The sequence below is a fragment of the Tyto alba genome, unplaced genomic scaffold (genome assembly GCF_018691265.1).
Source record: "Tyto alba isolate M040663 unplaced genomic scaffold, T.alba_DEE_v4.0 Super-Scaffold_22, whole genome shotgun sequence".
Taxonomy (NCBI): Eukaryota; Metazoa; Chordata; class Aves; order Strigiformes; family Tytonidae; genus Tyto; species Tyto alba.
This window is the reverse complement of record NW_024881296.1, coordinates 29,197,082-29,337,661: the sequence shown is the minus strand read 5'-3', so window position 1 is coordinate 29,337,661 and position 140,580 is coordinate 29,197,082. Positions and strand designations below refer to the sequence as shown.

The 140,580-nt window shown below is 36.8% G+C and overlaps 1 protein-coding gene across 3 annotated transcripts; it reads right to left on the bottom strand.

Annotated features, from left to right (window-relative positions):
- Positions 1-22,948: 22,948 nt before the first annotated feature.
- Positions 22,949-118,113, bottom strand: AHI1 (Abelson helper integration site 1). Of its 3 annotated transcripts, none has more exons than XM_042795925.1 (26): positions 118,039-118,112; positions 113,614-113,685; positions 112,613-112,734; positions 105,177-105,787; positions 104,444-104,601; positions 103,112-103,325; positions 102,166-102,358; positions 100,496-100,591; positions 98,822-99,007; positions 96,581-96,733; positions 94,118-94,250; positions 92,985-93,108; positions 90,488-90,717; positions 89,014-89,117; positions 88,305-88,423; positions 85,120-85,250; positions 83,676-83,816; positions 81,603-81,805; positions 70,618-70,735; positions 47,668-47,726; positions 42,192-42,257; positions 41,385-41,477; positions 39,649-39,811; positions 37,941-38,041; positions 28,413-28,492; positions 22,949-24,371 (listed from the first exon to the last, which is right to left on the bottom strand). In XM_042795925.1, the coding sequence occupies exons 2-26, from the start codon at positions 113,621-113,623 to the stop codon at positions 24,143-24,145; spliced, it is 3,837 nt and encodes a 1,278-aa protein (XP_042651859.1). In that variant the 5' UTR covers positions 113,624-113,685; positions 118,039-118,112; the 3' UTR covers positions 22,949-24,142. The 3 variants fall into 3 exon arrangements, with proteins under 3 accessions (XP_042651859.1, XP_042651860.1, XP_042651861.1); XM_042795927.1 differs by having other exon boundaries at positions 24,262-27,714; positions 118,039-118,113; XM_042795926.1 differs by lacking the exon at positions 41,385-41,477 and having other exon boundaries at positions 22,950-24,371.
- Positions 118,114-140,580: the final 22,467 nt, after the last annotated feature.

Sequence of the window (140,580 nt, the reverse complement as noted above, 5' to 3'; positions counted from 1 at the left end):
CTGCTTCTCAGACTGCACCGATTTACATTTACAGAGTAGCTCGATTCACACCCGAGGAAACTTCATTTCATGGGGAAGCAACTTTTACTACTTAATTAAGTTACTACTCATCGGTACAGCTCCAAGATGCACTCTGCGCACTCATCTGTCAGAGAAGCCCTCACAAGTGGCAAAGAAGAAAGTTTCAGGAAGCTCTCCCCAGACAGGTTTCTACACTAACCATAGAGACCACCTCTGCATCTCCCGGTTCCTGCCAGCCCAGCTGTGAGCCTGCCACGGCCCTCCCGATAAAGTCAGCCCCAAGAGAGTCTTGAAAGGGTGCCTGCAGGTGTGCTTTCCTGCCCGCGCCTCTCTCTCCCCGCTGCCTCTAATGTTGCTTTAACTCTCATCAGCGTACATCAGCATAGGAGTTATCTGAAGGCAAAGGGAGGCCGTGACTATTTGAGTGATGGGGTTTTGGTATCTGTGTTCCTACGAGCTCAAGGCGGAGACCTCAGAGGCGCCGGCTCAGCCTTCCTGTGCAGATAAAGGTGCTGCTAGCCTGTGCTGCTGGCAGGGAAATGGAAATATGCACCGGGTTATAGCTCCTACCTGCCCAGCCAAGCCTCGCTGCACCTAAGAATTAAATAGAGAAACAGCTATGGTTTGCTGCAGTCAGAGGCCTAAAATCTCTTTCAGTGAAATAATAAAGAAAAGAGGTGATGCTTTGCTTTTATTTTCTGCTCTGCTTATCCTCCTGGACATCCCTTCTGCCCTCATAGCTGCTTCTGGTGGGTTCAGCTCCGATTCACCAAGGCACACACTCCTGATGGGGTCTGGTTCAAACCCTGGTGAAAATTAATTAAAAACTGTCGCTGGTCTCCATGACATCCATGAGCCCAACCCCACGCTTTGTCAGGGGTAAGGGCATGGATCAATTCCCTGCCTGTGGCTGATGGGGCCCTGCCAGCCCCACTCAGGAGAGGCCCCAGCACACTCACAGCAGTGCTCCTGTCACCCCCAGGTTGAGGAGCACCTTATCTGAAAAGCAAGCTCTAGCTGTATCTTGAGTAACATCTTCCAGCCAAGCCCCATTTGGGCACAAAAGCCTTCACTGGAGGCAATTTGTCCCAGGCTGGGAGGCCCGTCAGGAACGGGCAGGACGGGCCATCTTATACTCATCTTTGGCGCCCTTTCAGCAGCTGCCTACCTGCCCAGGAGGGGGCTGAACAGTTCTCCTGCTGCCCCATGAAGGTCCCACAGTGGCACCCCAGGAGCAGCAACTCACGGGGAGACCTCTCGAGCTAGCACCAACGCAGGCACACCCTTAACTTTCTCTAATCAGAGGTTAGAGTAATCCTTTCCTCGCCAACCTCTGATTTGTGGCCACATCCTCTAACAGAAAACCCATAACAAATACAAACACAGTTCATACGATGATAAGCTACAGAACCGATGTGATAGTCACCTCTCCATCACCACTCTAAAAACCATCACTTCCTAGCGCAGGCTTTCGTAGCATCCAGTTGGCGTAGCTGCTGCTCAGATCTCAAAAAAGGCCCCACTGCCACAAGAAAGGAGTGAACCTGACACACACCTGCCCCGCGATTTTGCCACAGGCAGGGCAAAGCAGCACACTCACTTACAGGATGACTAAAATGAGCTGCTGGATTTTTTTTTCTCCCCTGTTGTTAAGTTGTCACTTCTGAAGTTTGCTATGCTGTCTGTCTGACATCAAAAATACTGTTACCATCATCTCTGGCAATTGATCAATGGAGCAACTAGGTTTTTCTATGATAGCTCAAATGGATTGAATGTGAAATTTTAAATGGCACCTAACTGTCTTCCTAACTGTCAGAGCAGTAGAAGCTCTTCTTCCTTCCTCTTTAGCACCCATAACCGACTTTTTTCAAAGGATTTTCAATAACAGAAATCAGCTTTTGTCTAGAGCACAAGATGCTGTCCAGAAGGTGTCATGTCCCAAATGTGCTCCTGTACTCTCTGGAAGCTGATGCTGAGGGTGCTGCAGCTTCAGCCTTGCTATGCCAAAGCAGGTTTTCATATCCTAATCCAAACTTCCCAGAAGAACCAGGCTTTGTGGAAGAAGGAGAGCCCAATTGCTACACAGGTAGGTTTAGACTTACCAGATTTCTGTTGGCTGTGCACACAGGCTGACAAAGGTCATACTAATTCTGGAGCAACATTTAGGTGTTACAGTAATGAGGATGTTATGAGAAGTTGCATGCAGAATAACACAACTGAGCAACACAGTGTGCTGCCCTTGCAGTTTCCAAGTCCTTGAATCTCCTGAGGAAGGTTGTGTTCGTTAGAAAGCTGCTGCAAGTCAGCAAAGAATAATCATTAACTTCCCTGGGAGGTGATGATTTTCCTTTACATTTACTTATGATAGGTAAGTGCATGCAAATATATCCATGAATCTCTCTCTATATATCCCTACTTATTCTATTAAAAATAAAGGAAGGATGTTTTACTGATGAGGTCCAAATCCCAACCAGCAGTCTGAATCTATCATGGGCTGTATATCATGTGTTTGGTTCATGCTGACTCTTGGCCACCAGAACGTAAATCATAAAGGACAGAATTCAGACAAACATCAGACTCCGTACTCAGAAAAAGAGAAAAACATCCAAACAAGAGGTTGCTGTGAGAACATCTTCTCTGATGAGAACTGAAACTGCAAGTCACTGGTTTTCATTGAAAGCAATGCAACCAAGAGTCTGAAATCAGTCATGTCCTCCAACTGATGAGTCGTCTGAAATCTGCCACCTTCCAGAACAAATGGATCCTGAGATCTCTCAGCTTCCTCATTTGTGATCACAGATTTCTGTGAAAGGGCATTTCATGATTAAAATCAAATTAGTAATAATAATAATAAAGAGACCATGGAGAGAAACAGATGACCGAGGCATTTTCTTTTCCCTAGTGAATAATGAATTAATTTCTGAATTTATGTTGCAAGTGGTTTCACTCAAAGCCATTTATCTGAGAAGTTAGGTTGTCAGAGGTTTGTCCAGCTACACTGCAATTTAGAGTGGACTGGACTTAATTTCACAACCATGTTTTAACCTAATTCTTCCATGCCTGATGCAAGTTTCCAGCCAAGTCAATAGGAGTAATCATGTGAATAACTCACGCAGGTTTCGGCCTGAAAATCCCTACCACCCTCATTTGTGGGTCAAGGTTGGTCTGCCTGGGGAAAAGTACAATGCAGTGCCAACAGTGAATGGCCTTTACATGGTCCATTTCCGAGAGATACAATGATACCACCAAACCACCAGGACTGTATGTACATAATGAAAAGTGACAATGCAGTCATTTGTGAAGGATATAAGACAGCCATTGTAGTTAGGGCAACATTTGCATAATCACATTAACTTTAAGGACCTACTTTAAAATTGACTTAACAATGGCTGTCATTGTTTGAAGCCACAGCTGTCCATGCTGATCGGACAACATGCTTGGTCAACTTGTGTTGCAGCCATCTTCTTCAGGAGGATTTAGAAAGTTTGACTGAAAAAAATCACGGGCTCCAGGACATCCTGTGAATGTTTGGCCTCCCGTCGTGGTTTGGGTATCTGGGAATCCACAACTTTCAGAGCTGCGCAACTGTTGCATTTTCATTGGGATTGATCTAATTTATTACACTGCTTTATTTTTCAGAATTGTTCATCAAGGTTGTGTGAAAAAGCACACACAGGTTACTTATTAGTTGCAAAGCATATTACAAAACATGGATAGTCTGAGTCCTGGTTATTTTAGGCTTGCGTGAGTTGCTGCTAGGATTTGAAAAAAATCAGAACTTGTACTCCAGACATGACACTTCAGCCACATGTTCCTTCTACACACAGGGAAGAGCAGACCATTTTCATCTGCATGAGTGCCTCGTGCAATCATCTCCTGCCACAAAATTGCTGATATTCAGCCAAAAATGTACCTGGCACATGTTCTTCAGTAGAAAAATATTTGCTTAAACTATTAACACATTTCAGAGTAGTTGGCCATATGCAAAGTTCTGATGAAAAACCAGACCCTAGCTAAGATTTCTTTTTCTTGTTCTCATTTGTTTTAGAAAGGCAGCCTTGTCCACCTTGAAAAACATGTTTATTTTAAGTATTTTCAGGATTCTCAGACAAACAAGGTGGTACTGGATTAGCTGCAGGGAACTCGAAGTTTCAGTTAGAGTGTGTCTTCTTTGAATAACACTAACCACAGGTAGGAGAATGACTACAGCACACATTCTAGACTGGAAAACAAATAAAGAGAAATATCGAAGAAAAAAAAAAGTTGTAGCAAAAACGGTTCAGCCCTTTCTGAGAATGAGGTTGAGGAAAACTAGTTTCTCCTTGCCCTGGTAGGCCTAGTTAGCATAGCCGCTAGCATGAGCCCATGAACTTTAACTGACTTTTTGTTATGCATTGCATATACCTGTGATTAAAAATCCATTTTGGCTCCCCACTGTCATTTGGTCTCAAACCATGATACCCAGTTAATATATTTTTACATTGTTTTCAATTAAGAAACACTCCTGCCTCCACACTGTGTATCAGAGACTTGACATTTTATGTGGGAGTGTCCTTTGTGACTCTTATTCCTATGAGGATCCATACAGACTTGACCAAGTCGTGCCCTCTGAGAGTTTCCTTTGACTCGGTCCAGTTCGGCAGCTCCAGTCCTTTCAGACCCACCCCCCCCCCGGCAGCACATAGCACCCATTTGAGGCTGGGGGGCTGCAGCCAGCCACCTGTGACCCCGCTGCTCGCTGTCGGAGGCCGGTGGGATGTCACTCAGCTGCCTTGGTCGCTAAGGGGGCTGCCTGCGGCCCCTTGCTGAGCCTACGTGGGAGGAAGGAAGAGCTTACCTGACACAAATGTGGAGGGATACGGTGCAAGGTGGGTGTAAAGGCAAGTGGGAAGCAATGGGAACTACTGGCTAGGAGCCAGATGTAAATGAGTGTGCGCACACGCATAAATGTGACTGTGTAATTAAGATTAGCATTATAATGCGTTTACAGAAAGTGGGGAGCGAGGGGAGAGTGAATTAATTGCATGGAGAACCTCAATTCTAACTCCCCTAAATTTGAAGTACTGCACTCCCAAGCCTTAATGGTCTTTTAATTTATACTTTAAATGAGAATTTACCTTTTGATTATTCAAAAGATGGGCAACATTTTACACCAACATTTTACATTCAACCAAAGTAATTGAAAAGATGCAAATACTTTTACTGAACAGATAAGCAGCAGTATGCCCTTCTGAGTTAAGCACAGATAAAGCGAATAAGCATATTAATATAGGCAAAACTTCACTAACCACACTGTTATTTATATTTTAGGTGCTTAGTTCATCATGAGGATCAGCATTCTTTCCTCATACTCATATCTGAACATATTAAGGCTACTGGAATAGTTCAATAGCATTACAAGAGAACTGCAGAAACTTCTTCAGAAACACCTATGCCATTTCAGCACTTCTATACTATTTCAATACTTCAGAAACCCCTATACTTTGGGAATGAAAGAAAATGCAGCTTCATATCACTTAGACTCACATACATTTCCCACGCCAAGGAAAGATTCAGAGGTGACTACTGTTGAAAGAAGAAAACCACAATGGTTGTGCAGTACTGTCTTCTGACAGTCAAAATCAACCTTTGTCAGGGAAAATGATGTAACATCTTCATTTGATTTTATTTTAGGTATTCCAAGAACTATGGCAGTCCCTTTAGCTTAAGTCAATGTCAGGATTCATGATGTAATTTTTACTTTTGGATATCAGCATTGTACCACTCATATACTCTCATCGATTTGGCTATTACTGAATGCAGTTCTACTGCAATGAGTTAACTAGATATTTCATTATGCAAAAAGTCTAGCATAGCTTTGTGCAGGGACTCAGGAATGAATAGACATTTTTCATTTTTCAATATGGCAAGAATGACATCAGTAGCTTTGGGATTTCTGTCTAGAAAAAATCTTAATGTTTTGCAGGAGAGACCAAAATGTGTAGAGCTCAAAGAGGTGAACTAGAGAATCCATTAATGTGCTCACTAAGTGGATTACCAAAGCCCGCCTCCACATCAGACATGTCCAGTACTACCCGTCTATCAAGAATATCTCTGCATTTACACTACAAAACACATGCTATTAAATGACATTCCCAGTGCACCCTCACATACAAGCCCATTCAATATGGGTTAAAAGTAAAGCTTCACCAAGTGAAAGGCTAACAGCAAAACAGCGTAGCATTTAACTCAGGCCTTCTCCACTAACTTGGCCCACCTAAGAAGGAAGTTCTCTTCAGAAAATCACACTTGCCTTTCAGGCTTATTGCATTTGAAGTAAAAGCTTGCTCACTTGTATAAGTGACCAGCAATCACTTTTCTCAGTTACCACTATTTGCTGACAGGTTAGTGTTTCAGGTTTCAGGTCCACCATTTTAGACACATTATACCACTTAGACTAAATGCATGCCTGCATTGGAGAACAATTCAAAATGATGTCAAATATGAGCTCACAACAACATAAAACTGCCTATTTACAAATAGCACTTATGGTAAAAAGTACAGACTGTAAACATTACATTAAATACAACCTACTTGTAAGACAATAATTGACAATTACTAATACATCTGGATGTAAAATGAGGCATACGAATAGCATTGTAACTGCTTCATGTAACTATCCAAACCAAAGAGAAATAGTGAGCCATTTTGCCTTAATGATGTCAGTATTCTGCCAAACATAAAACTGCGGATTGTGGATAGAAAGTTCAGAAAGCCATTCAAGCACCATGCAACATGCAAGTTCTCATCAGCTGTCACAAAAAGTGACTTTTACAACAGACTAAGACAAGGTTTATAGGGAGAGCAATATTTTTATTAAACTACCTGATATAGCTTCTTAGACCAATGGTTGGACTAATGTAAAGATATTACAGACATTGATTTTCTCCATAGCAGAAAACAGAATCTCACTTGTACCCTTAGGGAATCACAGCTACAAGAGCATTCATTAATTACATGACACACAGAGGACAAAATCATGTCCCATGACTATATCTGAAACTAGTGGTGCAAAATTAGTATTGGCAAGATCCTCCTACATAAAGTTAAATGTGGCATCAACACCACACATTAGAAAATCTAAATAGCACAGATGTGTAGGAGCACACTGAATAAGTACTAGACCAGGTAAGATCCTCAGTCCAACTATTATCCTATTTTGCCTAACACAGCAGATGGTGGTATCTCTTGCTGTAGAGACAAGTGAGATCTATCTGCAAACCAGCTAAGAATTTTCTGCAGGGGTGGAGAAGAGGGAAAGCCATTCTTTTTGGTGTACCACATGTCTTGACGTCTGACATTTTGTCAATCTTTCTTAATACCAAAATTTATTTTGTGGCCATATACCCATGTTATGCACATAAAAATGCACTGCTTACAGACAGATTAGCATTAGAAGGTCACAGGCAGCTCAAAATAAAATAAATAGAAAAAAAACAAAACAAAAAAAACCCTGCTACCTCCTCCAAAGCCCCCACATTGCAATATGCATGCAGGTTATTTTCAGCTGCTGTAACTCACTAACCTTCATTTAGTAACTTCTGTATTTTTTCCTCTTTTTATGGCACTTTGAAGGTGTGGGTTTGTAAAGCAGTGATGTTAAACAACAGCCTTAGAAAACAACCTAAATTAAACATCTGCTCATATAATTTAAAAAAAGAGGGAAAATAAGATGTCTTCCGATTCTGATGGTATTTTCAAAGTCCACACAAACAGTGCATAGGTCTTTAACTTTTCCATTAGATATTTTGGGACTTTCCCCCTGCTAAAAGTCCTTTCATGAAGACTGTTATCCTACAAGTCTTATGTTCCACTCATATTTAAATATCTCAGCTCTTAATACTGCTATTAAACTAGTGTTTATTTCTATCAAAACAGCAGTCAAAAATGTCAAGGAGAGCCTTATTATATGACACACTATAACACAACCCCAGAAAGTTTTCATTGTATCAAGCAGAATTTGCTGTTACAAGATTTATTTAACAGCATTGTATTGCCATGAGAATAGATCTCGCCCCTTCAAAGAGTCCATGTGGTATCTGCTGCTCTGCAACAGGCAATGAAGGGACCTTCACTGGCAGGTGGGACTATTTATCTTCATCATACACTAGCACATTATGACATAAATCTATAGTTCTCTGTGAGAACTTCTTTTGTGAGCATACATCAAGCCATACAGTTAGAGCTCCTGAGCGATCCTTTGCCTTGCATTGGATTATTGGAAGAGCTACAACAGCTCCTCTGTCGAGGAACCACACTAATGATATTGCAGGGTATGTCCCTTCTGTGTATGGTCGCTCAGTTTGGGATTCCTTCCAAGCCTTCCAAGCATTCATTGTCTCTTTCAAAAGAAAAAAAAAAAAAAAAAAAAAAAAAAAAAAAAAAAAAAAAAACAATGGAAAGAAAGAAAGGAGGGAGGGAAAAATCTCAAGCTATTTCTTTCTAGTGGAGACCTCCACGCGGTGGCTAGGCACACACAGCCTGGTGCCTGTTTTGTGCTCTGCCATGTTATGTGGCAATGCAATAACTTTGATCCCCGGGGAGGTGAGGCGGAAGTTGGTCTTCACCATTAAATTTTTTTATAGATAGCAAAGTCCATCCTTCCACCTGCATCCAAAGCACTGAGGCAGCTGGCAGAACAAAGCGCTAGAGAAAAATAGTTGACCAGAATCTATCTGAAATTGCCAGCATACAGGTGCAGTCTTGTTTTTCATCTCAGTCGAAGCAGTCCCCAGTGACTGTCAATGTTTTACTGAGAGAAATTAACCCTTTTTTGCCTGGGATGGATCAGAGAAAAAAAACACCAAAAAAACCCACCAACTGGCCACCAAACTTAAAATTACATGAGCAGAGAAATGCAATAATCATGCCCAGTCCAGAACTCTGTCACAAATAAAAAGGTTGCCACAAAAGTAAAAAAAAAAAAAAAAAAAAAAAAAAAAAAAAGAAACAGTAAATATATGGAGAAACTTTGTATCTTGGGATTGTTGAGACAGTTCCAAGGTTAGCATGTTACTTCTAACACCTGAATGAGGTGGTAAAGATAAACAGAGAAATCACCCACTGCTGAAGCACCGCCAACTCCTGAGTGTAAAGGAGCAGTTGTTAAACAAGGCATAGTAAAACTGAACAATAAACTTGGATAAGCACTGTAGACAGGAAGTCAGGAAATATAAACAACTGAAACTAAAGATAAGAATTTGAGGATAGATAAGAATTCCCAAAGCTGCAGTTTGACTGAGCCGTCAACATTAAACATTCCTTTGGATCCTCAAGGAGAAGTGATGGCCAAGGAGCCTTATGACTTTTAACTTTCTTCCTCAAAGAAACCAGGGAAAATCCAAATGATCCCTGCAAGAAGTAGGACTGTTTTGTGTGACACGGTGCCTTGTGCTCCTTCTCTGTCTGGTTGTTCAAGTCCTAAACTACGGGCTTCCACTACTACCCTGAGGAGATGATCCCACAATCCCAATGTTAGGATTTTTCCATTTACATGTAGCCTAAGTTTTGCTTCTCATTTTCATCCAATTCCTGATATTTATACCTCTTCCATTAAGAAGAAGGTGTCCATAGTTATTATTTGTGTGTTCCAAATATTTACCTCACTTTCATGTCCTCTCTAGCTGAATGGCTGCCATTAAGCAAGCTATATTTAGTTCTCTGACAGCCTCTGTGGAAGCCACCCGTCGGTGACAGTAGGGCTGTTCCCAATCCCTCCAGCCCTCTAGGGCCAGGGCCACGGTGGCTGCAGATGGGGAAACGTCCTTGTCTCTTGCCGTGGTCACCTGATACCTCAACATGGCCCTCTCAAAATGCACTGGCCTTTTTTTCCCTTCTCCAATCACATGAGGAGCACATGTCTAAGCTTCACTAGCAGAGAAGTTTCTTCCCTTGGGGAAAGTATATTTGGTCCAGGTTACTTTTTTCCCCCAACATCAGTTTTTCCATAGCAACTTGAATCAGACCTAACCCCATCTCTGATTTGTCACAGACACTGACAGCTTCCTACACACTACCAAAAGCCAAGTGGTGGCAGGACAGAAAGGTCAAACAGGCAGGCAACTTCTGGGTTTGTTTTTACCCTCATTCTTTGGTGTGACCATGTTAGGAGAAGAGACAGGAGTATGGATTAAAAATAAGGGAGGTGCTCACTGCCTTTGCTTTCCTGACAAGCTTTCCACTTTCCTGATTTCTGTGCCTCAGTTTCCAGGTTAGAGAGTTTGAGAGGACACTCTGCAACTGCCCTCCAGCTCTGACAAAACCCAAACTCAGATCTGCCAAAGCCTGTGTAGCTGTAAATAAGGTAGTTTTGGTAAACAGAGAATAATGCACAGCTCTTAGATGAAAAAGACCAGGCAGACTACAAGAGGGGGAAGTGCTCAGTTGTGTTGGTACAGCAGGAGTTCAGCGCTGGTGTCAGAGCTGCTGAGCCCTACCTGGTTCACTTCCAACAGGTCAGTTCAAAACACCTCACCGGCCTGGAGTTGGGGATTCTCGAGCTGCAGTCACATTCCTGGCCCTCAGCAAAACCGCCCACTCTGCTTCTCAGGAGCAGCGTCAAGGAAAGCGATGCCTCCAGACCTGAGAGGTGGAAGCCTGCCCACAGGGCTGGAACTGCTGAAAGCCGGGCCGTGATGCAATGCTTTGGCAATCGGCAGCTGTGCTGCAGTAAAGCTTGCACGGCTGTGCCAGTTGTGCCTTCCATATCACTCACTTTGAAGGATGCCATGCGCAGGCTCAGTGAAAGGGAAAACATTTCCCTTGCCAAGACACTTCAACAGCAAGTGTTGGACATTCTGTTGGCTATAAAAACAGAAAATACAGTTGGAAGGCATCTCAAGAGGTCACTATGTTCATCCTCATGCTTTTAGGCAGCATCAAGCCTAAGAAGCATTTCTGCAATAGATTTGTTTAACCTCTTCCTGAACGTCTACAGTGGTGGAGCTGCCCAGTTCCTTCAGGCATCTCTGTTCTTAACGCTCTGCTTTCTTCAAGTCTTACCTGAATCTTCCTTGCTGCAGTTCAAGTCCATTCCTTCTTTTTCAGTTAGCAAAATCAAGGAGAATAGTGTGTTATTTTCTTCTTTGCAGCAATGTTAATAGTTAATAAATAATAATCCTCTAATGAAATGGAATGAGATTTAGAAATATCAGTCATTAGAAGCCTTCAGCTGAAAGGCAGTACACTATGGTATGTAGTATGACAAAACCTGCTCTCTGGCTGTAAACGGCTCTTAAGTCTAATATTTTAGGATTTAACTGGATTCACACTGTTAAATTGAAATTCCACAGCAAGTGGAATTCTAGGCTCGCAAAATGACTTCCTCCCATTCACAAATCATATCACTTTGCATATATTTGAATGGTCAAACATCTATTTAGTCCCTGGAATGATTTGTTCTTTCATTAATGGAGACTAGATGAAAGCTGCAGATAACAGCTCATAATGATTGAACATAAAGTAAAACTCCTTTATTGTACAGGATCTGCAGCCTGAGCACCATGGCAATAATCTAATGATGCCAAAACTTGGATGCCCTTCAAATGCCTCAGAACAATAGGTGGTGTCAACATGACCTACACGAGGTACCAGCAACTGAGAAGCCAGAGTCTGAAGTTACACTTTCCCTCTGCCGCCGCGGGCAGCAGGTAAGGGCAGTGCCTTGGGAGCACCCAGGAAGTGCTGTGCATGCCAAAAGCTGGGCAAGGGGCCGGCGCCACTCAGGCCCAGCCTATTTGTGCTCCTCTTTCTTATTTAGACCCTCTAAATTCTGATGGCCATCAAAGGCACTGCTAAAACTCTCCCAGAGGTGAATCAGAGCTCTTAAGATATTCCAGAGCAGTTAAGCCCAGCAGTTCCCACCGACTTCAGCAGGACTTGCCCAGCAATGAAGCATGTAAATATTTATGCTTGAAGAACTTTCACATTTTAGAGTTAAAAGGGGCTCAGACCTGGCTGAGGAGTGTAGGATGGAAGTTATCCCTAAAGCTGCTCCAGCACTTTGGACCAGACAATAGAAGAGCAGCTTTCTCAGGGCCAAGTGTGCAGCACACTATGGACAATAAAATACATTGATTGAGTGCATTCAGATGTACATCAGCAGCCCCTTCAGAAGAAATGTCCAACTTCCATCATTTGCCATCAAAAGCCAGATTTTTTTATGGCTGGTGGGATTATTCAATGTATATGCCATAAAATCCGTATGTACTGTGTAGCATAAAACTAAAATACAGCTGGAGTGAATACATTTTACTTTCAAGCAGTAAGTGATTTCTGAAATGAATTATTGGAGTAGGTCTGGTGCTTTCAGAGGGTTTGTGGGAATGGAAAAGGATGGGAAAAATAACCCAACAAAAACATGGTATAGTCAATTTCCCGACTATTATTTCCCTCCTTTCTGCCAAATGGTTGCATTCAGTGACTACATTATTTCCTGAACAAAAGTACTGTTAATTCTGAGCTGTGGAGAAAGATTCCGCCATTGAGAAAAAATGTGAGATGATTACAAACCATTCACTTACTGCAAACACAAAAGAAGAAAAACAGACATGAAAAAAGGCAAAGTTCTCCAACAATGAGACATTTCCAATTGGGATGTGACATTTATTTTAGTTTAAACGTATTGCTCAGTGAATTAATGGACTGAAGATGCATAGGTCAGGACCCACTGGGAATATCCTCCTCTCCTATCAGAGTATCAGGCTACATATTTTTCAAAAGCCTAAGTGGTTACAGCCTTTATTAGTCCTGTTTCAACTTCTTAATGAGGGCAGGCTTACAATTGCAATAAACACTGAAATTGCAGCATGACCCTCTGATCTTTTGATACGGTATTATTATCTCACGTACTGTAAAATAAGCACAGTGTCCTCAACTACTTCTTAATGCATTTCTGTTTTGTTATCAAATCGGCACACCATCCTATATGCTAGGCAGTCATTCCTGTTTATGGGGATCAACAACTTGGGTCCTTTCTTTGCCAGCTTATCCATCATTTATCTTCTTTCTCTGTTTTGATGGTAATTATCACTTATGAATGCGAGAAACCTGAGGGGAAAAGTAACCTCTATTTCCTTGCCATGGAACATACTTCAAGGCTTTGAATTTTTCTGGCTGGACTCCCATCCCAGATTTTTGGAGTTCCAGTGGGGCTTGTTCTACAGTCTATTATAGCTGCCAGGGGAGAGTGTATTGTAATAGGTGATAGTCTCCAACTACAGTTGAAAAATCCACCCTTATAAATAAAGTCCTTTTTCAGAGCTTTTTCACCTTATGTCTGATATTGTCAGTCCCAAAAATAAGATAATAAAAATTGGCTAACCAAGCCATAAGACTGAAAAACATGAGTTTACCAAAGTACTTTAAAAAAAAAATCCCTCAGAACAGTCCCACCATAAATATGGACTGTTTTCCAACTACTTACTGAGTCATATAGGTACTTGACAGCTAAACTTTTAAGATTCTACTAGATAAGGGCTTAGGCACTGTACATTGTCAAGGCAGTCTTACACAGATTAGCTCTCAGGCTGTCCACAGGAGAAATACTAGTTTCTCCAGCTAAAGACAGGGAAATTGAGGTGGAGGTTCAATCTACCCAAGGCCATGTCATAAATCATCAGAACAGCACGATTAAAACTGAATAGCCATAGGCTTATGAGTTCTGGAGAAAGATTCGGGGGTCAAGATTTTTGCTCCAGTTAGAGATTTATGACAGAGGAGATAATGAATAAAACATCATCACTGTCATTTTTTTTTCTCAAAGAATGGTTGTTAAGGACCAACACTGATCTAGTGGGTCTTACAGATGCTATTTTAGAGGAAGAAAAAGGCAACTAATAATAGTACGCATAACACAGAGAAAGGAAATATACCATCTGATTTAAATGGCCTCACAAATACTTCTTTTTGCTCTGTGACACTGCTGTCAGATAAAACTAAGCTTGTCCACAACAGAGAGGAAAAGTAACAGACGCTTTGTAATGAAATCACATGGACATAGATCATGCTATGCATTCTGTAAAAACCTATGCATGGTTAAGCACTCTTATTGTGTCTCCCATTCCTTATTTCTTTTCTACACTAACAAATCCAGTTCCTTACACATTCCTCATAGGTTTCTAAATCTCTTGTCACCCCCACTGCTGTTCTCTGAACCCTCTTCAGTTTGTCTAGAGGTTTCAGTATGTGGTGCTCAAAACTAAAGCAAAGTATTCCTGCTGAAGCTTCACCAGCATAACTTGGAAAGAAATAATCATCTTCTGATCTTACATATTTCATCCCTGCTAATATCAACAATCAGATGACCTTTTTTTTTCAAACATAGTGTGGTTTTGATTCACTTAGTTTGCATTTGAAGCTATCGCAACATTTTTCTGCAATAAAACTGAAGAGGCATTTTATATTTTCACCTTCAGGTCCTTCTTCCTCTACTTAGCACAAATCCTACCCATTGCTATTTTACTGATTTGCACCATTACTACCATTTTCCAAAAACATTTTTAATTCTGATTACATCATGCAAAGACCCTGCAAACTCCTGGTGTCACGCACAAGTTTTATAAATACTGCTACATCGTCCAGCTCATTAATGGAAATAGTGAATAGAAGTGACAGAGAACTGACCTCAGGGACCTCACTTGCAATATCTCCCTGGTATGATAACTAAACTTGGGTAACTCTTTTCTGAATGCAGCTTTTCTTTTTTAATTAGTTATGCATCAACTCCTTGTGATAGTTTCATCTAGGCCATATTTCCCCCCTTAGCTTATAAAAAAAATCATGTGAGAGAGTATCAAAAATCATACTGACATCAAAATTTGTCACACTTATTATGTAGTCTTATTCACTTAGACCAGTTATACTGCCAAAGGAGAAATTCATTCAAGTATTCAACCTTGGTGTTTTTCACAAAAAGATTTTTTTTTTTAAAAAAAGGTCTTTAAACAATCACAGAAGTTCTCTGTGAGAAACTGTCAGCATTGTCAATATTTCCTGTGACAATGTAATCACTGTTTTTTTCAAAATGATTGTAAAATCACTGCTGGTATTTTTTAGTAATACTGATAGAATACAACTTTGGCTAATGAATTAGGTCATTGGCTATTTAGACAACAGTTTCAGATTAAAGTTAATTAATCTGATTTCAGTTAAAGGTCACAAAACTAGCTGTAAATAAACCCCAACCAAATGGAAACAAATAATCATTTCAACTTCTTTTGACAAATTGTTTTCTTGTTTTTTCAGACAGCACTAAGATTCCAGATCACAACTTTAAATTCAAATTTCCAAAGCATTTTCAAATGTTTTTCATCCTAGAGCAGATACTTCAGCACATTAGGACAGAAGCCACAAAAACCAGTTCTACTCACACCTTTCTAGTCAAAGAAAGTTATAATGATGGTGGCAAATAACCAGCCAACTAACCTAAATAAAAAAGCCAACCTTCAAAAGGGCCGGTGCAAAACAAGGCAGCTATATCAATATTTGCACAAATTTGTCCAGGAGTGAATAAGTCCTTTGAGTTACACGAGGCATGAGTGCATGAAGAAGTGAGTCACCCTGGGGATGGACGGCAGGCTGTCTGTCAGAGAGATAAGCGGCGTTTGATGCCCGGGCATCTGGCCCGCTGCCACCCATCCCGTTTCTCCATTTCAGCTGGAGTTTTACAGAGGAGGCGGGAGGCCAGCGGGGAACTGAGGGCAGCTGGGAGGGAGAATGGGAGCAGCACCACAAATTGCGTGTCCTTCCCTTAATCCCGTGTGACATTTGTCACTGCTTACAAATCTGCGTATAGCAGGGCCTGTTTTCCACGCTGCTGCACCAGGCAGTGCAGAGACTACCAGGGTGCTGCCCAAGAACTTCTCCACTGGTTTTGCACAGTTCAGATGGCAAGCAAATTATCTTTTTCTCTTTTTCTTTCTCACTAAACTCTTACTGAACTTGCAGGATTCAACCTGACTCTGTAAGATGTACTCATGCCAAGAAACTCCAAGTCACAAAGGAATTCTGCAAGTGAGGTTAAGCACTATTCAGCTACAGTTTCAGGCACAAATACATGCATCTTCAAATTTGGAAGCTATGCCAGTCCATTGCTGGGTCCTAAGAGAGCAGGTATCTAAACTTAGCTGATTCTAGCTCTAGGAAAAGACAGCAGTGTTCCAGAAAAAGATACCAACAGTTCAAACGAATTAGGAACAGATTTCTTCAATGATACAGAGATAAGTTTCCAATATGTATTACCACACATTCAAAAAAGGAACAAAACCAGAAAAAAAAAAAAAAAAAAAAGATACCCCAAACATTCACAGATGTTACAGTGCTGCTCTTAGCGTGGGAAACTGGCAGAGTTCAAATGACTCCATGAAGCAGCTTCAGCTTACAAGACGGAACCTTGGCAGTGTTTGACCAGTGTGCCAACCCCAATGTGCTGAACTAGTCATTCTTTCCTCTCCGTACAAATCTTGTTCTTAGAATAAGCGACCTGAGCTAAACATTAGGTTTATCATCTTTGGTAGCAGGCCTGATAAGTATGTTTAGGCTAAAAGCGATTGGAGTCTTACAGCTTTCTCCTCCTGGTTTTTCATGGCTCAGAAGAAATCTTTGTTGGTAGTGGTATGACCTGAACATCAGCATTACTAGTCCTGTACTGCCTCCTGTTTCACCGACATGAAAAAAAACACCAGTGAATGCTAAGCATCATCAAAAATAATAGCTCTCCTGATGAAGCAAACTGAATCAAGCTGTTGCTAGATGCTAGCACAAAGCAATCAGGAAACTGTACCTTAGATCATGCCTACATGCGTCTCTGTCCTTCAACACAGAACCTGACCAACAACCAGAACCTGAGAGTTATCAGATGTCCTTTTTTCCCTATGAATTCAGGCTACTCAGGGACCTAACTGGAGGCAGCAAAGCCTGTACCCTTTGACCTATGAACCTGATGTCAAAAACACTGCCTCAGGTGAGTCTCAGCAAGACCCAGGTGTCCAGGTTTCCAAACATGACCCCAAACCCTATACTATTTTATTGCTGAAGAGTATAAAGGGCAAAATGCCAGAAGCGCTGAACTCAAAGAGCTGCCATCAAGGGCTTTTTCCGCTTTCAGAGAAAATCCAACCCTGACCGAAAGAACGGCAAGAAAAAATCAACTCTGGCTACCACTTCAACGAAGCATGTGGCAAAAAGTGCTGCCTAGAGCTTCCCCCCTCTTCCCTGTGCCAGCTGGGTGCCTGCGGTGCATCCCTGGGGAGTGGGAAGCCCGAGCCCTGGCCCTGCTCAGCACCATCCTGCAGCCCCCTCGCTGAGCAGCGCGCCCTGGGTGCCCCCCTGTGCGGTGTCAGCCTGCCCCCACCACAGCCCTCCTGGTTCTCGTCCAAACATTCGGACGCAGGCCACAAATTAGGAGCTCGGAGGTCTAAACTGGGTGTCCTGATTCTGGGATGTTTCCTTCAGTGAATAGGACCGGCGAGGCCGTACCCTTGGTTGGGCAGCAAGCCAGCGGAGAGCCACGTGTTGCTCCACACCTTCTGTCTGCCTGCGCGCGTCCACGCGGCAGCGCTGAGGAAAGCCACCCCAAGACGTACTGAGCTGTAGAATTTCACCTCTGCTAACAGAAAAGCCATTTTCAGTCACCTTCTGTTGCAACCCGGACCCGATCAGCTCGGGCCGTGCTGTTGGTGAAGCAGGAGGGATGGCAGGAGCCCTCAGCCACACCGCAGAGCGCATTTGCTGCCCCTTCTGCCCTTTCCCTGATGTCACTTTCTCATTATAACATTATACCAAATCACAATGGGGATTAGCCACCCCTGTATAAGCTTATTATAGGCTTATGCAGGCTGCTAGAGCTTGGCTTTAGATGGCATTTATTTTAATGAGCCTTGGGCTGATGTCGCTACTACACCCATGACTGTATATCCCCATTAAGTGGTAAAATAAATGCGGAACACACAATTAAGCTGCTTTATACAGTGACTATACAAAGGTGTCAAAATCCTGATGATATACACTGAAAAAAAATGGCTGATGATGCAATGGCAAACCAAAAACTTCGAAGTGGAACTAAGGGAACAATTCCAGTCCATAATAAAAAACCACTGCCAAGTGAGTAACACTTGGTGTTGATAACTACTTGTATTCACTCGGCACCACTCACCTGCAGCACTGGATACACAAAGGCTTAACTTGTGCTCACTAAAACATGCTGTGCAAGCAAGGAAGCCAATCAACCTGTTCTACTTACCAAAATTTGAGAGGGGACAGAGTATTTTTCTTCAAATTATACAGTTGTGTAGTGCTGAATTGGCTATATTTAGCTGTGGATTAATAGCAGGGTATTCAAGACTGAAGGTACCCCCCAAAAAGATGAAATTCAGTATTTCTTCATTTTAACTGAGAGCTGAGGCAGCAAGTTTATGATCAGCAGTTGAATGCATGGAGGACCTACGCTAGTTACCTTTATAAGAGCTAAGGAATAAGAGACGTTAAAAATTTGATTTCTGAGAAATTTATAATAATTCTCTTTTCAACTCACAGACAATTTCATTGGATCTTTCTCACTATTATTAAATGAAACTAAGTGTCTTCAACATCGGCAGAGTTACAAAAATATGGACCGATCAAGAAGAAAGTTAAACTGGCACTGAGGTCTCAGCTCCACTTTTTAATTTCATCACCAAAACACATGGCTAGGGCCTGCACTGACTCACAAAACGTGTGAAAAAGGGTTCCTCAGCTGAACATGTCCACAGAACATCATTAACGCTCCTTCTGACTCCCAGAAGAGTAAGATCTAAGCCAATATATTCTGCAACGATTTCCCTTCCATCTAGTACCTCTGCCTGCACTGACTTTGCCACGGATGCTCCAGGATATTGGTGAGTGTGAGTCTGGGAAAGATTTCTAGATTCAGAGAAATAATGGTTATATTGGGCTATCTTTTTTCTTTCTTTCTTTCTTTCTTTTTTCTTTTTTTTTTTTTTTTTTTTTTTTCCAGCAATACCTGCATTTTATGTGACTACAGAGTTTTCAAACAGCTATATCGTAACAGTCTGTCGCAAGTGTATTGGGTGTTTCAGTTTGCCAGACCTGTCATAATAAATTAATTACAGGATGTTGCAGAAATGGCTGAGTTCCAGCAGCATCTTGCACAGTTTAATATAGCCCTATTTCCCCATTTCGATGTATTTGTGGTTAGATAAATCCTCAGAAAATTTACAGCTGCTACACACTAGTTTATTATACTCCCTGCCTGTGCAGGCGACATAAGTGCAACAAAAATTTGATGTCTGCTCAGAGCATAGATTTTACTGATATTGCTTTACTGGTGTGGAAACATTTTTCCGCTAAAAGTGGCATCTGCAGTTTCTGCCGAGTATTTGCATTTGAGCATTAAACAGGACTTGTAAACTTGTTTGCCACAGTCAAACACTGTGCAAATTCATTTGGCCTGACACAGTCTGCACAAAATATCAGGTGGCTGGAGTTTTAGATGAAAAGCAGAGCTATCATTTCCGAGTGCAAGCTAGAAAATATTTGTTCAGTCTAGCGCACACTAAAGCATAAACTACAGCCGTGATGTTGCTGCTGAAAGCCTAATCCTTGATGACTTTGCTGGAGCTTTGAGTACAGGGGTCCATCTACTCCAAGCAGCTTGCAGGACCAGGACTTCATGTATACGTGTCACAGCTGGAAAACAGACCCTCCTAAAGGGGCAGGCAGCAAGCAACCAGCATACAACAGACTGAACAAAGGACAAAAGTCTTGACAGAACCACTGTGAGAAGAACACATCTATGCGTAAGAAAAGGATCATATGATATTCAATGTTCAAAACAGAGGAGTTTGCATCGCTGCTCTCACTGAGAAAGGGGCTGGAGGGTATGACTGAAGGCAGAGGTGCGTATTGCAACAGCCGACAACAATAAAAGGTGCCCTCTGAACACCTGTGCCAGAAATTAGGGAACCAAAGCTTCATCTATCCCAACAGCACTGCAAGACATTGAGGATATGGACCTCTCCAGGCTGTAGCTCAGAGTTAGGACAGTACCGAGTTACTGAAGGGACACAGCAGAATATTCCTCATGGGTTCTAAGAGTTCATCCAAAACATTCCTGTAAATGGCACAAAACTTAAATATATTAAAAAGTGAAGTGGTTAAATACCTTAATTTCTAAAGCCTAAAAAAACATGACCAAAGCTCTGCTATAACACGCTTTATCACTATCTTCTGTTCCTTCTTCTTAAGTTCCAATTTCTAATTGCCTCATTCTTGCAAATCTCCCCCAGACAGCAGTTTTCTTCTCAAGTTGCTTATTTCCCTCTCTTAGACATCCTCTCGTTTCTATTCCTTGCACGCACCAGTTTTGTTCCTAATGCACATATTTTATACTCTAAGCAATAAAACTCCTTGAACTAACACAATTTGTTTTTACAAGTGCAGGTGTACATCCGTAATTTATTTTGTCCAAAACATTCTGGATAGTCATTGGACAGAATGAGAAGGGAAAAACCTCACAGTACAAACCTGTACATGAATCTTTCTAGCCTCCCTCCATTGTTCAGAAACTACTTCTATCCTCTCCCAATTTCCATGTCCATAAAATAGGTTGCACTGAATACATACAATTTCATACATGCTAGAAAAGGATCATTAAAAAAACCCACTACTCTTTGTGTTTACCAAACAAGTGTTTTTGCTTTAGTCTGTTCCCGCCTTAAATGAAGTATTTCCTATTCACCTTAGTAATTAGAGCAGAAGGATGTAGTGAAGTGCCTCATTATCAAGTTTGTATCCACAGACTCTGCAGAATGGCTACCATGCCGGCTATTTTTCATAGCTGTCTGCTTTGGCTTGTAATGGGCCATTGTTAACCCTAAATGATCCTGACATTCAATTCTCCATCAGACAATCGGGTCCAGCCGGCAGATTTAGTTCACTAGTCAACAGAGACTTTCAGTTGTCATGTTCCTCTGTGTTCTCATTAGCCCTTGTTTGACTGTGATCCATCCCCTACTGCCTTCTGAATTAAGTGATGCTACAAATACATTTATTGTGTTAAATGATGTCTGTTCCTCAAATTACTTTAAGGAAAAAAATAAACGCAATCTAATGGCTATTGGGAAACACAGGGAAAACGTGCCATCCATTCTTTTGTATTTTGTTGATTCATGCATCGCTCTCGAGGTCTCTGCCAGATCATAAAAATGTAATAGGAACTGTACGTTGTAATCACACACACAAAAACCTAAAAACACCAGAACAATGAAAGACCTATTATGCTGTTATCACAAGGCAGTTATAAATATCTAATAGTTACCCTTTTTTAAACAAGATTTTATCTCCTTTGTTCCAGCAATGAACTTGTATCACCCTCTAAAAACTCCTCAAATAGACTTTTGTAACTCTTGTATTCCAATTCATGGCTCATCGAGCAATTCTGCAGGACACCCATATTTTAGAATACTTAATGTAGCTCTTCAACTGAAAAAAAAGAAGGGAAGTTTTCAGTAGGCAATCTGAATCCTTCCCAAATTCTTTTTTTCCACTGAAATTTAAGTCCTTTAAATACTTAGACAATTCTCAGCAAATGTACGCAATGCTCATTTTAAAGTGATTTTAAGAAATATGTATGTTGCATTAACACAGAAACAAGAAGAATTATATAAAGTTTAATTTAAAAACTAATTTTTTTAAAAAACCTTACCCTAATCCAGTTTTTAAGTTTTACCGTTTCTTGTAAATTTAAAATCCCAACAGCAATGTCTGAAGAATAATCTACAAACATTGAAAAGTTTTTCTCAAAATTAACGTATCAGCCATATTTATAAACAAAAGGTAAAAACCCTTTGCCATTACATCACGTTAAAAATTTGTTACGAGATTTTTAGACCGAAGGTTCAAATTTTAATACCGAAGGACCACTTAGACTTTTTTTTTTTAAATTTCAGATCTTTTTGTTCATTTTCCATTAAATGAATGCAGAAAACTTTAGTACCGCAGTGACAAGGTATAAAGGAATAGAAGTCTCTAACCAACCATGTGGTAGGAAGGAAACAAAAAACAAAACAAACAAAAAAAACCAAAAACCAAAACAAGAGCTATTGCAATTACAAGAAAACATTACAAAAAGTTTATTTTCAACTCCCTGCATTTTCATGTTTGGCTCTTATCTGTTTTCTTCTGCTTAATTGTTATTTGGAACCGTGCCTTGGAAGACACTACTTCTGCCTCTCCTCTCAATTTGGAAAGTGTGGCAAAGCAGCTCTATTCAGCTTCAGAGCAGTGAACATAATTGGAGCCCTAGTTCACAAGCATGAAAGGAGGTGCTGTGCCTTTGATTAGAACTACCATCTCTCTGTGGTGTTTATCTGAAGTGTTATTTCTGTCTTCAGTGTCCACAATGCCAAATTAACGTTTTACAATGCTTTCCAATGAGCTCCCAGATCTTGGCTACTGTTCAGCTCTCCCTGACTTGAAGCCTGATGTCATGCTCTGCCCTTATTTTAAATGTGACCCAGGACATATTAAGAAACGTAAGATGTTGAGATTTTTCTCTTTTATTAAATCTTTAAATCCTATGTCACACAGAATGATGAGTTGGAATATACTGCAAAAGCAGAGACGTAAGAGGCTAGGAGCCTTCCTAGTCTCAGGCAGCCCCAGGACTAAGATAATTCTACATCACCTCTGACTGGGGAAAGAGACATTAAAAAGATTCCAGTACACATATGCAAGCCTCATTTAGGGCAGGATTCCATACACGTGCTCTAGGCAAAGCAAAGCTAGGAGTGTTAGCAAAGAACAATTACCAGTGGAGGAAAAAAGGAGTATGTGCTGCCTTACTTTACTCAAAAGAAGTAAGTTTACAGATTTTTCTGGCTTTAAAACACGTGCAGGAAAGATATTACAATATATAGCAACTAGTTCTCTGCATCTGGGTGCACTTCACACATCAGTGCCCAACATTGTTATTCTCACTTCTTTTTTTAATGGAATCAAGTGCCCTGTCTACTAAATAAGGGCTTTCTAATTTTATGTTATTTATTGCTTCAGAGGGGGAGGAGGAAGAATTTCCTAGCAGAGTAAAAATAAACTGGACATCATCAGCCAGAAAAAATACCAACACCAACTGATAGAAAGTGTTTCGTTTAATATAAAACATAAATTATTTAGCACTAGTAGATAATTAGTGAAATCATTAGTAAAAGTTCATAACATAATACTCAAAAAAATAAATAGATTAATGACACAAGTGATTAAGAACTATAAGTAAAACAAATAGTACAGCTGGATATGAAATATTTCATTCAGATAACAGAAAGTATATTTGGCAAGACTGCTGTCAAAGCAGCCAGGAACTCTGACAAAATTGCAATGCATCTTTATTATGTGCAGAAAACTTCATTTGAAAAATATAACTGCCTGGAATTTTCAACACTTATTTACATTGGTAAGCACGAGTAGTCCCACTGAAGACAGTGTAGTTGCATGGGTAGCTACTCAACAATTTGCTTTAGAGCTGAAAAATGCAGTCCAAGTGAACAGTTGCTGTCAGGAAAATATTTTAAAAAAGCTTATGTTTTCAGGTACACTGCAATGTCAATGTCCCTTTGGAATTCTACCATTCTGAACACTCCTCTATTTTACTTACAACACATTTTAAAATGCTAATTTAATAACTTATGTAGTGGTTGAGCTTGTTTTGCTCCAGATCACCCTTTTTCATTTTGATTCTCTGCTCCCAATGGATTGATCTACACTCTACAGAACTGTCTAAGTTAAGGTGTAATCAGACATTAAATTGATTAACACTGTACTTGTCAGTGGGGTTCTAATGAAATATGGAAGTCAGTTTCAGATTTTACCAGTCCAGTGAGGAGCTGAACATTCAAGTTCTGTTGATTTCAAGCAACCCAGGGCAAAAGTCTTCCAAAACAGGTTTACACCATTAGTAAGTTACAACTGGTGCCATACTGCATATCTCAGTATTTTAATTTGTTTCTTGTTAATCCTAGAAGCGAGATTCTAGTTGTAGCCTTCAACATGTATACTGAATATCACACCAGTATTTGGAATTAAATGATGACTATAAGTCATAGCATTCAGGCTCAAAGGCAATATTTGTCTTTCCATTTGTGCTTAAGTTTGATCCTCTCACTGCCTTTTTCTTCTTCTTCAATTCCACCCCATGGGCTGTAGGTTCATTTTCAACACCATTAGCTGTAACTGATGATACAGGAGTATTGAGATCCATTAAGTTGTGCTGATTTTCTCTCTCATTCCTCTGTATCCTTTTTTTCTTTTTCTTTGCACCTCTAGAGGAAAGTGGATATAAAAAGAGTAAAAGAAACACAAAGTTAGCCCAAATTTAGAGCTTTTTCCACCCACAGCTGATGTGTTAGAGCAATTGTCTGCCTGTCTCCCTGGAGTACAATGCTGAAACAGCTACAAAAACTACTATTCCACAGCAGAACAAAGACAGAAAAACTATGAAGACAAAATAGGAGACCACTCCACTAGTTTACTTTTTAACATATCATAGGAGTGCTTTGAAAAGAACTGCTCACGATCTTAAAAATCAGCTAGTCTTGATCAATAGTCAACAGATGTAATTAAAAAATACAAATTACCAGTCTCCTCCTCTCATAAAAGCCATTGTATTTCTTTTTTTCTTTCCTAAGCTCAAACACCAAAATACTTGCAAATTAAGAGAGATTCCTGGTTTATTTATTCAACAATAATAAGACAAGCAGGCAAAGTACGTAACATTAGTTCTTCCATTTTAATTTACCTGAACTATGACAGATTTACAGAATCGGAAATCACTTTAATGTCCATTTATGCTTATCAGACTTCATACAATGCCAGAAGCATCAGTCAAACTCCTGTATCTTTCTCAGTCAGTGCCTTTAACAAGGGAATTAGAGTGGCCGTGGAGATGATGCCAGGGATTATGCAGACTTCTACCATGAATTCCCACCCTTGGCAGAAGTTGCAACTTTATTTAACTATAAATATGTAGTAATACTTTGACTGTAACCTTTCAAGGGCAGGTACTGTCTTTGTTCAAAATACGTATTGTGCCTAGCACAAACAAGTCTTGATTTGCGACCAGAATTGTTATGTTGAATGCTGCTGAAACACATAAGCAAGCAGATCAATCAAGACTAAAGAATGTAATGAGATGTGTGCAGTTTCCCCAAAAAGGGTGCTGCAAGAGCATTACTGTTGGTCATACTGTCCTAATATAATCATATTTTATAGATGAAAATGTTTACACATCAGCCTTGCTAATGGACTGATAACTATCTGCCTATAGTTTGAATTTTTTTTTAAGCTCAGTTGTATATTCATGAATACATGAACTGCTGCAGCTCTAGTACTGGAACACCCTAAGGAAAAAGTTATGGAGTTAAGACCCTCTGCATTAGAATTCCTGGAACAATTTGAGAAGTACTGCTGCATGAGGAAACTGGGGTACAAATCCATAATTAATCAGTAATATAAGTACCAATCTACCAAACAAGTGTTCAGCTGGGTCTCACACGTAATCACTTTTAAAATTATGCAGAGAGCACTACCTAGTGTAGCGCAACAAAACTGTACAATGGGAATATATCTGAGGAGATTATGTCTGTACTGACAAATAGTATCTAATCATTAATAATTGCGAAGGGTGAGGTTTCTATGCAGATTTTCAGTATAAAGCCATGCAAATTCTGAGAAGTAATTTCCATCTTCTTATTATTTGAACATCAGATGTGATAATGTATTGAACCTTTGAGGTACTTTGATAAAAACCTTAGTTCACTTCACTTCTAGTCTGTGGACATTGCTCTATTTCTTCTAGTCTGTAGAAGACAGGTTAACTGCTTGGCTAAGATAAAAATCTACTACCATCTTGAATAAAATTTGTTTTCCTATTGTAAAATTGTATTTTCCATCCAGAAATTCTTAAAGATGGGTGTGTCATAAGGGCTTGCTGTTCACTTTCTTTTACATCGGGTATTGTGGCCATAATGAATACTATTCTAAATAGGCAAAACAGCAATCATTTATTTGGATGACTCAAAGAAAGGTAAAGTGAGTTGTGCAATTGCTAATAGTTTCACTTCTCCATAGTGAAAGTGCATACTTGGTAGTCACATCTCACTTGATTCTTATGAAGCTTATTTACTGCATAATTCCTATCATATACCAGCACGTGACACGGATAGTAAGTGTATTTTTGTAGACAACAGGAAGATAACAGAATGTTTTAGGTGGGGCAACTATTTAAATACAGATTGGACTGGATCTCAAGTCCTGTTGATATTACTTTTTAATAGAAAACTTTTCCAGTTAAGATCACAACACTTGCATGCATGCCATTTTTAAGAATATTTCAAGACACATCAACTGCAGTGCACAAAAAACCTACAGTTCTGTCACAGCCTCTGCAGCTCACAGTTTAAGGTACAAAGTCAGAGATTTCATTAAAAATATGCAGCCATGTTTCTGATATGTTTTATCTAATCTGTACTATATAGCCTATGAACAGAAATATGGAACAGCCTTTCAAACTAGTGGCATCAGAAATGCCAGAAGATCCTTCTCTCTTCTAGCTCTCAACGTAAGCCAAAAACTTGTAATTTTTTTCCAAAAAAAACCTCGGTACGTGCAGTCACTGCTGTAATTACAAAAACAAGTGAATCACATTTCATTATGTTGTAGTTCATAGAAGAGCTGGCACAGTACATACTTTCAGATTCAAGCTTTAGATCAGGAAAAGCCATTACTCAGATTTGCATTCTGATCTTAAAATATGCAGTGAAAACTGCCCTCTCCATGTCAGACAAAACAGAAGCACCAGGGAAATATGCAGCAAAAGCATAATAAGGCCTAGAAAGTCCTGTACATAGAAGGAAAATACAGTACTGTGTAGGTCTGACATGTCTATCTTCCTCCCTTTCAAATTAGTTCTCCCTTGACAAGGTATAGCACTGAATGCTACCTCATGGCATCTTTCACTCTCCCTCAGTAATCAGCAGGTATGAAGGGCTCAGTACCCCGAAAGCTTGTAAATGAGGCTCTGCAACACTGCCCTTCGCCCAGGTGGGACAGCAATGACATGAAGCATGACTTCAGACTGGCATCTCCATGATGCTCCTGCTCCCCACAGCTCAGGAGGAGGAGGGAGCACATTCCAGTGACTCAGGCATGTAGGTGTCCTCTCTCACCTTTCTGAAGTGTAACTGAAGCTGTTTTGGGGCTCTGCTTCTTCAGCATGACACTTCAGTGTGACCTCTTCTCAGGACAGCCTTAGTTTCCATTAAAATTAATATTTCACCTTTGATATGAATCAAAATTCTTGAATTTTATTAGATCATTTGATTCCACATTTTAAATATGTGGTTCCAGATTCTTCAGTGGACGCCCAGCGTTCCACTAACGGAGTTGAGTCATACCAAAATTTTGATACTGGCTTCTAACAGACTGCATCAACATTCACAGTAACTGTACTTTTAAGGCATTTCCTTCCTTAGTGCATATTCTATCACAACATTTATGCCCAAAATTCAATGCTGAATTCAGTCATGCGTAGTTATACAGCCCATTCTTCATTATACATGAGGGTTAGACTTTCCACTCACAATTAATTTTCACATCTAGATACAGCTAGAGATAGAAAATTAAGATTTAAAGGTACGTTAAAATTAGATATGTATCTGCATCTACACTGTATATGCACAGATTATTTATATGGGGAGGGGACCAGTCTGGAAAACGATCAGTGAAATAACTTTGCTTAGATGACAGATACCTGTAATGGCAAACACAGGAAGCATTTTCAGATGTATTTTTTGAAGTATAAATGGTTGCAATAGCTAGAGATATTGTGGAAGCTCTTGTTCAAAATCCTGAGATCTTATCTGCTTACAGCTTTCACACAATGAATACATACAATTTTTAAAAGTGTCACAATCAAAGATGTTAGCTCACATCTTCTCAGTCTGTGACAACCTTTTGCAATTTACATTAAGTTTTAGAAGATGCAAAAATAGTTTGCAATTTGTAGCAAGAAAGCCTAATACATAGCTAAGGGATGACACAGGGCAATCCCATATCCCTGACTTTTGATTCGCATAGACGTTATAGTCCTTGCTTTTTTGGGGGAGTGTGTTGTATGTGTGTGTACATACAAACTGTTATTTCCTTCACGTTTCATGTGTGAAGCACTTTTTGAATGATTATCCTAAAGCTACCTTTTCTTTTTCGCTTGCTAAAACAAAATAATCCTTCCAACATTTCTCACAGTTTTCTAACAGTAGCTATAGAAATAACATCGGAAATTGTTTTAAGTATTTCTTGCTTACTGTGTTGCAGGTGATTCTCTATCTGTGTCATGCTCCAAGCTAAATTTTAGGTCCCCTGACTTACTGATGACTGGTGACATCTGTAAAAGAAAAAAAAAAAAAAAAAGCAGGAAGGTAAAAAGACAGACAGACAATGGGGCCAACACATGTACATAGAAAACCCACCAGCTTCCTGAATAAGGAGAGAATATACCTCGTTTGAAAAAGAATGTCTATCAGCCATAAAATGTTAACTCCTATGTGGTTACAAGCAAGGAAACAGTACCATGCTTTAAAAAAAAAAGCAAGCTACTTGCAAATAAAAGGCAGTTTTCAGGTACGTGTAGAAACAGAAGATTACGAATCTGCTTGAAGTCAGCTTAAAATACACTTGGTCTGTAAAGAATTAAATCATTTCCTCTACTACATGAGTAAAGACAGAATGCTAAAAAGCCATCTTATTGCATAGTTTTAACAGGAGAAACCTTTCTATTTTTTAAGCCTGCAAGTTTCAGTCAAAAGCAGTTAAAATCACTCCAGGTGACAGAAGTCAGCCTATTATAATATAATAATGTAGAATTGGCAGGGTTAGGAAGAAAATTCTTCTACTTCACACACAAAATCCTTGTTAATATAGTAATAAACTTCAGACTAAGTTAATGGCAAAAATAAACACCAAAGGAGGAAATATAATGCCACTGATATGAAAATACAAGTGAGTGCTGTAAAGGGAATGACTCTAAGCAACTAATACTTTCTTCAGCACTCACAGCCTTGTGGTTCCTTGCCATACAAAATCATGAATTCACTTCACTTGCAGCCAAAACAAAATATATTTCTGAAAATCCTATGTGAATGATGTTGAACTATATTTGTTACCCTCCTTTTAAAGTAAATATTACAGAATCTCTACATTGTACTAATACTATAATCGAATATGGACCTTTCCAAAGAACAGTCTAGCAGAATTCCCTGAAGTGCCACTAGAGAAGACTGACTTATTAAAAACGGCCTAAATTTTGTAGTACTTTCAGATATCAAAACACAGAATATTGTCCTTGTTTTACAGTGAGAAGTATCCACTTAATTAAGCTGCCTAACTGAAGGTTCTTACGATCTGTTTTAAAAACAACTGATCACATAGCCTTTCATATATTCCAGCTCAGCATTTCAGTATGAGTACCAAGGAAGGCAAAGCACACAAATAGACACATTCAGATAGCTGTGTTCACCTAACGTGGCGACTAGTGAGAATTCCTAGGGTCTGTAGGGACAGACTTCCAGTTGTCCAGAGCACTGTTTGACTACGATAGCTCTTACTTCATTCCTACAAACTTTCAAGCATGTAATGAGGCAGGAACTAGGTATCAGACCTTTTTGAAGCAGATCTTATTGCCACTACCTTCTCTTGCTTACCCTGCATACCTCTGTGTCCCTCAGTCCACTCCTTGAAATACCTTTCCCATCCCAGTGATGTGAGTAAGCAGTAGCAGTACTGAAGGAACAAGTGGGGTCAGCAGAAGGCGGCAGTGCAGGAGCTGGAGCAACAAGGGGGTGAAGCAGCAGCAGGAGCACAGCGAATGAGTGAGTGGAGGCTGGGAAAACAGGCAGGAGGTATTTGGCTAAGGAAGTAGTGGTAACACTTAGACACTGAGAATTCATCAAGGACATGCTAACGTAAGGAGCAGGCATCAGAACAGAAGCCTAGAGTATGGAGGGGCTGAAGAGGCTGTTCTCTTCTTTCCCTGTTTCTAGACCTCTTGACCACTTGTTATGCATGGGCAGATCTCACAGGAAGCTCCAAACAGCTCTGAACTATTGTCACTGTGTCTGCACTAAGATTCAGCAAACCTAGTGTTGTAAATGATACAGTGTTAGCTATTAAATTCATCCAGATTGCAGAGCTTAAATATTAATACAGAACTATTGGGGCTGTGTTTGCTTTAAAGGAAAAAATATGAATGCTTCAGATAATTATGAATATCTTGAACTTTTCTGTTCACAAGAACAAATACTGAACATAGTACAAAATACAAGCTCCTTTTTACAGTGTGCCAACAAGGGTGTTCAATTTTGTTGCCATATTTTAATTCTTGACTCTTTGGACAATACAGCCCACCAGAAGGAAAGGAGAACTTCATGTCAGCTGCAGAAGCTCTGATTTTCTGAAGTTTCTTTCGCCTTGTTTACTGTCATAAAAATAAAAATTGTAAAAAAATATATACTTCCCTTTCTAGAAGACTTGCTTGCTTTACAGCTCATTTTTTGATACTTAACATTGTCTCAGTGTCTCCACAGAAGAAGCAACCAAGGCAAAACAATTAAAGGCTAAATACACAAAAGCATAACAGTTCCTGACCCCTGAGGTAGAGTCCACAGCAGTAAGTCAAGCACTAAACCCTCAGTGTGCAACTCACGGAAACAACTGGATGTATTAGAACGCACTTCCTCGCGAACCCTGAAGCAGAGGGCATCTAAAAGAAATACTAGGAACAAAGTCTCATCCCAAGTCTACCTCTTTGGTAGTGCTTTCCTCTAGGCTGTACAGAGTTGTCTCTAAGACTGATGGTCTGCAGAGGTTCCGTGACAAAGAGGTAGGTGGACAGAATGGAGTGGAGCAGGTGATTTATTTAGGTGATTCAAGCCATGAAAGTAAATGTTCTTGCTCTATAGCCTACTATGCACAGGGGAACTCTCGCATAGGATCTGTTTCTACAGAACTCGATCCAATTAAAGATTCACTGGATCACAGACGGCAAGAATGAACATGTCGTTGTGTCTTTTCAGACTAGTCTCTAGGATGTTAAACTCAGTAGTAAGTTCGTATTTTGTTTTATGGAAATGTACTGAACTCCTCAGAACCACAATGATGCCTCCTGTCAAAACTGTTCTAATGAGTCAAGTTTGGGAGAAGTGCTGTGACACCACATCACACTCATTTTTTTCTTTCCTGCTATTCTGTACCCTTGCACACATTTCCTCACTAAATGAAAAAATGGCAGGAAGCTTTTTTACTGGAATTACATATATTTCTTTTGTCATGACCTTCCTATTTAAAATGCAATTAACTTATAATTGCTTTTTTCCCTCTCTAGTGTTTTTAAAGAACAAGCCTATCTAAATCAGATTAACCATACTGTAACCTTTATGTCTAGCAGTATTAACTTAATAGTGAGTATCTAACAGAAACTGTGGTTCTGTATACAACACACATGGGCATGAATTGTTATCTTCCTCATAAAAAACAGCTAAACCACTGAAGTGTTTCAGACTAAGCCAACATTCGCTAGCTTCTCCATCCATGAATGCTAGAGCCACAGGCGGAGAGGACTTTGCCTTGTCTTGTCTTTGAAACTGCAAAATCCCAGGCCTGTTCAGGGCTAGGAGAGCCAGCAGGAAATCTGGTGGGTGAGAACTGTAGTCATGGCTCAACACTGACAAATACTGCATCTCAGAAATCAAGTCAACTGGACAACTACTTGAGGGACAACAAACAAAAGCGGGGGGAAGAGTGGAGAAAAGATACTTCAGACTGAAGCACTATGGTTTAGAACAGCTGTTTTCAGTCTTGAAGTTTTGGCCCCTGGGAATTTACCTGTGGTTACAGCTTTGCATGAAAATTTGCATAAAAATAGTTCAATCCTGTTCAGAAGGAGGCTATGAGGACCCAATCAGAAAACCATGGGGAAGAGAGAAGTTAGCTTGCTCCTGAGAGCTATCTTAATAATGTAAGTGACCCTCACTAGTATTTTTGGTTCTGCTTGACCAGTTCAGTGACTCAGCCTGATTCTTCCTATCTTTAAACAGACCAGTCACTTTCAGCAAATGACTATGGATGTGATTTCATCTTTTCTTTTTTTTTTTTCCCAACAGGTATTTGCTTATAAAGCAGATACCTTTTCTTTCAATGACTCCAATAATACTATAGACAGAGGTGGAAACATTTTTTGAGACATAATGCATCAGGAACCACAGAGGTGGTTTTGAAGTTGAAAACTTACAAATAAAGTAGAAACATACATGCTTAAGAGAGAGTAATTCAATTTGAACAGTAGAAACTGCATTTTAAAGGGAATACAGAATACCTAAAACAACGAAATTACAGAATTAAAAAGCTGAAATATCTTAATGTTGGGTAACATTTAAAGAAAAATGGTACATTCCTCATAGATGGTACCATAGTAACATTTCCTTCAGAAGAATTTATTTGAGAATAATCAAAGTAATTACTATCTCAAAAGTAGGATTTGCAAAGATGCATCTATTTTATAATGCGTATTCAACAGTTTATATGGAAGATCACACAGCAGCTTTGCAAGTGTGATTCTAGAAAAGCAGTTTCTTTCAACCCAGATGTCAATGTCTTCGGAAAGACAGATCCGTAATCATATTAGGCACAAATGAAATCCAGAATTATGAACTTCACTGTAATATAGTCCAATTCAATTGAATATCACATTTTTTAGGGTCTGCAAACTCTCTGAACTTTGAAAATGAACACACTTCATGACGTGTTGAAAGTCTTCAGCTCTATTCACTACAACAGTTCCACTGTATTAATTCTTTAATGTTTCCCTCATTACATTATCACATCTTCCTAGTCCCTCCTCTTCCAAAAAGATAATCAGTCAAGTGTTCCCCAGTCACGTGAACAAAGGCACCATTAAAGGAGAAAACAGAAACAGCACAAACTATAAAATGAAAGTTTTTGATGAAATCAACAGAAAAATTTCTAGCTAGTATTTTAGGAAATATTTTGGAGCAAGTTTTCTATGCTTTTGAAATTTTTAGATCTAAGAATTTTGAGCCCACAAAAACACCCACATTGAAAGAGCTCAAGCCCAGGGGAAAAGCATCAGTTGCTTGGCAGGTTAGTTTCAGACATGCTAGGCTAAGTATTCAGAAAGTGTGGCAACAACCTACTCTAGGGGAAGAAGAGTGAGAACATGAATTATTTATGTGAACAGTGATAATCCCAAACTTTGTTTAAATATACATGAAATCAAGTTTTGATGATCTCTGGATAGGTTATCCAAATTGTGCAATAATGATGTAGTTCTTGAAGGTAACCCTTTTCTTTTCATGATTATGACCATTATTTTATACCTTAACATAATTTTTCAAACATAAATACACTAGAAAGAGTATTTTCTTACAATTCTAATGGAAATTTTAAATTACTGCTTTGTTTTAATCTGTTACTACTTCCCACTATTCTTACATAATGTAGAACTGAGTATTTAACATTCAGGATCCAATTAGATGCATTTTATGTCTAGTACGCCATCTTAAATTATTAAACATATTCCCAAGATTTTATAGACAGTGGAACATTTCTGGCCAAAAAACCCGACACTTTATTGACTTTGAAATATCTCTGATTTGCCAATATTTTGCAAAACCCAAATTCTGGTTTCTAATAGAATCCTATCTGAATTCCTGTCTTTTCTGCCTTTGTTTTAAGGAATCTGAAAACGGCACATTTACTGGTGCAGTGAGATGACAGGTCCGTGTGTACTTCTTGGGATTCCTCATCAGTGCAGTGAGAACTTCACTCCATTAAATTTCTATTGGCAGTTTAGATGTATGTTGTAATTAAAGATGATTATGACCTAATTTTGTGGCTCAGGAGTTAAGTAACTCATAAGGCAGGAAAACAAGGTTTGCATAAAATTATTATGTTATGAATGCAAAGCTGATGGTAGACAGCATTTTGAAAGCAGGTTCTTTGAACTACAACTTTTTTTTATTATTTGCAAAGATTAATACTGGATTTTGAGTATTACATACTCTTCTAATGTTAATGATTCCATTTTATTCACTCATAAAATTCTGACGATTAGCAAGATATGCATTTATAATATCTGCAGTTGGAAAGCTATTTTTAATTAGACTATCTGGTATTCTCAGTAATTAAAACCATAGTAGTATTCTACATTTTAAGTGCCCTATATAGTCCTGTCTGGTAGCAAAATCTCATGAGTAAATACTATGATGATTTTCACAGTAACTGTGTTTTGCAGTCTTAATAGAACTAAATATTCAAGTATTCCTCAAAAAAAAATCAGAAAGAACAAAAGGTATAGCAGACCTGGATATAAGCAAATATTTGGGAAAACATGTTTGTGGCCAAAAACCAAACACGACCAAAAAATTCAGTTATATTTTCCTGCTTGTGGTAACAACTCAAGAAAGAATTTAATGAATTGATAAATATTTTTGGGTTAAAAAAAAAAAAAAAAAAAAAAAAAAAAGGTTCATTTTCTGCCAAAGCAAAAAAAGCAAAAAACCAATATGGTATTACAAAAAGATGATTTTTCTAATTTCCTATGTAAAAGAAAATGGCATTTTCCTTCATCAGCTCTTATATTGAAAAAAAAAAAAAATGAAAGGAAGAAAAGTTGCTGTGTCACTGCTGCAACACAGGAACTGCCATAACCGATCAGCCCCCTCAGTGGTCGTCTTAGCAGCTTTGTCTCAGAAGTATCTGGTATTGCCTAAAGACAAAGAGCTGTAGAACCTTCCTTTATTACAACAAACAGCTGAATGACAATTTGTTTCTTCAATGCAACACTGCAGCTTTTGTAAAACCATTATGCTTAAAGGCACTGCAAGTCTTAGAGAGATTGAGTCATCATTTGATTCAACTCACTATAATCTTGATGATTTATATAATGTTGACATAACTTGAAATTTAAAAAAAAAATCAACCAGATTGGTGTTTTCCAGTCATTTAGATGCTTTTGGAATCTCAACCATTACCTCAGCCTAAAATGCGTTATTAAAAAAATTAATCCCTGAGTGCACAAGTTTAATAGTGTCTTGTAGTAGCTTGGTACACCAAGTTAACTAAGCATGGCATAAACAAAAATTTCCTTCTACCCATATTAAATGTGTCCCATTCCAGCTTAAGGTCCCCTGATCTTGTTTAACAGCAGAATGGAAAAAAAAAACCCCAAAAACAAACAAACAAACAAAAAAACAAAAAAAAAAAAAAAAAAGAAGGAAGAGTACATCGAATTCATCTCTACATCATGTACTATTTTATACACTCTCTTCACTGCTCATTCTTTGCTTGCTTAATTTTGTAAGTATACCCTCTTACACTATTTTTTCTAGGACTTAAAAATGTTTCATTAATTTCCTTGGGTTCTCTATGATTTTGCAGCATCTTTGGATGCTGTGCAAGACGAAAAGCAACATATTTGCTTGGTTTTGAACTGTTACTGTATGCTTTATTCACTATGTCTTCTGAGTATCTGTATGTACTATACAGACTACTACAAAATTCCAACTAATTATTAAATATGCAATCAATTTAATTCAAAGTGCCAGTAGAATCGAAGAGTATTTTGATGAAATATTACTAAAGCTGAGTGTTACTAAAGAAGTGCTACTACTAATACAAAAATTATTGTTAGAAAAATATGTCAATCATAGACACTTGAGAAAATACAAGCTATCAAAACTAATCAAACATTATCTCTCACAAAGTTGAATAATAAATACTAGTTGCACATGTTAATAGCAATAGTGCACACAGGAGTATTTTGATCCAGTAAATCAACTAGATTCCTACTAGATTAAAACAGAAAAAAAGATGTGGATAAAAATGATCAAGTCTTTAATGACAGTATCTCAGCACTTCTCTCTTTCCTAATCTGGGTATGAGTAAAACTGGGTGACTATAGCAACATATTCCCTCTGAGATACCTTCCTTGCCTCCAGCACTGTAGGCAATAGATGAAAGAAAACTTCATGCTTTCCTGTAATGTTGTAATTTTTCCTATATTTGCTCCAGTCTGCTTTTACAGGAGTATCTGGAAGTAATGCACCCTTGTCTTTCTTGGACAATGGCTTGGGCTATGAATTTCTCAGCTACGATGAGGTAAATGATACTTCAGATTAATTATTATTACTCGGTGTAGTGATTAATTCTGTTTTTCAAGTATAGTCAGAAACAAAACACTTAGTAATTCGATATATAGCAGTTGGCTTCAACAAGACAGCTGGCTTCAACAAGACTGCCAAGTGAGTAATCTGTACTCAATAATTTATTAAATGTTACCTTCTCTGCTCACCTAGAGAAATAAAAACAAAAGCTACACAAAAAAAGTTAATAGAAGTAGCTCTGAGTGTTTTAACCTTGAACACTGCAGTATATATTATGCAGCAAAGATTAGATAAAGCATCTGAAAAAAGAAAACCTTGTAACTAAGCAACAGCATATATTTTGAGTCTTGCAAATCAGAAACAAAATATTAGATTCAATTTTAGAAAATTACATGGAAAAGTCAAGTAATTTGGAAGAAATTTGAACAAAAGACATTTTTAAAGTAGTTATGTTAGTATCATTTGACTAAATGAATAGCTGTGGAAATCACACTTAAGAAGGATAAAAAGATTTTGGAATTAAAAAAAATCTTAAATTCTAATAGTTACTGTATTAATTTCTATTACTTTTTTTTTTTGCTTACAAACTATCCCATGTTTTAAGACAATCATCTGTCTTACTTCACAGAAGGGGAACATAAACTATGCAAAGTTTCTAATCTCTGTTTGTCTGGAGAAGTGAGAGTCATTTGGCTTGCTTTGCACATAGCGGTATCTCTAAAGATCTGAGAAAAATAAAATAAAAATCAAACCGATATTTTTTTCCTTGACTAAAACCTGGCTGCTGTTTCTTTGTTCTTCTGTACGTACTGTATTCTGACTGATAACTAAAATCCCAGAAACAGGAATCCTTCTGCATACAATATAGTATGTGATATGTAAACAAAAATGCCATATGCAAGTGCAACCCAATGTAAGTATACATACGGTGGGAGTGAAGAGATATTAGATATAGTCAAGACAAGCCTTTCTTTCCTTTGCTCTTGCAAACTATGAAGTCTCTATAGTGCACTCCCCTGAGCAACCTACAGGAATGGTTCCTTCATTCACATCAAGAGAACCATCAGCAGCTTTTTAACTGAAACATCCATTGACAAAGTCAGCACCTTTAGACGCAGCTTATCTCCTGGTCTGGTAATAAGGCTTTATGATCGCACTGTATGTCTTTAATTAGGGTATTATTACACGGACTGAAAAACTCTTGAGAGAGAAACATCACAGCTTTTTCCTAAGCAAGCTGACAGATAAGGAAGTTTCACGCAGAATATCTGAAGAATCTGTGGGCAGTGCATATTCCAAGAATGACAGTCAAGTGTCTGAACGTATGGCAGGTATTGACAAATCCATGTTGTTTCTCCAACTGTTATTTACCTCAGGTAGCTGTGAGATATTTCTGTAAACCTTGGAGTCAGTGGGAGATTTGACACTTATTACAATGGCGCAAAAGTAGGCAGAAGATTTAATTGCCACATGATGGAACTGCTGGTTCCACATGAAACAAATGTCAGACATCTACTGAAAATCGACCTGCTTGCCTGGAATGAGGTATACGCATAAAATTTTTCCAAAAAGGATTGGAAATTAATACAGTCTACCTGGCACACAGAAGACATACTCCACCACTACTTACAGAATCCTTTCTTTCCAATTTATTACCTTATGTAGTGTTGGAGAACCGTCCTCTGCTTCTGCTGGTCCTTCAGGTAGAACAGGAGCAAAATCTGGTGCTAATCCTGAAGTTGGTTCTTCATATTCTTCTGAAAACAGGATTCATAATTCACCATTATAAGAGCCATAAAAGAATTACGAAATTGTCTATTTTATGTGAAAAATCATGACATTACGATCTAGCCAAAAATGGGATGTGAATTGAAACAGGTGAAAGATGTTTGAAGCTAAACTTTGTATAAGAATTTATCAAAATGTTCCCATTAACTTTTATTTATATTAGTAAGTTTAGATTTAAATGTGCTTTATATATAGGTAATTTGTATAGGTAATTATGTAAAATAAAAACAATCAAACATTTACATGACTAAGAACAAAGTCCAAACTGACAGCAATGCAGCTGATACTTAACAAATATATCATATGCATTTCTTTTGATTCAATAACAAGATGGTCACCAAATGAAATAACAAATGATATACCAGAGGTATTTTTGTACAGTTGGACAACTGTCTCAAAAAAATTTTTTTTTGTTTTGTTTTTTTTGTTGTTGTTTGTTTGTGTTTTTTTGGTTTTTTTTTTTTTTTGTTTTTGTTTTTTTTTTGTTAAGAACAACAGGCCACCACTGAAGACCCTTCCTCCAGACTGCTCTCTGGCTTATTTTGCAAGGAAAAAAGGAAGGAGAAAATGCACAGGATGTGCAAGGGGAGGACAGAGGGGAAGGGCAGTAGTTAAGCTAACTTTAATTACCCTCATCAAGTTAACCCAAGGAGCTTTTTTTGTTTGTTTGGGTTTTTTTGTTTGTTTGTTGTTGGTTTTTTTTGTTTGTTTGGGGTTTTGTATTTTTTTTTTTTTTTTTTTAGAAAAGAGGCATAAATATTAGCTCTCATTTGAAAGACAGAGGGAGGAACTAGAAAATGGGGGAAAACATCTTGAGAAATGTTGGGTTAAAAGATTTCTAAACACCAGTATAACTGATAGTTTGATATTTTAGGAAGGTAAATGAATTTCTTGTAGCATGCAACTACACACTATGTCCATAAGCTGAATACTAACAACTGTCAGGACACTGAGCACCTTTACATCAGTTGGCTCAGCAGGTTACCTACTATATTATTTGTTCAGTTTCACTTAGGTTTAATCAGAACTGTTTTAATGACAAGGACCTGGTAACAAGTTCAATGCTCATATATGAGGTTTAACCACTACTGTTCTTTTAAAACTCCCTACTGAAATCCACTTATTTGGGAACTAAGCATTATCCATGAGAGTAGGGGCAAAATCAAAGAATTTTTACAAAAGTAACTGGTTAGATCTAACAGAGATTACCTAAGAAAAACTTAAGATGTCTGTGAAATGGTTTGATGTGTCCTAAAACATTGCCAAGGAAGAGCATGAACCAGGTGGCTACACGTAAGAAGAGACAAAGAATCAATACAGTTGACTGATAATTAAGCCAATACTATATAAGCTGAAATGTTTAACTAAGTGTCAGTATCTTCCTAAATTGGGTATGTCAACTTGCTAAGTGATTAGCTAACTTTAAGTAATTTCTGCATCACAATAACTCATCACTATGCCATCGGTACGCTACATAAATTTGTATCTTCAAAACAGTAAGTGGTACAGCACGGTAAAACCTTGGACCATCAGTTAAACCCACACCGGTATACCAGGAAGACAGCAGTAAACTTACTTTCACCAGCCACATAATTAGCTGGAAAATAGCCTTGCTGTCCATTTGCTAGGCTGCCAAACCACCAGTTATCATTATCTTTGTATAACACTTGGATAATGTCACTGCGATGGATGGTTAGCTCATCTGATCGATGCGCTGTGTAGTCATAAAGAGCCACTACCTAAAAGAGAGATAAGAGCACCACAGCTTTATCACAACCATGCCACAGAGAAAAAAGCGCAACATTCACTTCCTCTTGCAGAAAAGCAGCTGAAACCAAAGCTGCACTTTGGTAAAAGCTGAGGCTGTCTCAAGTTTTGCTAATGGGATCAGGGGTGGTGGGAAAGCAGCAGGAGAGGCAAGATAAAGGACTGTGGGATTGTAGAAATGGTTAAGAACATTCAATTCACTAAGATTAGCTTCAAAACAGCAGCTGTTAGTTTTATAAGCAATTTACTTGTGAAGCAAAAGGGAAAAAAAAAAAAACAACAAAAAAACCCCCCACACTTCATACATTCACTTTCTCAGAATTGTTACACCACCTTCAGATCCCATTTTGTGAGCGCTCATGAAGCATATGTGTTCGAATAAATACTTCAACTGTATGACAGTTTTACCGAAGGAAAACTTTAGTATAAAAATATCATTGCAAAGTTTTGCTCTGATCAGTTTGTTTTTCCCCTTTTTTTTTTTCCTTAGAAATAAAGACTTGCATTTACAATTTTATAAATATCTGCCAAAAATGTTTATATTCTATTTCACATAATAAATCCATTTGCCAGTGAAATAGTGTGCATCTATATTTTTCTGGAAAAAGGTATACTTTTCTGAAAAAAGTGGTCAGCAGCATGTATACTACACAGAATACATTATCAGAACCCTGCTTTCTATTCTGAATATTAAAATATCACGTATAATTTCTTATTTATTTCCTATGCTCTATGAAGAAAAATCTGTCCTGATGATTTCAGAGCAGAAAAGACTGAAAGAAAACAAGTGAACTGAAAGAATAAGAGAATTGCTCACTTCCTTCATCGTAAGTGAAGAGCAAAAATTATGATCTATTTTACACAAAGAACACTGGTTCTCTACATATAATCTTTACCTCACATTCCTCTATGAAATTGTAAGTAAAGAAGTCAGAAACAGGGATCATTAGGAGTGATAGGAGGTCACAGGGGACTGATGGAGACAGCAAAGTTATTATGAAGATAGGTATTTGGAGAAAAAACTTCCTTATTTTATTACTCATGCATGCATTTAAATCCCAAGACTGATGAACTGTGCAGTGCTTTTTACATTTGTATTCCTATTTTGAGTAAGGTCTCCTGTGAGATATGTGTGTAAAAATATTGCCAATGTCACTTGTATTTTCATAATTCCATGTCACCAATTAAACAGATTATATCAGTTATAAATGGGAAAAGATGGAAATGATTCTATCACTATAAACTCTATGTGGTAATTTGTGAGCTGGTCAGCATCAAAGAATTAGTATCAGCACAGTTCTCAGTAGACGGGAAATTTATCTCAATATACATTCAGTAATCCTGAACTTACAAAAAGAAGCTAAACAATGAAATATCCTTTATTATAACCCTCTTCTCTGCATTAGGAAAGCTAATACAGTAATTACTAAAAAATTACTAAAAAAAGGTGATGTTAACAGTACAGAAATACGAACTATAGAATAGAACCAAACTAGAACACACTAATGAGCACCACAGAGAAACAGTAGAGAACTGGAAGCTCACATGATCATGTCCAGTAAGGGGTGCTCTAACAGTGCCCACTTCAGTTAAGCGGCAAGTTTCCTTAGCAATGGTAGAATGAAAATCATGAGGACGCTTAAAGTTTCAAAAAAAAAAAAAAAGAATGGACTGTAACTAATTACTTGGCAGCATGAAAAACAATGAAAGGCAGAGCAACAAATACTTCTTTTTGCAGCATGTTTTGTAAGATAGTTCTGGTGTAAACATTTTGTTTTTTTGGAAAAAAATTACAAAAATTCAGTAACATGGAAACATTGCCAACAAACAGTTCAAATCAATCAAGCAAGTCCCACTGTCTGTCTCCCAGAAACAAAAAAATCAAAATACCAATGTATCCTGTAACACAACTGGTTTAGCAAGCCTGACAATTTAAACAAAACATGGAAATTACCATTATGTTCTCTGGAGACATATGTTCTGAAAATGACCACAAGAGGATACAGGAAATGTACCTTAGGACCAAAGAAGAATGTAAACCACTCACAATGACGCCCAAAGCAATGGAATTTCTTCTAGTGTGACATTCAGACACGTTAAATTCTGTCTGGGTCCAAGTTCAGGCAAAAAAATCTGTATTCATCAAAAGTTTACAAAATTATTTTTCAAGAGTGGTATAAAACCAGCAGTGATGTGGATATGCTGTTTATGAACATGTTTGTAAGAATTACAAAATCTAGGGTGGAAAAAAAAAATCCTTGGGAACATGCTAAAAAAAAGAATGTGCTTTCAAAAGCACAAATACAGGGTAACAGGTATAGAGGACACTGAAAAAAATGACATAATACTTACTGTCTCTTGCCTGAGTGGACAACTGCTTCCTCCTCCCACCCCCAGTGCAGTCAGGCAGTCATCACTCTAGAAGAAGAAATGATTTTAAAACATTAATATGAAGTATCTTGGTAAACTATAATTTTGAGTATTTTTATGTCTACTGTAAAACAGTAAGAATTATCTGTAACAAAATGCTTTTTTTGAAAAAGAAAAAGCAGAAGTCATGTTAGGCAACACTGAGTAATACTGTCTATATAGATAATTAGAAAAAGATATTTAGTTTTTCAAGCTTGTACACTACACTAAAGATAACCTGACGGAAGACTGAGGATTGATGACCATGCAGTCTAACCTTGTTTGCACTGCAAACACTACAGTTAAAGAAGTTATTGCAGTGAATTTTACCTCTGAACCAGTATGTAATGGATGTCACTTTCATACAATGAAGAATTTCAGGTTGGTCTTAATAACCAACACTTTCCATTTAATTCTGGTTGTTCTTTCTTTACCACTTACTCTTCAGGCTTCCAATGAAGTGAAAGGAATAGCAGTTACATAATGCAATAATTAGGATGTGCCTGTACCTACAAAAATTTATTTCTGTCAAACAACAGAATTCTTCAGTTGAAAGAAGAGCTAGAACAGAAAAATTATGAAAATTAACAGAGGGACAACAAATTAGAATAAAGGAAGGGATGGCAGTCCTTTGCTCATGTTACTTAATTTTTTCAGTGGCCTATTTTCACAGAGGGGAAACCAGTTTCCCATGGATTTTGTGTGTGTCAAAGGATACAAACTACAATACAGAATAGAAATATTACACAGCAATTAAAATATTTTAAAGTAAGAGAAGGATCAAATGTGAGCTTTGTGAAGTAAACATTTTCACACAGATTGTACCACGTTAAAAGCAACATTTAAATTTGAGAATTTCTATCCAACATACTTCAACTTTCTCATATTTTACAGCCCCTCTTCTGCCTTTTGCACGAACTTCTTTCTCTTCTCTTGCTTTTTAAAACATGTATCTAAATGTATTGCTCCTTTTATTTTCTTTTTTAAAAATTATTTTTATTTTATTTTATTAGGGTGATCCAGACAACACCATTACTGCAATCCTCAGCAGAATAAATGGCATTCTCTAAAACAGAGATTCTTGCCTTCCATATTGTTTTCCTAATTTAGGCTTATTCCATATAGGAAAGAAATCACTGACTATCCTGAACACAGAGGTTCCATCCAGCCTGCAGACTGTTTCGGTATTGCCACAGTAGTTACAGCCACACTCAGTACATACAGATGAACACCGTATAAAAGCAAACAGTTGCACTCAGTTCTTATCAACTACCAGAACATCTAAGCCTACCACCTAAAGAGTTATGAATAATTATGTACATACCGGGGGGGAGGGGGCTGGGGGTTGGGGTGGGGAGGGGGAAAAAAAAAAAAAAAAAAAAAAAAAAGTAACTGCCTGATTTGGTAAACAAATTTTGAACAAAGACTGGTGGAGCTGCAGTTCAGAGTACATGGCTTGTTCAGTGGTCTACTGGTAGTACTGCCTTACGGGTTTCAGCTAATTCTCATTTTCTATTCTCAAGGTTAAGAGAACTGTGCAGGCACTGTGCTTAGCCTGTGGGATGGGAGTGCCTCCTGTTGCTCAAAAATGATTCATCAGAATTATTAGCAGTATTATTTAGGTATCTAGTTCAGGTACTCATATTGCCCCATTATTGTGTCTCAATCTGTCTCTCTTTTTAATAAAGTATTTATGTGCTCTCAAACACTCAACATAAGAAGAGCCTGACAGAGCAAGCTGTTTGGAAATAACAAGCTGAAAGCCATGAGTCATCCTCAGACTATGTCCAATGTTCTCTGACGCTGCCTTAAACTTTTAAGGCAACAACAATCCAAAGAGTTTCCTCTTAAAGAGATACTCCGAGTATGTCAGGGGCTGCACACTGCCCCTGCCTCCAGCGGGACTGGGGAATGGCCACGGCTGCTGCCACAGATGTGGCTACTGCAAGGCAGCAGAGCTGCCTCTGGCATCTCATGCCACATCTCCAACAGTGCCAACTACCACTCACCTTGCAGGTGACACCCAGCAAGAACTGTTGGCCTTTCAGTTTAGAAACATGATTTTTTAATGTTGTGTCACAAGATTAAGCCACGTATTCAGGATTCCAAAAAAGCAACAGACATACTAAAGTATATGAATACATCGTTCTTAACATAATATTAATGTCTCTTTTTTTTTAATGCAAGTTAATCCTTTTCTTGCATTGGAACAGACGTGGGGCTACAGTTATGCTCTGAGGAGTTGGTCTTTTTGGGAGCCTGACCATCTGTGAGAAACCAGAACAAAATGCTTGCTGAAAAAGCCTGCTGTGTCACACTGATTTTGGCTGAACAAAGCTATTCGGAGCTTTCAGCGTAAGGAACATCCTCAGAGGATAAACAGATCCAGGAGTTGATGCAGAGTTCTAGACCATGGAATATCACGCTGGTCATCCACAACTAACTCACTTAGATAGCCTTGATATTTCTAACAGAAAATCAAACAGAAAATGCTTTAAGACACTAGTACAAAAGAGAGCATTGCAGGTAAAAGTAAACTGATAAATAAAATTGCTGTATCAAGTGTCACCGATTCCTGATAAACACACTAATTAAAACCTTTACGGCTTCTTTTTAATTGGGTAGTTTCAGTAATTGTGGTAATGGAGGTTTTGCTTTTATTCATGCAGATGTACAATGGCCAACAGGATTTGAGCATTAGATAGTATTCATTCCCCTAGGAGAAGCAGCACTGAGTAAGAACAAGTGATATACTTTACTGACTTTTCTGTAAAAATTTCTGCATTTCGTTTCTACTACTGAACAAATATATTTCAAATAACACAATACCAAAGTTTAAAGAAAAAACATGGAAAAATGTAAAGCCTACTAGTGGTTTCATATACAAACACATTCTTCATTGTAACAGAATAAACATACAGATTAAGTCCCACTTCTAATAAGTCATTAACTCATAATAACTACACTTGGAAAATAAGCTTTTCTAAGATTAATCTTAAGCAGACACTACACATACGGGGGTGAACCCCAATGTGTGTGCATACAGGGCCAAAGCCACCCTCCCTCCTTTTCCCACAGAGTGACAGACTCAGTGACATGAAGAAGGACAAACACCTATTTCTGGGATGCTGCACAGTGCCACTGCCTCTCTCCACTCCATCTCCCTGTACCTGCTATCTGCCAGAATGGAAGAGAAACCGGGAGTGTTACCAGTGCAAACACTCCAGTAAAGACACAGGGAATGAGTGTTAAAGCTTCTCTTGCCTGTTCAGTAAATCTGTGCCTTAGTGCATAATGATAGCCTCGGTTCTGACACTGTTACCTTTTGGGGGCTTTTTTGTTATTGTTGTTTTGTTTTGTGGTAGATTGTTTTGGTTTGTTTGTTTAAGCAGATAAAATAGGAAATTACCTTACAGTGCTCAGAAAACCCACCACTGGCTTAAGAGTGAGATAATATTTAAAACTTTTAAAAATTTTACAGAATCAACCCGAGTTTTTACAGTTGCTTCATTGTTTTCATTTTTCCTTATGAACCCGAGGGTTAGAAATTTATTTAATCCTTTCCTTCCCTAAGAATGTCATGCAATCACTCTACTCCAGAAATTGAAGTTTTAAATGAAATGCTAAATAAGCCGAGACTTAGCATAAAATATTTGAATATTGTTAGCACTGTTGTATTTCTGTTCTTCTTCTCTGGTCCAATTAATTGTCACTCCCAGATCAGGACACCTAACTGTACAAATTTAGTCTACTGGAAACAGAAGTACAATAACGGTATTAACAGCTAAATTAAAATGATTCTAAAAGTATTAATTGCTAAGAATAATGTACTCTTCTTTGGTCTTAATTAATCTGTATATAGACACTGTAAAGTTACTTCCTTAGGCTTCAGATGAATACAATCCTTATTTGATTACAGCCCTTCAATATTTAATTAGCATGGGAATCTATAATCTGCCTAGAGGAAAAAAAACAAAACTGTGCCAGACTGCACTTTATTGAAACCTGCAATGTACAAACAGAAAACAGAAATGCAAACACAGCTGCTGCAGTAAATCCTTGAGGGATAAAAAAAGAAAGAAAAGAAAAAAGGGAAAAAAGATCAATTCACAAGCTACTGAAATACTCCAACTCCTGAAATGATTCAGAACCTCTTCAACCATTTTGTCATTTGTTAATATGCTACTTGCCCTGATATAAATTACTCTTCTTACCTGCACTTATAACATATATATTACTACATTTATAACAGAAAAAGTAACAAAAATTTTCAAAACCTTAATTTAACCATCTCAGAAAAAATATATTTTAAATTAGCTGCTATTTAGTATTTTCTAAAACAGTTGATCGTGTAAATGTTTCTAGAGCTTGCTGTGATGGAGAACTGATTGAACAATTTATACTTTTTCCTAAAAATTACATAGTGATGGCTAAAAAATTGGAAATGTGAAAACAATAACCATTTAGCAGCTAACAAAACAGCAATGTAAAAACCATTACTTCCAAAATTTCTTGGTGAATCCTATGTACCTTATAAGCCTTCCACAGCTCTATTAACAAATTTGGTTAAATAAGGTAGGTCCAAAAAACCCCCTAAACAAGCCCAAACCAAAATCCCAAATCCATACTGTAAAACACCTATAAGTAATCCAAGTTAATTTATGTCCATTTCTAACATTTCTCTGAAAAATTACAATTAGCATGCAATTAAGACAGAATATTAAATCGTGGTATTCTGTCCATGGGTGCAGGAGGATTAACATCTCCAGTACAACAGGCCCAGCTTTCTAGAGCCACACATACATCCAATATTCCGAAGCACCACTCTCTCTCCCATCACTAGTCTCTCCATACATTTTGTGCTTAATCCAGTTTTATCAAGTGTATAGTTGAAATTAATAGCATTTAAAGATTCCGTTGGATTTTTATTATGGTGATCAGGAAAACAGAAATAAAGGAACAAATATAATTACTAGAAGTTTCCAATCAATATTTAACAGATAAGCAATTAAATCAACAGAGGATAGCTGTGATTTCACTTGTTACAAAATGTGAAGTATGAGTAAACAATGGTGCTGCAAATAGGATTCAATTTCAAGTTACTGTCCCAGTTTTCTCTCCCTACTTATCAATGCCTTATCAATAGTCAAAAACAAAGGACTGTGGTTTTAGCTTATTTATGTTGAAACAATAAAAAGTAAATCATGAAAAAATACAAAGCTTTTAATTTACAGATGTCTGATCTTGCTACCAGCTGTCTGCAGCAAAAGCTTATTTGCCCATGTAGACAATTTGCTTGAAGATACCTCTTTTGTGAAAAAAGAATAAAAAAAACCCCTCTCTACAATGAGAACTTGTGAATAATGACATTTTATAGTTAAACATCAATTTAAAAAAATGCAAAGATAGAATTCCTTACCGTCTGTAGTCTACCCAATAGTGTTCGGCTAAGAGGATTTCCTACTGGGCTGAAACACCCTGTGAAAATAAAAGGATGTGAATTTTCTGCTTGTTATCCTTTTCCATCGAATAAACCATTTTATTTTAAAATCATTATGTTAGCAGGATATGTTTGACAAAATTCTAATGAAAAGCAGCAGCATCTTTCAGTCACAACTATGCATCCTTCAGTCAGGAACAGTTGGAGGGTTTATTTAACTAACAGACCTGACACAAGGTTAACTAATCCAATATTTCCATTCAAATGATTTGGAGAAATAGCTCAAGCTATGTCCACATGCCACCTCGTGCTCAAAGCTGACACTATTATCTAGGCTGTATTGCTTTTCTCTTCATTGAATTTCTGAGTAATGCATACAAAGTTTTCCAACAGAAATGATCACAAAAACTCTCAAAGGAATTACTTCCTTATTTTATCTGAAAGAATAACTATGCCTATTCAGTAGTTCCCTTTGATCATCTGAGTTCCTATCACAACACATCTTGCTGTTTATTTTATTCATTCTCTACATAGTGCATTTGAACAAATACTTGTAAATTCTTTTCTTTTCAAACTATTATGTTAACTACTAAGCTCAGGAAAATCCTTTCATCATCTATGGATTTATCCTTTTGTTATTGGTCTCCTCAGCTGTATACTTAAGAAAACATCTTAAAAAGAAAAGATACAAAAATCTGAAAATTGTTAAACATGACAGTAAAAAATGCTACTGCTTCGTTGGAGAACAGTCTCTCAAGTATAGAGATGCCAGACAACAGAGAGTTAAGCTCACTAGATTTTCTCTGTGAGACACTAGTTTTGAAACAAGTTTTGTTCTCAAAGAGAAGTAAGTTCTGAAAACTCATTTTCAGTTGACACTCCAAAAGCCTACTCTTGAGGAGCCCAGTATCTGAATAAAGAGGACTTTTGAGATTCAGATTCCCATGTAATGGCACAGTTCCACAAAGAAACTTGCACAACTCCACCTACAGTATACTTTCTAAAGTCTAGTGGTTTTGACTTTCACAGGAGATTTACTCATAAATGTTTAATCATTAAGATATTTCTAAATATAACAAAAGCTGCAAGCACAAATAATCATAGTTAAATCATGCTCCTGCAGATCTTATGTGAATAATTTTGTACCTGTGAGAATTCCTGAATAAGTGCAATAATTAATTTTTCAATTTTGTGTATGAATTAAAAATTTTGTGATCTTAATTTCAAAAGAGCTTGTATAAATTCTGAAATACTTCAGTTTGAAAGGCTTTGATTTTTATTACTTTTTTCCCCATCTCTTTTCAGAAGAGGAAAGAGATGAGAAGAGAAACTGTTTTCTGAATTCAACCCATACTTAAAGTTGGTAGACCTGAAGCTTACTTTTTTCCAAATAAGCTATTTGTTAAAACATTTGCTCATCACTAACACCAGAAGTCAGTAGGGATATCATTGTATTAATATTGTTTCCTACATACTCACACAATTACAAAACAAGCTGCTTACAGAGATGATACTACATATGGATATACTATTACATAAAAGTGTCATATCAATCCTTTGATTTAAAAAAACCAACAAGTTCAAGACCAATAAAACATCTGCATGCTAAAAAAATTTTTTTTTCTTTAGATGGCGAAGTATTCTACCATAGGATTTTCAACTTGAGCACTGTAGTGTTATGCCAGTTCACACAAACCCATTCTAAGATAAAAGCTATAAGATATGTGATGAAAACAACTGTTTGGAAAATATCTTTGAACTTTAATTAAAAAGAAAAAAACCAACAAATCTGTATTTTTATCAGTAATATCACTGACTTTCTTGTTTTCCTACGGAAAAGATGTATTACCTCCAAGTACTTCTGGACTGTATGTTTATGTATGTGAGTAGTCTGGTGCTGTGTCTCTATCTGCTTGCCAGGTGAAAACTTTATGGTTAGTCTGATATCCCCAATTAAGCCTCAACAAAGGGCGGTGCAGACCTGCTCTGCTGCAAGCATAGGAAAGATACAGATGTGTAACTCACAAGCTGTAAGGAGGGCTGTACTGAATTCTAGCAGCTGGCACTGGTTTTGACCTAGTGCTTTCCATAACTAAAGCTTTCTTCCAAAATAAGCAGAAAATTCTTACTGCTTCATTTGAGGTGTGAACACTAAATAGACCAGAGCACACTTGGGTCCAAATATTCTACACTCCACAAAGCCAATGCTATTTCTTCATATTGAACATGCCTATTGGTTACCCTGAACCAGTTTTTAGTGTTATCTGATAGCTGCTTTCAGTTAGCAAGCATTCCCTTTAGTAGCTCCTACATTCAGAACAGTCATATAACAAAACCCCAAACGGTTCAAATCCTCCTCACTCAGAAAATATGATCCATTCAGCAAGTAAGGGAATATCCATCCCTTCTTTCTCAAAGGATGCAGTAGATTCTCAAAGCAATTTTACACAGCTATTGCCTTGACATGGTTCCATGCTTGATGAAGCATGTAAATGGCATGGAGCAGGTGTGACTAACAGCCTCAGCAGTACTTGCTTTGGTTATCTCTGATCCAGGCTGGGAAACTTTTCAATTGCTATAGGGAGGTGTTGAAATTGAGGTCAGGGTCACAGAAGGACATTTCCATTTCACCCAAAAATGAAGTTTATAGGACACCGTGACCTGTTGGTACTCTCACTTAGCCTGAGCTTATAAAAAGGTCATTAAATCCCTTGTAAAATCAAACTTGAAAAAAACACAACACCAAGGTTAATCTAGACTATCTAATCATAAGGATGTTTCAGAATCACTAAAGGAGAAACACTGTTATTGATTCAGAGGGTTTACCTGAAACCTCCAACAGTCTTCTTTCTTAACAGCATTTGCTGTCTTTACCTTCAAAATCCTGTACATCTCAAGAAGCTAATCTTCCCTTTGAAAGTATTAACATCTGATTTACTGTATTTCCTATTATTTTGCATTGATTCTTCAGTGGTTTCCTTTATATGGAATTTTACATGAGTAGAATAAATTATTTCCAAAAGAACCTACTGCTAATGTCTAAATGCAGTGTTAGATGTCTCAAAATAATAGATACAATTGCTTTTTCTCAAACGATCAGAACTTTCACACTGACACAATTTAACAGCAGGACAGCTCTTCTTTATGGTCCACATAATCCTCTCCTACAATTACCTTCTGAGTCCAAGCATGTGCTGACTTTAGGCAAATGCCTACCAAAGAACTGGTATCTTTTGAAAAACAGTGTAGCTGTCTGCCTTGAGAGGGAGTCTGAAACTATATTAGTTTCCTCTACAATTGGAACAGTGAACTTGCGCCTATCCTTAGTACCCCAGGATCACCTCTGGCAATATACTTTCTGCCAGTATAATTGCAACTAAAGAGAAAAGACAACAGAAACCAAGTAGTTGTCCTCCTGTTCAGAACACGCCTGCGCTACCAAGTTCCCAGTTTTATTGCATGCTCCAGATAAGCACATTAGTGTGAGGTGATCAAATTCTAAATAGTTGGGCTGAAACACACAGGAAGTAGATGAGTTCACTTCCAAACAGATTAGACTTACACAAAAATTTATGTGATAACAGCAACAATGCCCCAAAATAGCACTTGTAAGAATTAAGAACACTTCCTTTCAAATAACATCTTTAGCTATTATATTTATTTTAAATTAATAGTAAAAGAGATAGAACAGGGAAAAAAGTCCTTCTAGGGAGTCACATAACTCTGCTATTGTCCTATTGGAGTGTTTACAATCACCTAATATTAAACGTTTATGTGAAAAATTCCTCTTTTAATAGAGGCTGAGAGAACATTCATTACAGAATTCATGTTTTAATTAACTTTTCAAAATAAGGCTTTTTCTCCCTTTGTGAAATGCTCTTGACAGTAATTTTGTTAATTAATAAAGATATTTGTGCACTATACTTCTCTAAGGATTCTGGTCTCATGGAATCTACAGTTAATGAAATTATCAGAAGGTCATCCTGGAAAATCCTCAGAAAAATCATAGAACACCAACAAACAAACACATAACTAAGAAAATTGAATAAAGTTAATATTCAGACATTGCTGTGATGAAATCCTCTAAATCACGCAGAGAGAAAAAAATCTTACCTATTCCAGTTCCACATTATTCTATTTTTAATTGAGTTTTACTTTAAGTTTATACTAATAATTAATGTCTAAAAAACCCACAATCAAATCCTGAAAGATATGAAAATAAACTATGCCTCTAGGAAATGGTAATTCTTATGACAAACATTCTTCTTATAATTTATATTGTGGCCTCTTGCAACATGGCACAGTTAAACAACAAACATTGGAAAGAAAAAAAATCAACCGGGATGTGAGATGAATATGTGTATATCAACTCAGTCCTCTTCCTACTCATCTTCTGTGGCTTTAGAACTGTTCCTAGTAAAAAGAATTATGCTTTCAGCACAGTCATCTATTCAAAAGCATGATCTATGTGACCAAAACATCTTTCAGTATGCAGCATAACCTCTACTTTAGGCTTCAAAGGGAAGTTTTGAGTTTTTTAAAAAGTAAAAGCTTTCAGAGCAGTATTACTCAGTTCTTTCCATAATTTTATTTTTCAAGCTAGGTATAAGAGAAAGAACATAATTTTTTAATGATCTAAATATATATTAATCTTCCCTCAGAGGCTTTATTCTCACAACAATTGTGCTTTAATAGATCAAACAGAATTCATTAAATAAAAAGATTGTTTATATATTGGATAAGAACTTGTTTTCTTTTACTTAAATGCAGGATCACAAATACTTTCAAAACTCACTGCAAACATTTTCAGATGCAGTTCACAAAATTAAAGGAATAGATGCATCCACTTAACACAAGCGTAACTTTTTGTTTTACCAGCAAAACACATGTGAACATACTCCAAACTGAACAGGAGAATGGGTAGGACCAAAGTGTATTAAAAACTGTTTCAATAAAGTTTAATTTCTATCATAGCTTTTAGAACTATTTTGGAAGACATTTGGCTGAAGGTAGAGCAAGAAAACTACATTCAAAAGCAGCATAATGTGAAACAAGGAATAGAGTATTTTATCACTCTTTCTAACACAGTTCTCTTTGTAACTAATATGCTGCCAAAGGAAATGGTTAATTCTCTCAAGAGCCCATATCTTGCAAGCCATTTAAAATGTATATTCTCAAAATACATGGTTCTCATATGCTGTGTTTAAGTATATATAAAGAGTGCTGTGATGGCGTCACTACTGAACGCAAAGGACTTCTACAAACACCCATAAGATTCTTGCAGTGTATTCTGCACTGAGAAGTCTACTCAACACCAGGTGAGCCCATGCTGTTATCAGCCCTCTCCTTGTTTCCTCCCCACTTTTTTTATTCTATCAGAGCATCCAGAAAAGACTGAACTATCTCCTCAATGTCATTCTCATTTTCTAAGTGGGTTTCCAATTTGTTAACCTAAATCTATCCGCTTAAAACCAAAATACAAAATCTATAGAACAAATAAAATCCCTCTCTGTTTACTGTTTTACTTTCTGTAAGTTAAACAGAGAAACTTCTGTTAATTTATTTTACCAGTCAGATATGAGAGCTGTTTTCATATTATATACACTTAAAAAAAAATGAGAGAAGCATTAGCTCTACTGTCGCCAGATATCACTCGTCAAGTTAGTGCAGGAATTGATCTAGGTGGCAATGACAAAAAAACCCCAAACAAACAAACCAACCAATTCCCCCCTGTCCAGTTAAGCCAAAACAGAGCTGTGCTGATAGTTGGAAAAACATAACTTCTTTCTGTTTCCCTTCCCCATCCCCATTAATACAATGAAAACTTGTAAAACTAACAAAGCAAATGAAACTTGGGAAACTTGTCAACAGATCAGGCTGGTTTCATTCAACATACTGTACTACACCAAAGAGTCTGCACAGATGAATAAGCTTTCAATAGAAAAGTATGCAATATTTACCTTTTTGACCAACTGTTTACTAAATGCTGGTATTAAAAACAGTTATTAAAATGCTGGTATTAAAACCAGAAAAGTAACTCCCTAGAGTTATACAATTCAGTACCATGCAGTTCCACACGTATTACTGCTGCTTCTTTCACACCAGCACGTGGTTTTACAGTAGGTGCCCCAACTCTAGGTATTAGGAGAACTCTGGCTTCTCAAATTGTCAGTCACAGTCTTCCTGAACTGAGAAAGGCAATTGGTCTAGTGTGCTTAAACACAGTAACTTTCTTATCCAAGGACTAGTACAGTTATCTCTAGCTACTGCATCTGGCTGTCTCTGATTCCCCAGCCCAAATGACCACTGTGCTCCCTTGTAGCAGGACTAAGCGAACACTAGAGCAGTGGAATGGAGCAAGGCTTAAATTCACACCTGTAGATCCACAATGAGATACCTTCACTGCAACATCAACTGATTCCAATCCTCATATAAGAGGCCTCAGAATTAGACAGCACTAACAAAAAAACCCCACTATGCTTCTGGCAGTGCCATATCCCACAACATAATTATATCTACCATCAGTCAAAAGAATGTATAGAGAGATTCATTCAAGGTTAGCCATCATTTTTATTCCTGGTTCAAGGTATCCAAGAGCACTAACATGTATTTGCTCTGAATCTTAAAATAATCCTCCAGAAGGAACTATGTAGATAGTCACTGGCTTTGAGAATACTGTTTCATATGAATATATTTATCCTGTACTTAGGCACAATGAACAGGCGGAATTTGGCCCCTATTTACAAAAGGTAAAGGTATAACGAAGTAAAACCTATTGCATCACAAAAACAATTAAAAAATCCAACATTTTAATTAGAGATTAAAATCAAATACATTTAGTAGCCTACACACCCACCTAATTATTTCTGAGTAATCTTATCAAATCATCATCTTACATTTTTCTTGCAAATGTTAAGTTTCTACAGTACCATATATAAACAATGCAAGTAGTAGCACGTGTCCCAAGCATTCTTTTGAAGTAAAGAACATTTATTGAATTCATGCTAATCAGGAATGTGCTAATTTATGACAATCTTCAACGTTACATCATAATGGCAGTAGATACAACTGAAAACGAACAGAGTTTATAGTATCCGTTGTTTCTTTCTACAACATAGAGAACAGAAGGTGACTCTACAGCAAACATCAATAAGCCTACACAGATATCATCAGCATTCTGAAATCAGATTGGCAATATTATTTACAAGTTCTAGATAGCAGATAAAAAAGATGTAAGGAAAATGCAGACTATGACGCATATTTTGTATTAATAAGAGTTATTTTTCTTCTAGTGCTGTAGATATCCTGAGAAAGTCATTATTAGTTTTGCTAAGTTCACCAAGACTATTTAAAAGCAAACAAATGAAATTAAATTTGAAAAGAAACTTATTTTTTACTGTATTAAATAAAGCTTGTGGTGTTACCCTATAGAAAAATACTTAATGAAATATAGAAACTGCAGTCCCTTCAAGTTGTGAATGCCCACACTGAAATAGAAACCTTCACTTTTAGGTTTGGTAATATTTTTGCTTCTGCATTAACTTACCCTCCCTGAATCAGAGGAAATGGAGCTCTTAAGCAAGATTTATGTTTACCTGTTTCCTAAAAATACATAGTACAGTTAAATTCTATTTATTAATACAGTTAATTTCTGTATAATACAGTTAAATAAAATTTATCTGTAACTCTCAAGGTTAAGCATCCACTGACCTCAGGAGATCTACTCATATCTTTAAAAAACATACTTGACTAGGCATAAAAGACAAAGAATGAAAATTATGCAAGGAAGGAGAACAAAGTGATTTGCTTTGCATGGTTCTTCCCCCCCACCTGAAGTTCAGCAATGGCTAGTTACCCACAGTTACTTAGACCAAATTAGCCTGTTGCCCTACAATGGAAAGCTATAAGCAAACATGCTTAGAATACCACAAATACTTTTCAAAATCAACCATTAACATTTTTTTGCAATGCAAAATCTTCTCAGCTAAGGAAAAACAGCCAGTTACTGAATGAACTACTGAGTTTCTATATTACCCAGTAGCCTCACAATGTCAAAACAAGTCTTGACTGGAAAAAAAAAAAAGAAAAAAAACCCAACAACAACAAAAAAAAGCCTTATTGAAGAACATACATAGCATTTTTCCAACATGTGCATTCAGGGAAAAATAGTATCAGCAACATCATATGCAATATGCTGGAAAAAAAAGTCAGCTTGATATTTCAGGTCTCTACAATGACCAGAATAGCTAGTTTGTACCTAGCCTACTTTCTCCATTAAATTAGCATCTTCAGCCAGTACTGAATATTAACTATGACAAAATATTACCAGAAAATTCCTTGACATTACCAAACATCTCATACATTATTAAACCTAAAAAATGCAGCATCATTGGCAGACAATAAATCAGGAAACCATGACAGAAGAATTTTAATATGGTTAATAAGGTTTATTTAAATAAAATTAAGAGTAATAAAAGAGTTCGTAGCAGATACACTTCTTATTGTATTTTCAGAAACAGAAGGCTAAGTCTTTAAAATACCTTCCAAAGTTTGCTTTCCAATTTGTAGTTCAGAAACTAGATTGATCAGGTATTCCATAAGAAATATGTGGTAGGTCAGTTTTACCACACACACAGAGTTTTTGTGAATGCACACTTTTGAGTTTTCAAGCAATTTATGAACAAACTACTCTAAGAAAAGTTTTTTTACATATCAGTGATTAGAACACGTATGAATAAGTGAGTCCTTTCTAATTAATTTCCAACTGTATATAGAAATAAAATAATTGCCTGTAGCAACTTCGGTAACAAAATCTGAATACACTTCCTCATAAATAATATACGACAAAGCACTTGAGACTAATATTGATATCATCCATTACAGAGGAAAATAAACTGAAAAATTAAGTCCAACATTAAAGTAACACATTGGAGATCCAGTTGGGCACATAATTCAATGATGCTGATTTTTCCGATTTCTTCACCCACAAGGTCTGCCAAGTTTTCCAGAATGTAATAGCAACCTGCTACTTTTACAGTAGCAGACTTTTAGAATGCTTTTTAAAAAGCCTCACTATTGCTGTGCTCTCGGCCTTCAGCCACCATGCAAATGGTCTAGCTGAAGTTATACTGGTTATACAAATATGTGCGTACCAAATGGTATGCCACTTCGGAGAAAGTGAAAAAGATGACTTAACCTTTAAAGGGCTGCCTTCTAGTACAGGAGACTCTGGTAGAAAGCTCAAATTACCACTTGACAAAGAGCTGAAAAGCAATCTGTTATAGACAGATTTTTTCTTTGGGTCTTAGGTGGAGGATATGCAAAAAATAAGCATGGAAAAGAAACTGTTTGCAAAGAACATCATTAAGAGGCAGTACTCCCTTTCATTTACAAAATGGTACTTGATCTAAGGAGAGGTAAAAGACAGAAAACCAAGACAGACAAGTTCATAAAAAGGGACTGTGCCCAGCTTTAGGAAGCTAAGACCACATTTCCAGAACTCTGGATATCCTGGAGAGAACAGACTTCTCTCCAAGGTTCAATCACCAACCCAAATCACAGCAACTGATATTAGAAAGTCTTTACACTATCTCAGCATCAAACCAGCAAGTAGAAGTTACAAATTCATTGGATAGGACTGTATCTTATGTGTATAAGAATTTTACAAACAAGACTATTTTTTACAGCAAGTCTAAAGATGTAAACAGAATATTAATGATAATTAAATTCAGAATGAATACAGAAATACCATTTGACTCAATATTTTCTATAGTATCATGAAATATGATTTGATTAAGTACTTAATGTAATAACATGAGAGCTTTTTTCACATCATCACACAGGTAGTGCCAAACTGATAAAAACTGCAGTATTTTAACCTATAAGCTTAATTACATTGCCCATCCTCTCTGGTTTGACTAACAGCAGCAGCTAAAGTCACTACTGACTATGTTCATACTGCATCTCCAGTAACTCAACATCCACACAAAAGCAGCATCTACTAAGTTTTCATACTCATCAGTAAGAAAGGGGATTATTGAGGTCTGAATATTCAAGGACAGGAAATTCTTCTCCACAGCTTATTATGAAAGTAACCCATTTCTATACATTATGCATTTTGAAAGATATCTAGGTTTCTTAAAAACTGACTTAATTGCTAACTGCTATATCTTTGTTTCTTTAGAAGGACCAAACAACTGTACAAATCACAGAAAACTGTCTAGTAACACTCTAAGTTTGAAACTCTCAAATTATATGCTTTAATTTCATATAAAAGTACACAGTTGTTCAATCTTCCTAGATTTAACATTTGCACATGCCAAATTATTAACTCAAGAACTGGTGATATAAACAACTCTGGACACACTTTGTTTTCTTCATGGGATTCTTGGAACTTACTCTGAAAATTATTTGCTTTGGTAAAAAAAGCTGATTTGCAGGAAATGTCTTATTTCAAACCACAATTTCAATTGCTAAAGATCCTTTCCATGCATGAGTGGTCAAAAAAAGATGGAAGTGTCTTTTATGCTCTTTAGCACAAGGAAAACAATTTTCCAAAAATGTATTGTTATCAAGGTACACATGGTGTGGCATATTACAGACGTGTATTAAATGGGCACTGCACTTCAGATTCTCCAAATAACAGTAGCACAATTATCTTTCTTCTCCCGTTGGTTCTGCTTTTTATACAGAAGAATGTATTTCTAAGATGAAAAATTTCAAGAGTGTGACCTGGAGTCCTTAAAGGAGGTTAACATCAACTCAGCTTTAGCTTGCACCTGGCTCACAAGAGAAGGTCTTCAAATAGGAATGTGCACCACAGAAGTTAAAGAGCTCTGTTACAACAGATTCTCCTGAACAAACAGGGGAGGTGACAGACCTCACTGATACCTCCTCTGAATTGAGACAGCCTAAGACAACCACTTCAAGGACAAGACGATCCTTTTTTATTATAGAGATGAACTCTGCTTAAATGTGATTATCCATAAATGAAAGTTCGAAGATGCAAGGAGTAGGAGAAAAGAGCCTATTTATGATCTTTGCCTGAAATAGTACAAAACATGACATCTTACAAAGTCAATCCTAGGAGTTACAGTCCTTTCTAGAAGAAAAAAAAAAAAATGCTAGGGCAATCACTTCTTATGCTCTACTGGTGGATAGTGACAACCAGAAGTTCGGTGAAAAAACATTTCCTGCTACCAAGCAATTTGTCACACCAAAAGATATTCAACATATATTATTAAGTAAGCTCCATTTTTCTATATTTTATTCTTTGTCATGTTAGCTGCAGCAGTCTGCTTCCTTTGACCAGTCAGGCTCTGAATGGATTCCAGAAAGAACTGTATCAACATACGTCACTGCAACACCCTACAGTTAATCGGGGGGGGAACCAAAAAAAAAAAACAGAGAGGCACGAGAAGTTAGCTTAAACAGCTGAAGTAGAGGCAGTGGCCCTCTACTGAAAACAGAAGATATTGACAGGATAGGAAAAGGATATGTGATATCCAGAAGCATATGGGGATGTGATATGCTGGAATCAATCTTCAGATGAGAGATACAGTTTCAAATGCTATCTGTTATACAGTCTGAGTAAGAGCCTTCTGCAGAAGGATTGCCCGATATGGCAGAGCAAACCCTGGGGTCAAGTGAGCAGGAAAGACTGTGAAGAGTTTTATTGAATTTGTCTATGCGTCATTCAGACCTTTTTTCTCTGCTGAGGAAGTAAAAATTGAAGCAACTGAGCCTTAATTGTAAAGGGAAAAGATGAGGAAGGAACCTGTGCAATCCGTTTCTTCAGCAGAGCATGCTATAAGGTTGCAGAAAACACCCAAATATAAGTTTTCAGGAGTTGAGTTTTAAGGCAATTCTATCACCTCATTTGAAGCCAACAAGCAATGATTCACTGTTCCGTACAACCTCCAGTGAGCAAGAAAGCAAGCTAACAGTGAGGCGGCAGACTCCAGTAAAGCTCTCATTTCATCTGGATCAAAGCAGCACACTGAGGCCAGCTCTGTAAATAATACCAAGTCACTAGGTTGTGTGACAATAGCAATGTGTAAGTCACAACACAGCCATAGAGGCTTTCACTTCTCTGTACGTGCCTTCTGCTTTCTTAATGCTTTCCCAAGTCATCATCCTATATCATTAGTTTCCATAGCACCAACGCGATCAGCATCAAGCTACGCTGGTATCAGAGTCTACTGCAGAGCATAATATGGACCACAGACACCCAAAGTTAATTTAAAAGGTGTTAGATTATCAGAATGAATCACGTGAGGGAAGCTTGCTCTCACTGCACTTGGTGCTTCAGTAATGAGGGTAACAACAATTGCATATGAATCCATGGAAGTTTAGTTGTTTCACACAGATAAAAATCTATCTACAAAATTAGCAAAGGATTTTCAAAATACTTGAAGTAGGTATGTACATCAAAAAAGGATGGATAATGTATCTTAAAAATATAATTTTTTTTTTTGTTGTTGTTAAATGTACTTAGGTTTTGCTTAATTGTCAAAACCAGGAATGAAGTCAAAGGAGCTAGGTCTCCTCTCTGGAGAGGGAGATGTCTCCCTGCTGTGCACCATGGCTGCTACTGGGTCTTTCGCACAGTCCTCCCCACTCCTCTGGATGTGACAGGAACAGAAGGACTGGAGCAATACAAGGAGGGATCAATTTCCTCATCGCTGTACAGACAACATCCTTGCTGACCCGAACTTCCTGCTGGACAAGGAATTGATACTTTACTGCACAGCCCTTTGGCAGAAGAACTGTTTCCATGTCTGAAACCAGCTAGAATTGCATTTAAACATGTACTTTGTCAACACTTACTGTCTTGTGGCGAAATAGCTCAAAAACTACAGACAAGTTCTATTTGAAAGTACGGACAAGCTCAGACTGAAAACAGTTAACAGGACCTCTCCACTTAGGAATTAATTAGATTTAGCTGTTTTAGGATCCACATAATTGAGAAAGTAAGGGCACACTCAGGCCAAATCACTTTTGGCAGACTCTTTCCACAGTACTACGTCACACCCTGATTTTGCAATCTATATCCACTGCTGCCAAACAGAGAGTAATGCTTCATTTAATCCACACCCTTGTATAATTTGGCTCAGCGTACTTCCTTTAGCCTGAAGGCACAGCAGTAATTACCCCAACATACACCAATTTCAAGTAAATATAAATGGTGTTCTTCTGATAAAGTTTTTGGAATCTTCAAAGATTGCTGTTATTGTGCTATGTATTTAGTGTAATTTTTAGTGAAATATTTTAATTAACTTGCCTAGAAGAAACATGAAAAAGAACCCATAATAAAGGAACATGTGTATCTTTGATCTCAGTATAAACAATTCCAGCAAGTTTAACTAGAAAATACAAACTCTTCTGACATTTATAACATCTTATCACTCAGATAGAGGAAACTGGATAACTAACCTTTTAAAATAGAAGAACCAGATTGTCATTAATGTTAATGGTTTTGTCTCTATGTCTTTACTATTCTATTGGAACATTTTTGTGGTTAGATGAATCTATTTATACATCTTTTGCTTTCAAATTAAAAAATCATTTTTACTATTCATTTTATAAATGTAAACACTCAGCATTTCTACCTTAAAACAAGATCCTGTATTTGTGCCTTGAGCCAAAACTCTGACATTGGCAACTAACGTTGGTGGCACAGTAGGGCCACAGAGCTCCGAGGAAGTTCCTTCCCCCATAGAATTGCCTGAGCTACCTGTAAATCATGGTGAGGGCACAGCTCTGTCCTCGTACTCTTAAGTTTTATTTACTGCCAAAGCAGGTGCAAGGTGGAACGTCCCTGAGACAGCTCTAGTGACTGAACAGAAGGAATAAAATCAGGGAAGTACATGCAAAGGTTGGCTGCAGGTGACAACACAGCCTTCATAATCTATTTGCACTGAAAAAATTGAGACAGTTTCTTCAAAATGTAAACAGGAGAGCAAATAGCTTAGAAAAGAACCAGAAAGCCATAAAAAAAAAGGTAAAAGTCTTGTGATGAATGTTTCTATTGTTTTAAAAGAAAATTAACTGAGAAAAATAGTTTTCAGGTTCTTCCATTATGCTATGAGCAAATAATAATAATAATACAAGTTTTATTATCTTTCTTCCTTTTCTTTTACACTTTTCCCCTAAGTAAAAGCGAGAGACAAGAATATCTTAAAATGAATGATCATTCTCCCCAGGGGAGTTCCCATTCAAATTAGCACACAGATATATGTAAAGAGAATTTTAGACCTCATGTTCTTCTGCTTTTGGTAAAAATATTTTTACCTGACTTCAGTGTAGCTAAATCAGTTCTCACTTGATGAAGGGCTGATCTGTGGTGTTTAGCTAGTACTTTGTCTCTACTCAGTTTTCTTACCCTCTTTTGAAAAATAAAGATAAAAGCTGGTAATTGGATCTAAAACTTGTTAGCATAATTTCTCCGTGACTATGCAGTGCATTACAGTTAAAATAAAGCCTTGTAATGAACATAAAGGTTTGGTTAATAAGAGAAAATAAACAGAATAATATACTCAAAAATCTAGGAACTACAATAAACCTAGTCTATTCACTTACAAAATGCTAGTTTTCTGCAATTTTTCAACAGTTTTAAAATGTTATTCTTATCTAAACCGGGGGGTTGTGAGCACCTTTAAGTAATTCAGTTTCCAAACAAAGGAAATATACATACTTGATCCAAAGAGTTAGTAGCATTCGAGTTCTACAAATTAAAGCAAAATGTGAAAATTCTGCAAAGCTGCAATACGAATTGGTTATTGTTATTATTACAAGTTGCAATTAAGATACTTGTAATAATAACAATAACCAATTCGTATTTCTACTTCTAAGAATGCAAAAGAAAATTCTAGGCAAAGTTTTCAATTTTTTAGAACCATCGTCCCATCAGAATAATTAAATAAAAGGCCACATTTCAAAAAAAATTCCACCCCTGTACAAATGTTAGACAAAATCTCTTGAAAATTTTTAAAAGGCTAAATTTCTGAAAAATGTGTCAGGCAGGATCAGTTTTTCAAATATATGACAGAGCAGGAAAAAAGCAAATTGCATAACAACATAACCAAGAAGTGAGAGAAGCATCGGGCACATATTTCTTTCATCTTAATGCATATTCACCCTTTTCAAAAACATGGCATAATCTACCATGAGCAGATTGTAGCTTGCAGGAAGCTAACCATTCTGAAAGCATTTCTTCTCATGTATTCTTAGACCACTTTCTGTTTTGGCAGCACCTCTACAGGACATACTAATAGTGTTCTGTATTTCCATATACTCTAAGACTTGAAGACAACTGGTAGTAGACTATGAATCAAAGGTATTTCCCCCAGCAGACTGCCTGATCGTATTGAGGCCATTACGACTATCCCCTAGTGACAGGACACTTGTATTTCTCCCTCTGTAGTAGTAAGGATAAATAGGAAAAGATAACACATCAGGCCACCAGGGAAAAAAAATACTAAAACCCTTCAGCGCATGCCTCAACGTCACTTCATTATTTTCTTAATATCACAAAAACAGCCCAGACTCACTGACACTAATGAAATTGACTGTCTTTGTGAGATTATTAAACCCCACCTACTTCCCTGTTCTAAGCACTCTCATATATAAAAATATAGAAAGTTAGTTCCCATCATCACCTATTCCTCCTAGCAGCTTCTATTACACTGAAACCACTTTCAACTAATGGCATGGGTACTGACCCACTGTTAGGTATGTATTTGGTACGCTTCACCACAATATGGTCCTGTCCCAATTTTAAGAAGTTTTGGGGCTAAAAAGGAATATCTCTAAGTGACTTGGACATTATGGCAAATTGCTACACCATCTCCATAGCTCTGCTCTGTGCAGTCCTGCAGACTTAATTGCTTTCCCCATCACAGAAAATCTAAACGAAGCTGTTGGGTGAGCTAATGAGGCAACACACATTACAGTTTAACAGGGAAGGGATATAACCAGATTCTTTCAAGCCAAAATGCAGAGTTCTTTTCTTATGTTTATATTCTCCACAAGAAGTCTTTTACACACACTCAAGTTATTTCTCTTAAAAAAAAATAAATAGGAAGAGATTTCACTCTTACTTTAAAATTTGATAAAATATAGGACTTACAGTAACATGTTAGGATCAAAAAAAAAACCAACCCAGTAACATGTACGTAATCAGTGATCTGTGTGTCATTCAATTTCCCTTCATGGACTGGATCCCAGTAAACAGATTTCTCCAATTGGTGCTCCTTCTGGCACTTCCTCTAAACAAAAATGGTCCCCCAAGGTCAGCATTATCTAACTTCAGTACAGTAGTGTGGGAAAGCCGGCAATGCTGCTGCCTGTACTGTGTGCTTTCTCTTAGTCATCTTCTGTCTGTCAATCAGCTCTTTCAGTCCTCCCTGAAAATGCCACCAACCTGTACCCAAACACAGCCAGAGATATACCACAAATACTGCATTTCCTGTTATATTTTGACTATATAGTACACATATATGCAATCTTCAATTAAGATATACTCTGTTATTTTGTTAAATATCTCTTCAGGATATTTTATTACTGTTTATTCTCAACTTAGAAAACTAAGCTATTTTAATAGTAAAACACAATTGTTCATTTGATACATTTTCAATGATAGTTTGCATTAATCTTTTTTCCCCCTGAAAACTTCTTAGTAACTGATTAAAAGAATAATGCCACACTGAACCAGCTTTCTACGCACTTTCTTCCTTGAGTGGCACAAAATTATGTCAGAAGATAAATACCCTCAAAGCAAAGAAACAAAATCATTAAAGTCCTCCAGGACTGTGGTAGTACTGAAGATGGACGTTACAGAGTTGGGAAGAAAGTATGAAATGCTGAAGAAAAAAAAATGTAATCAACAATACCAACATACACACCTGGTTGTAACTTTTGACAGTGTTTCTGCAGTATCTCTGCAAAAATGTGAACTCTGTTACTTGATGTATCTCCTTTTTCTGCTTCTAAAAAACCCAAGAATCAATATAGTATTTTAAGATCATTTAGTTGATGCATATGTATTTTTGATATCTTTGATGTAGAAGCCTATTTCACTGTTTGCTTGAGACTGAAAAAAGAAGCTTTAAGTAGTCTATCAAATATAACAGAAGACTTAAATGCAAACGCAGTTTTGTTAGTATCTTCAGAGAATGAGAAAGAGTGCTTTGAAGCTTTCACTTTATGTAGGTGGAAAACACCTCTGACTGTCAGTTGTGTTAATGGAGAGAAAATCTCAAATTGTTCTCAACTCTGCCAAAGCATTGTATTTTCTGGTTTTGAGATTTTTTTTTTTAAAGATACAAGAGCCATCACGTTTCTAGCACATACGTAATTAATTTTTAAGAGCAAGTTTAATTAACTGGTTTTACTGAAGTCAAAATTTAGGGAAAAGATCTGTGCGGTATTTATAGTGGAGTTTCAATCTCCCATATAGTTAACAATTAGGGTCGCTGCTAATTACAATTACTTGAAACCTAAAACTTCTTTTAGAAAACATGCCCTGAACACAGTGGGAGTTACTGAAGAGTCATTGTTGAATAAAGCCTAAAGATGTGGGCCATTTCTTTCATGGCATGCCACAGATCTGCAAAACAGTGTCTGAGAGTAGAGGAAGGTGATTTCATTGTCCAAAGATGCCCACAATCTTAAGAAAGGAAGGCAAAACCAGAGGGTATTTTAATGACTCTCAGAGAAAGGGTAATTGAAAGCTAGAGCTTTTGCTACTTCCTTATTAGTTTGAAAAATAACAACTAGGAAATGGGAAGGTACAAAGATGAAAACAAGACAAGGAAAAGATAGGATTAAAAGATAGATGTTTAAGAGAAAGTCCTGGATAATGCTACAGTGTAGTGCTGAAGAGTAGTACTATAGGATGGGTATGGTAAAATAAGCACTGAAACATGAACATAAGCTGAGCTATACAGCACAAGGAAGGTAAAACCTCAATTCTGACTATCAAATACAGGTCTTAGAGAAATTTTCTTATTACAAAAAAAAAAAAAAAAAAAAAAAAAAAAAGAACAAAAAAGAGTTCAGCAAGCTTAAACATTACATACGTTTAGGGACAGATTTCCTAAAGTGCACTACACAATAACCAAGTAAGAATAAAGTAATCTGCTATATATAACACATGGAGAAATTTGAGTAGTGTGAAAAATAGGACCAGCCGGAAGACTTTATAAATCCAAATTACAAAGCTAAAACTCAAAGGGATGACTTTCTCCAAAGACACATATCTAGAAAACTTTCTAAATGATTGAAATAGCTATCAGCTCAGCTGCAGCTTTACTGAGGCAGACATAAAAACCCCAACTGGCAAAATGAGTTACACTCTTGATGAAAAATTCCAACTGCCAGGCTGTCAGGATGGACAGTAAGAAACTGAGTTCCATGCCTTATTCTCAAATTCAGCACGATCTCTGTGAGAGGAAGGTACACAGCACATTTTCTTTAATTGAAATTATTTTTTAAATCTTAAGAAATCTCTCCAATGAAGTGATTTATCCAATGAAGTAATGCATACGAAACAAGTTAATCCACATCTTTTATGTGCTTTGTGGTACCCACTTCATTAATTACTATTTGTCAAAATTCATTACTTTTTTTCTAGTAATTCTAACCATACTCTTGACAAAACTTCAAATATATCTCTTGCACAGCACTCCATAGCATTGATGGGAAAGCAGTAGGTGTTGTTAACCTTGAATTTAGCAAGACTTTCAGTGCTGTCTCCCATAACATTCTCAGACAAACTGATGAAGTATGGACTGTGTAAACAGACAGTGAAGCAGACTGAAAATTGGCTGAGCCGCAGGGATCAGAGGTTTGTAACCACTTGCATGAAATCTAACTGGAGACCAGTCACTAGTAGTGCACCCCAGGGGTCAATACTGGGACGCACACTCTATTAATGACCCAGATGATGGGACTGAGTGCAGCCTCAGTAGGTTTGCAGATGTTGAAAAACTGTGAGGAGTTGCTGATAAATCAGAGGGACATGCTGTCATTCAGAGGGACCTTGGATAGGCTGCAGAAATGGGCCAACAAGAACCTCATGAAGTTCAGTGAAGGGAAATGCAAAGTCCTGAATTCAAGGAGGAATAATCTCATGCACAAATGCAGACTGAAATACAGAAAACACCATTTAAACATAAAAAAAACCCCTTTTACTGTGAGAACATTTAAACATTGTAATAAGTTGTCCTGAAATGTTGTGGAGTGACCATCCTCAAAGATATTCAAAACCCAACTGGACATGGTCCTGAGCACTCTGCTCTAGATCAATCTACTTTGAGCAGGAGGGTTGGGCTACATGGTGTCCAGAGGTGTGCCTTCCCACCTCAATGATACTGTGATCTTGTCTTTACTCATCTCATCTGTGCTTGAGAAAGGTGCTAAAGCTCTCTGATGATGAAATAATGAATTATTTATTTTAGAACAAAGTAAGTTAGGATGTTGAAGCATCAAATGTAAAACTCAAGATCAGGGATGAAAAAACCATAACTGAACAAACTCTTTAAGGAGACAAGGAAGGATCTGCTATTAGTTTACAATTCCAAGTTACAGTAGCTGAGCATGCAGAAAAACAATCCCTAGCAGATAGTTTCACTCTATATGGAGTCCCTTCATAAAGATAACAGTTCACCTTTTAAAAAAATAATTAAATAATCAGAAATGGGTGCTCAGCAGAAGTCTCTCAAACATTACAGAAGAGATGGAAGACTGAAATAAGAGATGCCATCTTTGCTATCACACTATGAAATACTCAAGGACCTATGAACCCAGGTGGTTTCCAAGCAACTCAAGTTTGCTTTCACAAATATTGTTGCTGAGGGAAGGGGCTATATTAGAATGATAAATGAACCATATTTTCAGTGTTTCATGAATTTTTCCTTCACATGAAGTATTCCTATATTCATGTTTCTTACTGTTTGAATGCAGTGTTGTGAGAGCCTGTGGACACAGTCTCCTTAGGAAGGACTGATAGGGAAGACAAGAGCGGAGAGTGCTGTAGGGAAGGCAGAAGAGGCTCAAATGCGCAGAGCCACAGAGCAGTGGGCAAGTCTGTCGTAGAGCATATGGGTCAGAATTAGAAGAGATGCCAAAAATATGGACATTGCTGGGTGGCACCTGCTACAGGGTGCTTGATCAAAAAGAGAAGGTGGATAAAACCTTCTTTAAACAGAGCAAAGAAGCCTTACTGTCACAGGTCCTGATTCTCATGGAGGCTTTTAACCACCTCAGTATCTGCTCAAGAGACAGAAACACAGGCTACAAGCAATTCAGACTTCTGGAATGCATGGGGGACAACTTTTTGATGCAGCTGCTGAACAGGCTGACCAAGGACGCTGCACTCCTGCACATGCTAATGATGAATAAGGCAGAACTGGTTGGAGACAAAAGCAGTCCTGCCTCAGCAACCGTGAGATAACTGATCTTGAGAGAAGTGAGGAAGGTAATGAGCAGAACAAGGACTGGGGCTTCATGGAAGCTGACATACACATGGAAGTATGCACCTGAAAAAAAGCCAAAACATACTACATGTTCAAGAGTATACAGAACCCATTTGTTAAAATGAATAGGCATGTTTAAAAGGTGCAATAGTGGATATTACTTTTATTTGAAGTATTACGAAGTCACAGCTATTTCTGCAAATGTATCCGGATACAAGAAGATTTAGAAGTCAGGAAAGGTCTGCAGTATTACTGCTACTGCCCATAAATCACAAAGGAGGATACCCCATTCTTCTACTGCTTCCTACCTAGTGCAAGACCTAGATAATTAAATTGTCTTGTAAAAAGAAGAAAATGCTGTATGTATCCAGGCTACTGCACTGTCCATGTCACAAGACATCAGCTACAACCTTATCAAGTTAATACAGCATGCACATACATGGTTACATGGTTAAAAAATTGCTAACAGAGCTTTACACGTTACCTGTAGGGACCTCACTGTAATGGGAATTGTGCATTTTGTTTTAAGAAGCATTAAATACACAGCAAAAGGTGACATGGAAGTGTGAGAAAGAGAAAACTGAGTAACTGCCAACACAACTCTCAGGAATTTGCTGGAGAAAAATGAAGGATCCCCGTATTACAGGCAGTTGTTAACAATGCAACATCCCAATAACATAAGAACAGAAAAGCATATATATTGTGTATATGAAACCACCACAGAAAAAAAAGGGCTTGTGCTTCCAGCACAATCCATAAATGAATAGATCTGTCTAAGTACAGATTTTCTGTTCTAAAGTAAGTAAAATTAAACTGGCAGTTAGGAGCTATGAACACGAGCACTTATCTTCACACTTTATAACCAATGGGGAAAGATGAAATAGATGAGTAACTCTTTCTTGTATATTTCACTGAAAAAAAACTCTTAACACAGTAGAATGACTTGGAGGTCCCCAAAATGACAGAGAAGTAATTTAGGGTTTTAAAAGATCTTTTTACAGGAAAATCTATTTCAGCTATAGTCCACTAGCAGTTTTATAGTCTTTCTCCCCTAAAAATATTAATTTTCTCATTGCTTTCACTGACTGTTGAAAGACCACTAAAAATGTGCCTCTTTTTCACTATACTTCCCTTGCATAAATAGTATGCCTTACCTGTGGATTCTCTTGAAGTATTAGTCAGTTCTGGAAAACGCTACATTGGGAGTACACATGAACAGCTACAACATGCATCTATCTTTGTTTGTGTTATCGAAGAAGTCTCCAACAACACATTTATCTGTGCTTCTGAATGAAGTAAAATTCAAGAGAATAACATGCACTGTCTTGAGCAATATTACGTATAGCCATTTAAAACAACTTAAAGTATACATTAATGTTCTTTAAAGGGTTATTTTAAATGTTCACAATATGTAAGATCATATGTATTCTACACACTCTGGAAACAATAAACATCTGTTGTGCAACAGATGAATATTATTGCAGCTCTAAGGTCTTTTCTTAAGGTAGAGCATGGAAATACGGAAGTTACTTGGTGTATGGTTTGCATTGCGAATTAGTGATTAAAAGCTATGCTGAAACTCTCTTTTAGTCCATACTAATGACCCTTTCCCCTGCCACTCTGAAAAAGTAATCGTAAATTCATTGAGATTTAGGAGATAATTCTATATAATTATAGAGACTATTCCTATCTTTACTATCTACATTTAAAATCTCCATTATCTGTTTTCAGTTCATTATACATGCCACCCTCCCCCTGGACTTATTTTTACTCTTCTCAAGGATACAAAATAAAACCACTTTGAAACTAAGGTTCCAATTATCTGTCTTATTTTACAGGTGTGCAAAGAAGAGAAAAAGGCATGACATTATCAATTTTATTATTAAATGTTGAGATTATCAATGCAACCGATATTATTAGCTACGTATCACAAAAATGCATCATTTCATTGCTTATCTTTTTATGAAAATCTTTGAATACAAAATGTCTTTAGAAACAAGCCCCTAAAAATGGATCAAACACAACTGCAAATAGACTACTGAGCACTATGGTTCTTAATTAAACTGCTTTTCTTATAACTGTTTCCTTATATCAGTACATATGCTTTTAAAAATATGATTTTATTGTTTTTCAGTGCCTGTGTTTAAGATACTTTAGTAAGTATAAAAATATTACCAAAATAATAAATTAAGAAAATCTGGTAATCTCATACTGTTCTAGAAACTTACACCACTAATAAATAAGTGTACAGATTAAAGAAAAAAAGCATTACAAGGGAACATATATCAGTATTGGACTGTATCACACCACACTTTATAAACCGTATCACACATAACAACCAGAACACTCCCTGAAAGAGCTGCACAGCAGAGTTTATAAAGTCAGAAAAAAAATGTCATAGAAGTTATTACCTATTCCCCCCAGAGAGTGAAGAAAAAAGAAAGAAACTCACCACTTTTAGTAGTGAAAGAATACGGAGGCTTCAGTGGAGGGCTGAGAGTGCCTAGCAGTCTTAGCTTGGAGTGTGGCGACAGCGATGATGGTGCAGGAAGCAAGAGATTTGAGCTCTCCTGTAATAGGAAAGACAAATCAGAAAGTGTAATTTCCTGGGTTACTTGCTGATGCAACAGCTAGAAGAGAAATATTTGCTTACTATAAATAACTATTAAATTCCAGGAAAAAAGTTAAGACTCAAGTTGATGATAAATAACAATGTCTATTTTTTTTTTTTTTTTAATTAGAATATTTGGAGACACAGACTTTGAAAAATTGACACAGGTATAAATTGAATTGCATGCTTACATATGGACACAAGTTCTCAAGCAGTGCAAACAATGGAACAGAACTGTTTGAACTGGTACCTCGTTACATCTTCATATATAAAAATAAAATGACATTTATATAGGGTTATGAACTTATAAATGTAAAATACCTTCTAATTTTTGTGTAATCAAACTACACTACACCTACGAAGAGATTACTTAGTATTAGAATGAGAGAAAAAAAGAAAAATCTTAAACCAGTCCCAACAAAAAATATTATTTGTATAGGTCAATAAAGCATACCTAGACCAAAACTCTAGACATTTCCTTTATGTAAGCTACACACAAAAATATCTACAGTCTTAATTTCTATAACAACAAGGATAATGTAGTTAAAATTTAGTTTGCTATGGAGTTTCCTGATATACATGCAACTATCACAATGCAAAAACCTTTCCCAGACTTTACTCTTATTATCCAATACAGCCTATGTAAAAAATACGACAATCTTAGTTGTTTTGCATGATCCAATTGAGAATTTTACTGCTTGTTAAACATATTTTCACTGTCTGCCTTGATAATACAGCCAGGGGGAGGGAAAATAGGCCTTAAATAAAATTTGTAACTCTCTTCAAACAAAATAGATTCATATGTTAAACTTTTTGAGAATTACTTACATGAAAAAATATAATTCTTAATATTTTCAAAAGTAAAGCCTACTTCGCAATCTAGAATAAATGCATATGGTCACTTAATCAACTAAAAGCCCACAGTCAGTGGAACACTTCCTTTGGACTCAGTAAACTCTAGATCAGATCCTTAAACTTTAGTTGTGCATCAGAACAATGACATTTTGCAAATTTTCAATCCACTGGCTTGTAAATTCTGTTTAAAAAAAGGAGACAACTAAACCAAAATGAATCAGTAACTTATTTCCAGAAGTGATATTACTTATAAAATTACTATTTCTATCATTTAATAATAAATATTAAACATTTCAACAGGTTTCAATAGCGAAGAATATTTGGGCCTTGGTAGGTGTACTGCGATTCAGGTGATATAGCACTAAAAACATGTTGAGTAATATGACTGAGCCATAGAGGATATCTGCTACCATCTCTGTATTACTACATTAGACCTTCATCTTAATGTATCTATTTTTTTTGTGTAGCAATATGGATTTAATTCTACTGAAAAACTATAATAAAAACTGCCCTTTACTAGTCAAGTATACTCTCAGCAACTGTACACAACTGTAATGACTACTCCAAAACTGACGAATTGACAAGAAAGAAAAGCAGGACAGAAAAATCAGAACAACCATTGAACATGCTAAAAAAAAAAAAAACAACAAAAAAAAACCCAAGCAAACAAAAAATGGCATTAAACCAGTTAGATTTTACTGCAGCGTACAAATTTAACAGACTTAGTAAATAGTAGCTGTGAAATGTAAGCAGAAAGGAGAGGCCTGTTTTTCTGAACAAAATCAACCTGCTTTTATTATATTTACAGGTGCAAGTGACTAAGTTTCATTAATATAAACTTTTCTCTGATACACACAAATATGGTGAAAAGCCAGTAGCTTATGTGTTTACTCAAACACAGAGAAATAATCTGTTCTGCAAACATGTCAGCTTCCCAGCATTTCATCTTTTATCCACTGTTAGCTCTAGGGAGAGCCCTTCTGCAGCAAGACAAATGAGATCTCCCTACTGCACAAACTTCTTGCTGAATGCACACTACACCACCCATTATACAAACGTATGTTTTCCAGTCAAGTATTCTCATAGAATTATCTTTCAAATTTGCTATCAAAAAGTTGGTTTCAGACACTACAAGGGAAGACAGGTTGAATATATCAGCATTTGGAAATCAAACTAAACACAGCAGAGCAAACTATTCAAAACTAGCACTTAACAGATACTTCCCTTTTTCATCCTGAAGGGAAAAAAATATGAGGAGAAACCTGTCTTGACTGTGGTGCTTGAATGAATTATGTAAGAGATATGGAACTATATATGTAAATTATTGCTGTACAGCATTTAATTAGCTTCTCTTTATTTTCCTGCTGTATTACTCAAATACTCTCATTATACATGCCAAATAGCATGCTCTGAAATCAAATGCAATATACACATACATTGGAAGATTGAATGTATGCACCTGAAAATTTTTTAAAAAAATGGAGCCTTTTAAAAATATAAAATAAGTTCTATCCTACAACTCTTCCTTCCTCTCCAAGTCCTTAATAACAAGATAAAAACGATTTTTACAAAAGAGATATTAAAAAGAAAGCTTTAAATTTAAGGAGTCTTTCAGGAGTGATTTATTCCTTCCTTCAGTGGCAGTGAAGCTTTGTGCAGGTGAGCTATAAAAGACTGCCCATCCAAAGTAAACACAAAATCAGCTTTAATGACTATTCTGCCACTAGCTCTTAAGTATTATTTACATCTCTAAAAGACCCAAAGAGGAAAAAAGCCCACAATATTGTAACAGAAGAAGGTACCACTCAGCTAATAAGTGAGGACTAATGATTCAGCAGAACTGTTTCCAGGTGAAGCACACTGATCTATTAAGAGTAATTAATTCTCCTGCAGTACTAAGACTACCTACAGATCAGAGTGAAGCAATCTTTTTTTTTTTTTTTTAAATGCATGCTGTGGTAAGGCATTGCTAAATACCTTTACAACAACGAGTAAAGTTGGCTAAGATAGCCAACCATCAATCTACTTATTTTTCACAACAGGCTCCTCTTGCTTCATGCACAAACCACAGCTTTATCAAAGACACAGTTTACTACTATCCTGAATTGAGTAAAACTAAGAGTTATAACATTCATGTATTTTTTATAGTGAAAAAGGATACCTACATAATTTATGCCAAGTTTAAACAAAGCTGATTTGCATTTTCTTTTTTGTATTAGGGTAACTTTATGCAAATTATGCAAATATTCCTTTTCAGTGGAACTAGTTTTCACATTAAAAGTACATTGCATGAGACAAAAAAACAGTGTACTGCAAGACTTGACAAGCTGACAATAACAATTTTTATTTTTTTCCTGAGAATGCAATTTTATGACCTTTGTAACCAATATAATCAACATTTCCATATGTACTTGCAAGGCAAAGCAAGCTGGCCAGCTCTATACTACCTCCTACTCTTTTAGTTTTAGGCTTCCCTTTTGAAACTTTAGGCCTCTGTGACACTGCTTTTAAAGACAGTTTAAGACATTTAAAGACAGATTGAAAGACATTATTAAACCGTGATTCTGCAGAATTTGAAAACTGATAATGAGATAAAAACAAAACACAAATTCTGCTATAATGCTTAAAGTAGGAGTATAGTACTGCAGCTTGAAAATGTAAGTTTGAATCAAGTTTACATCTATGTAAAAATACAATCACTTCTATGACAGTTGCATTCGGAGGACTTCAATGAAAGCTGGGATTCTATTGTGGTAGGTGTCCTGCAATCACTTAGAGACTAATTATTCTGCTCTTAAGTAACTTTTAGACTAAATGGGAAAGACAGCTAAAATATCATCCCATTACACATAGGCAAAACGGAAACATATTTATTTTGCTTGTCTGAAGCAAGTTCACTCCCTCGATGCTCCCTACAGTCGTTTTACTGTGACTATCCAGATCAGGAACTCGTCTAGATGGCTAAATAGTTCCCTCATAACTTGGATATTCCATTATTTTTTCCCCATAGAAGCCCAGAAGTGACCAGCACATACATATGAAAATTGAAGCTAGAAAGTGCTTGATCCTACAGTTTAGATATAGTCATTGTCTACAGATGATCTGTCCCATCACACAGTAATCATATATATATTCAATTCCGTAGTTCTGTCAGAGAGTTCCAGCATTTCAATTACAGGTTTATCACAAAAGCTTTCTTCTTTTTTTTTTTTTTTTCCTTTAAAAAAAGAATGTTAAGAATAAATTATGATTACTGTAAAAATTTGGAATAGTAAGCATCTTTTAGCCACAGTGAAAATCAAGTTCTTTGTACAAGACAAAACAGTTAAATACAGGCCTAGTAATAAACAGGCTGTGTAGACTCACTCAGCCATTAAGCACAGAGAGTATGACCTTTTCTGGGTTGGATAAAACTGGCATTTCAGGTTAAGAACATGTCTGGATATACACATTTTAGCAGAATTGGCCAATGTCATCACCAATAACAGTATAAAGTAGATTTGTCTTGCTCAGTAAGAGACAAGTAGATTACTATGTAAACTGTGACCTCTTCTGTGGCTGGTTATGATTCTTGCTATTAAAGAACATATGACCAGGAAAAAAAAAAAAAATGCCCGTGACTTTAGTAGTTAAATTTTAAAAATGTCTTTTTTAGTGTAAATGAAAAATGGATGTAACCTGTGTCACATACAAAACACACCCAAAGATACTTGTCCTGTGATTTTATTTCTCTTCCTACTGAGGCAGATAGACACCAAGTATTTTTCTGCCTCATATCTTGTCAAATAGATATAGATGCCTATTTCTCTGTGCCTCCTGGTAAGACATTAGAACACAACTCTAAATACAATATACAGTCAGGTAACCGTGTAAGCATTCACACGTTTGTAACCTACCCCCCCCCGCCATCCCTCCCCAAGTATTTGGTTAGACTCTAAGGCTTTTCCTATCATATATAAAATCCTTTTTTTTTTTTTTTTAATAGAGATATTTAAAAAGAAAAAGATATATTTCTGTGAAAATTTCATTATCATTCCTATTATTATTAAACAAAAAAAAAAAGTATAAATAGGCTTGCACTTCAGTAAACTGTTAAAATTATGCACCTAGACAATGACCTTTACTTAATAGTAGAAGCAAGATATTTTACCTGTTTTCTTTTGTTTACTGGATAATTGTGGGATAACTAGCGATTAATGCAGAGTAAATAATTTCAGTAATACCATACAGATCAGTATGAGGATAGAGTTTGTGAAACTACTCATGCTACACCTGTGCTAAAGTTCCTTCATTTACAAAATACAGACAATAGTTTCTTTTACATTGATTCTGAATATGTTGTTTTAAAAATCATCTGGTTTGCTAGAGATGAAGGATGCTTATAAAAAATTTCTTACTAAGCAAAGAATCTTCTAATGTAGAAAAACGTAGGTTTTAAGGATCTGACCCGCTTTGTAAGATTTTCATTGGGGGAAGGGGGGGAACAAAAACAAACACGCACAACAAACCAACAAACCACAGAAAAAAAACAGCTATTCGTTCAACTTTTTCTAACACAGGCAATATAATTAAAACTGGTAAATTTAATAAATTGATATAGAAAATCCATTACAATTTCCAAAACCTTACTCTATAACAAATGATTGCTTAAGGACATATAAAGTAGAATTTGGGCAAAACCTTCATATGCTATGTAGTATTTTACCTATATAAAGATTCTAGTAATACTTCAGCCATTTCACATCAACCATCACTTTATGCAATCATGATTCAATAGTATCTCCTTGGCAAATGGAAAAAACATTTATAAGAAACTTTTATCCAGTAAATGAAATGCAAAGGGTTATAGGATTTCGGAGCCAAAAGTGGTTCCACCATGGCTTATAAAATACGTCTTTGTAAATCTGCAGCTGGGAGTAGCTATGTTTAAATTAATAATTGCAACAAAATTTCCTAGAGTAAGAAAAGCATTTCCTAGCATTCTAAAGACGAATACTGGAAGAAGAATAGGAAAAAGTATATAACACTATTCAAAAGCACCTATTTAATTTAAAAGCCCTCATTCCAGTGCAATGGGCCAGGTGGATTTGACTTGAAATTGCTACACAAGCAAAACTGGAAGAAAAGTAACCTTAATAAACATATTCAATTCAACTGAACTTTAAAGATTTTTTAAAAAATTATTTACTATTCTGATATAATGAAAATAATACTAGTAACTGTTACAGATAATTACCACACAAATCACTCATAAATGACGTGGTAATGTCACACACTTGTCAATATAACTTATATATATATTCTCTATATACTCCAAAGATCCATCCTCATGTTTTCCAACAGCAAACTGTAAAGATAAGGTGCATAAGTTCAGAGCGATTTTTCTCCTGTGGGCCCTTCCACTTTCATCACTCAATAGTTTATGAACTTCTTGAGCATCAGCTGGCAGTAACATCTGTTCATTGGGCCAACAGCTTTTGCTGAACCTCTCCTTCACAAATTTGCTCAAAACTTCTGTGAATCCGCTGTCATGGTTTAACCCCAGTCAGCACTGAAGCACCAAGCAGCTGCTCACTTACTCACCCGTCCCAGTGGGATGGGGAGGAAAATAAAAAAAAAAAAAGTAAAACTTCTGGGTTATGCTAAGAACAATTTAATATCTAAAATTAAAAATAATAACAACAACAACAACAATAATAATAATAATAATAAATATTATAATAATTGTAATGAAAAGGAATAGAATAAAAAAGAGAGAGAGAAATAAATCCCAAGGGAAGACAAGTGATGCACAATGCCATTGCTCATCACCCACCAACGTCTGAGCAGTGATCTGTGCTCTTTTAAAAACTGTGGTATGCACAGTCTAAAAAAATTGGCTTCCTATTAATTTGCAGGTTTTCTTTGGGAAAAACTAAAGAGAAACTTAAGACAATTCTACAAACTTACTCAGTCAAAAACAAGTTTTAAAAATACTGCAAATTTCTTATACATGTGTTATATAAGAATTCAGAATATCAGCACCCCCTCTGACAGTTTGAAGGTAAAAATTTTGTATTGCAGGTATGATCAAGTGAAAAAGCTATTTCAGCCTGCAGAGAAATTGCAGCATCGTCTTGTACTTGGCCAGAAACATTCACAGAATCAGCAGTATTTTAAGAGTCCTCAGTACACTATATATATTATAACCCTCCAGTTTTCCATATTCAGGTAGAAGTTGTAGTAAGTTACTATAGAACTCCTCCCAATCTGCACTAAAACCCAGAAGCCAAGCATGCTATTTCAGAATCTACAAAAAGCAAGATGACCCAGAAGACGGATCCTTACAAGAGTGACAATGGTAGCATATATATAAATACAGACCACTTTGGCATCCAGCTCTGACTCTAGGTCTTTCTTGCAGACAAAAGTACAAGTTTCCAGCTTCTTCCACTTGATGGCATAGATATTATGAGCATTATGTTTATGTGTTCACTAAAAAGGTTGCATGTTTTTTCTGAAAAGCAGTGGCTGTAAATTCTGTTCTGTTTTCACACAAGATGTATTTTGCATCTCAACTAATGGGAGACCATCTGGAACAGCTACACAGTATAGCATTTGATGTATACTGTACCAAAGGATCATATACAATCATACTTAATAGTCATACAGCTTAATGATGAAAGCTCAGTACATCTGACGCAATCTGAGGTATAAGCTTCTGGATTCTCTCACAGCACCTATGCCCTTAATGAATTCTGGCACAGTAATAAATATACACAAAGGACAAAAAAAAAAAAAAAAAAAAAAAAAATCAAACAGTTGTAAGTATTTCTATATAGAGGAAAGAGTACTTTTACATTCTACTTGTCTAATGTTGCACTTTAAACCCTCTAAGTATGTGAATTTTGGTAACCACTTTGATAACCTTTTACTAAGAGTTTTCAGAAATACATTATGAAATAAAGACTGGAAAAGCCAAACACACTTTTAATTAATTTAGAAGTATTCACATATCAAGAGACAAAACAGCCAACATATAACTGTTTCCAGGATTAGTACTACAGAGTATTTAGAGATGCTGTCCTTAACTGTTACAAAGGTGTTTTTTTTTCTCCTTCAAATTACAGCATGAAAATTTTGACATCTAAAAATCACACTTTCAGAGCTAGGATATTATACCTTTAAAGGAAGCCTTTCTCCCCATACCTACATAACATATATCACCCCCTTGTTATGCAAAATTATAAACTGGTATTTTGACTGCTAGATGGAAGTCAGATTTTAAATACATAAATAGTAACAATGAATGAAAAGCTTTCTTTCAATGACTAGAGATGGGTTAAGTGTTTTCTTATCAAAAACTGTGAATAGAAACATACATTAGCATCAGTTCCTTGAGGCAGAGATAAATAATAATTGTTGCCAGGATACACTATACTGTAATTTCTCTATATGGTAAAGAAGCCAATTCTGCATTCTGGTTTCATAGAGAAATTTGTATTTACCTTTTATAAAAAAATGTCCTAGCTTTTGTGAATTGCTAAAGCTTTAGCCCAATATTCAACTCTTAGTTCTAATTACACATTCTCTGGGCTAACAAGAATGGTAATGCTGAGAGGAGAAGAAAAACTTTCTCTATCATTCATTAAGGTTCCTTTTTAGGTAGCAAAGAAAAAACAAAAAAATAAAAAAACATTGGGTCTAAAGGGACCTGGAAAGGGTTCACTGGTCACAACACAAAAAACCCAAGCTCATATAGGATCAGGATATTCTCTATTTCTATCTAGCTTAAACCAAATTTTAATGTATTCCTATTACATTTTGAAATCATATATCTAAGTCACAGACCTCCAAACTTTGCACTTACAATTTCATTTTATATCCATTAGTTACTGCTGTTAGGTTCACACACAATGAGCCCAGAGACCCCTGTGTTGGCAGACCTGTGTTCAGAGGTTCCAGTGCCTTTGTCTCATAAAGCATGACCCTGGGCATGACCATGACCTCAGGCCAGGTTACTGTCTACAAGGTATGCTGCCAACATGCTTGTCCCAACATGGTAATCCCAATGTGTCTCTGACAATACACTGGCATGCAAACATGACCCAAAGACCACTACAAAGCCTACAGTTTCCAGTTCCCTTTTGTTTTTCCCATCAGAGAAATACATACAAAGTAACATCTGCATTCTCATTTGGATTTTCATACTCCAGCCCTATCACAGGGCATCCTGCCACCCTGCGTGCAGCTTAGTAAAGACTCCTTTCTCCATTTTCACTTGTCCATAACCAGACATAATAGCACATTCTCACATATGCTGCTGAGGGGCAACTTTTATAAGGCCTACTTTGACAAACACTTTAGCAAAGCAGTTATCTGAGTACACATTCTAGCAAGCCTTCCAGCAAAGCTTGAATTTACATGCATCATTTTTCACATGAGAAAGGGAGTTGCACACATTTAAATGCATACACATCCAAAAATGTAATTCCCAATTACAAATTAATAGAAATTTAATGTTTTAGTGTTGATATATTATACCCTGGGACTGTCCAGAATCTCTGATAATGAGGGCAGGGAATACTGCACCCACCAGATGAGAGTACCTACAGCAACCTCAGCAACAACTGCTTTCATCTACTAATCTGCTTCTTTTGTGATTCATTACTTATTAATTCAGACAAAGCCTAAAATTACATTAAAAACCCCCAGAATTACATGCACTCAGAAGTAATTAAAAATTAAAAATAATAAGCACAAACCCAAATGCAGTTCATGTCACTGAACAGTATTATAATTGCACAGGGCTATCCGGGAATATTCTGCATTCTTGTCACATGCAAAATTGTCTCAAGTTGAAGAGTTTCACTTAAATTTGTTGCCAATTACAAAAGCTTTAATTACTGATTTGGGTATTGAGAATACAAATAGTCATACACACAGCCAAAGAAAACACTTTTCCTCCCTCTCTGTCTGAACTTCGCTTTAGACACCTGTCTCCTCCTTTCTAGTCCCCAGTCTCCTTGCTTTTGCCATTATTTTACACTCAGTCCCTTTGATAAGGCAAAAGGTGGTGCAGGAGAGGGGGGTTATTGCATAGTGGCTTGCTCTTTTTGCCTCTTCTTGTTTCTTACTCCTTTCAACTACTTTAGTGTGGGTCCTCCACCAGGCCGAAATCCCCTCAGAGACTGTACCTGTCCAGCATGGATTCCTCCGTGGGTTGCAGTCCCTTCAGAAGTGTATCTCCTCCTGTGTTTTCTTTTGTGTGTCCTCACACATCTCTTTCCCTTCAAGCCTACTCTGTTACCTCTTCCCGTATCTCCATCTGTGCACCGTTTTGTGTCTCCTGCACCCCATTTGTGCCTCCTCACATCCCTCTTCCTGTATCTCCATCTGTGCATCCTGACATCTTTGCGTTTCCTCCTCTACTCTGGTGTCTCCTATCCCTAGTAGCTAGACCTTTCTTAATTACATTTTTGCAGAGGTGCCATATGATCTTTTGTTTGGTTCCAATTTCAGTTGTGCAGTGGGTCTGTATTGTCCTCTCTGTGGAGCTGGCTGGAAACAGCTGTGCCCAGCACAGGGCACTCTGTGATCGCCTCCCATACAGGTCAGTCCTGCAGCCCCTCCTGCTATAAAACCCCTGACATTTATGCCACAAAACTCTAAAGGTGGAAAAAAAAAAAAATTTTTTTTCTAAAGCTCAGCCATAATGATGTATGGAATAAATCTCATGAATGGCAATGGGCATTGACAAAAAACATACCTTGTCATCAATACTTGACAAACAAAAATAACCTAGTTTTATACAATTAATCTCTCATAAAGAGCTACTTACAGGTTTATTAATATTCGTGAGAGATGTATTAATTTCTGAAGAACAGGCCCTAAGACTACATCTGTGTGTTTTGTTACATCTACCAGTACCAGATTATGAACTTTGGCTGGGAAGACTATATACGTCTGGAAATTAATTGAATTTGACTTACCATAACAGAATCAAGTTTTTGCTTGACCTTCTGCATTCTCATTGATGCTCTTGCAACACTAACAAACTGATCTGCCGGAGACATCACTGAACCTTTTTGTATGGGAATTTCAGAAAAACTGCTAAAGAACTGTGGCCCTCTTGGTGCAGCTGTGGTAAGTGATGAAGAGAGATCTTTTACGAGTTCAGCTTCCTGTTGTGCAACTGTAGAAATAACCAATATTAATGCGTCAGGTGAAGCCTTACGTTGCCATGGGAAAAAAAATATTTGAATAATTGCTGTGATTTTGTCAGCCATGTCTTCAAACACCATCAGAATCTGTACTAATAGTGCTATATGGAAAACCTGAAAATGACATGAAATTTTCCCCATACTACCCTATTTCCCCCTAACTTTTCCTGATGACAATGTCCCCCTTCTGTTACCTGTGTTCAGTAACCTCTCACACAGAACTGGTATTTTTGTATTGGTTATAAACAATAGTGTTCTCCATGCAGAAATACCGGGGGGGAACAGGGGGGTGGGAAATGAATTTTTCAAAGGCAAGGAAGTTATAGAGCTTGTACTGAGTTCAAGTCTGCTGTTTTACTAGGTACTTTTCATGTTTTTTCCAGCCTAGTTCAAGTGAACTTATTACACTTGAGTAAAATTTCAGAAGTTTCTATACATATATACAGGCACAGGAGGCATTCTTAGGAGGTAGCCTGCTCTAGAATAGGATACTTTTGATGAAAGTTGTGCTCACTGCCATTTAAACAAACTGTTTGACTTTTGCAGTTTTTTGTACTATAGTCTCAAGCGAACAATGGCTAAAAGAATTCTTCATGAAAGTTTTGTCCAGGACATTGATAAAACTGTTGGTTTATGTAAAACACATACTGTTGGAGTCTTAAAAACTGTGTCAGTGACTAAAATTAGTATTACTATATGATTAACTCTTTCAACAATAAGGCAGTAAGACCATCTTCTGAAAGCCAAGTGTGTGCTTTTAACCAAAAAAGGAACAAAAAGTTACTAACAGATAATTTAGAAAAGACCACAAACTATGCAAAATCTTACTGTCACCAGTGACTTAGTTAAGCAGTCAAATGATACAAATAGCTACCATGGTGATATCTGTGTGATCTCTAAATATATATACACGCATAGATATATATTAAACTACCCTACTAGCTTTTTAAAGACTCACTGTCTACTGAACCGTCAAAAAATTCTAAAGAAAACCTTCACCCAAAGTTTTCCATTGCTCTCTAGAATGCAGATATCTTACTGGGTTAAAGTTTAGCACTGGCTATTGATTGTAAAGTCATTCCACTTTATTTTTCTATAAAAGTCAACAATTCAACGGACAAATAACCTAAATTGTAAGATTTGATAGGAGTAATCTTATTACTACATGTTATTTAAAAAGCAAATGTATAAAGACAGAATTAGGTTTATAAATCTATGTTCACTGTAAATATAATTCAAAAATCCGTTACAGATATGCAAAATTTATTTCATAATTTATATTAACATTATCTACTATCTAGTTGTAACATGACACCTGAAATTATGTCCTTAATTGAAACAATGACACTGCTAAAGCTAACCACCAAAACACAAGTATCAGAAAAGCCTGAAAAAAACAGTCTGAATTTTATTTTGTATGTAAAAAAATAGAAGTTAGCATTTATCATTATCCTCTCTTTAATATGACATGGGGAATAAACATCTCACATAATCACACCACAGATGTAACACCTGTTCATTAAAACAATCTATACTCTCTCATTCATTTCTATACAACTCCTCAACATTATTTTGTAATATAGTCAGCAAAAATACTGGTATTTCTATATGACATACAATAATAACACATTTAAACTTGAGATTGCAAGAGTTTTCTGGTGATTGGCTAGGCCAAAGTCCCTGCTCAAACCAGGGCCACACAGAGCAGATTGCTCAGGGTCATGTCCAGTTCAGTTTTGATATCTCCCAGGATAAAGATATATATTATCATCATAAATACTAGCAAATCACTTCTAAAAATAAAATATTTACAAGTCTGTATCAAGAAAATTTGTACAGTACCTTTATAATCATAAATGTATACAAGTATAGGCTGGTTTTGGCCAAAGGCACAAAATGACACCATGTGTTCATGTGGATGAAAGGCAACATCACGAAGCGGAGATGTGTAGGAGAGTTCAGAATATATGGCCACCTGATCTCCTACAGAAGTGAAGTATGTTTATTAATACCATGGAAACGTATTTGATACAGCAAAATAACAGTTGGTTAAAGCTTGTATTACTACACTGCAGTGACTGCCACTGTAAATAAATATTCTTCAGTCAACTTCCTTATTGAAAAGTAATATTTGGCATAAGACAAAAAACACTGCATGCTTTTAATTTATTCAATAAGTCAGAAAAGTCAGTGCTGTTGCAACAGCTGCAGGAAACTCCAGGGGATGCATTGGGCTAGCTGAGTTCTCTTGTTCTGGTAAGCAAGTTCTGGAAAGGTGGCGTTCCACAGTATTTGTTTGTGCTTGCATTTTGCCAGAGATATAATTGAAATCCACAACTAAGATAGCTATAATACTGACAATAGGAGTAAATTTGAGCACAAAATTATTTTAAAAATAAATAAAATTAGCTCTTCAGCTGATGGCACTATAAATGCAAGTACAGCGTGTAAGCAGCAGCCAAAGCCCAGTGAAAACATAACAAAGTTCCTCCCTCCTTTTATTCTTTTTTAAAGTTTTCAGACAAATTACGTAGTGGCATAGATATAAGCTAATATAGTTGGAAACGTGGAGAGAAATTCAAAACAGAACAGTTATTCAGCTGCCAGTTTTAAAATACTTACTTTTTCCTTTTAAAAAAATTATTTAGATTATAATTGGAGACTGAATACAATGTCATCAAAACCAAAAGGTGTATTCTGCTACCTTCTACTATTATTTTTGTTCCTTTTACATCATTGTATAATGACGATGACAAACTCTTTATTTTACATTTGCTTAACATTTTTTCAGAAAGATTTTGGTAGCTACTTGGAAACTACTCAGTTTGGAGAATAATTCATGAAGACCCCTTATATTCCAAAGGCTAAAAATATTCTGTCTCTGACCACCCTTAGGAAAGAGATGAAGTGGTTCTCAACAAAAGCTTAATTCCCAAATAAAAAAAAAAAAAAAAACAAAAAAAACCAGGAAGACTAATGTGACTTAAAACATTTTTGTGCATTTCATTTTAAGACCCTCATCCACATGTAAAGAATTGCAGTATACAAAAAGCTGAGCTTCAGGTGCTCCCCTCGTGCTGGATACTACAAATGCTACCTCTGCCTATTAATCTTCTCTAGAGAATAAAATCTTAGAGAGTAACAGTAGCTATTTAAAAAGTGGAGCTAAGGCTTCAGGATTTACTGAAGTTTTTATTCTGTATCAAAGGTGTTTCAGTAAAGCTTAAAAACCCCTTTCCCTCATAGCCTTGACAACCTGGCTTAAGACCATAAAACAATTAGTTACCTGTTTCTGGATTCCAAACATAAGCCTTTCCATCTTCACTTCCAGAAAATAGGAACGTACCACATGGCGTTAAGGTGCTGTGAATCTTTTCTCTGTAATTTGTAGCACCTATGTATTTCTTTGTAGCCAAGCTAAAGATAAGGAAGGATTTACAGATGTAGCAGATACTTTCAGAACAGACAATCCAACTTCTTCTGTGTCAGTCCCTCCCTCTATTCCTCAGAAAAATCAATACACCTTGCATCCTAAATAGACATGAAAGCACCCACCTTTTGCAGACTGCAGTGTTTACCCTTTCTTTTCCCTGGCTTTCATAATGTACCTGAAATTATAGCTGAAAGTGTACATCCTTGTTTTTCAGTAGAATATGGAGACACTCAGATCTAGAGAATGGATATAGTTGTAGTAATTTGCATTTTCTTAATGCTGGGCTTTGCAAAAAAAAAAAGGGGAAATTGGCACTACTACTCTGAGCTTTGCCAAAAAGGTTTTCATTATGCTTCCTGAGCTTGATTACATTCCAGTAGTGATTAAATTTATCCAGCAGCTCTCTTTAGTTCTTCAGACTAACATCTCCTTGGTTAGAAAAGCAGCAGTAGACTCAACAAATTTCCGACATCAATGCTGATTTACTATTAACATTAATATTTTTAATATTATCTGCAACTTAGGTATCCTAATCTTTTTTCAGTGAAACACTACTGGTTAGCATAGTAAAAATTACTTAGTAATGAAACAGTTTGTAGGCATCAAGTAGAAGAGAATCTACAAAAGGATTTAAAGAAGCATAAGCCAGCTTCTAAGAGGCTCCTCAAACATGAGGTACAGCTCGGAAAGATGTATGAAAGTTCAAAACAGAGACTAATACAGCAGTAACACTAGAATGCAGAATTTGAGACAAAAAGAATGGCAATAGGCCATGACAGCCCTCAAAGACTGAAAATGGTGATTTTTAAAATGTGTTACTGCAGAAACAATGGAGATATGCTGGGAAAAGTACAGTGCAGTTAATATGACAGAAAATTTATTTTTAACAATATTCTGAACAAATAATACCCTAGATACAATTCTATCTGACAAGCAAAAGAAAAGGATGCTTTAATGATCCCAGTGCAAGACCATATTAGCCTAAATAAGAGTTTTAGCTGTGTGAGTAAGAAAGATAGTATCTCTGAGATGTCATGCAGAAGAGCTCTGCAAGATGTAAACTAACCTGCATGTGAAACCCTAAGGAAAGCCAAATCCCTGATCACATACCTGAGTGACAGGACAGCAGCATTATCCAAAAAGATCAAAAAAGCAAGTTGAAAGTAGAAAGTTAAGAACAACTAGCTGTCACTCAAAATGAATTGTGTTGATCTGTGACCTCCACCCCCTCTTTTCTCATGCAGGGAATGAACAGTTAATGCTGACGTGTAAAATTATCACTGCTGGATATCTGACCCCATGGTTCATTGACAGATTTAAGCCAATGTATCTGTGGGCTGCAGTCAAAGCAGCAGTCCTGCTGCTGTCCTCTCCACCCTTATTTTCCCAGGCTCTCCCTCATTTCTTCGCTAGTGTTTGGGCAGCTATCAGATGACTTAGATCAGATAGTTGATTGAAATGAAAATTAATCATTTGTATTTGTAGGCTGATTTTTAGTCGGATCAGTTCACTGATCTGACTTAACCCTGCATCAAAAGATCTCTAGAGCTGATAAAAAGGAAATGCTAGGAATATATGGCCAAAGGTGTGGGAGATATGAGGACATTGTGTGTCCTATGGATAAACTGGCTTAAAATAATTGTGAAATTGCATACCATTTTAACCCTTTCTTAGCAATTAATATGCCTGTTCACCTTTTTCTCTCAAACTAAAACTCTGCACTTTTTAGGAATTGTAGTAATAGAAGAACACTGTCTGCTTCAGAAACTACAGGTTCCCCCTGTTAATCCACTGATTTAAAGCTTTGATTGAGTGGGTAAGTTTAGCCATCTAACATGGTCGTTACAATTTATCGTTTACAAAAAAAGACGAAGAGTGCGCTATAAGACTGGAAAGTCTTCAGTAAGTTCAAGCATCCAACCCATTGTATTATTAAAGGGTGAGATTTCCTGAGATGGTTTATATATGTACAAAAGTATGTTCTACAAGAACGTAGTTTCTTGTGCTATGACAGCATAAAGATATTTCCCTCTGGTAATTTCATGCACAACACCAAGGACTTTTGTTTTTCTGCATGGTGAAGAGAGGAAGGGAATCCATGAGATTAAGGAAGATTAATTTAGAAAGAGCATTCATATCTTTAACCTGACTTTCCAGAAGAAAATGTACACATGCATCGTATCAACGTGTGTAACTGATAGGAGTAAGACTCTTCCAAGTTTCACCCCTTGAAAAGAACTAGAGGGAATGGACACAAATTGAAATACAGGAAATTCCATTTAAAATTAAGAAAAAAATTATTTCACTTTGAGGGTGAATGAACACTAGAACATGTTGCTCACAGAAGCTTCAAACTCTTCATCCTTCGAGATATTCAGAATCCACCTGGACAAAGCTTTAAGTAACGTGCTCTAATGGTTTGATTATTGGGCTTGGACCGGACACTCGCCAGTCTCAATGATTCAAGTGATACTGTGATCTCTCTTTTTTATTGTAGCTTATTATTAAAAAATCATGTTCATAACTACTAAAAACGTGAAAATTACCAAAAACTAAGTTAAAAATATCTCACAGCCTGCTTAATATACCATAATACATACATCACTGCGTTTTTCAGTATATAAGATGACAATCTTCATTCCATCATAAAAATACTCTTTCCAGGGTCTTAACAATGAGAAACTTATGCACAAATAAATGCTATCATTTCCAAGTCATTTTCTGCCCAAACTGCATTTTTAAAAGTGAAGTCAATCTTTAGGAGATTCGTGTCTTCTCCTTCATGCCACCTTAAGCTCCCAAGTAGGCTAGTAATTTTTGGATATTCTATTCTAAAAGACTTACCCAATATCACACAAAAGGTCTGTAATACAGCAGTGTTTTGAAACCATTTCCTAACTCTAATATTGCTATCCTTGATTATTAGGACATCTTTCTTCTCCACAACTATACATATAACAGTTTTACGGTACTTTATTCCTCCAAGCAAATTTTAAAGCAAAAATGAAATATGCACTTGTCACCAAAAAACTACTTACATTCTGAGATCCATGATTCTCAAGGTACTGTCTTTGGTATGGATTAATAAACGCCTTCCATTTGGATGCACCTCCAAATGATTTATTGGTGTTCCTTTAACATCATTTTCTTTTATTTTCTACAAAAAGAAGGAAAATAAAATAAAACAATACATCTTTGTTTTTTAAAACTCATGTTTTTACACATTATTATTCATTTTTCTCTTGCATTACTTTTTTTCTGCCCACTTCATTCTATTTGCCTAAGTTTGTTCCTATATCAAGGCATTAGAGCCTTGGCAATCAACTTTTCACATCCACAAGGGAGATTCTGCTGTGACTCTGAACTTCTGAAACAGCTGATGACAGAAATGCTGACTGAACTTTAGGCCTCTTAGGTATGAACAAAGGCAATTTGTAAAGCCTGTGGTCTATTTTATTGTTGTCTCTAGAGAAAAAACCTAACGCATTAGCATTTATGTGTTAATACGATGCCATTAAACCTCAATAAACCTTGTTTTATATACAAAAAACCTGAAGTTGCAAAAAAATTAAAAAATTTTGTCAATGAATCACAGCATGTTCTATCTGCTCTTTTGTACCATTACTGAAAGAAAATACACCTTTTCAGTTAAACAAAACGTATAAAAAAATTTGAATTTACATCATATAACTAGATTTGGAACAGTTCATATAAAAATTACAATGTTAGTTTAGGAAATCTGTATACCTTATTAATCTTCCAGTGTTGAAACAGGTGTTGAGAACTTCCCTTGACAGGTGTATCCCAAACTATTATCAGTCCTGAATGATCTCCTGAGAACATGTGGAGCCCTGTGAAATAATAATGTCTTGTAAGTAGAATACCACACAAAAGAACTCAACAGAAAAGACCGTATGAACAAAAAACATTTTTTTTTTCCTGTTATTTTGGTGAATAGGTGAACACCAATTCTTTCCTCTCTTTTGCTATGTTCTACTCACTGCAAATGCGTTTTTCTCATACCGCATGACATAAATTGATACCATAAATCTGGATTCAGCACATAAGTCAGATACCGGGGTGATGAATATTCTTTTAAGTTTTTTAATTTTTACTCATATTCTAGAGCCAGAAAAAAAAATGAAAATTTATAGCTCAATGAGCTTTGCATGATAGCCTAACGCTTACCTATACACTCACTGAGAGCATCCTGAACAAGAACAAATACTGTTTTCCAACAGTTGTTCTTAAATTAAGCACAATTACTCATTCTTTATAAAAATGCAACTCTTTACTCTTTTTAGTACCTACTCCAGTGAATACCTCTAATTACTAATGATGTCACTAACACCAGAAAAAGTCAAACACTTCCAGTATCTTATTCATTCACCCATCCTCAACTCTTTCCACCCTCCACTAGCACGTCAGTACACCTCTCACTCACTTTCACCTGTTGGTCTACCAGTTAACATTATTCACAATGGTCAAATCTCAGTCCTTTTTTCTGTTTTTCACATTCTCTGTCAATGTTGAAAAGTTCATCACCTTCTGACTTCTTCAGTGTAGCTTTAAAATTCTCATAATCCAACTACTGCTACCTCATTTTTTTAATCTGTGTATTGAGTTGATAACCTTGAATGGCAGTATGATGAAGCTGTCTTTGCTACTGTTCTGATCATGACATCTCCTATTCTGAGAGTTCTCTAGAAGCTGGTTTCAGATTTCCTGCTTCTGCTTTTATGTTAGTACATAATTCTTTCACATGGAAGAATTCTAGCCAAACCTGCCTTTTTTCCAACTTACCTCTCTACACTAACTGCTAGGCTTTTCACCTGCATTCCTGATGTATTTGTCTCCTCTGGACAGTAATATCTGTGCCTTATGTTCTACTAATTTTTGCTGCAATATGTACAAAACTTTAGCTAACAAATAATAGCTAGTTATAGGGACAATGAAAACTAAAATATGACCAAAATTTGCCCAGTCATCATTACACATCTGTTTGTCCTTTCTGATTACTCTCAATTTATATCAGGGACTATGTGTCCCTTCGTGTTCACCCAAATAAGGCATCATACTAACATATTAATTGCAAATACAGCTAAAACTGTTCTATTCCATTATAGGATTCCACACTGCCTCTATGAAATAAAGCAAACTAGTAACACTCAAGTTGGTCTTCAACTGAAGACTATTTGAAAAAGTCATACTAAGTACATACCTTCTGCATCAAAACAAAGTGTGTTGATGAAACTTGTGTGACCATCAAGCTCCTGTAGCAGTTGCCCATGAATTTCTTTCACATTTGCATTCCAGATTCTAATCACTGAGTCGTAACATCCTGTCACAACCAATGAGTCAGCAATTGGGTGGTACTTTGCAGTGTAAACAAATGAAGGATGAGGAAAAACTCTCACTGCAGATGCCGTCTGTGTTTCTATTTTCCACATTCTAAAAGGAAAGGATGTTAGGATATCTACTATATAAAGTAATCACATCCACGGGTATAACTGATGCCATATTTTGTGCTAGTGGTTCTAGAGGCAAATGTTTGCAAACATTTAACACCACCTGTTTATCCTACCAATTTTTTCCACCTGTATTTAATCTTTTAATATGGTACTTTCTAACTAGAATTAAGATATATTTGCTACTTTGCATACTACTCTCTTCAAACTACATATTCATTTAATGGATATTTTGCACATTTTAAAATACATATAAAGAATTTTATGGAATGGATTAGTCACTTTTCTTTCAGGAGTTGTAAACAAATTAACACCTTCGGGGACATCCCTCCTTTAAAAAACAAAGAGTTAAAAAACAAAACAGAAGGTAGAACAAAAAACCCACAAAGGAACATCTAGGACCACTGAATATATATAAAACCCCATAAAGTTTTAAAAGAACAATTATCTACCTCACAGTGACTGTGATCTCAAAGATGTTTTTTTCACATAAATTCAGTTCTTACTATGCATCTATTTCCTATCCTTTACCACTCGTAGCTGTAACATCAGATTTTTCTTAGGAAGTGTTTTCTGTTTCGTGCTATACATTGTATTATTGAGCCTTGCCCAAAGTTGAATCCATAAAGAATGGAATGAGTTCCCAGATCATTAAATACAAGTGGCCAACACATTTTAGACAGTGTTCAATTACTGTATGGAATTTAATTGTTAGTGCCACTCTCCCAGGTGGGGTGACTACTGAAGAATTCTAAGATTAATCTCAGGTGAATTCATTACAAAACTGCAATGCCTTAGAGTATAGCAATTAATTTGCTATATGGGCAAAGGTCACAAGGAATCTACCTATTTTTTAGAACAGTTTTGTTCTAACAACATATAAGTTAATTTATTGCTCACAGATGACGTGGGACTACAGCTTGGGAAGGCTCAAGGGTTACACAAAACACTATATAAAGAAGAATTCACATAAGTTTCCAAATTTCCATTTAAGTTGCCTTAGAACTCAGAGAGATGATTCAAGTAATAAACTGGTAATGGATTTAAAGCAGTGGGGTGCCTTTTGGTTCTCCGTCCTTCAATTCTACCATGTTTCAATGGCAAAGTGTTCCCAATATGAAAGGGAAAAAGAATAAGCTCCTTGCCTAAAGTGAGACTTTAAGGAGCTTAAGGCAACGGACAATAAATACAGGAACTAATAACACATGCAGTGACTACGCATAGTACACAGAAAAGGAGGCAGACCACTACAGTTTCAACTTGCTGCCAAATTCAAGAATTTGGAACAGCTGGGCCTTCCTATAGGTAACATAAATGACTGAAATTTATATTTGCTTTAAATAAGATTTTAATCTGCTTCCAAATGAAAAATAAAAACATGGGCTAAACTCTCAAAATACTCTTTTTGTGCCTGCATACAAGCAGCAAAGAAAAGCAACATAGTTCCACACACACAATATATCATTTAACAATTCTTCTGGCATTTCAATTATGCAACTGCCTGTAGCATTACTGAGTTGCATAACAGAAACAACAGATAGGGATCTGAAGAGCTTAAAAAAAAAAAAAAAAGCCCTATGTAAACCTATGAAGTTGTTCATAATAAAATTGTGTAGTATCACAGCCATATTTTCATGTATTTTTACAGTTTTGAGGGTTTTGCTTTTAAACCTTGAACAGATTAGTATTTCAACATTATCACTGCACTGAGGTACACTTTTTAATTGTAGATGAAAATATATACACATTCAGTCTCAGAAATAATATCAAATTTCATTTAGAGCAATTTAAGATGAATTATTTAACTAAGTTCAAAAAAATACATATATATGTGTAGTATGGCCAATTTATGGACATAACTTGAATCTTAAATTTTCAATTTTCTGCCTCATGTTCAAATTTGTGAACTTAATACTGAATTCATAATATGGCAATTTTCGCAATGACAGAATATTCCAGCTGTCTCATAGACTTCTTCAAACATAAAGCCTCTTTTTTTGCTGCACTGTAGATTTAGACACTACAGTTTTTGGAAAAGCTTAGGTCTCAAATACATATACATCAGAAAACAATTTAGTAAATACAGTGTAAGTGATTAACTCCATCACAATTTTTATATTAGTATAGTGTCAAAATGTAATCAAATATTTGATTAAAACATTATAGCATAGTTCGTAGCAAGACATGAAACTGAACCACTTTCTTTTCTGTTTCTGATGCTATCTGCCAGAATAGCTTCATCATACTGACCTGACAGTGCCATCAGACGATGCAGTAAGAAGGAATTGATTGTCTTTTGACCAACAAAGATCATACACTATGTTAAAGTGACCATAAAATTCTCTCAGGAACTGTCCAGAAGGAATTTCGTACACTAGTAAAGTTTAAATAGAAAAACGTATTTTTTTTAAGTATTTACAGTCAATTATATGTAATGCTTAGTGCAAAGTTTAGTCTCATTTTAGGGTGAGTTTCTGCTAGCATAAATCAATTAATTTTCTTTACCTTTTCATTTTCAGAGAACAAGACCAAATAGTTGCTAGATATGCTTGGACAGCAAGCATATACTTCCATCTAGTGGTTTATGCACGTCACGAACCTCTTAACCCTTTAGAAACAGACTACTTGCTTTAAATTATTAGAACCAGACTAGGATTATAATTTTCTTTTTTTTTTTTTTTTTTAATTTTGTTAGCTACTTGACCAATCTTCAAAATAGATTAACAATGAGATAGTTTTCTGGGGCTGTGTAATAAAGGAATCTAGACTTACTGTTCCTTACATTTAAACATTTACTTTGTGTACACTTAAAATACTATTCTCTCTTAATCTCAAAATTCTTACGCAGGGTTTACGAACTATGCAGTTGAAGCAACTGTGAAAAAGCAGCCCCAAGCTAGAGTAATAACAAATATCTGTAGTTTCAACTGAACTGGACCATGGGAGATGACAACCTCCAGTAGTCTGTCTGAAGACAACGATATTCCGGGTATCTAACTTTCATGAGATGTTAGGAGAAAAACTTACACAAAAAGCATGTGGGGTGGGGGCTGGAAAAGTTATTTAACTTAAAACTTTATTATCAGGAAATACATTTCTTATGCAAACTGATTTAGTATTTCCATCAGACCTCTGCACAGAAGTAGTGTGATTTCATACTGTTAAACTGCATATACATTATTATGTATGAATAGCCAGTTCCAGCCCTACTAACACATAAAGAGCATTTTCCTCAATGTTCTTTAATGCACAGAACAATTTGCAAAACACAATTGTAAAACAAAACCTCTAAAGCCCACAATTTCAAAATACATTTTTTGCCCTCTAATTTCAAAATACATGAGTTATGAGAAGAAAAACCACAAAATCTATTTTAAACTTACAAACTATGGGATAGCCATTCCTTCCTGCACATGCTGCTGCCAGTGTTTTTCCATCATGAGAGAAACGAATACAGAAACAGCCCATATCTCCACCTCGTAGTGAAAACAGATGCTTGTTCGGTATGCGGCAAGCCTAGCTTTTCAGGTAAGAATTAGAATTACACAGTTATGAATATTAACTTCCCAATGCTTAAAACACATTCTTAGTTCCTGTCATGCATAATTTTTAAAAAGCTACTACCACCTTTAAGGGAAATTAAAAGAAAAATTCAACCTGATAAACAGAGAAAGTTCTTCTGCATACTTAAGGCCACATCTCGTTTGTATATTCACTTCTGCCCCATTACTACAGACAACTAGCAAGTTTCAAAAATCTAAGAATATTTAAAATTGAAATAATTTCCTTAGTCTTAAAATGATCTTAATGATGACTATCATCAAAAATATGAAGTGTAGAGTTAGACAGTAAGTGAAGCTTGTTTAAGGAGTCCAAGCACAACTTTTAGTAACCCAATGATTAGAGTGTGAACTGAGAAGACGAACTCCAGGCACTCAAACCTTTGATTTACCAAATCACCTTTAATATTCCTCATCTGTATGTTAATTCCTGATATTTTTTTAAACTGGAGATGAGACAGTTCAAAAAAATTGCACAGGCATTACAGTCCCCCTTCATCTCTCCTTTTTTCACCCAAGAGCTCTGTCTGCAGAACAAAATTCAAAGTTTAAGGTGAATTAAAATATCCAGAGTAGTTATGTGTTTATTTAACCTAAACCCAATTGATTTTATGAATGAAAAATGAGTACAAACAGGTTCATAAGCATTTAAAAGTATACAAATAGATCTACCTATGAAATAATTGAAAAAACAGTCCACTTCACAAAAAAGGTAAACACATCTTGCTAGAAACTATATATGCAATTAAGCATTCTTATGCTTATTAACCTCTTTAAAATAAAACATTACTATGTTGAATCAATAATTCAGCTCAGAACAAACTTCTTTTATTTATGGGTCATATAGCTACACTTTGCATATAAAATCAATATTTAATTCATATATCAAATAATGCTATAGAACATTTTGGAAAAATAATTTAATCCATCTATATTTATAGAGCCAGATACAGATATATTGTGGTTCGTTAAAAAGATAACAGCTTTAAAGGTAAAATAGTAATTTAAATATATAAAAAGGAAACAATAATTTTGAGCGATTACTCACTTTAAAACACACACATCTGCTTTAATATTCTTTGACAAACAGACATGTCACATCAGGCTAACCTTACTGAAGCAAGAACCTTACTGAACCTTACTTTTCACAAGACAGTACATCACAAAATACATCATCGCTACTACTAAAGTTCTTTAATATGCACATGGGTTAATCTATGAATAAACGAGCTGCCAAATTTTATTTGTATGATATGGCAGGCAAATATTCTTAGGATCACATTTCTCTTGGTTTTGATTACACACTTATGTTCAGAATGGCAACTTTCTGAAAAGTAATGAACATCAACATAACTACAACTTTGGTGTATCTTGCCATTTTTGGTAAGAAAAATTCCACTGTAAAAACAGCCTCATCTATTCTTTACTATTTTATTATTATTAGCAAACATTACTGGGAAGTAAAACTAGGTCTGTGTATATTTAAGTGTTCTTTTTGAAAGGATCTGTACAAGGACTATACAGTATGGAATCAAAATAAAAATCAACATTCTTTGTTAACAAATCTTCATGTTATTATAATATTATTATATATTATATTTTATATACTCTACTATATATTATTTATATATATATATGTTCATATGCCTATATATATTTATATTTATTATATTATATATAATATATATTATATATTACTATGTTATAGAACCATGAACTCACACTAATGCTATTCTACAGAAAAATATAAAATCATTGCATGGACATTCTATATAAAGTTGCAAAAATACTCCCTATTTATGATTGCTATAGTGATCTAGGAGTTAGGATGAAGTCAAGAGGAACCTTCTTAAGAAGGTTCTTCAAAGATAATTCCTTTTGTTATACTGTAAAAATCACTTAACTGCGGGAATTTAAAAAACAAAACAAACAAACAAAAAAATCCCCAAGAAAATATATTCTGAATCAAGCTGAAATCCAAGAACTGGCTTCATGTTGTACTTCTACTACCTGAATAGCCCTACTCTTTCAAATTCCTGGAGAATTCTGGAGATAAAAATGCCTGATTGTTTTGGAAAAAAATGGTTAATCCAACCATATTTGGTAAGAAGATAAGCATCCTCTAATATTTCTAGTTCTTTATGTTTTGTATTTTATGCTTAGTAAAAAATTATATGCTTTAGTAAAAGAATATCTTCATAATATTTGTATCATAAAAATAAAGTAATAAAAAGATAGTAGATCTTTAAATTGTTTTTCTTCAAAAAATGAAGAAAAACACTTTACCTGTCCAGGCAATCTTGTCCATTTAAATGGCTCCTTTTTCTCCTGTGGAACAAGTTCACACGATTTTTTAGATCCCTCCCTCTGGATCTCACAGAGTGTTGCACTGCTCCCTTCCTGTTGAACAGCTATCATGGAGCGGAAAGAAGGAGCAACCTTAAGGGAAACAAAACTAAGTATCAGGGAAAAATATTAATATGAACACTTTAGTATCGGAAAAGATTAAAAGGTACTTTTAACTTCAAATGCATTGCATTTTTACATCTGAAAAACAGACCGGAAAAAGCTTAATACATGAAAACTGCACAGCAAAAATTTCATTTAAAGCAACCAGCAAGTCAGAAAGTCATCTGAGCTTCCAAAGTTGTGTCAATCAGGTAGTATAAAAGATTTTTCAAATAATCAGTACCTGTCTATTTTTATTAACTACCCAGGTCAGTGAAAATTAGTAATGCTCTACTACCTGGTGAATGCCCTGTATAACCAAAAACCATTTCAGTATGTAAATAGTTCCAGTGACATTAACCCACCACCTTCAAATCAAAACACTGCTTCAGCAACAAAATCCATTCATGATACCAAAGATACTACCAGCACTGTATATTGAACAAACTATATTCAAGTGTTGCAAAGAAAAAAAGAAGACTGACCGCATTTATGATTTTAACTGTAGGTAAAGCATATATACTCTCCAAACTCCTGTAAGTACACTTACTGAACCTCACCCATAAGTTGCACCAAGGTTGAACACACAGGAAGCCTTAATGCCATGAAGCAGCCTAACAACCCCATGGCTGAGCTGAGGTGCACACAGGCCATTAGGCAGCAGCTACAGTTCTGATCGGTTTCACAAAGACAAGTCTCTTTAGAAACACAACTGAAAGCCAGACAAAATTACTGATTTATTCCAGGCTGACAGCTGCCAGGTATCTACTTCAGGGTGAGTAACTGTCTAGGTTCCTGTGACTAAAAAGGCAGCTTGGACACCTACTATGCAGGCAGAAACCAATTTATGGGCAGAAACCAATTTATGAGCTTAAATCAGTTGTCCACACATAGGTGTCTACTTCCATGCAAAATGCCCTGTTTTATTCGAGACATCTATGTTTGTATCCACCAGCCCATGCAGGAGGTATGGGAGATCTGGGCCCTTCTGGAGAAGCAAGAGACTAGGCAGGACCTGTAAGAGATCTTAAATGGAAGCAGAAATCTATGCATAGGAAACTGTATCACATCATGCCTATTCATCTGGAGCTCAATCCCAGCCTAGGCGTAGCAGGCTTTCATCAGAACAAGAATGAAATAACATCCAAGTCAAGCGCAGCTCAGAAAACCTATGCAAATACATCACATCACTTCAACTTCACAGCGGACTGTAAAGTCGGGACAGCTGTAAATCAGTGATAGCACCTAGACGTACCCGGAAAACACTTAGAACACGGAGAAGACACTCAGAACACTTCCAGAAAGATGAAGCACAGCTGCTCAAGCAAAGTGCACAGAATTCCTAACAACCTCAGCAGCTGACTGAGCAAGAAATCCACAGATGTCATTCCAGTATACAGATTAGAAACATGTCCCCAAAACATATGAATTAATCCCACAGATTAGCTTGGTTTTGGACTGCATCTCACTAGGCTTCCACAGATCACCCTTGGTTGTATGAACAGTGAGCAGAAGACAGACTTATAACAGTAAATATATATGAAAAACTATGTAATAGAATAATATTGTATTGTAGAACGCTGTATTTACCTTGAATGCACATCTCAGCATATACCAATGTAAACCCGTCTTAAAAGTTTTCATTTGAGAAAATAAACCCATGATGGGTGCAGAGAATCAAAGTTAAGTGACTTACATCTTCTCTCATTTATAGAATTTACATACCTACATGAGTCCAGTGACTTAAAAAGGCATTTCTCCTAATGAGAAGGAATATCAAACTTCAAAAAAGCACCCTGAAAGTTTTCTGTCAATGGCAAAATATACAAAGTTGCAGATAGTAAAGTATGCCTGTTTTTTAAAGACAGCTATGAAGGGCTGAGTTTGGAACACGTATCTTAAGATCAAAATTCTTATTATAGCTAGTTATATACTATCTATTTTATGTATTGCATATAAGTACAGCTTTTATATACATGCATACAAACAGACACACACACACGTGCACAGACACACACTGCAGCTAGTTCCTGCAGAAAAGTCTGTATATTTGTAAATACATTTATATGTTTAGCTTACATGATCTGGCAGTTTTATGCCTCTTACAGTTACATATAAAGTTGATGGGTAACGATTTCTAGGATGTTTTTCCCACCAGTCATAAACCTCAACAACATTCGAATGTGACTTGGTCCTTGGAGGTGGGTAATATAATTGCAGACGGAGTTTTCCATCAATGTTTAGAATTCCATTTGCACCTACAAGCTGAAAGGGTGATTAAAAAGAAGAAAAAAATGTGTGATGTTAACACAAAAGTAATAAAAGTAACTGATTATTTCTGATATCTTAAACAACTACAGTATAAACTCTGAAATCCACTTCGCATTGGGGAAATATACTATCCCTAAAAGCAGTAATGAAGTAAGCATGTATGAAACACCCCCAGGATCAAATCACTAAGACTGAACTTAGATGGCAGTCTAGTTTTGAAATACGCTTCACATGCACAACAGTAATAATAACCTCTATGTGGGAACACCTCTGCTGTCCCACCCATTTTTTTTTTTTTACTATTACTTGCTGGAATCATCCAAATCTCAAAGGACTGTTAGTCCATAAAGAATCTCTTCCAAATCTGCCTCCTTTGAACACTGCAGCATAGGGCATTGGTAAGGCTTTGACTCAGAGCAGAAGATACACCAAAGAAATAACCTTTCCAACTTCAGAGGAAAGAGAATTCTCTCTACTGAAGAACAATTGTACCTTCTTAACATTGACATTAACACTGACCGCTGTTTATCAGGACATTTCTACTTTGACCGATACAGATGAAAGGATAATGCAGATAGATGCAGTAGGAATGAAGAACAGGCAGCAATTTTATTTGCATTTATAAGCTGGAAATTCGTCCTTCCCTTTGTTCAGGAGTAGGCTGTACTGAATGCCTGGATGTGTAGTTCCCACCAGCTATACACTCAGACATGGGACACCAGATGTCTGATTCCAGTAGATTCATCTTGGGCAGAGCTGAGACTCTATATGGAGTGACATGAAGGTCCCTCTCCCTTACCCTAAACTTGCAGTCCATTATCTTCTCCTGTATTTCTCATGCTGTGGACTGCTCAATGGCTGTCAAGAACTACCATCAACAGGGGTAGGTGTAAATAAACAATCCTCAGGTAAATTAAAGCTTGTCAGCTCTCAAAGGCCAAACTGGCACATTCAGGACTCTCCTAAAAGGGCAAAATGGTACAAAACATGCTGGCTAAATTGCCTGTATCTCATTGCTGCAGCATTTCAAACTCTGCAACTAAAAATGACAGGCATTTTTTAATTAGGCTAGGGAGTCTTCTCAAAGACCGGGCCAACTGAAAATGCCACTGGAATACATAATAGCTGAGGTACAGAAATAAGCAGATTTGTCATTTTCTTTGCAGAGACAATCTCATGATCACATAGAAAATCCTCAGAGAAAAACTCCTCCTGTACTTTATGAACAAAAAAAATTCTTATGTATTCTATACTTTCTTGAAAAATACATATTCTTTACTGTCAAGCTAGTTACTGCGAATTTTACGGGGCAAAGGAGGAGGGAAAGAAGAGAACAGACAAGAAAGCAAGGATTGGTTTTTCCATGTCTGTTGCCTAGAAATGTTGAAAAAATGTATTCTCACCTAGTATGGTTAGTCTCTTTTAAATAACTGAATAAAAAGATGTATAAATTTTATTTCTTCATTTAAATATTTACAATACCTTTAGAAATGCCCAACAAATTTTTCGGAAACCACATTCCTGAATTTGTGTATCAGAGTTGGCTCTCACTTCATCCATACTTAGAAAATCAAGGATCTGAAAGCATTGGTAGGAATACAAATATATTTCTAATGAATATGTACTTCATAGTAATTAAAAAATACTGCTGAAAATATGCTAGATGCAGTTTACTAAATTAAGCAGATTTCAATTTCAAGCAATTACAAAAATAGTACTTCTTTCACACAAGTTCACAATTAGAAATAACACATCCTTATGCATTTACCTGATGACTGTTGATGACTTGCTTTAAAAAAAGAACACAAGCCTGGTTTTAAAAAACTATTCTTCCTTCCCTCTGTCTCAATAAAAGAGGAAAATGTCCATGTGTAATTTTCATAAATCCTGTATAGTTCACAAATCTGACAGCCAAAACCAGTTGTAAGTTAATCTAACTGGAAAACAGCAGTCAAAAAGTTTATTTTCCTTTCCTAGCTTTATCACTTATGTCACAGATTCAATCATAGAATGGTTTGGGTTGGAAGGGACCTTCAACAACCATTTAGTCCAACCCCCCTGCCATGGGCAGGGACATCTTTCACTTGATCAGGTTGCTCAAAGTCTTGCCCAACCTGACTTTGAACACTTCTAATGATGCCCTGAGAGTCTTAATTTTTCTGGTCAGCAACCAGGATCTTCTCACAGTTAGCCATTCCTGGAGGTTTATCTGATACACAAAAAAATCTTGAAATCAGGCTTTCTTCAAACTGGTATTTCACAAACCACGATGAAGTCCAACAGCATACTTTCAGTGTAGTCATACTTTTGGTGCCAACATTAACATGATTTGCATGAAGACTCTTTATGTACAAAAGTAATTACTTTTGTGTTAAGCAACTAAGGACTCTAATTCTATAAATGTGTTCATTTATGAGTATCATAGAACTTAAAGAAGCATACTGTGATACTGTATATACAATCTTTTTGAAATATAAGAAACAAGGAATGAAAAAAATATTTATTGTATTAGGTTCCCATCTTCAGGTTAATACTACAGAATCTCTCTTTACAAATACTGAAATACTTAAGCTCAAAATCACGTTGAATATATAATTTATAATTTTTCCTTTAAACGTAATTGTATTGGAGAGTGACTTAATAGTTACTTTGTAAAGAATGAGAGAGGATAAATAGATGTCTAAAACGTCAGTGGAAAACAATGCAATAGCTTGCTCACTGGTACAAGGGAAAAGAGCTGTTGCTACCAGCAGGCAAACTCAGTCTCTGAGTTTCTGGTACTTAAGCTTCTTTTCAGATTTCAAGAACATGAAAAAGCAAAAAGTGATATCCTTTGTATGTGGTGCCATCCCTCTTGATCTGGAACAATACTACCAGCCCTTCCCAGAAGTTTGACAGTTGATTTAATGAGAAAACTTTGTCCTCCTTACTACTATCAAAAAAGGAGTTTTTTGCAGTAAGAAAATGTATATTAGTATTAACAATCACCAACATCACTTTTTCATATCTCACATTAATCCTGTATCTTGAGGCTATGCTATTAACCCAATATAACTGAAATAAAGCACCTGAATCAGTCAAATATATGCTGTCAAAGAAACAAACAGAAAATTGTAATGTGCATAAATTGGATATAAAATATTTAACCTTACCTCAAAAAACAGGATTACCCGAGGGTTTTCTTCAGTGTTTTGAATAAAGTATCTAAAGCGCTCATTAAACATGAGTTGCTCCTCCCACTCTGGGACTGCTGATTTAGTCTGTCTGAAGTCATATGGTTGTGTCATAATAGGAAGAACATGTTCTATTTGCTCTTGTTCATAGCAAGATGAAACTTTCCTCTTGCTGTTTGAAAATTTCCAAACAGTTACAATTACTATAGTGCCTTAAAAAAAAAACCAAACTCAAGCAAGCCAGTATTTTCAATTACTGAAAGCACAGAGATATAAGCTACCATGGTTTTGATTTTGGAAAAAAAAATTTCTAAAGCTATATGAAATTTCAGACAATTTGCAATGCATTTAGAAATGCTACAGGCTGAAGTTCAAAAGCATAACAATGAAGTTACTGTTACCAAATTTATGCATAATGATCATGGTAGAGTCTACTACTTAAGCACTGTTAAAAATTTGGTTTGCAGGAAAATTATGTATAATGACAGTGCAAACAACTAACTGAAGTGATTAAAAATATGAAGAACTAAACTTCATTTCAGGATTTTAAAAGTTCTTTTATAAAAAAGAAAATGCAGACCTATTTATGCTACAAGAGTTTTGCTTACTTATTCTAATCTTGGCTTCTATGTACTTTTGAGACTTAGGAAATTTTCTCTCTGGAAATAATACAGAATGAACTTTCTGTAAATATGGGGACCTTGAGAACAATACAGCAGTGCAAGGTATTTAAAAGTACCAAAAAGTAAATAAAAATATCACCCTAATTTACTGTATGCATATATATGCATTATCATAGTTGTAGAAACTAATGAATGACCTCGCAAGCTTAAAATTCAGCAAGATTTTCATATTTAATTGTCTAGGGAAGGATCTATGGATTTATAGTAATCAATGATAATAGAAACAGTTTATTAGAAGTCACCTATGATCCTTCTTGACATATAAGCCACTTCTCTGATCAACAACATGGACTTTAACCATGGGATGAGATAGCAGGAGATCAGTTTTAAGTTGATCAGATCGATGGATATAAACTCCCAACACCAGATCATCATCAAAACCAAATTTAGACTGAGTTGAAATTTCTGAGTTCTTCAATTCCTCATCATTTTCTGCAGCAACTTCTGTGTTTTCTTCTAGAAATAGTAACAAACACAATGATTATAATATTTAATGTGCTCTTTACATAATAATGTTTAACATGTTAATTATGTAATAGGTTAAAATAAAATTATCAAATTTTCAGCATTTTAAACATGTATGAACATACATGTTAATATATTTATTAATATAATCATTAATTTAATTAATATATTCATATTAATATAACATACATATTAATATAATTAATATATTCTACTCCTATTAACAAACATTTTTATTTAAAATCAGAGCTCTTACTCTGGATTGACATAGGTTCTTCTGTGCTACAATGACTTAAAATGCCTACAGTTCAGTATCCTGCTCTGGACTAAAGCCTGTAGTAGTTTTTTGTTTGTTTTTGTTTTTTGGGGGGTTGTTTTGTTTTGTTTGTTTGGTTAGGGTTTTTTTAGGAAAATGTAAAAAACCAAGATAAGTGGAAACTGATGCTTTCTCCATGTGCATTTTCCCTGAATTACCAAACATTGTTTTCAGAACTTCCTCATTTACAAGTTACAGTCAGACCACTTAATAGCTATCAAAAGACCTACTCCTCATCAATTTCTATAACGTCAATTTAAAAAACTTTCTTATTTTGGCCTCCACAACGTTTGAGAAAGTGAATTCTTTATTTGACTATGTATTGCATAAAAAAGTATTCCTTATGTCTGAATGGAGCATTAGGTTAATACAGTGGTGATACACTACTTGTAGCACTGAGCAAATAAAAAAGCTAAAGTAATAAAAAGACAATTAGTATATGCATGTAAGTAATACACTGTAATAGTGGTATATATTATAATATTATTAATTTAAGCTTAAAACCCCCCCAACTTTTTAACTATTTATCCACTTCAAAACTATTTACAGCAAATGAATTCTCAAGATTTTAGGCTGATACATCAAATAAACTTCCTTACAACTTAGCCTCAAAATTGGAAGAACAAATATACAATTAAGTAATTAATGAAACATAAGTAACTTCAACAGCTCGATCGGTTCTGTTTTACTACTATGGACGTATATTTCTGTAGCAGTGCAAAAAAAAAAAGTAGAAAAAAGACTTGGATAAAGCAGCAAAGCAGCATGTCATTCTAACATTTTGTTGGCAGACCTTTTCTGGTTTTCTTTTTAACCTTCTTTGCTTTAGGTTTCTGGTTTTCCATGCTTTCTTCCAGTTTCTGTCCATCTGATGTAAATAGTCTTTCCAGTAACTGATTTTCATTGCCATCTTCTGCTGGAGGATGCTTTAGCTCAGAAAGGGACATTGCACTGCAATGTAATGTATTACTGTCAGCAGTTGTATTCTACTGCATGTATGGATATAACTGCTCATTACCATTATTAATCCAGTTGAAATTTCCTCTTTAGTTCTGCAACTCATCATCTGTGTATCTTAAAAATGCAACACATACTCCCAACATTAGTGTCTTGCCATTTTAATGTCTCCCCCGGCTTCATTTCCCCCTAATTTCCAGATAATTGCAGAACCATTCATGTGAATAGAGCTAAACTAATACTCTTCTGCTGGATCAGGGCTATCACTCATCACTAAACTACCATGCACATAATTATCTTAAAGTTAGTTAAGAGTGAGTGCCACAGAAAATGAACATCAGATAGTAGTGGAGGATATTTTTTTTAAAGTAAAAAAGAATCTGTGCATTAAATATTAATCTCGACAGCATTTTGAAAAAGTATTTTGTAATATTTTTTCATAACAACATCATCCAGTTCATCACTTAGAAAATACGTACGGTTTATCAACAAGCTTCTGCCTACATAAAACAAAATTAAACATTCCACTTAAGATTCACAGACACACGGTATACAGTTTATCATGGTACCTTGTTTCAGCTTCACTTAAAACTGCTATTTCTTTCTTCTTTTTCTTCTTTTTGCCCGCTTCATTGTTCAATACAACTTCATGGCTTTGAACAGTGGAGGTAAATTCAGACATCTGTTCTTTAAGTTTCATTCTTATTTTCTTTTTAATTGCTTTTGCCTCATCCTCAGCCACATGCAGCTGATAGGCTCGAATTAGCTCTTCCTCCTCTTCTAACTCAGTTACATTTCTCTCTTCAGTCAAGGAATTTTTAATCTTTCTATCACCTCCTTGATGAAGTACATCTCTTTGTGTTTTACTTTTTGTTTTCTTCTTTGGAAAATCATTAATCTTTCTCTCAAAACTCTCCAATTTAGCTTCATATAAATTTTCTTCCTCATTAAATTGTTCTAGTAACGGTGATTTCTTTTTTTTCTTGTTAGACTTTGGCTGCTTGTTCTCCTCCCCGCTAACAGTATCATTGTTTATTTTCTCTGCAATTGAAGCTTTCTCTCTCAGTTTATTTTTTGTAAATCGGGGACTCTCTTCTTCAGGATTATATGTGTTGTTTATAATTGATTCATCATTCACACTCTCCTTAGCTAGATCAATATTACTTCTAAAGGTGTCAAGCTATAAATGAAAAGAACATAAAACATACTTGTACTAAAAATTATGTTCTAAGGATAAACATAGTACTTTATGTTACTTCTTTAGCAACATTATACAAAGTAAAATGAAACCAAAGATCTAGTTATTTTCTTGTTCAAAATTAACAAGCAACAGATTGAAAGGCAACAGAACATTCACACAGAAAAAAAAATTTTGTGTTTGGGCACTTCATCCTCAGTTTTGTTTCACTATGTTTTTAAATGACTTTTATGTATAACCAGTAAAAAAAGAAATCAACAAATCTATTCCATAAACAGATGCCAATGCTTTAGGCTATGGAAGACTTGAAGATTACATACAGCACAAAATCAAATATTTTCATCCATTTAAAATGCAAGTATAGAGACAGGCTTCAGGCCCAGTTGTTTGTAGTCTCTTTTACTAAAAGTTGCTTGCTAAAGTTTGACAATGAAACTGTATTAAAAAGTGATAAAACTGAAAACCAGATTTCCATTAAGACTTTTTTTTAAAAAAAAAATGTTGAAAGAAACAACCCACATTATTCTTAGTAGAATGACAAACAGTTGATCTAAAGACCAGTCTAGTAAAAACAGCTACAATAAATTTCAGCTAATGCATTTGTCTATGCACTCCTGCCAATTTTTGGTGTTTTTTAGAAAACACATTGTAAACTTTCCTCCCTCCTTCAGGTTTCTATTCCTAGTTACTAAAAGTTATAATGACCTATCACTGGAAACATTCAAGGTCAGGTTGGACATGGCTCTGAGCCACCTGATCTAACTGAAGATGTCCCTGCTCATCACAGGGGCATTGGACTAGATGACCTTTAAAGGTCCCTTCCAACCCAAACTATTCTATGATTTTTACTATAACTCCAAAAGACACAGCAAGTAACTAAGGCCGAATTCTGTAAGGAGCTCACCACACAAATCTCTGTTCCTTGATGGAGCTTCCATAAAGTTGTGGAGGTTCATTTACTCTGTTGTCTTACATAAAACTCCCCAGAATCTCCACATGAAACATTAGAAAGGACTTTAAAACACAAAGAAAGCAAAATAAAAAAAAAATAAAAAAAAAAGTTGGAGAAAATATAAGTATCTGCATGCGATCTTTTTTTCGCCAAGATCATCTTCCTTCCTCAATAAACACAGACATCTTCCTTTTCTAACTTGGATACTTCTCCCATTTACAGAATTACATTTGCCTAAAACAATTTTAAAAAGGGACAATATGTTTAATTAGTGATCACAAAAATGTACAAGCTTATAAGAAGAAAAAACTGAGAATGAAGTTGCAACAGCAACCATGCTTTGGAGGATGCATCCTGCCTTAAAAATGCCCACCTGCGAGAATAATACTCCATGACTACTAGAAAGAACACTCAATGTCCTAGTCACCTGCCTCCATTTTGTATGCCCTCAATTACATGAGCCTGCAAACCTTCATCAATATCTTGTTTTATTCGCATCTGACATTTGAAGATAGAGCATGGAGAACAAGGAAAGTACTGTAAATATTGAAGAAGGAGAAGGGAGAAAAAAGAAAGGAAAGTTTGAAGTACATGAGTAAAAACACAGGAGAGGAAAAAAACACAAGGAAGTTTATTATTTGTACAGGAAAACTTTCAAATAAAAGCAGTGTGACAAGAAAAACACATCAAGACAATGTTTAACACAGAAATAAAAGCTGATGTCTAAAACTAGAGACAGAATTTAAAAACACACCAACTAGACTTCCCAATGCTACATATTAAACAACACTGTCCTAATAAAATGAGTTAAAAAAGAAAGCATCTAAAATTTCATGCAAGTATGTTTATCTAATACATCAGAAAAATCTAAAGCCATTCATATATCTTTTCAGTTGGTATCTTTATTTTTAGCATCCCATGTCTAAAAATAGTTTAAACTATCTTAATATCAAATCATGACAACACATGCCTTTTTACCTTCATCTTTTACTTAAATAGTCCAGTAACATCCTCTTTTTTCATAAGTCAGTGATTTGAGAGGATGTGGAAGATTTCATATAAATAACTCGAAATACAGAATAGAGTAGGGGAAATAAAAAAACCCAAAGCATTAAAGCAACAAGCTTTGTATAAACTAAAACCACAAAATAATACTTTCTATTAGACTGTCCACTTCCTTATCTGCATTTCTGGAAATAGCTTTAACTGCAGAGTATAAGGAATGAAGAGTAAAACACACTGGCAATTAAGACCCAACAGTGACCAACGGCTAAGGTCATGCTGATTTCTGCCTTTGACAGAATATTAACCCATTAAACCCAAATAGAATTCTTTGAGAAATCCTAAACAAAGAGCCCTCATCTTTGACCTGTTCACGAGTTTCTAAAATAACTCTGATATTCAAGAAACATTTCCTCAAAGAAACCTAGCTGTTGCAAAAACTTGCTTGACATATTTACTAGAACTTTTATTTATTACGCTTTCAGAAACACAGGTCTACAAATCTGTTATGAGTAAGTAGCAGCACAAAGTCACTTAATTACAGCAAAATTACTTGTATGAAAAAAAATACAGAATATCCTCATAACAAAATAAAACACAATCTCAAACTACAGCAAATTCCAGGAACATTAATAGATACTGCACACAGCACAAAGCTGCTTCAGCAGTTCAAGCACAAATTCCTCAGATACATAGCCTGTATGATCTTAACTCAGGCCACAGTGTCCACATGTAATTACATGATGTAATGAAACAGAGAGGAAAGATGGGAGGGAGTCACAAAATGATAAAGTAAAAGCCAAGAGGTTCATAAAAACCATCAGATTAGGTCTCAGGCAGAGGCAGCAATACTGGCATAGATTCTCTATATGAAATGCAGGACAGAGAGATGAACCAAGAGCAATCGTCTCTATAAACACACTTGAACTGAGTTAGAAAAAGCAGTGAGGCTGGAAAAACAGCTCAGAGGGTAGGCCTGTCTCTGGAGTAACTCCAGAGGGTTGCTGACCTGAACCTGACCTCCTCAAAGCATGGAACAAATGAGATTGCTTTACTTCAAAACAGTTCCATGGCCACATCATAGCACCAGGGCAGAGGAAGCACTCTTCCTGGAGAACATGCCTACTAGCACTACTGGTTTGATAGGAGTGAGCGATGGGCGCCAGCCAAGATGCACACAGGTGGGCTAACACACAAGACTCGTACCACAGTGAGCCAAGCCCAGATCACGTCCCTTGCCGTTCATGTGCCAGAGCTGACAGCAGGGACAACGCCTAATAATCTTACTCCTTTTTAAAAAGGCTTCTCAAATATGTGTGAGTGGAATCTGGAAACACATCAAGTGATTTCACCCAGGGCATCTGGAAACTCAGATAACCAGATTTAGAGGTACCTGAGCTTCTTCCCCTAATACTGGCACAAATGGAAAAATTAGGAATGGGCACTGACAGCCCACTGAACAGCTGATAAGTACTGGTTGAAAAAGGCTACTTACAACTCAACTGATAATGAATGTACTTGTGATGCTGGTGAGTTGGGTGGGATGTTTAAGAAAATTTTAATGCACTAGGGAATCAAGTTTACTGCCATTGCTCATATAAGACTAGAAAATGTAGATGCTCAAAGATAGAAAAGCTTTCATTTACAGATAGGATGGGCTTGGAGATGTTTCACCAAATTTTAACATAAAACAATGAGAAAATGCATATGTTAAGTATAAAGTATTAGCAGTTCTCCTATTTTAAATATAAGAAACAAATGGCTAGAAATGTCAACAATTATTTAGTGCCTGTCATCTTCTGAAAAAAAAAATGGGCTATGAAACAGACCCTGGGAAAATTCTATGGCCTCATAGCTCTGCAGGTTGTGTTTTACATCTAAGACAGAAGCTGAAGTACTGAATTAGTCAGAAGAAACATGTAAAACATCCATCCTACCCAAAAGAATACAATAATTTTCAAGCCTGGAGATAGACTCCTATTACCTATACCCCCATGAAACCCCATACTCCAATCTGTCACCCAGGGCCTGATGAAGAAACAGAAGGAGCAGACTCAGAGACATAAGAAGTAAAAAGCTTCAAATGGATAAATCTGTTGCAGTCCTGCCTCGAATACAAAACCTTAGTTATCAATGCATATCCACCCAATAATGTAAACTGGTCAGACTACAGTTTAGGGAGGGAATTCTTGTTTCCATAAAGGGATCTTCCTTTTCACCTGGTAGAAAACTTCACTGACATTTTATTAGTTAAACATCTTATTTTCTACCATGAAATGTAGATTGAACCAAATAAACTCAATCCTTTCCACACTGACTCTAGACAGATTAATCTAGAGGGGCAAAACAATCTGGGCATTGCCTGGTCTGAGGCTTGCCTCATTCTAACAACTAGTAATAGAAGGCACAACTGGTAAAAGATAAATATAGTGACTGTTAGCCCTGGAAGGGATACTTGCAGATTCACTTTCTGACTGTTTCCCAATTGCTTGTTTTTTCAGCCATGCCTTCAGGCCTCATACCCACTGCACCTGTGGCTGTTCAACAACAAAGCAGACCTTTCACTGGCCACAGCTGATGTCTATCTCCATCTCCATTACAAGCTCCTCATTCCTATCAGTTTTGACTTCAAAATCCTCCTGCCCTACTGATGTTAGCCTTTCCTCTTAGAGTCAGGCTGCCTCCCTTTTCTCCAGGCAATGGGCACACAAGGCAGAGCAGGCAAGTGGGCAGGCAACCTCCTTACCCTCACTTTTGTCATTTAAAAATCACAGCAACCTCCTGTAGGCTCCAGAACTCGGGTTTCAAGGAAACAGTCTACTATGATAGGAAAGGTTCTATTAATCTAAGAAAGGCTAGATGCAGTAAAGACAAATGAAAGGAGCAGACTGGAACATTTCCAGTGGAAATATGCTCTCAACCACGACCTGCTTCTGATCAAACCTGGGAGACCATTTATGGCAAGTGCGTGACACAAAGGCAACCAGCACTGATAAATTTCACATTACTTCAAGATATGTGAAACTCTATTGAGCTGAATTATATAAAGTGAAGAAAATTGGAACAAAACCAGACAACCTCATCTATCTACCTCCTCTTCCCCTCCCACACACATTTATTTCTTACAAAGAAATGACTAGTTATTTGCTGAGGCTCTTACAAAAATTTCTACCTGATTGCAACCAGCATGGAAAATACCAGCCTGAGCTCCTGCAACTTTGCCCCACTTTAAGAAAGTTCAAAATGGTCAGTATTAGGTTTCAATACATGTTCTCCTCAAGTTCCGAGTTTTTTAGTTCTTTGGTAAAAATCTATAGCTTCAATAAAACCATACAGTTCGGCTTCCATATTGATCCTAAAAACAATTCTTAATTTGTGTGTATACCGCTAACTTTTGATTCAGCTCACTGTAATTTTAAGTTTCTAGGTAATGCCAAAGCACCAGTGTCTTACATTGGACACTTTTGGAATGGAAATGAGTTTTAAAGACAAAGTAAGCTTAAAATATGAGTAATTTGTAGTTGCATATGAACATAAACTATGTGCTCAGAAATACTTACACTGATTTTAAAACTCATGTTTCATCAAAAAAAGTAAACCTAACCAAGGAAGAATTGTCTTGTATTTATACATATGCCAGCAAAAAAAGGAAAAAAAAAAAAAAACACCCTCTAACTGTTCTATGCTATATTTTAGACATCGCGATGATTCTTTCTATAGACTAGTGACTAAATACCATATACTTTAAGGAATTCAAAATAAAGTACACACAAATACCAACTTCAAAATGTCAATCTAAAGACAAAATTATGTTTCAGCATAACCATACTAAGTTTAATATATTGTATATAAATATATTTGGAATTGTTAAATACATGAAACATTCTGATATTATATAAAATACCACTCTTGTCTTAAATGAGTATTAAAGAATGAACATTCACTTCTAGCACCTGGTATGGATTGAATTGTAAGAAAAAAGTCTGAAAGTAGAAAGTCTAACAGGAGGAAAATAAAATAAGAGAACACCAGTCTTTTAAGAAAATTGCTTTCTTTTGAAATTCCAAACATTGTAAATCCATAATCTGTATATAAAGGACTCATATTAAACATTCTTCTGTTCAGGAAGCAAAAAAGTCATCTAACCATAAGGTCAGGGTGATCATTCCTAATCTGCAAGTCACAACCTAAGTCCAAAATCTTCAAAACAAATCTTTATACAAGTGTACTGATTAAGTAGACACGTAAACACAGGACCACTCAGACACAAAGCTCAGCACATGCAGAAATATGCTGATTACTAAGATCAAATTGAAAAAAAAAAAAGTTTCAAATGTTTAACATTGCTTGTAAATTCTTATTCTTAACCAGTAATTTTTAGGAAATGGAATAAAGTTAAGGATTATCTCTAGTATTACAAATTCTCATCAGTTCTCAATTCACAGATACATTACACAGATGGACCCGTATTACACAGATGTAGTATACTCAAAATTAAGTACTTTCACAGCCATAATTCTATTAGCCCATCGCTCAAATTCCCACTGAAGCCAATACTGAATTTGAAAATCTTTAAACCTTTCTGAAGAATGCAAATAGGAAAAATGTACTGTCAGATTTTAAATGAATACATGCCTGCATGTGCCACCTTCTTTTTACCAGTATTATATTCTACATAATTTTAGCATACCTACAAATTACAAGGATGCGTTGCTGGTGGACAACAAATAAACACCATATCAAAAACAAATGACATGCAGAAATACAGTTTATTTCCTTTTCACAATACATTTTCCTGATCTTTTTCCATTAAGGAAGGCAGCCAAGCAAAGCTTGCATGTGTTCAAACTCACCACAAAATTCTCTTGAGAGTGAAACTTCTTTGTCTTCGATTTCTTGCTGTCTGTTAAACCAGCATGACGTCTGAAGATTTCCTCAAATCGGACTTTGGTTTTTGCCTTTGCCTCACTTTCAACTGCAAACAGAAACGTAGAGTATGATTCGCTAGCTCAGTAATCACCATTGCTAGAAAAAGTGCATAATCATGCTTTAAAATTGCAAAGGGCAAGAATTGTTTTATCAGGGAAAGTTGACCAAGAAATTCGCTTAGTATTCAGGTAAGATTTTCCACTGACAATGTACACCACACAAGGATAACCATGAAACAAACACACCCCACTATTAGTTGTTGCTGAAGTTAGTACCATCTACTCTGTTTCCTGAAGAACACATTTTGAAGAGCACACACATCAGGATCAGCTCAAAACTTGGGCTAGCCAAAGCAGAGGTCAGATTATTGCCCTTGCTGTTTATGAACAGTAGCACACTGATAACGGAGGTGACGCACTGTCTCCAGGAGAACCATCAGCTCTGGGTTCTTACTGAGTCTGGAACCCAGAGGATCACCACCCCGAGACAGATCTGTAAGAGGCAGGAGCATGCACAGATCCAAAATCAGCTGGAGCTGAGCATCCCTGCCATTCTGTGAATCACGATACTGCTATGAGCAGCATTTCAACCCTTGAAACAGTATGTGTTGTGGCCCCCATGAGGTAATGCCTAATTTGTAGATGAAAAATTAAAATTACAATCTGGCACACCACTGCAAAAGGCTGTTGAATCCTCAGCTATGTTATTTTTACCACTCTCATTACAATTTTTACCAAAGACCCCAAATTTAAAATAAAGAAAAAAACAAAACCCAAACCCAACACTTTGAAAATCAGTTATAAACATGGACTTAAAACTGAGCCAATACAGCATTAAAAATTTATAGACAGAAGTAACTCTTATCATTTGCATCTAGTTGCAACTATAAAATATGTATTGGAAATCAAACACGAAGTATTCTTACCTGCTGGCATTTTCAGTCCTCAGTTAGAAGTGGCTCAACACACCAGCTGCTTCTTCCTCTGAACTCACCATTCTATTTAAAGCAATTAACAGCTTTCATTAACATAACTGGTCTATGAACTTGAAGTTAACAATTGCATGTATGCTAATTAATATCAAGGACGAGTACAGAACTTTTAGGGAAATATTTATTTCTAGACTATTTGTCTAAAGTATTATAAGTTCTCTGCCATCAAATCTCAGTTCAGTATTCTCATCGTCCATCTGATACTTGTTATTTGAAAGGAAAGAAAACCCAACACTACAGCAGTTTAATTAGCTATATATTTCTGGGCAATAGCCAAATATTTCAGTACTGCAGGCCTCCAGTCTTCTGAAAAAACCTACAGTCTTATTTAAGTAACAATGACCCACGAAGCCATTTATATTGAAGCCTTTCTAATCAGGTTCCTATTGTGACAGCACCATCAAGGAATTCACTGTATAGCCAGCTCATAGCTTTCAATGCAAAGATTACTATCTGCTAGCAAGTCTAACTTTACTACAAATCTCTAAATATTTACATTTACAGAAAGCATTTGTATTTTACATAAAGCAGACAAGCAATTACACAAAACTCATTTCTCTAAAGAAAAAAATGTTAGGCCCTCCTGGTTGCAGAGAAAAGCCTACAAATGCAGTCCAAACAAAGCTTGGAGGCAAATAAAAATATCACACATCTGTATCTTTTCATCAAGAAAATTCAGAATGTTTTACAACAAACTTTAATACAAAAAGCTCTTTTATAAACACTGAAACTAACGAAACCCAGCTTTCTATGAATGTGTTATGTTTCCCTTAGCCTTCCAAGCAATAAACCAACGGCCTTATCTCACCGACAGCCCATCAAGGCAACAGCTCCAAGTTTAATGGCATTAAAGCGGGCCAAATATATCACTTGGCCTCAACACCAAAACCACTCCTGAGAACACACATCTTACCAGTACAGGAAAGAGCCAAGGCTACACTTCTATCACCAAGTATCTGCCCTACTATACTCTCAGATCCCTCTCATCTCATCTCTCCTGAACAGTGTTACTTGCTTCTTCTCTGTCCCCTGCAGGCTATGTACTTTCACATCATTTCACATCTGTTACTTACAGTAGTTTGGTCTGCTGGCTAGCCAAACCAAAACAAATATAAGAAAAAAAAAAAAAAAAAGGCAAAGTATTAGGGTTGGTTTGGGATTATAGAAATGCCGATTAGTCAATGCCCAGGTATCATTAGTTTACTTCATGTACTAAGCAAAGAATTTATACAAAGTGTCCAGCTATCTAAGGATGTTTGAAATGAGCAAGAATGATGAGAAGGGACTTCATTGGAAGAAAAGAATGTTTTGTCTGTAATATGCTTCATTGTGTCACTGACAAAGTATCAATATTTTCACTAATTAAAATACATTTTGACTTGCAAAGCAAAGCTTTACTGTCACAACTAAAATAGTAACAGTTAAAAATAACACTTCTTATAAGAAATGAAAACGGAAAATATTATTGAAAAATAAATCTGCTTTTGCAATTTATACTTAGCTATACTAAAAGGCCGTTTAAAAAACACTGCAGTTATTAAGTGCCACTTTTCAAGTAGTCGATTCTCAATTGGCTAGAAAATACTTATAATCTGAAAGAGCAGGAAACTAAATATAAAGTACAGCAGATTTTATCACTTTATTCATTCACTGAGGACTACAGGAGCATGGAAAAGTCTCTTACCATTAGTTGAGTGATTTCAACCACCCCTCAGAAAAATTAATTGCAAACAATAAATTAAATGCTGAAGTGCTCTTAAATTTAAAACAAAAAATATAAGAGACAATATGGAACACAGCAGCAAGAAAAGTAAAGTGCACACCTGTTCCAAGCATTGAAATAATTTTATGGTCAAAGGTTAAATAAATCACACCACAAAAAAAAAGTATAGGTAAATTAATTTCGCGGATACTTTTGCTTATAATGGAACAAACACCTTCCCAAGGGCTAGGCTCACCTCATGTCTTACCAGCACTCTGTAAAACGCATTGATTTGCCAAACTCATCAGTGAGTGCATCATTTTCTATTTACCTCTATTTATTCAGTAAAAGTGTATCCTCTTATGGCAGTAAAATTAAGAGATAAAGTCCTCTAATGACAGCGCTATTAATTTACACACACTTCCAATTTAGAATTACATGACCTTTGACACAGTGCATTAGAGCAACAACTAGACTTGTGTAAATACAGATCATTAATCAACAAGAACGAGGCTGTTTACGCAGTGTAATCTCACCTTAAAATAGAAGACATTTAACTTTATATCAAAGTTCAGATTGGGGCACTGGGGTTGCTGAATAAACTCAGTTATCATTGATTAATCTTGTAAAATGCATTTTTGCCTGATCAGATTTGATCTCTTCCATCTTAATGTAAAGCAATCCAGGAATGACAAAATACATACTTGGAACAGTGGCCTATTCCAGCCATCAGGAATAACCTGGGAAACAAAATCATGAAGCCCAAGCTTCCAAGAATTACCATATACCTTCCTGAAAATAATCTAATTTTCTCTTCTCTAATATTCCACCTGTATTTATAAATATGGTTCTACATCAAACTCTTGCTCTTTTTGCAATATTTTACAATACTGAGTTGCTATATTCTGCATCCGTAATAGTGGAATTCTACATGCAAAACATGCCACCAACCCCACTATTCAAGAAAAACACTTTTATTGATCACTAAAAAAAATAATTAAAATCACACCTATACTATAATGGAGCAGAGCATACAGAATCTGTACTACACAGTGGGAAGTGACAAATTTCTTACCTAATTAGGACCATTTAGAAAACTGAGTTGACAAAATATAATTGCACACTTCATGGTTTTCATGAACTAAATCCCTAATTTTTGTTTTATCACAAAAACTGAATGTAATCTTCAGTGGCTGAAAACAAGTAGGACACCAAGCCTTGTTTACTTCTCATTTTTTAGATGAGATCAGTCATCACAGTGGGAAATCTTGACTTTTACTGGTAGGTTTCTAATTCAGTTATCTGTAGGTACCACTATTTTGAGATCTGAAAAAGCTTTCATTCAGAATTATACATCAAAATAACAGAGTCGAATCTGTTCCTCTTCACTGATAAATGTGACATCAAGGAAATGGTTTATATTAATGAAAATTCAGTATTTAAGGCCAGAAAACCGATACCTTTATTACTACCTTGTAAATACCTATGTACTTGCATATCCAATAAACACTACTAAAAGTGCAGTAACTCTGTACCAGTTTAGATGTGCCTGTAAAAACCCTGTGTTCACAGTACTGTAGAATGATGGTTAAAAAAAGCTGGTGTTACCCGAGTTTTCTAATAATGTGTCAGAAAGCTTTAGCTTCAAAGTAGCTTCGTTTTGTTTTGTTTTGTTTTGTTTTTTTTCCTAGATCTGGCACCTTTCACTGGAAGGTTAAAACAGTCTCTGTCTGCCCGGACGGTAAAACTGTGGATTTCAGTTCTCTATAAGGAAATACAGCTGACTTTTGTTTACTACATTTTAAGTCTCTGCCTTATCTTAGACCGTAATTATGAAAATGGGTTCTCATCAAGAGACCACTCTAAGTATTTTCATTTCCAAAGGGGCATTTCGCTTTGCATAGAGGAATAATGGCAAACAACAGAGATGCAAAGGCACATTCCCAGCCCACGCCACAACCGGATGGGATTAATTGTATGGGATTAATCGTATTTAATGTGCTGACGCCCATCCCCCGTGCGAGGGACGCATCTCTGCTGTGGGGTTTAACACGCCAGGCAGGAGCAGCACCGGCTCTCCCTGTGCCGCGGGGCAGCCACTGACCGGGAAATCTCATCGCCCGAGAAACTACAGAGCTTGAACCGGGGAGGCGGGGGGGCGGGTAGGGGGGAAAAGGCTAATCAAGGGATTACGGCCTCACGCTGCACCAGCGGTCAACGGGGGCGCCGGCCCCTCCGGGCCGCCTGCTCCGCTTGCCCCCACGCCAGCCCCCGGGGCTACTCTGAGCAACCGAAGCCCCAACTCCCGCTCTCTCCCCACCGGAGACGCGCCGAGGCCGCCCCCCGCGCACCGCGGGCCCGGGGCAGGGCCGGGCCTCGCACCGGGCGCCTAACGGCCGGACCGCACCGCCCTCCGTCACGGCTGCCGTGCCCCGAGCCGAGCCCCCCACCCTGGGCGGGGGAGGGCACAGCGGCGGGGAGGCGTGCCCCTGACTACCCGCCGCGGGAGCCGCGCAATCGGGACGAGCGGCAGTGGCGGCGGGGGGGCCCGGCGGAACCCCGGCTGTACGCGGACTCCCCGCCCGAGGCGGCGCGGCCCGGCCCGGTCCCGGTCCCCTCCTCCCCGCCCCGGCCCGCAGCGCGAGGCCATCACTCACGTAGGCCCCGTCTGCTCCGGTGGCGCCGCCTCCCCCCCGCCAGTGGTCTCGCCCGCGCCCCCGCGCTCCCCCCCCTCTGCAGCTCCGCACAGATGGTTTTGCCGAAAACAACCGCGGCTGCCAAGGAAACCGCGCGCTCGGCGCATGCGCGCTGGCGAGCGGGTGGAGGGGGCGAAGAAGCTGCCAGTTTTTCGGCCGCGCACCCCGCGCGCGCCTTCCCGCCGGAAAGCCGCGGCGGCCGGGCGGGCGCGTGCGCAGAGTGGGGCCGAGGGTGGCGGCGGCGGCGGCGGCTGCAGCCGGCCGTGTGCGCAGGCGCGGCCCGGCTTCACCGCCCGCTGGCGCTCTGCCCCCCCTCGGCCTCGGCGCGCTGAGGCGGCGGGAGCCGGGCCGGGGCCGGGGCCGGGGCCGGGGCCGGGCATCTGCCGGGCTGGTGGCGCCGCTTCCCGGCGGGGCGGGCCCGGGACGCGGCAGCGCTTCCCGCCGCCCTGCCCGCCACGGGACGCGGGCAGGCGGTGGCTGGCGGGGCGGGAGCCGCGGAGCAGCTCCGCCGAGTTGCCGTCCCCGCAGAGAGGGTTGCCTGGCACGGAAAGGGGCGCGATGCCTCCGCCTCCCCCCGCTGCCCTTGGGGCCGCGCCTGGGGAGCAGGAGGGGCCCGCTGGTGTAAAAGAGGTGTGCGCGTTGCGAAGGTGTCGTTGGTAGGCGAGGGGAACGCGTTTTACAAAACCGAAAAATCTCAGTGATTGGCATAGCAGAACCTCCCCTTGTGCTCCGGGTCTGTTTGTAGTGTTGTTTCCCTCAGGGGTGGTGAGCTGATTACAAAACGTTTACTGAAAACATGACATTGGAATTTAGAAAAAAAAAAAAAAAAAAAAAACAACCTGAAAAGCTTTAGAATCAGAGGAGTCCTTCAGGGATACTTTATCGTACATTTTAAAAAAATGCCGAAAGTACACAACAGCTCTCTTGTGTTCAGACTAACAAAATTGCTTGCAGAAGAATAAAGCCTGGGTAATGGCCTCTATTGGAGTCATAGTGGGGGGGTGTCTATCAAATGTTTGGAACAGACATCAGCTTTTTGTAAATGGCAGCACAAATGGATGACTTGAAACTATATAGATGCTGCAGAAACTTTGGTTTCCTGTCTGGTGTAGCAGCTAATTTAAGCGTGCTTTTTTTTCTGTAGGAATAACTCATCATTACTGTCACGGGAGAACTATTTGTTAATTTCTTCTGTGTAAAAATGAATAACAATTGTCAATGTCAAAGTTCCTTCAAACGAAGGCTCAAGAGATGAATGCAGGTTTTGGATGAACGTGGCCATATCTTGCCAGAAGCGAAGTTGGGTAAAATTAGCCTTCGTTTGACTGTGCTCTTTGTACAACCTAGAGGTGAGCTAGTGCTTGTGATACTGTGATCATGACATGGTTCCCAAGTGTAGTGTCTCTCAAATTCTATCAAGGGTTACACCTGCTGCCAGAGGAATATAATTTCTGAAACCTTGTTTCCTTGTTTCTCAAGTATTACTAGTGACAGATGCTATTATCTCTTTCTGGTACTTAATCAGTCTTCCGCTTTCTCAGATGCTTACACACACTCAACCGGTAGGTAGGAATATTTCTTTTTTCATAAAGCATGTGTCCTGGATTGCCTTGCTGTAACACAACTAAACAAAAAAAACACAGCTCTTCAGAGTTTGATACTTTTTATCCTTATTGTATCTCTGTCCTTGGTAGTCCCCAAAACTTGATTAAATAATGGCCTTGAACAACCTGATCACACTTTGAAGTTGGCTTTGCACTGAACTGGACATTGGACCACATAACCAGAAGTCCAGATGTCCCTTTCTTAGTTGTATGATTATGACATTATTTATTATATTTATACTTCATTATGTAACAGTTCTAGTGCTGTTACAATAGCCAAGGTACTTAAAATGGTCTCAGTGCTAGTCATAAGGTAGAAGACCTAGTCAAAGGCCACCTTTATTTTAGTGTTGTGGGTCCAAGTTGCAGCAAAGGATTGATGCTTTATCCAAATTTTCAGTATAGGTAGGACAACTATAATGAATTCTGACCTGATTGTGAACAGGGACACCATTTCTGATGATAGCATGCTCTGTGTCGGTAGCCTAGCGGGGTTCGGGAAAAACCCATAGTTTTTTTGCAGGCTGTAACTATTCCAAATTCTAGCCCTAACTTTTAATGTAGAGGAAACGACAGAATGGTTTCCCAAGAGAATACTAGTTTATGATTATTGTGATATGTTATCTCTGTTTGACTAGCCTTACGTTATCTCCATGAGTTGTTTATGATGCAGCAGAAAAGCTACCTCCAGTATATTCCTTTGTAAATGCCAATACTAATTCTAACAACTCCAGTCAAGAAATGGATAGGTCCCTGCCTAGCTTGCCAGCTGTGATCTGACAGATCATACTGAAAACTAGACATTTTCATGAGAATCCATTATAGGACAGTGACTGGTGAAGACAGAGTCCCAAAAGCTTTCCATGTACCATCTTGCCCAGTAGCCTGAGAGCTGCCTTGTACTGTTTCGCAGTTACCTGATTTAATGCTGCATAAGCATTGACCTCCACAATAAACATGAGCCAGTGTATTATGCACATACACAGACATTCCAGCTCAGTCTGCAGTGCCATCTCAACGAAGTCATCATCCTGGTTATCTGAGATGTCTCTCTGCAGGGGACTTTTTTATAACTCAGCATGTTTAGTCCTCTAAGAGAGTCATTGTCATATCAGGAATTAAAAAAAACAAATCACACTGCTAGGGAGGGGGCTGTAGTGACAGGGTTTGAGGGTGTATAGTGGTGCATCTGCCATAGAATAGAATCAGTTGCTTACAGATGAGGGAAGAGCCTAGATTCAGATTTAGGCTTTTGGAGAATGAGGGCTGAAATCCTTTGGAGAATAAGATGCAGGTAAATGAAGCAAGAGGAATTTGAGGCAGGATTTTCGGATGCCAAGAGTCACTTGTTTTTGTTGATGTTGTGGTTAGTGTACAGTTGATATGGAAGGGACTGCAAAACTAATGGTATTGCTGGACCCTCTGTGCCAGTAATTTAGGAAGAAGGCTTTCTGGGGGAGACTCATGGCTAATTAAATGGGAGATGGAGTTCCCTTTGCTGTATTGAAGCCTTTAGGTTATGATTAAAGTTCTTCTAATAGTTGGGACAGCAGGAACTGTAGAACTTGTTGCTGATATGGCAAACCAACAGGCGTGTGAGAAGTGAGGCAGGCTGAAATGAAAAGAGATTAATCTTTTATGGTACATTTTGAACAGTGCTGTGAGTTTTGAAATTATGCTTCCTGTGAGGATTAGGATTGAGGTTAAATGAAAACCTTCTGTGGCTCACAGGACTGAGATGTGGGTGGGTACCCACTGTATAAAATCCCAGGGTACACAGGGCTGTAATTCTAAGAAGGGCAAGTGTTGAGGCTATTGCCAGATAGCTTTTCTGACAGCAGGACTGAATAAAGATCTTACTTTTCAAATCTGTTAAAGGGGAAGATCATGCAAGACCCCCAGGGCTTGGATGAAAGCTGAGCCTGGCAGAGTGAGTGACATATGGCAGCTGGGAGGCTCAGGCATGGTTAATTCAAAACCAGTCATTTTTAATCATTGGCATTGAAAACAGATTTGATATTGATTAAAATTTGACCTATCAGCAGCAGTAGTAGGCTACAAGCCCTTCAAAATAAACCTGGCACTAGAGATCAAAGAATTTTCCTATTACTAGTACAAACTTGTGTCAAGTTTCAGGAATACTTGTTTTATGAGAATGTCTTAAAGACTTCTGTGGCCGTTATACCTATGAAAGACCTGAGGTGTTTTTGCATCCTGAGTTCTACAAGCAAGTAGTGTTCAGGCCTGTTTTCCATGCTGGAGGAGAATTCCATCTCACCTCTTCAGCTGACTTTTTGGATTTTTGGGGTGAATAGGTGGAAGGAAACACTGCAGCTCTTAGTCATAAAGAATTGATTGATAAAACCAAGAATATAGCTCTGTGTTATATTTGGTACCTTCCACCTGCAATAGTTAAAAATCGCTATTCTGGAGTTAAGAATATTCCAGATACAGAGCTATTGTAAGCTAGGATTTGGCATGCTAATCTAAAGACAACTTTTTTTTTCCACACACACCCCCCCACCCCAGGTTTCTTCCTATGAGGTCCTATGTCTTAGAGTTCTTCCTGTGTACTTTGCATAGTGCATAATATGATCTGCTGATATCAAGCAATTCTTGAGGTTAGTAATCACACTTGCACTACAGCTAAAAATGTTGCAATATATTTTCCAGTGTCAGTGTCACGAATATCCTTTGTTCCATTTCCCAGCAGAGAAATTTTTTTTTAAAGATTTAGATTTCACATGTTATTGCAAAGGCAATGGAAGTCAGGAGCAGCATCTAATAAATCCAGCCTGGGAACTTTGACAGCCCCCAAAATAATAGGATAAGTTTTGTCTGTACTTTGATGGCCTATGGAACAGCGCAAAGAAAAGAAAGCATATTCCCATTACTTACCTTATATTTGCTACATGTAGGAAGTACAAAGGGACATGCACAATGATAACATATTGTAGTGTACAGGTAGTAAGTTTTTAGATATCAGAAGTATTCTGAAAAGCTCACAGGAATGCCAGAATGATGAATGGGTCAAGATTCTTGTCAGAGCCTAACTTTCAACAAAAGGGTAAAATCTATCACTTGCAGGGGACAACCTATAGGTGTCACTTGAGTGTATAAAATAGAAACATCATTTGGTGTTGAGCAACTCGGACAGCTCTGAAGATGCAGTGATATTCTGGCAGAAGTTAATAGCTTTACTGATCAGTGGCTTATTTTCATAGTCAAATATAATTCAGTTTATGTTATTGGGTATTATGAGCAAATGATCTGATTGACATAAATTAAAGCTTGAGTAATTTATGGGGCAACTCGTAGAAGAAATTTAATTATATTAATAAGAAAAATGTCACAAAAATTAGTTTAAATTCAATCACCAACTTTTTAATAAATTTAGAGATCAATTGTGCAAGTTGCTCTGCATTCTGAGATTACTGTATCTTGCATTCCAAATTTCTAGAGCTTTAAAGCAAGTCATGAGGTGTAACTGTTTTGGAAAGCTGGTGTTGCCTACATATGCAGATATTAGCTCTATAAATGTCTACATGTTTATTTGGCAGTGTACATTTCTGTGGCTTTTTCTCAGAGAGCTTCATCTCGTTGAGATTAAAAGATTTCCATGTTAGTTCAATTCTTGACTCGCCCTCTATTCCTAAAGTCAGTGCCTTTAGTTCAGTGAGATACATAAACATGTAATGTACTCAGTCCTTTCTCAGAAGAGAACTTTTGCATATGTTTAAGAATGTCCTTTATCCTCACTGACTTTATTGAACCATAGTTATTGTTTTAAATTAAAGTGTTTTCCTGAATAGAGGAACAATTACTGCCATTATTTTTTTTTCCTTTTTTAATTTTTCACTTTACTGAGGTGACAGTTTTCCCAAAGCTAAAATTTTCTAATACAAAAGACTTGTTTCACAGTTTGCTGCAATTTTTACTTGTAGGCCAGGAGCAAAAACTCATTGTATTAAAATTCAGCAAGGCATCTAAAGAAATCTACTTTTTTTTTTCTTCTATTTGAAGATGTTTCTAGTGTAGGATTCTTAAATGTTTTAAGAAACTCAAGCCTTAGTTGTCATATTAATGCAGATACAGGCCTAGGGTCTGGTATTAATAGTAAATGTAAGATTCCTGAATTTTCAATGAGTAGTTTTTATTTTTCATTTTATAGAGGCTGATGTTTATAGGAGTATCTCATCAACACTCCTCATATCTCAGATTATGTACCAATATTTTCAACATACTGGAATATCTATTTATAAAAATGTGTTATATGTTTATAACATGAGGAGAAGAACAAGATAAAGTCATTTTGTTTAACTGCCAGAAAATTATGTTTCGGAAGCCATAGGTTCAAATTGTCTTTGCAGACAATGAGGCCATGACCCCTTCGAAGTAGAATTTTGATTGCGAATTCAGTAGGGTTAGTGTTTTTTCAGCAATATCTCCTGATGTATAGATAAATCTCTAATGATATTTTCATGTCTTCAGAACAAGAATGCTGTCTTGTCTTTTTTGAAAGCAGGTTATGTCAGGAAAACTATTTACGTTCACTGAAAGCTGCTGGTACCTTGACACAGGATGGCAGTGTAACAGCACATGTCATTAAGTCTAATTTTTCTGAAGTTTTCTGGAAACATTGGATATTGGAGCTAGAATTTGTCTGCAACTAAGTGAAGCATTATTGCTTTTTAACTTTTCAAAATACCGTTGTTCCCTTTGTACAGTTAGTGCATCTTTGCATATATTTTAATTACATTGTTTTTCTTTTTTGTTGTTTATTAGCTATACAGTGTGCTTTAATAAAGAATAATGATGAGAGCTTGGCTCTCCTGAATTTCCCTATTGTACCTTATGATTAATAGTCTTTTATTTGTAGACTACTTCCCACAATCTTTTTTTACAAAAGTAATTTACTCTTTAATTGTTGATTTATTTAATCTGGTATCTTTTCTTTCTTTTAAAGAGTTTTATTTTTTTAGCAGGTCAATTTGAAGATTTTAGTTCATAGTCCTTTGGTAGGTTCTCATAACTATATTTTCAAAGCCTTCAAGCCTATTTTTTTTAATCATTGTTTATCTCACTGGGATATTTTATTCTTCAGTGTTTTATTAAGGTTCAACTCTTTCCATGTTTCCAGTGTTTTTTTGAGTAAGAATCACTATTCTTGTCAGCAAAACAGTTGCCATTTTTTGACTTGGGAAATACTTTAATAGTTCCATTGCAAATACACTGTTGTACATCCCTCTTTTTATTTGTTTCTATCAATCTGTTATGGAGTCTTGCTAGAAGGTATCCGAGAGGTAAATGAAGCAGTGTGAATTTGTTTGCCCTTATGGCAATTTTGCAAGCCATATTTATCAAAAACATTGCTGTTTTCTGCACTTAGAGTTTTATATCAATTCATGAAAATCTTTCATCCTTTAAAGATTATCAAAGGGATAACAAAACTTTGCTCTTGTACTGAAGTACAAGAGTCTGCATTTCTAGATGGAGTCTAGGTGATCCAGCTGAATATGTTGTACCTGGCCAACACATATGAAGGAGCTGTTTTCTGTAGACAGCAGCTTGAGCTTGAGCGTGTCTAAATAGCAGTCTCGAGTGAGAGATCTTGCAATGACACTTAAAATTTATTGAAACTCTAAGAAAGGTGGCGTGATTTCTGATTGGGTTTCATTTTGTTGTGCAATAATGTGTGACCAAATGACATGAGAAGTCTCATCTTAGTTTTGTACTGAACTTCTGAATTCAACCCGACGTGCAGTTTGTTTCTGCAGTGATAGGCACTGAGTTATTTGGTAACTCTGTCTTTAGTAGGGTGATGTGCTGTTACCATGATATAGTCAGACTTAGCTATGTGCCCACAAAATAAAAACTTTAGATTTAATTTGTCTTACTTAAATGCACTGTTCTCTCAAAAATACATAAGGTTTGTAAAGATGCTTTAGAAGTCAGCGTAAGTTGACATTTCAGATTCATTCCTGTGTAAAATGAACTCAAAATGAAACTTAGTGAAGAAAATGACTAATTAAACATCCCAGTGGTTTGATGATTGAGAGCAAAATGACAGAACACATTATTTTTCATAAAACATTCCTTCTTAAGTAATGTACAAAGCAAGAACACGAGTTGCTTGTAAAGATGCTTGTAGTTCAAAAAAAATCCTGCTTCCAGATACTCAGCATAGACAAGATCTAAGTGTCTTTTCTCCCATTTCTGCCTCTTCTGTTGAGCAAGAAACGAGGAATTGACTGAAGATACTTTTCTACCTGTTCAGTTTTCAGTGTTGGTGAGCTCTACAGCCTTCTCTCCCCATCTCTAGAGATCTTTAAGAATCCTCTCTTGGCAAGTTTTTTACATATCTTTACCCTGTCACAATGCATAATGAGTATCTATTTTAGCTATTGTTTCTATGAATGTTTTATCAATTCTACATTTTCTAACTCCTACTTACATGCCTGTCTTGATTCTGTTACCCCCTGAGTACAGGCATTACTTAATTTAGAAAGAAATTATTGGCAAAAAGTTTTTCTTTTCTGAGTTTCTGATTTCATTATATATTTATTAACTCAGTTCTTAACTTGTGCTTCTGAAACCAGAAATTTAGGAATTGCCCTTGATCCTCCCTATTTTTCTTCTACACACTGGTTTTCTCTCAGGCTTTCTCTGTCTACTCTTAGAATGAAGTCAGAATTTGTATGTGGTATTGCCTCCTTTTTCTGTTTTTGTACCAGTTTTCTCTTGCCTGATACAGCTTCTTATGGTCTTTTTGTATGTTCTTTCTGTTAAACTAGTCAATATAAATACAGCTACTCTTTCTTGTTGCTGCAAGAGAATAGAGATTAATCTTTTGCTTCAGGACACAGAACTTAATACTCATGTGTTTTCTCACTGGTTTCCTATCACTGCAAAAAAGTGTTGTAAAACAAGAACATAGCAACCTGACCACATCAGGGGCAAAGATATCAGATGCAGGTACACAAATCAGTCAGATGGAAAACCTACTTTGCATAATACCAATGTATGGGAAAGTAACAGTATCAGTGTTAATTGATTTACTCCTGAAATGCTAGATACTTTTACTACTCTTATCTCTTTGGTATTTTGATGGAAAAGGTTTCTTACTAGGTGCTTTTATGATTTTGCAAACTGTTTCTTGCCTATCGTCATTATATTATTAGCAGTCTTTTCCCAAGATCATAGGTAGTCAGGTTCTACCTATCAGATACAGTAATTTTCCATCATTCTCCATTTCAGCATTATACTCCTTGGTTCAAGTATTCTGCTTTTACATGTCTCTGGTCTCTTTATCATTTCTCTGATTTGCGCCTACAGGTCATTGCAGGATTAAAAGATTATTTTTTGTATTACCCCAAGTCTCTGAAGCTTCTTGTGGTGCTTATTGAATCACCTTCTCCAGTCTAAATGGTTTTGGTTTTCCATTTCCACACTGCAGTCCACTTCTCTGTGTTACTGGATAAAGCAGAACAGCACTTGAATACTCACTCTTATATAACATTCAGGAGTTATATGAGTCCAGTTACTAGTGAATGGTTATGAAATTACTTTAATTTCTCACTATGCTTTTTAGTGTTCTTTGCATAGGGTACTTTGCCTTACAATGTGATTTTGATGTTTCATAGCTCTCACCTTTTGTTTGCACTGCCTGAACTTAAATTTTTTAATGACCTGACAGAGCCTGCCTATTTCAGGCTAGCTCATTGAATTAATACTACTTACTACTTTTAGAAGGTGCAGCAACTGGTACTATTCAAATGAGGTATAGAGTTGAAAGTCTATTTGACATGCTTGCCCTAGAATCAGAATGTAGGACTCTGAAGTGACCTGCAGTCTATTTGGCCTTTTTAAGGCAAGGTAAACTATACCCATATCATTGCAGACTGTTCTAAAAAATCTTCTAGGTTGTTGCCACAACTTCTTCCCCAGCTGTGCCCTGATGTGTTGTTACCCTTGCTCTTAGCAAGTTCATAGAACCATAGAACAACCCATATTGGAAAAGACCTTGAAAGATCATCTGGTCCAACTTTTCATGTGAAAGGGAGCCTAGATGAGATTATCTAGCACCCTGTCTAGTCACGTCTTTGAAACCTCCAGTGATGTGGACTCTACTGTGTCTCTGAGGAAGTTGTTCCAGTGGTTGATTGTTTTCACAATTTCTTTTTTATATCAAGATGAAACCTCTCCCAGTGCAATCTGTACCCATTGACCCTTGTCTGCTCCTTGTGAAAGGAGAGCCTCCATCCTCCTTGTAGCCACTCTTTAAGTACTGGAATGCTGTGATGAAGTCCCCCCTAAGCCTTCTTTTCTCCAGGGACTAAAGAGCTAACTCCTTCAAGTCTTATCTAATGCGACAGGTTCTTCTGCCCATTGATCATCTTGCATGGCCCTTCTTTGGACCTTCTCCAGCCTGTCCACGTCCTTCTGAATTGTGGGGACCAGAGCTGTACACAGTACTGCAGGCGCATCCTGACAGGCGCTGAGTGGGACAGTTGCATCTCGATCTCTGCTAACAATGCCCTTTTTGGTGCTGTTTAGGCCTATTATTCCTGTTCCCTGCAAAGAGAGTAGATTATTGCCTTCCTCTTTATATCAGTCAAGAGGAGCATTCTTCAGAATTTGAACAGTTAACAATTTTTCCCCTCAGTCTTTTCTCCACCCTGAACACTCTCAGGGCTTTCAGTCTTTCCTCATAGATGGTGTTTTAGAGACCTTCAGCCATGCCTGTCGCTCTTTGTTAGACTCTGGAATTGGTCCACATCTCTTTTAAAATGTGCCTAAAGTAAACACAGTATTGCAGATAAGGCCTTTGTGTTGCAAAAGATAAAATAACGGCTTTACCAATCTTCTGGATGATGGTTATGTATGCTTTTTCCCCAATTGAATTTATATAGTTGACTCACATACTGCTCGTCAACCCTGTAGCTTCAGATCCTTTTCAGCAGAGCTGCCAGCTAAACATTCCCCAACCTGTACGTGTGCTTATTGCTGTGTAAGTCTTGCACATGTCCTGACTGAATTGCAGCCTCCTTTTTCATATTTATTTCCTGTTTGTCAAGCTCACTTTGAATTATAGCCCTCCTGTCCAAAACGCTTGCAGTTCTTCACATACTGGTGCAACTGCCAGTTTCAAAAGCTTCCTCTTTATTATACATCCCACTTCAATAACTAATGCATCAAGTAGTATCAGACCCAGGGCAAACTCCTGCAAATGTCACATTGATACAGCCTTCCTTATTGATAGAGTTGGTGATAGTTACTTCTAAATAGGTTTTCCACCAGTTTTATGCTGTCTGTGTGTGCTTATTTCCTCTAGAGTATGTAACATTTGCATAAGCAAGCTAGAGATATGTGAGAGTGTCAAAAACTCTCCAAAAGATGGATATATAGCATCTGTTGTCTCCTCCGTATGCACAAAGCTTGTTACCCTCTCACAGAAAGCAACTGTTTTCTGACACAATTTATTTTCATCACAACTATGATGAGTGTTGCTTCAGCCATATAGCGGTTTGATTATTCATTTCATTATTAGTTTTTTTATTTTTTGTAATAGGAACTGCTGCTAAACTGATTGTTAGGTAATTTCCAAGCAATACTTTTAATCTTTTCCCTACCCTTTCATATTTGCCCTTGCCCAGTCTTGCAAGTTCTGAGGGAGAGTCCAAAGAAGGATCACAAAAACGCAACTGCAGAAAAGTTACAATGTAGGACTAATTCTGTTAATCAGAAAGTCGATGTGACGTAAGTGTCTGTGCTGTGCTAGCTTTCAGGGCTGTGGTGGTTACTAGGTTCATAATAATCCTTACCATACCTTTAGAACTGGGAAGGAGTTTTTATCTGGCTTGGGTTGGCAAGAACTTTTGCAAACTTTTGCTTCCTTCAGCAGTTAGCAGTGTGGTTTCCCTGCTGGTTTCATTCATCGCAGCTTAGCCAGCATTTGTCACTGATGAGAGCTGAACCCTTGTCTTTGCTTGGGACATACAGCTTAATCTTCTGAGAATTGAAACATTTTACTAAAGTCTTTAAGATTTATGTACAGATACCTGAATAAAATCGAATCACCTCTTACCTCCATAGGTTGATTAGATGATTTAATGGTTCTTTCAGCTCTTAAATATTATGAAATTTAAGAGTAATTTATTAAGGAAAAAATTCAGATTTTCTGTTCTGTTTCATTTTCTGGCACTAACAAGTATGCCTCCTTTGATTATTTTACTCCAAGTTTATATTGATGTGCAAATCTGTGTTCAGTGAGAGAATTCCATATTTCACAAACTAAAAACAAGCACTTCATTGCAGCCTCTGATACGAAGCTACATATTGGCAAATGATAATTGTGGGTTGCTGATTTGGAAATTCTTTTCATGCACTTCAACACAAGATCCCTGTTAGAAGCAAATAATTTAGATCAATTTCTGCTGATTCAAGTCAACTGAGAGGCTTTCTTACTTGTTTTACAGAATTAGTCTTTTATATGTTCACTTCTTAAAAAGAAATTTTTACATATAACTGAATCACAATTACAAACTTAAGTTAATGCTAATATTAGACTCAGAAAATACATGTTTCTCTTACATAAAAAAAAGCCCGAATGCTATAATATTTTCAAGGTAGTTGAACACTGTTCTCATTTTTACTATTTGATAGGCGATCTGATAAGAATTGCTGGAAAAAGAACTCCAAAGGCATACTTTTGCCTTCTTGTAACCACTGCACTGCAACTACACAAAGCCCTCTTTGTGGAGTAAGAGAGTTGACCTCATTTCATTTAGAGGCATCCTGAAAAGGAAAATCTGTCAGATCACTTACATAAAAATATAAAAATATATTTAATTTTGTAACTTTTTAGTGAATTAGCTGTCAACCCTACATGGCTAAAGATAAGGCACTTCAATTTCACAGTCCTCTTTGCACTTTAAAGATGATGATCACTGCATACTCAAAATATCACCATGTTTCTTGACCATAGAGGAGGACTAAGTTGTCCCCTAGTATGTACTCTTGTTCCCATGATCCACACATGCTGTGGAACTTCATAATTTCTCAAGTGGTTTGCAGCTGACAGCATTTGCTTGCTTTAGACCTAAGTTTCTCTACCAGATTAAAAAAAAAAAAAAAAAAAAGAGTCAGAATTTTTTTTTTTAATAAAGGCACTGCTTATTTTTTTAGTAACACAGAGATGTAGAAATATATTAGAAATAAGGGGGTTTGTCCACTGAAAAAAACCCTTTCTTAAAAAAACTTTGCTTTGGTTGTATCTTTTCATATTAATCTTTTTTCAATTAAAAGACTTTAAAGAATTTCTTTTTTTCTTATGCTTTTTTTTTTTTTCCTGGTTACTCAGCTATGATAAAAGGCAACTTGGATGACTGAGGTATTGACATCTTGTACCCTAGTGTAAGACTGGTTTAACTGGTAATATTCTTACACTTAGTCAGGCACTTCATAGGCTTCATCGTACGAACCTCATGCTGGTCCAAGGCCAGAGCGGGATCACAGTTCAACCTGCCGTTACCTGCACTGCCAACTGTCACAATGTTTTCATGAATTGGTGGGTTTCAGCTAAAACTGCGATGCCTGTTCCACTGTCTTCCCAAGCTGCTTGAAAGAGCATCCCTACCCCCCAGCGAGGCTTCTTCTGGCCACCTCTGTGGGGGCAGCACCGCCTCGGGAGGCAGGCCATGCTTTCTCCTTACCCCTTCAGGAGTCTGGACTGGTCTCAAAGCCAGAATGGGAGAAGCAGAAAGTCCACCTGCTTGAGGGAGTTCTGCCTTTTTTTTTTTTTTTTTTTCCTTAACCTATGACTGATAGAATGATTTTCTTAATCTTTTTTTTTTGTTTGTTTTTCTCCTTGGTGTAGCAGTTGGGAGTGCTCTAAGTTGATAGCTTGGAGAAAGCAAAGGTGAGACAGAGAGGAGCAGAATGAACCTGAGGGCAAGTTTGGTTTGGGGCCAGGGGTTTGACATATGCAGAATAGTGAACTCTTGTAGCAGAAGCTGAAATTTTCTTCTTTACTATAGTGTCATGTTTGAAGTAAGACTAGCTGTGATTTAGGTGCACCTAACACAAGCATACCCAACCTCCATTATTTTCTCATTCATGATCATGTGTAGCTGTTACAAAGAGCTGATAGAAAAGTATATTCTTAATGAGGCAATTATTGCACACTAACTAATCTTCAGATGTACATATTATAGAAAAAGTATGCAGTGGAATAAGCTTGCATGCACAAATTACTTGTCACACCCAGTTTACACAGAAAAGCCAGTATAAGAATGTATTTCTTTCTTGATAAATGAAGTACTAAATTTCTCTAGAACTATCCAACCATAGGATGCTTTTTAGGCAACAAACTGCATTTCATTAGCAGAGAAGTTGAAATCTGTTATCTCTATTAAAATAACTACCCAGATTAAAGATATAGGAAATACACAAGGGTGTATTTACACTTGGGGGGGGGTTCCTTACTCCAAATAGTAGCTCTTTCTCCGGAAGGCTGTGCCTAGGGGGTGCAGTTCTTCCAAGAACTGGGTCACACTTTTAACCACCGCAAAAATTTTTTACTAGTTTGAAGTCTTGGTTCTGCCAACTAGTCAGAGCAGAGACATTGCAAGCAGAACGTCCAAAGGACACTCTGTGTATTTTTGTCATTTCTCTTTGTATTTTTTCTCCAAATGTGGTAGTATATTCTTTGTAATGTAATCTTTGAAACGGATTGAAATAAACTTACTCTTACTTTTTTCCTACCTCTTTTCTGGTCCTAAGTCTGATTTTGTGGTGGCAAATGGTAGATGCTCCATTCCCCCATGGGTGGGAACATCATTAGCGTGTCCAGGCTCCTCTTGGAGAGTCATGCCATTATAGAGGTTGGGAAGTCCTGAAGAATCTGGTGGGAACACCTCAAGTGAACTGAAATGTCTTGATTGCTGGCTGTTAACCCAGGCACCAGATTTGGTGAAAAAAGCCTCACATAGTGAGTCAAAGTCTTTAGGAAGAGAGGATCTGCTATTCAAGGATTGCCTTAGGTTGTCCTGTTCATACTCTGGGCAAGGCTGGCAAGTTAATGAGCTTTTACTGACCTACATTCTTCAGGGACAAGGGAGCTGAGGGAAGAAAAACCTAATCAAAAGACAGATCCCCCAAATCAGAACACAGTAAGTGGTCTTTATAACAAAATATTTTTTCCTCTTGTAATATTGGACAACTTCCTTCCATAAGCTTTTGAAAATGCTTATGGTGAAATCATCAAACTAAGGAGCATTTATGTATTTGAATAACATACAAAATAGCTTGAGATAGTTTACTTGATAGAAGGAATATGCTCACTTCTCCCTGGGACGGATGGCATTGTGGAGACTGGAGATCACAAACTTTCTTCAGCAAATAGGGAAGGAGTGATTGCTTTCTGAAAGGAGAAAGCATGTAGATTTCTTTGAGGCTATGAAAGGTCTAGAAATTAGCTGAGTGGTGGATGTTGCTGTGTGAAAACTGTTTATGAGAACCTCAGGATCTCCCTGAGGAGTGGAAGGCTCTAAGAATGGACTAGCAGAAGGAAGGATAATTTTAGTTTGGTCCTGGTTTCAATGTCCTCTTGGTGTTGGGGAGATTAAGGGAGTTTTCACCTGGACCTTTATAATATCTCCTTAGTTAAGATACCCTTCAGAGTAGAGGGAGAATGCTTTGCTGGTAGTTCACTGCCCCTTCACACATAAGGATCACACAAAGGCTTTTAATTCTGTCCCTTTCAGTTGTTTTGCAGAAGCTTCACCTTTCAAATTTGGCATGTAATGCAAACATGGAGATATAAACTGAGCTACATGTTCACAAAAATATTAAATCATAACGATACCAAGTTTCCTCTTGGGTGAAGAGAATGCAAAGCTAATATTTCTTACGTGGTTTCTGTTCAGAACTGCTACAGTTTTGAACAGAAACTGAGTAAGATATGCTTAAATTTACTGTTTGTAGATCTTTGTTCTCATCTTGGATCTTCTACACATTTCTTTTCTCAAGGGAATGAGGCCAAGAGTTTTATTTTGACTTTATTATGATTTTGTACAGCTCTATTCAGTACTGAAGTGCATGATGCACTGGTAAAAAAAAAGCCAATCTTTCTTTTAAAGCAAACAGATTCTATCTGAATGTTATACTCTGAATGGAAGCTAAAAATCTTAAAACTAACACTCCTTTTCAATAGGAGTAAGCTATAGTCTAAATTAAGAAAACAAAATTGCTTCTCTTGTGTACCTAGAGTTCTGTATGAGAAATAATTAAAAATACAGTGTCTTTTTGTTTAAAAAAATTATTTCCAACTTCAATGTGTGGCAATCAAACAAAAAGGATTACCACCTTTTTACAAATTTAAACCATTGCTTCATATGCATAAAGCCTTTGTTTTAATGCCAGCCCTTCTCAGAGTGCTACATTATTATTTTCTGAACAAAAGTATGTTGATCAGTTTAGTAAGTTCTTGAATAAATTTATGTCCTATTTTCTCATGATTATCATATTAATTTCCACTTATTACTTTCCAAATGTGCTAAATAGAAAAGTTGAATAAAAGTTTGAAACTTTGTTCTTACTTTTAAGTTGTCTTATGATGGACTTCTACACTATACTCTAGAGAAATAGAGAAAATAAAATACTGTATAGATAATCCAGCAGAGATTTTACATGGTGATGAAAGCTGACTGATTTTCTGTGGTTTTTTTTCTGGGTCTTGGTCCTGGGTTGTTTTTTTTTTGTTGTTGTTGTTGGGGGTTTTTTTTTGTTGTTGTTTTGGGGTTTTTTTGTTTGTTTGTTTTTTCCCTCATTTTTTTTCTGGGGCAATCCAATGAAACCTAGGAACTTGGGGAAAGCATTCTACATTTAATATGCAGATCAAATGTTTTCAGCTTAAAAATAGTAATAATGACTTTGTTTCTGCACACTTTGATTATGAGGTGGGACTGTGTCTTATGTGATACTGAACACTAATGAGCAGTGATGAATCAATCCAATACTATTTTGCCTGCTGCACTTACTTGTGAAATTTATCATATCAGTTTTGTCATTTTGCACTTTTTTTTTTTTTTCTTCAAGAGGTTACAACTCACAAGAGTCTGCTGAGGACATTTAACTTTTTGTAGACTTAATTCATGCTGAAGTAGTTGACCATAATACAACTAATATTTGAAATCTGCAATCCCTGTGGGGTACTTTGTATAGTTTTATTCAAAAAAGTTTAAATTTCATGCTGAAGTTCTTACTTTACATTGCAAAACACTCTGGGCACATTTTAATAAATTCATTATTAATAGTCTTGCTATATAACTAGATATTCAAGTTGAATATGTGGTGGATCATTAAAGAGAAAGTCATATTCCACATTTGAGGCCTTTGTAACTTAAGCAGAGCAAAAAAAAAAAATTAATTTCCCGGTTTTGGTTTGTTATTTTTTTTATTTTTAAGTAAAAATAATTTCTGAGCTACCAGTTAGCAACAAATTGAAACACAAAGGACTATTACCATGCTCATATAATGAAATCATGTACCTATTTAAATATTAAGAAATAAGCTGGTTTTAAGTATTTCAGTAGACTTCCTTGCCAGAGACACTTGTCAATTAGTTGACAATATTATTACTACTGTCTAATTACCTATTATAGGCCTGTTCAGCTGCTTACGTCTTTGAGTTCCACTATACATCTTGAACAGTAAATTAAGCAGGTGCATATTCATCTATTTTTTGATTTTACAAAAGCTTAATAAACAGGTTCTCTGACTCCTAAGATGCACTAGTGATGTATTTGCTCCCATGGTCTTAATATTTGGACAATTTTGCAGTCCTGCTGGCTGAATGACAAAGATCAACTCTCAGGATTTTATTAAGAGAAAATGTGAAAACTGCTACAGAGACTTAAAAATTGGTTTTGACTAAGACGCAAAATATATTTAGCATTTGCACAGATGCGTGTGACAGATGTAGTATTATCTATTCTCTGAAATATCCTCATGCAATGAGCAGAGTCAGATGTTCCAAAATTACAGAAATGGGGATAAGCCAGTTGTTTGGCTTCACCAGCACCGCTTTTTAAGGCTGTGCTAGATATTACAAGAACAAAGGCATTATTGAATAGACAGAGATGTTAATATCTGGACACACTGAGTAGAGAAATTAAACAATCTATATACAAGTAACATGTATCATGCTATTTTGCCACCCAGAGTTCCCTAGCATAGTAAAATTGTGTCTTCTGTATTCTCTTACAGATATTAATATACTGACTTCATGAAGCCAATCATTTTTTCTAGGATAAAGATAGGAAGAGGATGATTATAACAGTGATGACAAAGCTATTGAGTGTTTTCTAACAAATATAAGTTAAAGGCTTTGCAACTCATTGTCGCTGCCAGTCCAAGTATTTGTGTCAGTCGTGACTCCTATGCAAATCATTTGACAGGTTTTTTTCCTTGATTTAATAATAGCCAAGCAGTCCATAGTTGCCCTATCATAAACCACTGTTTCTCCCAGCATTAGCTATTTTCTACTGCTGTAAGTCTTGCAGAATTAAGCACAGTTTGCACTGTAAGACCCACTAATACCTCCCTACCCAAGTGCAGGCAAATGCCGTCTCCCACAAGACAGGGATGAGACCCCAGTACACAATCCTGTTTAAATTTCAACTCCAGTATGAAAATTGGCTATAACCATGGGATCCATGCCCCCCCTACAAACTTCCATAAGCAACTCAGAGTTTCCTATGTTCCCGGCATCAGATTGCACCCTAGGCTGTCAAGTATCCATTGTTAAAATTAACTTCCAGCCCCTACTCTACCAAATCGTAACCTTAAACTTAATTCAAACCAGTTATAATCATTGCCATGCGACTCTGATGCAACACTAAGCTGGCTCTACTCACCCTTGCCACAGTTAGTTCTTACATTACTTCTCTTAACCTCACACAGTGCAGCGAAGCAAACTCTTACAGCTCTGCTGCCTTAAATCCTAAGTGTAACACTCGTGTTCACTAACTACAGCCCAGTGACCGCCAGATGCCCGGTGATCTGACATGAATCTTTCATTGCTGCTACTTGCATCAGCACCATAGTCCTTGCAATTTCTGGGATAAACACGGATCCTTAGTCCCCACTGTCCTTAATTTAAAACCTGACACAATCAGACCTGAACCCTGGCCTTAACTGCAGGCCAGCAACCTGTATGTCGTGCCAGATGAATCGTGAGCTGAAGCCCGCTTGCCAGCTCCAGCCTCCTAGGCTTCACAGGATCTAGCAGCAAGCTTAGCTTTTCAGCCCCCTGCTTCACTGGAAAGAATGTCTTCAGCTATGTCTTAAATCTGACTTTTAGAAGAAATTTCATGTAGTGTTTGGAATTTGTTATTCTCAAGGAGCTGCGTACTGATTTTGGTGAGCAAGTTAGACTAGCTCATAGCATTTCCATAATACAATAAAACTCTCATTTCAAATACTGCCAGTAAAGCAAAATTATTTCATAGGTTATCTGGAGTACATTTTTATTAACTGGACCATAGTATTACCTGCTTAAAGTAATCAGAAACAGCAAAGGATGCATGCTGTTAACACCCCACATTTCATTGTCATGATAAGTTACTAAGTTGATTTTCTGCAAAATTTCATTCTCAGATTTCACAGGCAGATGCTAAATTTTAGCTATGTACACCTAGAAGCAGATTTTATAGCTTGAAGCTATATAGTTTGCTCTGAGTTGCTAATGGGAAAAACTGGTGCAGAAAAAAAAACTGAGGGTCATTTTTTGTGCTTACTTGCAAGTAGAGCTTCAGAACCATGAGATTAGTCATGACTTTCTATCCATAGTGATCATACAACTGTAGATTAGGAACTGAAAACAAAACAGGTACACTGATACTTGAATTAGGATTTTTAATTATTAGTACTACTTACTTTGAATTATTGGAGGGGGGGGAGGAAACTGACAGCATAAAGTATTTTGCCTCAGATTTTGTCTCCTGCAGATAAGATGTTCTGCTACATTCTCCGGATCCCAAATAGATCGAATCACTTTAAAACTAGTTACTAAGATTGCTCTTTATTTAAAAAATAAAAAAGGTTTCATCATCTTCTAAGTAGTGCTATATGCAGAAGCAGTTTCACTAGGTGAATGAAAAAGCTAGTCATTAATATTTTGTAATGTGCTTTTAATAACCAGACATGGTAGCAGTATCAAATTACCTCTTATAGTACTAATCCTAATATGCTGACTTGCTAAGAAACTTTACAGGTCATGAACTAGGAAAACTTTGTGGATTGCACTGAAATCTCATGGTGATGTGTTACTCAATTTGTGTCTTTGTTAACATACTGACCTTTATCAGCACAAATATATTTTTACACACGTAACTTGCTTCTTGACAAATTCATACTAAAAGGCTGATAAAATGTGATGCATTACAAGGCTGCCATTTCTAGTTTTACAGTGAATCCTTTCAGATTGACTTAATAAGCATTGATAACAGCAAATATATAAAATATAGGGGGGCTATGCAGTTAAAAACACTTACCAGCTGCCAGCTTCAGGGAGGGCAGAAGGGAAGGAGTTAGCCAGCGACAGTCCAGAGCGCCTGGCGCAGCCTGAGCTTAAATGGGGCTTCTGAGCTGATGGGCAGATGGTGTCAGTGGAGTCCCCAAACGAGGCCAGCTAAGGCCCTTAAGTCCTATTAGGGCACTCAGGGTCCTAACAAAGACATTGTCTTACTCTCCTGAGCCAAAGCTGTGTGTTGGCATGTCAGCTATCTTGATCAAGGTGCACTGCAGAAGACAGAAAGTATATATCTGCTGCAGTGCTGACAGGCTAACAGTGCCCAAAGGAGCTGATGCAGTTGGCAAGTACAAATATTTCCAAGAGTTGTGCGCAGTTGCCCGAAGAATTGCCCTAAACTCAACAAGCAGCTCAGCTGCCATAGAAAAACAATGTTTTTTACCCACTTGGGTTCTGAGAAACCTCTTGTAAGCTGCAGGGCAAAGGTTTTCACTTTACATGATAGTGACTTTGGAGATGTAAGATGTCATTGGCCTTCACAGAGCTCCCTACTTCCTTCTCTTGTGCAATGAATCTGCAAGCAGGAGCAATTCCAAGCAGTACATCCTGATGCACTTATGAGCTCAGTACATGCAGTGTCCGGGCCTCTCAGGCTCACTCCCTGTGACTATGGAAATATTTGTTTGTTGTTAAAAACAACAGCTTAAGTTTACTTTAGCCCTTTGTGTTGTAAAATATGTGTTCTTGTCCATACTTACATCAAATAGTTGCATTTTCCTGTGAAGTGGATTTTGGGCTAACTAGTGCAAGCTGTCAAACCTCATTTCAGTTCTGTGAAACTTTTCAAAATTTGCATATATTTTTCATCCCACATTGGGACAAAACGTCAAGAATGTACCCATTTGGGAAGAACTAAAATCCCACTAAAATCCTCAGATACTCTGCTTCTGACACAATATTTCAGAATGGTGTGCTCAAAACTGTTGGATGTTTACATTCAAGTTTTCAATCCTTTAGTGGCAAGAAGTAGATACTCGCTGCTTCTGCGGTCTGGGAGAACCCCCCCATTTTATCAAAGTGGTTTTTATGCAAATCCTTCAATTAACTCTGAAACCTGAGAGGACATGGTGGCAATAGTTTTATCTGTCATAGGCAATTCATGACTCCAGACCTGTTTCCTGGTGGTATGGAAAGAATATGAGTTCAGTCACATCACGCAGGTCTTCAGTCCAATGTAAACTGGATGAGGCAGTGCCTATCAGTGAGGTCAGAGGGCTGAAGGAATGATAATGGTAAATCATTGCTCCTCATTTTTGTGGACCTTTTCCTATTATTAATTTTGCTCTATACAGTGAACCACATTGTTTCTGATAGGTATGTACAATTTCTATGAGAACTGCACATGCCCCTGTAGAATACTGTTTCTCCTTCACAATCTTTTCATAACCTTTCACGTGGCATAGTTAGTTAATCTTAGTCCTTACTTGTTTTATTATTAAATTTCAGTTTACTTTTCTACTTTATTTTAAAGCACATTCTTATTGTATTTAAAGTCTTTTTTCCTCATTGTCATCTGTGAGAGTCTGGCATTCTGGATTAGAAATATTTTTCTTACCAATATTTTCTCCATCTCATAGTAGTTTATTACAACTTATGAGTTTTGGCATTTATTTTATTTTATTAGCCTGTGTAGAGCTTTGAAATACTGAGTTCTATTTTGTTTTGACCCTTTTGCCCGGAGAATTACACGGACACTGTAAAAAGATACAAGAAAAATATTTGGTCACATTTTTACCCTATCACTTCTGACGATATCTGTCTTAATCTAAACAGGATATCAGTCTTTTAACCTAAAGCCTACCCTTCAGTATGCATGCAACCTTTCCATTTCAGTGGGAGCACTATGTGCATATTGAAGGACACAGCATGACCTTATATGTGTAATTTATCTGCTTTTATAACATAGTTTCTTGTTTGGGTGGCTGAGATTTTTTTCAGTCCCGAGGAAGGAAAAATGACATTTTAAAGGACTTTCTGTCCACTTTTCATTTAAGAAAGATAAAGCACTCATCAGTGAATGAAGCATCCAAAATTAAGTACTGGAATAAAATAATTGTTAAAGGTAAGCAATATCTAGACCCCTATACTCTCCCCACAAGGGGTCAGAGGAATTTAAGAATGAAATGCCTGAGATACTAACAAAACCACGTAGTCTCCTTAAAAGCAACTGCTGTTGGAAAGTAGGAAGTACAAATCTGCCTTAAAAATCAAGTGATGACTTCTCCAAGAATCCTACTAGCTTTTGGATGTTACAAGGACAACGTTTTTGGCAGGAGTGTGTGGTGGCGGCTGCAGTCATGAGCT

Coding starts and splice junctions, on each gene's coding strand:
- AHI1 (XM_042795925.1), bottom strand. Junction 100,592..102,165: donor GGGTAATCCTGTTTTTTGAG/GTAAGGTTAAAT, acceptor CAATGCTTTCAG/ATCCTTGATTTTCTAAGTAT. Junction 47,727..70,617: donor TTCTTTCACTACTAAAAGTG/GTGAGTTTCTTT, acceptor TTATTTTCACAG/GGTGTTTCAGCCCAGTAGGA.